The sequence below is a fragment of the Artemia franciscana genome, chromosome 1, assembly GCF_032884065.1.
Source record: "Artemia franciscana chromosome 1, ASM3288406v1, whole genome shotgun sequence".
In the NCBI taxonomy this organism is placed as follows: domain Eukaryota; kingdom Metazoa; phylum Arthropoda; class Branchiopoda; order Anostraca; family Artemiidae; genus Artemia; species Artemia franciscana.
Window position 1 is genome coordinate 42,722,272 of NC_088863.1, and position 144,179 is coordinate 42,866,450.

The 144,179-nt window shown below is 35.6% G+C and overlaps 2 protein-coding genes across 6 annotated transcripts in view; one reads left to right on the top strand and one right to left on the bottom strand.

Moving 5' to 3' along the window:
* Positions 1 to 8,671: 8,671 nt before the first annotated feature.
* On the bottom strand, positions 8,672 to 88,421 carry LOC136029983 (uncharacterized). Of its 3 annotated transcripts, none has more exons than XM_065708573.1 (6): positions 87,913 to 88,421; positions 62,520 to 62,642; positions 54,615 to 54,754; positions 36,256 to 36,614; positions 32,602 to 32,904; positions 8,672 to 17,816 (listed from the first exon to the last, which is right to left on the bottom strand). In XM_065708573.1, exons 2-6 carry the CDS (start codon positions 62,632 to 62,634, stop codon positions 15,677 to 15,679), a joined length of 3,057 nt encoding a protein of 1,018 aa, XP_065564645.1. In that variant the 5' UTR covers positions 62,635 to 62,642; positions 87,913 to 88,421; the 3' UTR covers positions 8,672 to 15,676. The 3 variants fall into 3 exon arrangements, with proteins under 3 accessions (XP_065564645.1, XP_065564635.1, XP_065564653.1); XM_065708563.1 differs by having other exon boundaries at positions 87,856 to 88,421; XM_065708581.1 differs by lacking the exon at positions 32,602 to 32,904 and having other exon boundaries at positions 87,856 to 88,421.
* A 15,797-nt stretch (positions 88,422 to 104,218) lies between these two features.
* LOC136029961 (TATA element modulatory factor-like) overlaps positions 104,219 to 144,179 on the top strand; it is a 241,771-nt gene continuing 201,810 nt past the window's right edge. For all 3 annotated transcript variants that reach the window (XM_065708519.1, XM_065708530.1, XM_065708538.1), the window contains exons 1-2: positions 104,219 to 104,370; positions 113,630 to 113,794. In XM_065708519.1, coding sequence (XP_065564591.1) covers positions 104,268 to 104,370; positions 113,630 to 113,794 — 268 coding nt within the window. In that variant the 5' untranslated portion in view covers positions 104,219 to 104,267. The remainder of the gene's footprint in view (positions 104,371 to 113,629; positions 113,795 to 144,179) is intronic.

The window sequence follows — 144,179 nt, forward strand, 5'->3', positions numbered from 1 at the left end:
AAACTTTTCCGAAAACCAAAGTGAAAAGGCGTAAAATCACAATTCGACTCAATTTCTGGTAATAATACATGTTCAAGCAACTTACTTAAAAAACACGATACTGTAATGGGACAATAATTTACACATGACGTGGGGTCCTTGCTTCGCTTTTGAATAGAAGCTACACGACAACAAAGGAAACTATCAGAAACAAGTGACGGTGCTAAGCGAGACTGGAAAAATATTTTGTGGATGGTTAAGTAGAGCAGGACAATCATAAGCAAAAAATCGGTAAGAAAGGCCGTCACCATCAAAGCTATTTGAAAGTTTAATTTTTCTTAATGATCGGTGAATTTCAGATATTGCTACTGGCTGGACTTGAGCCTGCAGGAAACAGTATAGTAATAGCGGTTTGAGCAACTTATTATAGAAAGTCTGAAGAAAATTATTAATTACACTGAACACATGCTTATAATGATCAACAAAACTAGCTAGCTGGAGACAAGATAGGGCAGATGGGGAACATTTCCCACTATTAATATTCTTTTTCCAGGAGGCCTTACCGGTGGAGCATGGCCATGCATTCCAGCGTGCTCTCTTCAAAATGGCCTTATATTCAAGTTTACACTTTTGTTTCACAGAGAAAACAGCTCCGGACTCTGATCGGTCGCATAATATCCACATACGTAGCCAAAATTTGACTTTTTGCTTAGCACGTTTTACTTCAGGATCAACGTTCCAATTAGGCTTCCTAGTTTCGAGCAGTCGAGCATTATCCACAGGCACTGCAGCTTTGCAAACTGATTTAAGGCAATGGCCAATTTGATAATAATAGCAATTTAGGTCAACTCCACTTGAAGGCGAGGAAACCAAAAGTTTGCAGTAGGTAATATGGCCCTTTTATGGTCGACAGTAAAGTAGTTAACGTAGCAAGGTATAGGGGGACATTAGCACGATTCCAGTTCAACTTCCTATGCCACTTCGGCTGAGCCGAAAGTGTTTTGCCAGATAGCTCACACGACAATTTAAAGCTAAGAATAAGGTGATCGTGATCAATCTTCTCTTCTTCCACCCTGACAATCGATGATTATAAGCTAGAACTGGAAGTGATTACGTGATCCAGGTTTGATTTTGAACAGCCTCTGTTACAAATATACGTGAAAGGGAGGATCTTATCTACGACGTGATATCAGCTAGGAAGTGATTCTAGCAAGAGGGTTGACCTATCGGAGGTACCAAGAATGTCAAAGTTAATGTCACCACCTAAAACCCAATTTAGGTCCTTTAAACGTAGACTTTCGAGTAGAAACTTTAAACTTGAGCAACATTTAGCGAAAGATGTGAACGATGCTATAGAACGTCGATCGCAAGGTAAATAAACGTTTATAAAGGCAGTACTGTCACATTGAATCGCTAAGATGTGATCATCACAATGAATCACAGAGGGCTTTGATGGAGAATGGAAGAAAATTACTAGACCACCGGAAGGGCTCTAGTTTTCTTGGCCTCTTGCGAAAGGAAATGGTGGACAGAAGATTGCTTTAGGCTAAAAACGTTTGATTTGGTCAAAAGATGTTCTTACAAGAACACTATGTCATGAACTAATAATTCGTTAATTAACAAGTCTTTGTCTTTTAATATTGAGAGAAGAAAAACTTAGAATAGTGGCTTGGTTCATTTTGGAGAAGAGTTCAGAGCTCGTATGATCACTGGGCGATTCATACTATAGGAAACATGAGCTTCACCGCAGTTGCCATATTTTGGAGCCTCTAAGCAAGGATTGTCTTTAGTATTTGAATGGCATCCAGAGCATTTAGAGCACTTCATCTCATTCGGGGCACATGGGCAGTGAGGTAATGAATGGATATTTTGGCATCTAAGACACCGTCTGGGTAGTTCCTTGCATTCCAACATTTTAAAACACTCTTAACCCTAGCACAGACCTGTAGCAATGGCAGATTTTAATGCAGCGGAATCTAGGAGCTCTAAACGGAATGTATGAAAAGAGCCGATCTGGGTGGCTTCAACAAGACCAGGAATAGCGGTGATGAGTGTACTGCTAGAAACACTATCGGGAAGTCCCCTAATTACTCCAAGAGGTTTGCGATCGATCACTTCGGCAAGAATATTTGGATAGCTCGCAACAGCCGATGCGGCAAGAGAATTGGTGGAAACTTTATCCTGCGCGACAACAACCCATCTTTTCCGTGCCGGATCCGACTTTACCGACATAATTCCGTCATGTTCGGGGAAAGAATCAAGCTTTTCCTTGCGAGAAATGAGGTCTCTTAGCTCAGGAGGCGGATATTTAAGAACGACGGCCTACGAGGGTTTGCGATTTGTAGCCTTGCTATCTGAGACTGAAAAACTATTTATAGACGTTGCTGGACTATTGAGGTGAGCAAGCGATTTTAGCTGATCAAGGCACTGGTTGACTTTGGCGGTAAGGATAGAATAAGCTGACGCCGAAAGGCTGGGGACTTCAGAGGGGGATTTGATCACGAACTCTGGAATATCAATATTTTCTGCAGAGCAGCGAGAAAGAGTAGCGATAATATCCGACAATGGACTATTCTTAGCACTGGGTCCCTAACGACGAGATATAGGCTCATCTGGGAAGCAATTGCTATATAAAAGTTTCTTAGCGCCAAGAGCGTCTTCATACGGGCAAACATCACTAGCGTATTTCATAATCGACTGATGGTCCAACCCCTATTCGATATTATACTGAACGAAGTTCAAAACTGGGCAATAATAAAGCCTACTGGTATTTCAATTGTCCATGATAAGCAAATCTCACTCACGACTCAGCATCAGTCCAAAAACAATTAAGCGAAAAGGGTATATCTACAGAGAAGTTCTCGATAAGCACAATTATGAAATGATCTGCACTGGCTGAATGAATGCAATAAGAATAAATAATAACTTATCTTTTGTGGGGCAAATAATCCAGTAATTTGCAAGTAATTGCAAGTAATCCAAGTATTTCAGTGCACGATTCAGATGATAATAGTGCTGAATACTAACTCAGAGCCACAATCATAAATGATCCTTAAGCCGTAATCACATATAAATTTATCTAACAAGTTTCAATTGCAAGTTCAAAAGTATTTCACTCGTTATTTATTCCAAACAGGCACAGAGTTAATCCGGCTTAAATTCAATTAGTTGTTCACTGGTCGAATACTAAAAGATAACTGAATATTTACTTCGCAGAGATATACCACGCTTTACAACAAGCAGAATCCTGTGCTTTTGCATTAAAGTGTCGCAACCTATGAAGTATCTCTGAGCTGAGTGACAGGAAAATCAAAGTCTCTCTCAATCACGTAATTCAGCAAAATTTTTGATGACATCTGTGGATTGAATATAATCGAATACGCTCCAGTCCTGTTAATTCCATCCGTACCGCAACTGAGAAGAAGTTTGCCAAGAAACTTAAAAATCACCATCTGCAAATCATAGGACAGAAAGCAAAAAAAAAAAAAAAAGATTATCCTCATTTTCTTTGGTTGTTGCTCCGTCCAAGAATCCTCAAGACTTCTTTATTTTTCTGTCCATATTCCTTCGTTTGATTTGTATTCGTTCTATGAGGCCAAATTATCTCCATTATACCTCCAACTTGAACACGAATATACTAATAAATTGACCAATTTTTCCCTCATTCCTTGACCCTGTTTATGTAGTATCTGAAATCGTTTCAGATACTGAAACGAACGAATACTTCGTTGTTGAAATGTATCAACAACTTCATACAAGCCTTATGAACCATTTTCAATTAAGGAGCTAGAAGAAAAATGCTACACCCCCTCCCCCCAAAAAATTTGGATTTCAACATGGCATAGAATATGCGGACACCGTTGTGGTTGTTGCTAAAGCTCCACTGGATGCTTCTTTCACAGAAAATTCACTCACCTTAGCGAACTATGATGTTCATCATGCTTTTGTCTCCCTGATCTCCCTCTTCTGCTTTTAAGGGCTACTAAAAGAGGAATAAATCCGTCCATCATCGGATCTCAAAAGGATATATGTACAAAGCTGGGAGTTCAACTTACAATCCCTCTTATAAAGATGAAACAGCAAAGCAATTGGATAGAACTATAACAGTTAAGAGAGGAGCAAGACAAGGTGCTGCTGCCTTAAACTGTTATTTCAATAATTACGTTCTCGAAGCTCAAGATCAGTATCAGATGTATCTTGTTCTATTTAGCCTCAATATCTCCTTAGTCACTTATTCTGATGACATTATCAACTTAAGGTGAACTTTAGATGCAATTTCTTAAACATTCCAAAAAGTGCAAACAGAATGCATAAAATCTGGTCTTGAACCCAAGTCTGAAATATATTATGTAGTCCTTTTTAAGAGGAAAGACCAATTTCCTATAAAATTGCACTTGGAAATTCAAAGATCTGCCCGACTGACAAAAATGTTTATTTTGGAATTGCCATTGTATATACATTTCCTCGTAACAGTCATCTCTATGAGAACAAATCAACGCCAAATATTGGTCAAGTACGCTTCCGTAGTCTCTGTTAAGCTTCATTTTAATCACCATTATTTGTCAACTTTATGCAACAGTATTGATCTACCCCACTTCCTTTTTATTGCATCTTTCTGGGAGATTCTTAAACACACTTAAAAATTGAAAATCTGCTTCACTTTCTTTTACTTTGCAAAATACTTACTGAGATATTTAACTTGGACGCACAGTTCAAAGCTCAATAATGGACTTCATATAACAAATTCTAGTATAGCTGTTGCTAAACGTTTGGAAAAACAAAACCAAAGGATTTCAGATCACTCTTGAAAACAACTCCTTTTAACCTAGCTACATTTAAGCATTGTCATAGCTCTTCTTCTTTATCACTTTTGTTACAAGTGCCCGTGTTATTCTTCGTTTTATGTATTTATTGAATTGTCTTCCGTACTAAAAAGTCTAGTGTTTTTTTTTTCTTTTTTTTTTGTTGTGCTTGGTCATTTTTGCCGAATGAACGCGGGTTTCGAATAAGTAATGACAATAATAATAACTAATTTAAAAAAGACCAATACATTGGTTTACACAGGACCGGTATATAAGTAGACTTGTTTCTGATAGATGATTTTTCTTTTTAATAGATTAGTCGTCAGCCGTGCTGCATATAGAAAATGAATACCGCCAATTCTTACGGTATCAAGATCCCCATAGGGACACCCAATAAAGAGTGAAGTGGCTTCTACATATTATCTGGTTCCTCATCCACTGAAACAAAGTGACTTTGTATGGAATAGGTGGCTATAATAATTCCTAACGTTTTTGAATTAATGCATGTTTTGATTTTAGGTCACCGCACATGAATAATTAAAACGAAATTTGAATATTATTTTTGTTTTCTAAATGGCTTTCTCTTAGTTTTGATCGGACGATTTTGATTAAAAAAAAGGGATGGGGGAGAAGGCCTAGTTGCCTGTAAATGCACTAAATTTTTTTTGTATATCTATATACATAAAAAGAGGTTGTCTGTGGGTTATGTCTGTCGAGTGACTTCATGTCATCATGTCGTCATGAAGTTAGTTGTCGTCATGTTTGTTATGACGATGACGTCATTAAAGGTATTTAAGAAAATTGTTCAAAGACAAATTTTTAATTGTAAGAAGATCGTGGACGGAAAAATGTTTAATTGTAAAATGACTGAAGAACCTACAATGGCAACGGCCGAGGAAGCTGGTCAAAGAGTCTATGCCAAAAAACCTGCGGCTGATAGAGAAAGTAAGAAAAGAAAGCGTGCCGAGGAATCACAGGAATAGCAAGAAAACAGGCTTGCGGCTGATAGAAAAAGTAAGAAAAGAAAAAGTTTCGAGGAATCACAATATATATATATATATATATATATATATATGTATATATATATATATATATATATATATATATATATATATATATATATATATATATATATATATATATATATATATATATATATATATATATATATATATATATATATATATATAAACAATCCGTATTGAGATCTATACCTCATGATTCTAATGATTGCCCTTGAGCTTTGTTGATGGTGATTGCTACTCAAACATTCCCTGTGTCACCGTCGTCATTTATATATCCCCCTGTGCCCCCATGCGTCCCCTCATTTATATTCCCTGTGTCCCGGTCGTCATTTGTGTCCGGTGTCCCAGTTAGTAATTTCTCTTTGAGTGTCCCGGTCGTCATTTATATTCCCTGTGTCCCGGTGTCCCGGTCGTCATTTGTGTCCCGGTGTCCCGGTCTGTATATACATTCGTTTTTGAATTGGTCTTTTTTTTAGTTTTTAGCTTTTTCTTTTTAGTTTTTTTTGTAGTTTTTACCTAGCCAAGGATCGAACCAGCAACCTCTCGGACCTAGAACCTGAAACATAACGCGTTACCAACTCAGCTACTTCGGGCTTGAATACATTCGTTTTTGAATTGGTATATGATGAAATAATTCAGACGTCATATGCGGACAGACAGACAGACATACATCTTATTTTATAGATATACATTATATATATATATATATATATATATATATATATATATATATATATATATATATATATATATATATATACACATATATATATATATATTATATACATATATATATATATATATATATATATATATATATATATATATATATATATATATATATATATATATATATATATATATATATATATATATATATATATATATATATATTATGATTCCTCGGCACGATTTCTGTTCTTACTTTCTCTATCAGCCGCAAGCCTGTTTTCTTGCTGTTCTTGTTATTCCTCGGCACGCTTTCTTTTCTTACTTTCTCTATCAGCCGCAAGTTTTTTGGCATAGACTCTTTGAGCAGCTTCCTCGGCTGTTGCCATTGTAGGTTCTTCAGCCATTTTACAATTAAACATTTTTCCGTCCACGATCTTCTTAAAATTAAGAATTTGTCTTTGAACGATTGTCTTAAATACCTTTAATGACATCATCGTCATAACAAACATGACGACAACTAACTTCATGACGACATGACGACATGACGTCACTCGACAGACATAACCCACAGACAACTTATTTTTATATATATAGATATACAAAATAAAATCTAGTTGCATTTATAGGCAACTAGGCCTTCTCCCCCACCCCCTTTTTTAATCAAAGTCGTCCGATCAAAATTAAGAGAAAGCCGTTTAGAAAACAAAAATAATATTCAAATTTCGTTTTAATTATTCATACGCGGTGACCCAAAATCAAAACATGCATTAATTCAAAAACGTTCGGAATTATTATAGCCACCTATTCCATATGAAGTCATTTTGTTTCAGTGGATGAGGAACCAGATAATATGTAGAAACCACTTCCCTCTTTATTGGGTGTCCCTATGGGGATCTTGATACTGTAAAATATATAACGTCTTGTTTGTCAACTGATGAAATTACAGACCGGGACACAGGGAATATAAATGACGATCGGGACACTCAATGGGATACCGGGATACAAATCACGACCGGGACACAGGGAATATAAATGACGACCGGGACACAGCTACAACGGGGACGCCGGGGGCACAGGGGGGATATATAAATGACGACCGAGACACAGGCATTGTTCGAAGAGAAATTACAGACCGGGACACAAATGACAACCGGGACACAGGGAATATAAATGACTACCGGGACACTCAAAGAGAAATTACAAACTGGGACACCGGGACACAAACGACGACCGGGATACAGGGATTATAAATGAAGACTGGGACACAGGGGCACAACTACAACGGGGACGCCAGTGGGCACAGGGGGATATATAAATGACGACGGGGACACAGGGAATGTTTCGATTAGCAATCACCATTAACAAAGCTCAAGGGCAATCATTAGAATAATGAGGTATAGATCTGAATACGGATTGTTTTTCCCATGGACAATTATATGTTGCATATTCAAGAGTCAGTAAGCCTGACAATCTTTTTATATGCACTGACAAGTATGCAGACCGATATACCTTATAACGGAAATACAAGCTTGGCTTCAAAATTGGCTTCTCTGCCCCCTCTCTGTCAATCTTTTCTCTTTTTCTGTCCCACCTTACCCTTTAGCCTATATTACACTTAGTATTTTGTTTTCTTTTAATTTTTTTTCTAAGCCTGTAAATTATCAGTAGCGTGAATATATTTGCAAATTATGTACCATAAATATAAAATGTCTTAACAAAATATACCTTTAAAAAAATAAAAACACCCTCTATTGACTTAAAGTATATGATTTCAAAATAACTTTTGAAGGCTCGTTTATCCCTTTGCATGAATTTCAACGGTTTTCAGCACTTCTTTTGTTTTCAACAATAATTATTTGTTTTAATTAATGAGCAGGGATGGATCTCTTCTTCTCACTTCAAATCATTAAAAAAAACATTACAATAATTTAAATCATTGTTTAGCAAAACGATTTTTACAAATAAACCGTATTTTCCAGCCTGTTTTAAAAACAAAAACGGCGCATCAACGAGTAATTAAATGCAAATTGTCTTCAGTTAGAATCATTGTAGCCACAGTTGTGTCTTTGGAATCGATAATTATAAAAAATGTGCTCATTTTGTGTTATATTTTGACTAAATAATGTTTTGTTTTGATAAGATGATGAATGGACTAATCCCTCATTGACAATAAGGTCTACTAACAATAACAAATTTTAACCAAAAAGATATTTAATAAAATATATACAAGTGCTATGATAATAAAATACTACTTTAGTTAAGGCACGACAAAGATAGTCAAAACAAATATCAAAGATAAATCACACACTCAAATCAAACTAAGACATGAAACAAGCTTCCTCTGGGCCCAGTGCTTTATTTAAGTTAAACATTTTCGAAGCACATATTTTGTCAATTGATGTGACTGTTTAATCAAATAAATTGTATAATGTATTAATTTTTTGAACCCGTCAATTTGGGATCATATAAAGAGGTAAAATCATTTTCATAATGACAGGTTATTTGACAACAGAAATACTGCTTTCTTTGACAAGTTTTTCTTTTAGGAGGTATTTTGCTCAGAAACAGAACTCTTTGAATATTGAAAGAACTACATGGTGTAGATATGTCAGCTGCTTTATCACATAATCTTCCTAAATAAAATTGCAATTTATCAGAACTCTTGCTATTCTTTCTACAGACTGTCAGCGGAGTTCTTAGAACAAATGAAGCAGCAAATGAAAAACTATTGAAATCTATTATACACAACATAAATATGATATCATAGAAAAAAATATATCAAATATACTGGAAACAACACAAACTAGCAAAAGTTGAGAGCCCCTCATTGCCGATGATGATTATGAGCTAACAGTCGACTGTTGCTTAAAAATTCCCTATATATCTCACAATCGATACCGGCCTATTTCTGGTTTCAGTGTGTACCTTACTACTGAAGTTGTCAGTCCCTTCAAACTTTCAAACTGGTATATCTCATGAAAGAATTTTTCTACAAAAAATATGACATATATTTTGGTCAGCTCATCAAGAGCTATCGACTGCCATTCATAAAAATCTATCTGTCTTGGTCCAAAAGTTGACATTTTTGCCGTAGGCCAAGTTTCTTACGTCATCACTTAGAAAGGAGCAAAGGATAAACTCTAATTTTTTTTTTAGCAATGATACATCTTATACCATTTCTGTATCGGCCTATTTTTGGTTTCAGTGTGTACCTTACTACTGAAGTTGTCAAACCCTTTAAACTTTCAAACTGATATATCTCATGAAAGAATTTTTCTACCAAAAAATGGATGATATACTTTGATCAGCTCATCAAGAGCTATCGACTGCTGTTGAAAAAAAATCTATCTGTCTTAGTTCAAAATTTGACATTTTTATCGTAGGTCAAGTATCTAACGTCATCACTTAGAAAGGAGAAAAGAATAAACTCTAATTTCTCTGGCAATGAAAGAACTTTTAAATTTTAAGAGCCATGTCTGATACCATTTCTCTACAGCAATCCCAAGTGCAAAAAAAAACCAATGATAAACTTAGCTGCAATCACGAACAGAAATGGGTAGAAACAATAGTTTTTCGGCCCCACGCAAGAATTCAACGCAGCTTTTCAAAATGCAAAGTCATATTCAACAATCCGGCCTAAGGTTCACGTTTTCTGTGAAAACCGCAGAGGTTAGACCCTTACCACTTTCTAGGAATAAGCTGAAATCGGAGCGCCAGGAAAAAAAAACCGACAAAACCAAAGTGTTGCTCTCGCAGCATAATGAAATAAAAAGAATCTTGTTCAACCAAAAGTAAGGAGCAACATCAAAACTTCAAAAGAACAGAAATTATTCTGTATATTGGGGGCATCGTTCCCTTAACTCGCGCTCTTTACGCAACAGTTTGACTTTTAGCCCTGACTCTTTAGGAAATACTATTCAAATACAAGGGCTATTGATATCGAATGGGAAGTATTTTCATAGACCATTTTCATAGAAACTTTAGACTTTATCGTAAAGAGCGAGGGTTGAGGGAAGAACAGTCCCCCTCATATACGGAATGATTTTGTTCGTTTTAAGTTTGGGTTTTTTTCCCTTAGTTTCATATGAGCAAACTTGTCTTTTTATGATAAATTACCATATAAGTTTTCGTTGCAATCTCGGTGATTTCAAAAAGTTCTCTCATATGGTATGATATGTGTAGAATAACTCTGATTTGGTATATTTGTCCTTTCTAAGAAGTGTTTCAATTCTAGTGAGGGTGAAAGCTGCTATAATTAATTGTTTTTGTCTGTTTTTATTTATAAGGAAACCGAAAAAAAATATGTGGGTTGTGGATTTTGTAAATTCAAGATGTTAACTTTGTATACTTGAGTTTTAGCTGAGGTACCATTAATGGGGTTTTATTAAATTGAAAATTGAATAAAAATATTATTAAAACTAAAAAATGAACAGCTTACTTGAAAATAAGAAGAAAATAGAAGACGACACACTTTGCGGTAATGGCTTTAGCCATTACCGCATGAAAAGACACTGAAGTTGGAGTTTGTTTAAGGAATGTTGAGACCAGGCCTGGATTTACCAATAGCCCACTAGGCCTGACTACGTGCCAATGGATATGGAGGAATCCCCTTACTAAACGCTCCACGTAAAGGGTGAACTTGACCTCACATGGTGGGTGGAGACCACCACAGGGACATTCAATAGTTAGACTCCTCTAGCTAATCAGGTCCCAGGCATAGGGTCAGTTGGGCTTGCGACCCTCCACCCGAACCTAATTGCAACGAATAGTGATGTTATTGCCTAGGATGATCGATCCTCTTTTACCCTTCAAGACTTCAGCGTGTCCCCGGACCAAAATTTGACCATCGTTTGAACGTTGTTGACCAAGGTGGTCTTCACCTGGCCACCTGGAACGTTCTGACCCTTAACTACCCTGGAGCAAAATCAATGCTTACGCTAGAACTCAAACGTTTTGGTGTGGCTGTAGCAGGCGTAACTGAAGCTCGCCTTATAGAAAACAACTCTGAAGACATCGGTGAAGGCTATCACCTAATCTGGTCGGGTGATCAGAGAACCAAAACTAATGGAGTCGCACTTGTGCTAGACTCTCGGACCAGGAGGTGCCTCCTTTCTTACGACCAAATATCAAACAGGATACTAACAGCGTGAATCCAGCACGAACATGGAAAATGGACCAACATTGTCTGCTACGCCTCAAAAAACCAAGCCTCAGATGAGATGAAAGATCGTTTTTACGCCCAGCTGTCTAGCATCCAAGCAAAAGTATCCCCTCATGATGTTTTAACCCTTCTTGGCGACTTCAACGGCACTGTCAGAGATACAGACGGCGTTTGGAACAATGTCCTAGGACCTGTATTACCCTACTGCTTGAACGACAATGGTCTAAGGCTCCTTCAGCTGTACAACATGCACGATCTCGTGATCACCAACCAACTCCCTTTTTCAAAGGAAAGAAGTTCACAAATATACCTGGTATAGCAATGACGGACGAACAAAAAAAGATGTTAGACTAAGCAATCGTGTCCCGACGCTGGCATTCCTCTATAACTAATTGCCGAACTTACAGAAGTGCAGAATTGGGAAACACCGACCACAGGCTTGTCGTCTTTAACCTTAGACTGCGCCTGAAAGCCCAGAAAAGTGACCACCGTCCTCCCAAATTAGACCTGAACAATCTCGCAAACTCCAACACGCGCCAGGTCTATGCTGTCTCCATCTCAAACCGTTTCGACTGTGTTGGTCAAGTTTTGGGATCTGAAGAAGCATGGCAACTATTTAAGGACGGCGTACTGCTTTCGGCCAAAAGTACTACCGGTCGTTTGAAGCCCAGAAAAAAGTCCTGGATATCGCAGGAAAGTTTAGATATTAATGAACAGCGTCGTAAAGCACGCCTAGCGAAGAACATGGTTACCTACAGACATCTTAACGGCGTAAGAAATAAATTCCTCCACAGAGACAGAAAGCTGTTCACCGAGAAAAAGGCCGCTGATCTCGAGGAGGCCGCCAGAAGGGGTGACACAGGCGCTCTATACAAACACTTTCGGGATCTTACAGATGGAAAGCCATCCTTCCTAGGCCCTATCATATCTAATGATGGAAATATTATCACTGACGAGAGCGCTCAACTGTCCACCTGGAAGGATCACTTTTCTTCACTTCTAACCCAGGACTGTGATAGCCAGCCCGACCCTGACCTTCTTCAAGTTGCATCCAACACCCCTGAGGCTCCGTGTGCAAGCGTGCACCACCCTTTCACCTCTACAGAAATCTTGAAATCTCTGAAACGGATGAAAAACAACCGAGCCACAGGAGTCTATGGTATCCCTGCAGAACTGCTGAAATATGGTGGGACAGCGACCCTTCTCTGGCTCCAAGTACTGTTTTCCATAGTATTTCGTACAGAATGGATTCCAAAAGACTGGCGAGCGGGCATCTTTCTGCCTCTCTGGAAACGGAAAGGCGGTCGCAGAATCTGCTCCAACTATCGTGGCATCACACTCCTCTCTGTAGCCGGGAAGCTCTTCGTTATGACCCTCCTGGACCGCTGTACCACTTTCCTCAGAAGCCAACGAAGAATCCAACTAGCTAGCTTCATGCCAGGAAGGTCCACCGTGGAGCAAATATTCACAATGTGGCAGCTGATAGGAAAGACTCGAGAATTTCAACAAAAAGCATATGCTGTCTTTGTGGATTTCAAGGCTGCTTTCGATTCTGTCGACCGGCACCCGTGCTGCACGGCGGGAAACGCCCAAGAGGTCGTCTCCCAACCAGATGGAAGGACACGACAGGTGCCTTCTTAGTCATGGCAAATACTCAAGAGGATGTCCACATCCTTGCAAGAGACCGGTCCAAATGGAGGCACCATGTAGCATCACTCTCGACGCCGGAAGCATTTCGGCAGGAGCATTAAGTCAAGTAAGTCAAGCCACTAGGCCTAGGCCTAAGGGCGTAAAAAATATCAATGAGTGATATTTTTTAAGCAAAAACTCGACTAAATTGAATTATCGCGAAAGTGCCAGGTGCACTCCGCCGCCACACAGCCTATTCACAGAAAGGTGATTTTAAAGCAGCACAGGAACTCCACGGCCAGTTATAAAATGTCAGATTTCTCCCAAGAATGACAAATGAGAGTTTGGTATTTCATTACTTTTAGCTCATTAATTGCGTTCTTTTTAGTGCTTCCACTATCCCTGAATTTTCGGGGACGTTCCTGACAATCTCACAAAAATGGAGCGGCAATAACGCTTGGACCTAGGAGCATCAAAGCTTTAAATCCAGCCCTGCTTGAGACACTGGAAAATGTTCTGAAATGAATCTCGAGCTTGGGCGAGGGTGGTTGAATCCTGTTTGAAGATTGAGTCCTACAATGTTTAAATTTTAGCTTCAGACATATTTCAAATAAAATCAGATGTATGAGTGCTGGTTTAACTGTGCTATAATTCACCCTAGATCCTTAGTTTGTTGCAGCTCAAACTCCTTTCAGCATTGAATTTGGACAAACCCTGCGTGGATGACTCCGAGTCCTGTGTCATAGTCCTTAAAAGCCCTGAAAATAGCCCTGAAAAAGAAATGAGGAGAACAGGAGACGATAGACGGCATATAAAACGCCTGAAAGCATTGTCATATAATGGTTTATGTTTTTCTGATGTTCTATTTTTAAATTTTAGAACTTCAGGAACGTTCAGCCAAGTTGAACTTTCCTAGAGTAATGGTGCTAGGACTATTTTGAGAAAATATTTTAGTTTTACGGATTGTGCTTTAGTGTGAATTCTTTTGTATTCTTTCTTTTTCTTTTTCATTTGTTTTGCTTAGGATGTCCCTTGGATATAGGGTCGAAGTGTTCATTTAAAGTTACATTCCACTGTCTTGTATAAAATAATTTCCCTATTGTTCTTCTTATTCTCAATGAGGGAAAGGCAGTGTGGTCTTCGTCGCTATTTATGTAGGACAGTAGATGACAGCCGATGTTTATAATTGTATGGAGTGGTTTAATATATTTACAAATCTTTAGGCAAATATAGGGCTAAATTCACTCTGAAGAAAAATGACGATAAAATTTTAATTCAATAGTAAAACTGTCTCATCCTGTGAAAACATGGGAGGAAAAATTTAGAAGTGCTTATCGTGTTGTGAGGGAGAATTTGAAATCTGAATAGCATGCTAAGAGAGCACAAAGATCAGTGACAGACAGTGTATGACAAGAATTTAAAGTAGGGGGGACGTGTACATGAAGATGACAGTAAACAGCATTGACTTTCCAGATGAAGCAATCGTTTTTAAAGGCTAGAGGATTATTTTCTAAGCAAGCTAGATCTTAACATAAGTTGATAAATCCCTGATTCCACCTGTGGCAATTGAACAGGTGGTATTTGATATGTTTAAAACAATTATATTTGTACGAACCAAAGCCCTGGACTGAGCACGGTGGAGCAAACGGTCTTATCTGTCAACCTATCTTTTAATTGCTTTTAGAGACATCCTGTTATGTTTTACTTTTTCAAAAGGTGTGATGTCATTTTTCCCTTCAATGAAATACTTAAGAAACAGAGTATTTCATACGGCTCCATTATGTGTTAGAAATGGCCGTCACTGCATTTTCGAATTTGAAGTAGCTTCCTTCAAAAAATATTTAGGATTTAATAGCAGTCAGGATTTGACCAAAATCGAGCTTTGGGTGGGGCTTGGAAAACAAGGGTATAGCTTCCTAAGGTAAGATATGGGCTTTTCTTCAAAAATGACTAGTATCCATAGTTCGTCCCTTTAATCTGAAACGTTTCAGATTAAATCTTAATCTCATCGTTGAAAGGGCTGCATTTCAGACACATCAAATTATTTCGATTGCAGTCGGGTAAATACTGTAAAATATCAACTGAAAAACTTTAATTCTGCCAAAATACCCTATTTTCCCTCGTTTTTCTTTTTTTTTCTCTCTTATAAAGCTTATGGTATATAGCTCAGCAGCTTTTAGATTACAGCAGATGATAGGGATGAACAAATTACGAATTTAAACAAGAAGCTTTCAATGATTTTGTAACTGGGCAATATATGAGGGTAGCAATATACTTATACAGGGTAGCTGTATAAGTTATTTGATCTTACTCATTTTTAGTTTTGCATTTTTAGCTAAACTGACCGTTTTTCTTCCTTCTAAAATTTTTTTATTTAATTATTTTGAAGAAAAATAAGCATTCCGACTTTAAATGTAGTTTTCTGTAAATAACCGAGGAGAATTCATTTTGAGCGATTGATTGTGTCGAGGTCTTCTTTTTCTAGAGAAATGAGCCATACAAAAAATAATTGCAATAAGAACAACCGTAAATGAGCCGACGAGAATATACACAATACGTCTCTCTAAAGTATTTATGGCGCTATGGATGTTCAGTTCCTTGCAATTGATCTCATCTAGTCCTGTTTTAGGACAGTGAATTTGTCCGTCACACCATAGCAAAGGGTTGATACAACCATAGAATTCTGGGCAATAGAATTGACATGGATGAACTGAAAAGTTATCTGTCTTAAATTGATAATTGACACTATAATAGCTGAGCTCAGGCTTTTTCTCTTGGTGACTATAACTTCTCTCTATTCTTATTATATCGACAGTACAAGAGGTACCTCGTATCTCAACGTACATCATTTTATAAAACACATCCTTTTTAACAGTGTCAGAGTATATTTCAACTGTTTCATTTGCATTTTTTTTCGGACAAATAACCGAAATTAGTTCACGAGAAGAATAAATAAACACACGATCTTCACTTGGACAGATATCTTCATTATGCATTTCACTACCGGCAATCCTGATATAATTTGAATACCTGAGAGCAATAGGTATGACCATATCTTGACTACAGGAGGGAGATTTAATGCCAGAATTACACTCTCGCAAGCTAATTATACCATTACGGCTAAGGGAAGGTAGCATATAATTACGTTTAATGTTATCAGTATACGAATAAGACATACGAAAGTTAAATTCCCGTGGCCCATTATTTCTCGTCATACCTCTAACTTCGTATCTTAAAACAATATGGCTTGATATGGATTTGAATAAGAACATTTCAACTGAAGAACAAATGCAATGTCTTCTGAACATAACAAAATTGTCAAATATTTCATAAATATAGAGCGCCGCATAGTTTGGTCTTTTGAAAACACAAATCCAGCGCCCAGAAACGTCTAAGAAGTTTTCACAACTAAACACATTCGCAGTAAAGTTTTCAAAGAGTAGAGTTAGGATCCTGTCTTGAGCTGGCTTAAACCTGTAATGGCATGTAAGAGAAGTTTTGCCGCCTGAGCCGTAGAAAAGATAAGCGCTGGGTGAGCCTAATGCTCCATAACTACTCTCTTTTAGAGTAAAATCACACTGGCCAAATCCATTAACTTTTGAGGAATCGCTAAAGTAAGAGTCAAGCTCCATAAATTCAAGAGTTTTGTTTATAATAACTACTTCACTAGATGTATTCAATACAGCATATTTTGAACTGAGGACTTGGTTTGACGTAGTATATTCCATTTTACTACTGATAAACCCATAATGCAGTGTATAATAAACACTCGGGTGATTAAAATTATTACCAAGTAATACTTTCAGGGTTGCAGTTGAAGTTGTTGTAATAAAGCTGTTTTCTAAAGCACATAGTCTCAGAGAGTTCACTACTTCCCTTTTATTTCTACCTTTTTTAACTGATAGCGGTAAAGTACTATAACAGAACTTGGAACTACGCAATTCTCTGCAGTTATTCTGATTTGTATTGTTTGTTTCGCTCCACTTATATGAACAATTTTGTAACAATTTACTTGAAATGTGTTCACACAAAGGAGGATGAGCCTCGTTACTAAAGTTGGCGATGAGACGTGAATCGTCACCCAAACCATCAAGAATCTGGATTACAGCATTACTTCTTTTCTGAGTAGAAAGTTCCCAATTAAACAAAGGCTTAAAGCGAGAAAAATAGAATAAGATTCTTTCGCCGAGAAATCCTTCAAAAATAAAGGACACTTGAGTAAGATCTCTGGAGTGGAAATCTGGATTTTCTAAAATCCCAAATTTAGACACGCTACTACTTCTGACACGTACTTTAATGGCATCTTTTTTGTTTGCAGTTTCTGGAATTGAGGTGAGAAAATGACTTTTACGAATTTTCAGAGGAATTACAAATCCGTTCTGGTATATTCTAGTCGGTAAGGGGCTGTCATACTTTGCGCTGTGATATACTACAACCATATCTTCTACCAAAAATGACGCTTTCTGTAAGTAGTTACTTTCGCATAACAACATTAAAGTTGAGCTTTCATTGACCGTATCTTTTCTTATTTCCATCCAATCAATGTCCCTAGAAAGAAAGACAGCTAGTCACAGAGAAAAATTTAAGCCTAACAATAACCGACAATCTTTTTTGTCAGATAAAATGTTTGTACAGAGCTGAATTGAATCGTATTTCGGAAAAATTCAAATTTCAGGGGAAAAATAAATATTTATTAACCTCCCCCTCCCCTTCCAGAAATGGTTTTCCAGGCTTTTTCATCAAAAAAAAATATTATTCAGTCGTCAAGTTTTTCCACCCATGATATTTTTTTAATTGAATGTAATTTGACCCAAGAATTGTAAATAAATACAGGTTCTTGATTAAAAACGATCATAAATGATGGAGTTTTGATGAAAATACTTCTGGTTATCCTGGGTTTTGTTGACAAACAGATGTATTCTCAGTTCTCACGTTGAAAAACGAGCTTAAATCCATTAACTGTAGGTGCAATTGGAGAGCAAATAAAATAGTTCTTTCTAGATTTATTTATTAATTTAGAGCATTAAGTTGAGAGCATCAGCTGTACCAATTGTAAGAATAACGGTAGAAACTGTAAATGCAAGGTAATTTCAGATGCGCCCAAAATATCCCTCAAGAAGTTGTCGTTTATTGGGTGTGTTAATCAATTCAAAACTCTGAAAAAACTCATTTAGTTGAGGTACCTGATGTACAAGCGTCAGTATAGTCAAGTCTCATGGTAAACAACAAAAAATCTAAGATATATTGTAATTTTATAATCATACAACATACCAAACTTTAAATAATGAGAAATAAAAAAGCCTGTATCAACATTAATTTTTTCCAAACATTATGTACTATTGCTATATCTTGTGTTATCGCCATCATACAATTAGGAAAGCTCCTGCTCGAAGCTATGTGGCCTAACTGTATGTCTAAAATCTTCACTCTCATTAATTAATCAGAGCCAGGCACGTACGCAGGAATTATCTTCGGGGGGGGGGGGGGGGCAAAAACATTCGAAACAGCAGATATAAAGTAGCACTTTTTTATTTAGTAACTAAATAAATACAAAAAGAACTCGTGTCGGAAAATACAGATTACCTTTAATCTGTAGTATTGTAGCGGATGGAGGAAGGAGACTGAAGCCTCAAAAGTATGTTTTAGGCTCAGGTTATGTTCATAGCGATTTAGAACCAGTGATTAATCTATTATATCTCACTGAAAGGGAAATCTTAGGGGTTAATATTGCAGTATGGGTGCTGTGGGGGGTAGCTCTTATATTGCGAAAACGTCGATTTTAATGAAAAATGATAGTTTCCAAAATTGATCCATTAAAAGCTGTAATTTATCCTGAAAAGGGGAGGATAAACGCCCTAACATCAAGGATAGTTCTATTTTGCCGTGAAAAGCAAACTCTCTTTACAAAAAAAGTACAATCACTAATTACTTCAAAGAGGGTAAAAATTTAGACAGAAAATGGGTTAATAATTGGGCATTGACTTGACCAGATAACTCTATGCTTTAAAATCCCAAAAAAAGGCTTCACACATGTATCTAGATTCTTAATAAATGTCCTGCTTTTGCCAGAAATCCCAAGAAACCATGGGGGAATTAAACATTTCACAAAATTTCGGGGGAGGAGAGGGACCGGGCCCGAAGGCCTTCCCCCCCCACCTGCGTACGTGCCAGATCAGAGCATAAAGATTATACTTAGAAATTGAATAATTTTGTACGTGATACATTACTGGTAATCTGCTATTCCAATGTTCAGTTATGACTCCTATAGAAAAAATTCTACTTACAGTACCTATGTGATTTATGTGAAATATGGTGAAATTGAAATTTACCAAAAATATAACTCTAAACAAAATACGCTGATCGCTGATAATGTATAATACGTATAAATGTTAATCAAAATTTTCAAACGGCGAAAAACTTTCCCTAGTCCAAACTATAGTTTTTTATACAAATTACTTTTAACCATGTGCAGCGCGTCAAAAAGATTCAAGACTCAGACTTTGGTAGAACTAGATATCTCACAAGTATGTCAAATATAAACAGAAAATTGGTGAATACACTCACTGAAGAACGAAACTTCTTTTTAGTCTGGAAATTACTACATGTACTACATGTAAATCAATTCTTCCTGTCTGACTTCTGGTGAAAATTATGAGAAGAAAAAAAACCTTATATTGCCATGACGTGGTAACATAAGAAAGTATTTCAGGAAAATTGGTAACGGTCCTCAATTACCATTCTTGTGAAAAAAAAACTTTAAGAGATTAAGAAGTACCAGCAGACTCTTCATTCTATGCTATTTATTAAATAAAAAAAAACAAGTTTTTTTAAATGAAAGTAAGGAGCGACATTAAAACTTAAAACGAACAGAAATTACTCCGTATATGAAAGGGGCTTTTCCTCCTCGACACCCCGCTCCTTACGCTAAAGTTTTTTATTGCTTTAAAAAGTAGAGCTACGAGAAAGAATCAAACTTTAGCGCAAGGAGCGGGGTGTCGAGGAGGAAAAGCCCCTTTCATATACGGAGTAATTTCTGTTCGTTTTAAGTTTTAATGTCGCTCCTTACTTTCATTTAAAAAAACTTGTTTTTTTTTATTTAATTTCTGAAAGTTTTTGAATTAATACATGTCTGATTTTGGCTCTCCGTACATAAATTATTAAAATGAAATTTGCATATTAATTATTTTTTTGGCTAAATGGCTTTCTCTTAGTTTTGATCAGACGATTTTGAGAAATAAGGGGTGGGGAAGGAGGTGTTAGTTGCCCTCCAATTTTTCGGTTACTTAAAAAGGCAACTAGATCTTTTATTTTTAACGAACGTTTTTATTAGTAAAAAAAAATACGTAACTTAAGAATTAACTTACGTAACAAACTTTTATATTCTTATATTTTTGATTATATATATGAGGGGGTTGGTCCCCTCGTTAATACCTCGCTCTTCACACTAAATCTTGTTTTATCCTAATTCTTTAAGAATGACCCCTGAATCAGAAAGACCGTAGAATAAATAGTTGAAATTATTTAAAAAAATTTTTGCATAAAGAGTGAAGTGTTTATCTCCTCCTAAATACCTCGCTCTTTATGCTAAAGTATTTTTAGAACCCCTCATATGCGTAATAATCTATGTTCCTTTTTAAGTTTTAATGCTTCTCCTTACTTTCAATTGAAAAAACTTTTTCATGTTTATATTTTCATTTTTTTTTTTTATAGTAATGCTAGAAAGTCCTGCGCCCTTTTCATTGAATTTCTCTTCCCCCATGAAATATTCCTCCAAGGAAAGATCCTCCAATATACCCCCCTCCCCTGAACCCCACACCCAAACCAAAAAAATCCCCCTGATAACGTCGGTACACTTCCCAGTAACCATTACTGTATGTAAACATTGGTCAAAGTTTGTAACTTGCAGCCCCTCCCCCAGGGACTGTGGGGGGTAAGTCATCCCCAAAGACATAGTTATTATGGTTTTCGACTATGCGGAACAAAATGGCTATCTCAAAATTTTGATACGTTGAATTTGGGAAAAAATTGAGCGTGGGAGGGGGCCTAGGTGCCCTCCAATTTTTTTGGTCACTTAAAAAGGGCACTAGAACTTTTCATTTCCGTTAGAATGAGCCCTCTTGCAACACTCTAGGACCACTTGGTCGATACGATGACCCCTGGGAAAAAAAAAAAAAAAAAAAAAAAATAAATAAATAAACACGTACCCGTGATTTGTCTTCTGGCAAAAAATACGAAATTCCACATTTTTGTAGATTGGACCTTGAAATTTTTGCTTTAGGGTTCTCTGATACGCTGAATGCGATGGTGTAATTTTCGTTAAGATCCTATGACTTTTAGGGGGTGTTACCCCCTATTTTCCAAAATAAGGCAAATTTTCTCAGGCTCGTAACTTTTGATGACAAAGACTAAATTTGATGAAACTTATATATTTGAAATCAGCATAAAATTCCGATTCTTTTGATATATCTTTTAGCATCGAAATTCCGTTTTTTAGAGTTTCGTTTACTATTGAGCCGGGTCGCTCCTTACTACAGTTCGTTACCACAAACTGTTTGACAAGTACCATGGTTGCTTTTCTGAAAGTGTAGCCCATACCCCTGAGGGTCCCACAAAATGCCTTAATAATATGTTCTTCTGCTTATGATTGTCGTCATGCGTCACTGATGATTTATTGAAACGAGTTTTCGTGGTTTCTTTACTTCATTAAATAAAAAAAAAAACAAGTTCATTTTAAACTGAAAATAAGGAGCGACATTAAAACTTAAAACAGACAGAAATTATTGCGTATATGAAAGCAACTGTCCTCTCCTCAACGCCCCGCTTTTTAAACTAAAGTTTTTTTATTGGTTTAAAAAATAGAGTTGTGAGAAATAGTCAAACTTTAACGTAAAGAGCGGGATGTTGAAGAACGGAATAATTTCTGTTCGTTTTAAGTTTTAATGCCGCTTCCTACTTTTAGTTAAAAACAAAACTTATTTTATTTAATATCTTAACGTTTTGAATTAATACAGGTTTTGATTTTGGCTCACCGTACATGAAAAATTAAAGCGAAATTTGCATATTAAGTTTACTTTTTTTTTTACTAAATGGCTTTCTCAGAATTCTGATCGAAAGATTTGAAGAAAAAAGGGCGGAAGAGGGGGCCTAGCTGCCCTCCAATTTTTCGGTTGCTTAACAGCTCATTCGATTGGAAATTAAAAGGGCCAGTGCCCTTTTTAAGAGTCAAAAGTGATCGGAGGGCAAAACCCCCCTCCCACTCCTCCCCAAACACATTCAATCAAAATTTTGAAGGAAAAAAACTAAAAAAGAGTAAAAAACTAAAAAACTAAAAAGAAAAAAACTAAATAAAGAAAAAACTAAAAAAGAAAAAACAAAAAAGAAAAAACTAAAGAAAAAAGAAAAACAATAAAAAATAAAAAAAAAAAAAAAAACTAAAAAAGAAAAAAATTGAAACAGAAAAAAATAAAAACTAAAAAAGGAGAAAAAACAAAAAATAAAGAAGAAAAAGAAAACTAAAAAAAAACTAAAAAACTAAAAAAACTAAAAAAAACTAAAAAAACTAAAAAAAATAAAAAAGAAGAAAAACTAAAAAAACTAAAAACTAAAAAACTAAAAAAAACTAAAAAAAATAAAAAAGAAGAAAAAAAGAAAAAACTAAAAAAGAAAAGAACTAAAATAGAAAAAAAACTAAAAAAAGAAAAACTAAAAAGATTTAAAAAAGAAAAATAAAAAATTAAAAAAGGAAAAATAGAAAAAACTAAAAAAGAAAAAAAACTAAAAAAAAGATAAACTAAAAAAGATAAAAAACTAAAAAATAAAACAATAAAAATAAGAAACTAAAAATAAAAAAAATTAAAAGAAAAAAGAAAAAAGACAAAAACAAAAAAAGAAAATAAAAAGAAAAAACTAAAACAAGAAAAAACTAAAAAAGAAAAAAATTAAAAAAGAAAAACTAAAAAAGAAAAAAACAAAAAAAATACAAAACTAAAAAAAGAATAACTAAAAAAATGAAAAAAGTAAAATAATAAAAACTAAAAAAAAAGAAAAAAAAAAAAAAGAAAAAAGAAAAAGCTAAAAAAGAAAAAAATTCAAAAAATAAAAATAAAAACAGAAAAGACTGACAAAAATAAAAAAGGAAAAAAATAAATATAAGAAAAAACTAAGACTCAATGGAAATCATTAGCCATTGAAAAGAGGCTTCAGTTCTTTTACATTTTCTCTATCACTCTATAAAATCAAAAAAAAACTAAAAAGAAACTAAAAAAGAGAAAAAGAAAACAATAAAAAAAAGAAATAAAAAATTCAAAAAATAAAAATAAAGAAAAAATAGAAAATAAAAAAATTAAATCTGTATATGACGTCATATTCAAAATGACTTCATTGCAATATAAGGAAGCTTTAATTTTAATATATGATGTTATATTCAATATGACGTCTTATTCAATATGACGTCTTATCTATATATATAAAAATAATTTGTATGCATGTTTGTTTTTTTGTATATCTTTTTACCGGGACACTCGAAGAGAAATTACAGACCGGGACACCGGAACACAAATGACGACCGGGACACTAGGACTCAGGAAATATAAATGACGACCGGGACACTCAAAGAGAAATTGCAGACAGAGACACAGGGACACAAATGACGACCGGGACACAGGGAATATAAATGGCGACCGGGACACAAGGACACAGCTACAACGGGGACGCCGGGGGGGGGCACAGGGGGGATATATAAATGACAACGGGGACACAGGGAATATTCGATTAGCAATCACCATCAACAAAACTCAAGGGCAATCATTAGAAAAATGCGGTACAGATCTGGAAACGGATTGTTTTTCCCATGGACAATTATATCTTACATGTTCAAGAGTCGGTAAACCTGACAATCTATTTATATGCACAGACAATGGGACAGCGAAGAATGTTGTATATTCGCAAGTTTTACGTAGTTAAAAACATATATATATATATATATATATATATATATATATATATATATATATATATATATATATATATATATATATATATATATATATATATATATATATATATATATATATATATATATATATATATATATATATATGTATATATATCTATATATATATATATATATATATATATATATATATGTATATATATCTATATATATCTATATATATAAAAATAAGTTGTCTGTGGATGGATGGATGGATGGGTCAGGTGACGTCACCTGAAAAAACTGGATCAGGTGACGTCAAAACTGAAAAAACTAAAAAAAGGCAAAAACTACAAAAAAAACTAAAAACTAATAAAAAAAATAAAAAAGCTAAAAAACTAAAAAAACTATAAAGGTAAAAACCAATAAAAAACTAAAAAAAAACTGAAAAAACTAAAAAAAGGCAAAAACTACAAAAAAAAAAAACTAAAAACTAATAAAAAAAGTAAAAAAGCTAAAAAACTAAAAAAACTAAAAAAACTAAAAAAGGTAAAAAACTAAAAAAAATAAAAAATAAAAAAAAACTAAAAAAAAAGGAAAAAACCGAAAAATAAGCTAAAATAAAGGTAAAAACCAATAAAAAACTAAAAAGAAAAAAAGGAAAAAACTAATAAATGACGACACTCAAAGAGAAAGCGACCAGGACAAAAGGAATGTTCGATTAGCAATCAACAAAGCACCGGGACACAGGGAATATAAATGACGACCGGGACACAGGGACACAACTACAACGGGGACACCGGGGGAAACAGGGGGATATAAATGACGACCGGGACAAAAAAACTAAAAAGAAAAAAAAACTAAAAACTAATAAAAAAACTAAAAAATCTAAAAATCTAAATAAGCTAAAAAAGAAAAAAAAAGGAAAAAATGAAGGAGAAAAACAAAACTAAAAAACGAATGTATATACAGACCGGGACACCGGGATACAAATGACGACCGGGACACAGGGAATATAAATGACGACCGGGACACAGGGACACAACTACAACGGGGACACCGGGGGAAACAGGGGGATGTAAATGACGACCGGGACACCGGGACAGGGAATGGTCGATTAGCAATCACCATCAACAAAGCTCAAGGGCAATCATTAGAATCATGAGGTATAGATCTGAATACAGATTGTTTTCCCATGGACCATTATATGTTGCATGTTCAAGAGTCGGTAAACCTGACAATCTATTTATATGCAAAGACAATGGGACAGTTAAAACCATATATATATATCTATCTATATTCACAGGTGGGACATAGGGACACAACTACAATGGCGCGTAACTATTATGGCGCGTAACGACTTACGCGCGCGGGGGGGCTTGGGGGACCGTCTCTGAAACATGCAACATATAATTGTACATGGGAAAACAATCCGTATTCAGATATATACATCATGATTCTAATGATTGCCCTTGAGCTTTGTTGATGATGATTGCTAATCGACCATTCCCTGTGTCGCCGTCGTCATTTATATATCCCCCTGTGCCCCCCGACGTCCCCGTTTGTTTTGTGTCCCTGTGTCCATAGGGACATAGTGGGACATAGGGACACAACTACAATGGCGCGTAACTATTATGGCGCGTAACGACTTACGCGCGCGGGGGGGCTTGGGGGGGGGCGCGAAGCGCCCCCACCAACTAGGTGTTGGGGTGGCGCGAAGCGCCACCCCAACAGCTAGTATATATATATATATATATGTATATATTTCTATATTCACAAGTGGGACACAGGGACACAACTACAATGGCGCTTAACTAATACGGCTCATAACGACTTACTCACGCGTGGGGCTTGGGGAGGGCGCGAAGTGCCACACCACTAGCTAGTTCAATATAAATGTTTGCGGCTCAAAGAGAAAGTACCACTAATCCTACGATGGCACCAAAAAGAGCACACCAGGAGGAAACACCAGAGTAACGCAAAACAAAGCTTGCGGCTCAAAGAGAAAAGGCCAGATAGGGAGTGTCCGATTTACGTCAATGAAGACGTGTCGAGGATTCACCAGAGCAACGCGAAACCTGGCTTGGAATTGACAGAGATAGTAAAAGAAGAAGCCCTCTCGAGGAACCACCAGAGCAACGCGAAAGCAGACTTACAGTTGAAAAAGAAAGTAAAAATGAAGGCTTGTCGAGGATTCACCAGAGCAATGCGTGACCAGGCTTGCAATTGACAGAGGTAGCAAAAAAAAGAAAGCGTGTCGAGGAACCACCAGAGCAACACGAAACAAGACTTGCTGCTGAAAGAGAAAGTAAAAAAAGAAGGCGTGTCGATGTATTACAAAAGCAATATGTTTATAATCGCCTGACATTCAAGTACTGCCCTTCCGGTGATTATAGCTTGAATTGAGATGTTCAAATCGGGACTATGTCTAAAATTTGTCCCTATTGCAAGGCCATGAAATTTAATGGCGAAACAAGTAAAAGTAAAAGGCAAATTTATCATAAAGCTGGCTCTCTTCTACCATTCTCAGGTGAGCATCACACATTTTTGCAGCTGTACTTCATCAGTGAAAGCAATACTGAATTGAATGCACGTTGCGGAATTTCTCCCGACGTTTAAAGAACTATCGTTTCCCGGTTGTAACATGTTTTCCTCAAGAATATAAATTCAGTGCGTCTGTTCAAAACAGCAGCCAAATTGATGCCTACTGATATGCATAAAATTGTTATTTCCACTGACAAAACGCCTACTGATGAACATGTGCGAAGATACAATGCTCCAACTATCAACGAAGTTGCAATCGTTATGGTCGGTTAATCCATCTTGGGACGAGATACAGCAGCTTTTACTTCCTGGACAATCGCCGGTTCATAGACATAACATTACAGCCAGTGTCTTCCTGCAAAATTTGAAATCACTGATAAATTTTATAGCAAAATTTGAAATGTTTTGGCTAGTGCGATGCTGGTCGTAATCAGTGGAATGGCAAAAGTGAGGATTGCCACACGCACATATATTAATATGGTTATATAAAAAAAAAGTTTCTAATAAAATTAACGATGTGATTTCCGCTGAAATACCTGATGTCGATGTCGATAGGGGCTTACATGACATTGTGGAAAAATATGATACATGGACCTTGCGGTGAACTTTATGAAAATTGACCGTGCATGGACAGACGAAGGTCTGTCCATGCATGGTCCTCGATTTTTAGTACCTAATACAATTACCGGCAATGATGGATACCCTTTATATAGAAGAAGGTCTACCGAAGATGGCGGTAAATAAGACATCATAAAGTCGCGTAACCGTTACATCAAAGATGATAACCAGTGGGTTGTTCAATATTCCCCTTTATTATTGAAAACATATAATGCACATATAAACGTGGAATATTGTAACTCCGTAAAGGCAATCAAATATATATATATATATATATATATATATATATATATATATATATATATACATATATATATATATATATATATATATATATATATATATATATATATATATATATAAATATATATATATATATATATATGTATATATATATATATATATATATATATATACGTCAACAAAGGCAGCGACATGGCAGTTTTCGGCTTGCAGTCCAATTCAGTTATATTGATAAAGTTGTACAATATCAGGCTGGAAGATACATAATCCGTAATGAAGCTGTGTGGCGAATTCTTTCATTTCCGATACATGAACGAAGTCCAGTTATTGTTCACTTAGCAATATATCTACAGAATGGTCAGCGTGTTTATTTTACGGAGGCCAACGTGCAACAAAGAGCTCTGAATCCATCAGCTACTACGTTAACTGCATTCTTCGCGTTATGTCAAAATGATTCTTTTGCAAATAAACTGCTGTATTCTGAAGTGCCTACGTATTACACGTGGAATGCTAATAAGAGATCATTTGAACGTCGAGAACGGGATGAGTCAGTCGACGGCCAAACTAGCTTCTTCAAAGAAACCACGATAGGAAGACTCTACACAAGTCACCCCAATCAAGATGAATGCTTCTTTCTCCGCCTTCTTTTGGTTAATGTACCCGGCCCGACGTCCTTTGAGCATTTGAGAACTGTAAACGGATGTATACATGACATTTACCGTAGTGAATGTCAAGCTCTGAATTTATTGGAGAACGACCAACACTGGAATAATTGCATCAATGACGCGTGCGAAACGTCAACTCCAAGTCAAATTCGTGCATTGTTCGGAATCATATTGACAACGTGCTCTACTAAAAACGGTTAGTGAGGTCAGATATTACCTTGGGTTTTACAACAGAAATTTATAACTACAATTTAGTTATGATTGAAGCTTTATGCTTATGTATGGCAAACAAACTTCTCAAGCATTTGGGAATGTCTTCACTTAATCGCCCTGCTGCTTTTTCTACATGTGTAGAATTGAATCATGAACAAAGTTACAACACGATTGATCTATTGAATTATATACAAGCAAATACTTCTAAGTTAACGTCTGAACAAAAAGGCATTTATGATCAGATATTGCATTGTGTCGATAACCAAGTTCGAGAAATCTTCTTCTTGGATGCGCCGGGAGGTACTGGTAAAAAGTTTCTAATAAGATTGATTCTAGCATCAATTTGGCCCAAAAATGATATAGGGTTGGCCCTTGCGTCGTCCAGAATAGCCACAACGTTGCTGCCTGGTGGGAGAACTGCTCATTCCGCTTTGAAATTGGCTCTGAATATGCAATCTATAGAAACTCCTACGTCCAACATTTCCAAATCATTTGGGATGGGTAAAGTATTGCAGAAATGCTAACTTATTTTTTTGGACGATTGTGCGAGATGCAAAATCTCGAACAAAAAATTGCTCGTGGCTCTTGACCGATCATTGCAAGATTTGCCACGAAATTCCAAACCCTTTGGCAGAACATTAATATTGCTTGCGGGAGATTTCAGGCAAACATTACCTGTTATTCCTAGATCGACACCTGCAAACGAAATAAATGCTTGCCTAGAAAATTCTAATTTATGGGCACACGTAAAGACATTAAAATTAACTATAAATATGCAGGTCTGATTACAAAACGATCACTCTGGTGAAATATTTTCAGATCAATTGGTGACAATAGGAAACGGAAACCTTCCAGTTGACTCAATCTCAAGACATATAAAACTGTCTCCTGAATTCTGTAATTTGGTGACGTCAAAAAATGATTTAGTTGAAAAAGTATTTTCGAACATTCTAACCAATTATAAAAATCATAATTAGCTAAGTGAAAGAGCGGTTCTGGCAGCCAAGAACAAAGACGTCCACGAAATCAACAATATTATTCTGACCAAGATTCGAGACCAGGAAGTTCCATTACAAGTCAGTCGACACAGTTCTGGAATAAAATGAAGCGGTTAACTATCCATCAGAATTTTTAAATCCCCTGGATCTCCCAGGGTTTCCACCACACGTGCTACAACTAAAAACCGGCGTACCAATAATACTTTTGCGAAATATCAACCCACCAAAGCTTTGCAACAGCACAATTCCCAATTCAATTAGCATTTGCAATCACCATCAACAAAAGTCAAGGGCAATCATTAGAAAAATACGGTATAAATCTTAATACGGATTGTTTTTCCCATGGACAATTATATGTTGCATGCTCCAGAGTCGGTAAACCGGAAAATCTGTTTATATGCACAGACAATAGGATTGCGGGGAATATTGTATATCCACAAGTTTTACGCAGTTAAAAATTAGCACCTTGTATACGTGTTGCTTTAGGGGGGGGTTAGGCTTGCATCTCAGAGAGATATTACCAAAAGAATACGTATCGATGCATTACACGAGCAACGCGAAACCAGGCTTACGGCTGAAAGAGAAAGTAAAAAAGAATGCGTATCGAGAAATTACCAGAGTATATCCATAAGTTTTATGCAATTAAAAGTTAGCACCTTGCACACGTGTTGCTGGGGCACACGTGTTGCGCTACAGCAACGCATGGAAGGGGTGTCACAGCCTGTTGCTGGGGCGAGAAAGACAAACATACATCCCGTGTGTTGATGGCGCACCAGGCGTTGCTGTGGCGGGGGGGAGTTAAAAGTGACAATGCTGTCAGAATATTAGAACAGAATGTCAGAACAGTTAGAACAGAATATCAGAACAGTTGGAATGCGACACTAGCGACAATGAAGATCCATATATAGAAGCCTGCCGCGTGGGGACGCCTAGCTGACCCTCCACATGTTTCTGTGGTGCGCAGCGCCACAACAATGCGTGGCAGGTGTTAGCTAATATATATATATATATATATATATATATATATATATATATATATATATATATATATATATATATATATATATATATATATATATATATATATATACATATATATATATATATATATATATATATTTTTATATATATATATATATATATATATATATATATATATATATATATATATATATATATATATATATATATATATATATATATACATATATATATATATATATATATATATATATATATATATATATATATATATATATATATATATATATATATATATATATATGTATATATATATATAAATATATATATATATATATATATATATATATATATATATATATATATATATATATATATATATATATATATATATATATATATATATATATATATATATATATATATATATATATATATATGTATATATATATATATTCCTTAAAGTTTCAATATTTTAATTTTATTGAAGTTAAAAAAGTAAAAAACATTTTAAACATATTTTGCTTATGTAAATCATACAATAAATGACCGAGTCAAACTCTAAACGAGCAACAATTAACACGAGTAGGACTGGCAACCCCAATGCCTTCTCACGACCAAAACATAATTTGCACTTTTCTGAAAAAAAAAGCAATACATTTAGAATGTACTTCACTTTTTTTTTTACTTGTTGGAAGTGTTTTTGCTAGATATATGAAGGGGTAAGTCCTCCCCCTTGCACTCTAATAACAGCCCGAGTGTCTGGTGCCCTTTTTATGAGCGATAAGGGACTGAAGGGCAAGCAGCCCTTCTCTACAGCCCATTCATTTTCCAAACCCATCCAGTCAAAATTTTGAGACAGCCATTTTGATCAGAATAGTAGAACAGTCCAGAAACTATGTCTTTAGGGATATTAGATATATCAACCCCCCAAAATTATGCAGTTGATTCATTATGCTTTAAAAGTAAATGTTGCTTTTAAAAAATCAAAAGGCATTGTGTTTATGGTTGCCAATAAGTCACCTCGACAATGTATCGAGAAAGACTGGGGGTATAAGTTAAAACTTTTGGAGATACGACTATTACTACTTCCGCTCTTACAATTTAAATAAATAAAATGAGTGGAAGTGTACCCAGGCTGTCAAAGAGCATAGACAGAATCTTTTTAGAATTATAGTAAGAATTATTTCTCAGGTAAACTTCAGAAGCTATGAAATTAGGTTTAAAAATAGTGTTTGTGGCTTTATTAAAAATTATGGTAAAGGCTGCTCCAACATACAAAAAGGTACCCATACTACGGATTCTTATAGAAAGAAAAACCGAAAAGATATACAAAATCATTTTTTCCATGAAATAGACGAACAGTCAACCAAAAACGAACATGAATTAATTTAAAAAACCTTTTCCACAAGACAAGTTTTTCAAAGAAAAGTAAAGAGCTCTATTAAGCCAACAATGAGCAAATAATGTCAAATAATCTTCAAAGCGTAAACTACCATAAATCACTACCAATAAATAAATGATACTCAAAATGAACAGAAATTACATTAAATAGCCAAGTCAAACTCAAAACAAGCAAATTAACATGAGTAGGACTGATAACCCCTATGCCTTCTCAAGACCAGAATACAATTTGCGCTTTATTGAACACAAAATACATTTGAAATGTTTTTACCTTTCTTACGTTAATAAATGAAAAACTATGAAAACCTTAAGGAAGAAATGTCAGCACATGTCAATTAAACTGACGATCCACGGTCATATTTTTCAGTAAAGCGCAAATTATGTTCTGGTCTTGAGAAGGCATAGGGGGTAGGGGTTATCAGCCCTACTCATGTTAATTTTTGTCTTTTTTTAGTTTGACGTTTCGAGTTTCATTAATTTATTGATAGTAATTTGTAGTAGTTTTACGCTTGGAAGGTTATTTGACTTTATTTTTGCTCGTTCTTGGCATAATGCAGCTATTTACTTTTCTTTGGAAAACTTGTCTTGTGGAAAAATTTATTTAAATTAATTTAAAAGAAAAAACGACGAGGCTTCAAACAACTTGAGATATGAAAAGCTCAATTGGTGAACTTAAAAATGTTTCTTTTATAAATGTACACGGTATCCTTTCATTATTGTGATCATTGTAAACTTACATTGATTTATTACATTCTTCCCCACTTTTAAAGTAGTTTCGATTCAAATCAAGGTGAACTCGACCAGGATACTTAAGATTAAATGTTTTCGACGGTCCTAACTGAATTATGCTATGCAGAGCTTGAAGCGTAGAATTCTCTTTCCTTTGGGGCATTCTTGAAATGGAATAATGACATACGAGCCCTCTGGGAGGTGTTCCAGGCCAATTGGGAGATACAAGGACACAGTTTCTCATTTCACAGTTGAGGAATACTTTGTCACAGATTGTATTGGGAATATCCTCTCCAAAATAGGGAGCTTTCCTAGAATTTACAAGAGAATTAAGGTTAACTATAAATGATGATCGGAAACTTATAGTTTGGAGGTTTATTTTATTTTTATAAAGTATTCTCTTTCGTGAAGGTATACCCTAATGATAAATAGCACCCTGTCCCTGTTTTGAAGAAATAAACTATAAAAACCAGAAGAATATGGTATGTGTATTAATTTTGCGGGTCTAATGTTCATGCTGTGATGATTGATGAAGTCTATTTGACAATGTTTCTTCAATTAAATGAGTTTTGAAATTGATTAACTTTTCCAACTTTTCACAGGAGGAGGGTGGTATTATCTAGTCTATTGTGATAAATTCTTTTTCCGATATTATTTTGATGAATTTGATCTCTATAGTAGCGCTATAGCAAGAAAAGTAAAAATCTTGTTGATGTCAAAATGGAATTTATTATGACGTTAATTGAAGAATATCAGAAAGTTTTTGTGTAAAACTTGCGTATTGTACATTTTTACCTTATTGTAAAAATGAAATAAATATGAAAGCGATTCTACTATCAAAATATAATCACGTTGACAGAAAATAAGGAGATACATTTAAAGTTGCCAACAGTATAATAGGTAATAATGATGGGGGGACGCATCGTTACTAACACCTAGACCCAACTCCTAGACGTAAAACAATCTTATTAGAATTACGGTTCTTGTAGTTATCTATAGCCTAACGAATCCTCCTAGGAAGGAAGAATTGTCTCCTTGAGGGCCTTCATTATATGTTTCTACTCACTCGCCAATTAAAATCACTGAACTTGGGGCTAGACTGGGAGGGAGAGATCCTTCAAGTATAACAAAACTGTTAGTTCTGCCTCTGCTAAAAAATCGGCTCAATCTTTAGTTCCGTACACCCAGGTATCTTCTCTTATAGAAGATATCTGATAATGACATCGGTGAAGCAACTCTCTCAAAATAAAGACAGTAGTTAACTCTCAAAACCTACAACCCAGGAAAAGAGATTAAATATAGGCACTTTTATATGGTAAGAAACTTAAAATTGTGTTGCGTAATAACAGAACAAAATCTGAGCTCAAGAAGAAAAATGTAGTGAATATTCACACGAGAAAAGCCTTCATGGGATTCTCCCTAATTATTGACCATAATAGCTGAACGCTAGGTCATCCTGCCAATCTGATTACAGAGCGTCTACCCTTATAGCCCAAAGCTTAAATTGGTTAAAATTCAAGCTACAATATTTCACCGGATGCATTTTAGCCGCTTGAGTTTCCTTGATGATTCATTGTCTAAATGTCTGGCTTTCCAACTTTCAACAAATGTCTTAACTAGCAGCCCCCCCTCCAAGAAGTGAAGGATGTTATGAAAAAGGTGAATATAGAAAGGATCTTAAAGTGGCTTCGATAAGGAACAAAAATGTATATTTAACAGAAAACTAGGGCTAAGGGTGAACAATGAGTTTAAACAGGAAATAAAAATAAGTTAGATAAAGGACATGTATCTGACAATCAGGACTGGGGGCCAATCAGCATGTTTTTTTAGGATATCATCATGTAATGTTTTTATTTATAGTTTTTCAATTTATAATTTTAAACAAATTGCAAAGAAGTGGGGAAGTGGGAGGGGCTCCGAAATTCTTACAGCATTTCGTAAGCCTGTATTTCTGACAATCACGATTAACACCAAAGTCCTGTTTTCGGTACCCGAGTCATTGCTGCTTGAGATAAAAATTATGGCATTAGCTTGCTTTTTCCAGCACCCAATGGCATCCACGGTCAGTACAGCAGCCTGCTTATTTCAGTACCCTTAAAAATTTAATAGGTAATAAATAATTATATGACCTTAAGTCCTTGTATTTAAAGTGCCCCAGTTAAGAATATCATTCAACTAATTTATCGTTTCTAACAAAGTTTTATTTTAACTTGGCTCTGAATGATAGCGACTTTATGAAAGCATTATACAGCCTTTCTACGATTCAAGCAACCGATGACACTTCACAGCAAAATAAACTTGGTTAGGTTTTCTTAGCACAACGGCTTGTAAAAAAAAAAATAAAAATATAATAGTAACCCTTATCCACTTTTGAATATACAGACATTTTTGTGCTATGTAAAGAGTCTCACCGATTTTCCTTAACCACCAAATTTCCATGTGACTTTCCTGATTTTAGATACCTTAGAATTTTATGGACATGGAACTTAGCAAGCTGCTGCTTCAATTTTATATACATAGCCCCGACCCAAATATCGACGAGCCTCTTTTATTCTTATCAGACAACTCGCGTTGATATTACCTGAAGTTTCCCCATAAACCACTTAATCCATCTAGTGTTAATTATGTACTTTTGTTGAGAAAACATGAAGGTTGTCAGTCCTACTCATGTTAATTTCTGCGTTATTTTTTTAGAGGTCGTTCTGTGGTTATTCATTGTAATTTCTATTCGTTTTGGGTTTCACTTAATCATTGATGTTGAATTGTCGTAGTTTTACGCTTTGAAAAATTAATTCACCTAGTTTCTAATAATTTTTGGTTTAATGGAGCTCTTTACTTTTCTTTGCAAAACTTAGTTTGTAAGGAAAAAGCTTTTCAAATTAATTTCTTATTTTTTTTATTGACATAGTCTTTTTCATTGAAAAAGAAAGTAGTATTTAGATGTTATTCGTTTTTTTTTCATAGTTTAGCCTGCTTTTTGTATGTTGGAGAAACTTCCTTAACTATTTTTAACAATATACACCCTTTCGAAAATCTTGAAAAAATAGTATTGTTGAATTTAATTTTATGTCTCCTCAAGTTGACCTGAAAAAATACTTAATACCAATCCCAAAAATTCTATCTATACTCTCTGACAGCCTGGATACACTTACGCTCTTCTTATTTAGTTAAATTGCAACAGCAGAATTAGTAATTGAAGTAGCACTGAAACTTTCAAGTTAATACCATCAGTCATTCTTGGGATATTGCTGAGATGTCTTAGTAATTATTGCTGACGATAGATATTGGGCTGATGATGTTAAGTAAGTGTGCTCTTAAATTAACCAGCAGTTCTACTAAAAATGCTTGCACTGTAAAAAGAAGTAGAGTAAAGGTAAAAAAAAATAGAGGATAGTTATGATAACTGGCTCATCAACAATTGAACTTGCCTTTCAACAGTTCGAATCGGACATTTATGTTGCGTATACAAATAATCGTTTATCAAGTGACCTTTAACTGCTTCAGGCAATTGCAGACGAATTGAACTATACTTCAACAATTAAATACCTCGAAGTTCTTTTATTTCTGTAATTCAAATACTTTTTACTCAAATGTTCATTAAACCATCACAACTAGCAAGAGCAGATTCAAGTTCACAAATTAGTACAAGAAAATTAACCTACTTTGAACGCGACTGGAATCTAGCGCCCTCAATTTTATCTTCTAAGCATGAATCCTGGGGATCATCACTAACAAATTCCTTCACTTTCTGTTTTAATGGAGCAGTTAAGTTACCACTGATTAATCTATATTCCATGTGCAGTAGTTGTTGTTTATCTTCAACACTAGATGGCAGTGAAAGTAATGCGATTGATACAGTTGATGTTCTGCTATAGAATTCCAGCGGGTTGTACTCACTAATTGTTCCCCCGCACCACCCACCAGATGGCTTTTGTTGCAATGAAGGCTCCCAAATTGATAATTGACCTTGTAAACAACCATCTTGTGTATGAGGTCCAATGTTAAGTGAAAGTACCGTTATCTGAAAAATATATGATATTTGCTCAGGATCTTTAATGATTCAGAAAAGGGGAAATTTAAATAAAAATCAATTATATTTCTATATACAAGTTCAGAAAACATTTTCAATTTCTTTTGTGTTTTTGTCAAGGATTTTGAAGACTAACGACCAAATCTTTCTTGATAGGGCTGGAGATTCTAAAAAAATATACTGTTAAAACTATTCAGTTTTAGCATGCTTTCATTGACTAATTGCCAATTCAAAGAGGCAAGGACACTCGTTGCCATGTATCGTTGCCATAGTTTACTGACTTTCTGCAATAAAACAAGAGAATAAGTATAAGTTTTATAATAATTAAAATAAGATCGATCATTTTTTACAAAAAAAGAGTTCCCAAATACAACCCTCTCAGCATCTTAGAAGTTGTTTTGCAGCCTTGCCCTTTTGTAAAAATTTCTGGGTCGAATAAGGTAGTAGTAGTTCAATGTAAGTAGTTCCCATGTAAGTAGTTCAATCTGGATTTTAGATGGTAACCAGAGAGGTATTGAGACCAAAAGGAATTTATATATAAAGAAGTGACATAGTTGTATTAGTTACTTCAAAAACCTATCTGAAATAAACTTAGAAGAATTCTATTTATCGCTTTTAAACTGAATAGTCTCTCCTACCTCTCTATAATTCTATCTGTCCTTAATATCGTTTATATCCTATTGAGGAACACGAGAAAATTTGATGTGGAAAAAAAGCACGTCATTCGGGTTGGAAACTATCTATTCCTAGGAAAAAATTGCATATTCGGTTTAGTCTTTTTTCCTTCTAAAAGACAATTGAGGAAGTCAATAAGGTAAAATATAAGTTTTGACAAGCACAGGTTTTTGCCCTTGTAAGATAGAAACCGTATTTCCAAAAAAACAAACCATTGAAGAAATAAATCTTCACATTTTTCCACCTGTAATAAGTTCTTGATAATAGACATTAACATTTAAAAGCTGGCATCTTAATCTAAGAAATTCGCTTAAAAAGTTGATTTTCGTTTTTAGAAGGAATTTTTTAGCATCAAGAACAACCACAAACTTGCCTTAAATCCAATTTAAACTAAGTTTACGTTGCCATGGGAACGTGGAGTGTTGCAACCACTCCTTGTTGGATGTGCCAACAAAAGTATTGCAGGAGCAATGCTTTGATCAAGAATCAGAGGAGGAGATTTAAAAATATTATATTGACTTCGCAGCTTGTTGAATGTTAATTCGTAATGTGTCCTTAAATGTATCTGAAGCAAATAAAATGTTAGCAAATTGACACCTGTATCTCACGAACAGAAATAGCAAATAACAGTAAATTACCGGACTTTTGAAACAATGGACGGATTAAAACTTTCAATATAATCTGGTTTAACCTACTTTGTAGTACTGTTAATTTTGTTTGACGCTTCAGGTGTCCGTATGGGACGGAATACCCCAAAAAAGAAGGCAGACTAATTTTCACAAGTTTCTAATGCCTCATCTTTGAAGATGACCGCCCTCTAACAACCTATTCTTACTTGTGTGTCCTTCTCAACGGTAGATACGGAACTGAATCTTTTGTATACTTAGATTTTTTTAATTAAAAAAAAATCCCGAGGGAAATAAAGAGCAAAGTTGAAATTTAAAACTAACAAAAAGTATTACTTCTCAGCCTATCTAATATAATCAATAAAATTACTGCAAATAAACCAGCTGGTTATATTTCCCCAACTCTGTAGGATTGTAGAAAACTAGCTCTTTACTGAAATCACAAAAACAATATAGGAGTTTTGGTACTGGAAAAACAAACGATTTAAGGACACTTTTAGCAGTTTAAAAATAAGGTATTTTAAGACTGTTGCTCTCATTTGTTTTTGTTTGTTGTTTTTTTTCGTAAAATTTGGCATGATCGTTAATTTTAATTTCTGTTCGTTTTGGGTTGCATTTATTCTTTAATATTAATTTCTGGTTGTTTTGAGTTTGAACTCAAATAGGAATTATTTTCTACTATTTTTGAGTCAATGAAGCTCTTGACCTTTCATTGATAAACTTCTTTTTATACAAAGTTTTTTTTTAAAATAGATTCCAATTCGTTTTCATTACCAAAGCTTTTTATTGGTTTATAAAATGAATATTTCTACGGCTTTTCACGTCTTACACTTAAGAATTAAAATACACGGATGTGATTTATTAGTTACCTATTCTACTGTATTATCATAGAATCTTATTTCTGCTTGTGTTAAGTCTAATATGGCTCTTTACTTTTCTTTGACAGACTTCGTTTATGGAAATTTTTTTTAATTGATTTCTGTCCATGTCAAAGTTTTTCATCGGTAAATATAATAAATATTTATCTAGTTTTTCATATACCTGGCGTATGAATGACACTCGCTAAATATTTTGCAACAGTTTTACCCTAATACCTTTAGTATTTTAGAGACTTAGGATCACACATACCAACTTTTCTCAGTGACCAACCATATATATAAACGATGGGAAAATTATAAATCATGCAACACTTGCCCCTGGGCTTCGGGGTTTTTTGTTATCCTTGGAGGCATTGTTATTTGACATTTGGACTGTTTTGCGCAAGGCAGCTGTTCCAAAATTTTGGTAAATAATCACCTGATAAAGACAGTATTTAAAATCAATTTACCAACAGATGATGTAGGACATTGACCTATAACAACATATTCAGACAGCATTGAAATAATAACCAATGAATGAGTTCAACGCCAGATTTTTGGCAAAATATAATAATTGAAAACTTATCTCATTTATGACTTTTATAGCTATCCCTTTATTATATTTTTAGACAGTGGAATTTAGGAAAAAATAAGTTAATTTTTATCATATCCTGGGATCTCAATTTTATCAGAGAAACATTACATCAAATTAGTCTGTAAATTTATTAAATGGAATATTTTTCTCTGAAAAAATTAATTATCGGGTTTAATTATATACTGTAAAAGCTATGGGTACGACCAACACAACCTTGTTTTACCCTCAGCCCCCAATGAAAAAAAATATTTCATCCAGTTTTATTTATCTATAGACTTAAGTTAGTGGAAACATCTGTAACAAGCGAAATTTATATATCTAGCTGGCCTGGGCTAATGAACAATTTATAGCAATACGGAAAATATTTTGTAATCGTCTAAAAATTTGATTAGATCCATGGGGTGTAAGGGAGGGGTGTTTGTTGCCCTCTGATCACTTTTAAATCATAAAATAGAACTATAATTTTCTATTCCCGATGAAATAATGCTTTTTTAAAGTTTATACGACCTCCTCTTCCATAAGAACCATATATGCCCCAAGACATAGCTTACAACCCTTGCCCCAAGATATTGGTTATTTCAACCCTTGAGGTATTTTTATATAACCTTTGGACTATTTTGGACAAAATGGCTATCTCAAAATTTTGATCGGATAAGTATGGGGGAAAAAGAGTATGGGGGGACCGCTAGTTGCCCTCCGATCGGTTTTGACTCTTAATAACCAAACCAGAAAGTTCAATTTTCAATCAAATGAGCCTCATCCAAAGTTTATTTGATAGCCCCTTCCATAAGAACCTTAAATGTCCCGGGGCATGACTTAAAACCATTGCCCTCCAAGTCTGGAGGGTTATGTCAACCCTTGAGGCCTTGTTAGAGGATCTTTGGACTACAGTGAATGAGAAGAGTAGGCAAAATTTTAACCGGATGCATTAGGGTGAAAAAAGAGTGTGGGGAGAGGAGACTCTTCACCCTCCAATCGGTTTTGACTCCTAAAAAGGAACTGAAACTTTCAATTACTAATCAAATAAACCTCCTCCAAAGTTTAGACCACCAGCCCTTCCATAAAAACACGATATACCTCTAAGGCATACCTTACAACCCTCATCCGGTGCTCAGGAGGGGGGGGGGGTGTCAACCTAAAAAGGATTTTTTATATGATCTTTGGACTATTTTGAACAAAATTACCATCTCAACAGTTCAATCGGATACATTTGGGGAAAAGAGAGCATGAAGGAGCTAGTAGCCTTCCGATCACTTTTGACTCTTGAAAAGGGAACTACAAATTTTAATTTCCAATTAAATGAACCTGCTCCAAAGTTTGTAGGACCAATTTTTCTATCAAAATTGGACATGCCCCTGGGGCACAGCTTAAAACCCTGGTTCCTGAGCTTTGGGATAAGTGTCAACTCGGAAGTATTATTATATGATCTCTGGACTATTTTGAAAAAAATTACAATCACAAAATTTCTATCGGAAGTATTTTAGAAAAAGAGGGCATGGGGGTGGGGCTGATGCCCTCGGATCACTTATGACCCTTTAAATGCTAAAAGAGATCTTTCAATTTCCCATCAAATGAGCTTAATGCGAAGTTAATGTGACCATCACGTGCATAAAAACCTTATGTGCCCCAGATTAAAACTAGCAGCCCATAAACCCAGGCTCTGCGGGGTTGTGTCAACCCTGGACGCATTATAATCTTTGGACAATTTCGAACAAAACGGCTATCTCAAAATTTCGATTGGATACATTTGGGCAAAAGAGGGCCTTGGAGTGCTCGTTCCTTTAGATCACTTTTTACTCTTTAAGAAACTAGAACTTTTAATTTCCAATCAAATGAGTCCAATCTAAAATTTGTAAGACCACACTTTGCATAAAAACCTTACTTACCTAGGGAATAGCTGAAACTACTTACCCCAGGGATCTTGGGAATCATGTCAACCCCGGAGCTGAAATGATTTGTGGACTATTTTGAACAAAATGGATTTTTTTCAAAATTTGATCACATGCTTTAGGGGAAAATAGAGCGTGGAGGGGGAGGGACAGTTGCCCTCTGATTCTCTTAAAACTGTTGACTCTTAAAATTGGAACAAGAACTTTTAATTTCCAATCAAACGAGTCCCATCTGAAGTTTATGCGACCACTCCTTCCATAAAGACTATATAAGCCTCTGGGGCATAATTCAAAAACACTTACCTCCAGGCTCAGGGGGGGGGGGGTGTCAAGTTTGAAATCTTTGTTATTTAATCTTTGGATTATTTTGAACGAAATGGCTATATCCAATTTTTGATCAGTATATTTGGATCAAAGAGGGCGCGAGGGATCTAGTTGTCCTCTGATAACTTTTGATTCTAAAACAGAGAAGTAGAACTTTCAATTTGCAATCAAATGGAGCCCATCTGAAGTTTACAAGACCACCCTTGGAGCATAACTTTCAACACGTGCTCTTAGGCTCTGGGGGGTTGTGTCGACCCAGGAGTTTTTGTTATATGATCTTCAAACTATTTTGAGCAAAATGACTGTCTCAAAATTTTTGTCAAATTCGTTTGGGGAAATAGGGCGCGGGGGGATAGTTGCCTTCCAATCACTTTTCACTTAAAAAGGTACTAGAGCTTTAAATTTCCGATCAAATGAGCCACCTCCACAGTTTTTACAACCACTCCTTCCATTAAAACCTTACATTCCCCGGAGTCTAGCGTTAAACACATACCTCCTGGCTCTAGAATGATGTTTCGACCCTGGAGTTTTGTTATCTGAAATTTGAACTAATTTGAACAAAATGGCTATCTCAAAATTCTGATCAGACGCACTGGGGAAAAAGAGGGTTTGGGGGATGTAACTGTAGTTCGAACTAATTCAACTAGGTCGATGAATTCTGAGCGGAGATAAACTATGTCAAGAGCTAAATGAAATGAAGATCAATACAGTTTGATGTATGAATGGGATATTCTTTGTTTTTTTAGTCGTATTTTTATGGCACTTGGTATCTGCCAAGTGACGTATAGCAATCGCAAATTATGTCGGTCGGTCTGTTGGTCCCGGTTTTGCTAGTTTAGGCACTTCTAGGTAGGCTAGGACGATGAAATTTGGATGCCGTATCAAGAAACAGACCAAATTAAATTATAAATTGTCGTTTCCCCGATCCGACCATGTGGGGGGGGGGGGAGTGGGAGGACGGTTAAATCAGAAAAATTGAAAAAATGAAGTGTTTTTAACTTACGAATGGGTGATTAGATCTTAATGAAATTTGATATTTAGAAGGATATCGTGTCTCAGAACTCTTATTTCAAACCCAGACCGGATCTGGTGACATTGGGGGGAGTCGTGGGGGGGGGGGGATGGAACCTAAAATCTTGAAAAACACTTAGAGTGGAGAGATCAGGATGAAACTTGGTGGGGAAAATAAGCAGAAGTCTTAGATACGTGATTGACATAGCCGCTCTATTTGGGGGAGTTGGGGGGTAGGGTTAATTTTCAACTTACGAAGGAGTGATTGGATCTTAATGAAATGTCATATTTAGAAGGACCTCGTAACTTACATATCTTATTTTAAATCCCGACCGGATCCAGCATCATTGGGGGGGGGGGGGGCAAAAATCTTGGAAAACACCTTAAAGTGGAAAGATTAGGATTAAACTTGGTGGTAAGAATAAAAACAAGTCCAAGATACGTGACTGACATATCCGGACGGGATCCGCTCCGGATCCGGTGACATTGGGGGGAGTAGGGGCGGGACCTAAAATCTTGGAAAACGCTTAGAGTGGAGGGATCGGGATGAAACTTGGTGGAAAAATAAGCAGAAGTCCTACAGAAAAAATGGGGTATTTTTAAGTTACGAAGGAGTTATCGGATCTTAATGAAATACCATATTTAGAAGGACCTCGTAACTCAGATCTCTTGGAAAACACTCGAAGCGGAGAGATCAGGATGAAACTTGGTGGAAATATTAAAACATGTCCAAGGCACTTGAATGACATAGCCGGACCGGAACCGCTCTCTTTGGTGGAGTTGGGGGGGGGAGTAATTCTGAAAATTAGAAAAATGAGGTATTTGTAACTTACGAACAGGTGATCAGATCTTAATGAAATTTGATATTTAGAAGAATCTTTTGCTTTATAGCTCTTATTTTAAATACCGACCGGAGCCGGTGACAGTGGGGGGAGTTGGAGATAGAAACCAGAATTCTTGGAAAATGAGAAAATTAAGGTATCTTTATCTTAGGAATGGGTGAACAGATCTTAACGAAACTCGATATATAGAAGGATCTTATGTCCCAGATGCTCCATTTTCAAATCGAATTGGATCCGGGGACATAGGGGATTGGAGGGGGGAAACAGAAATCTTGAAAAACGCTTAGAGCGGAGAAACCGAGATGAAACTTGATGTGAAGAATAAGAACAAGTTATAGATACGTGATTGACATGATTGGAATAGATCTATTCTCTTTAGTGGAGCTTGGGGGTGTTAGTTTTGAAAAATTAGAGAAATTGAGGTATTTTTAACTTAAGAACGGGTTACCGGATCTTGATGAAATTTGATATTTAGAAGGAACTCGTGTCTTGGAGCTCTTATTTTAAGTCCCGACTAGATCTGTTGACGTTTGGGGGAGTTGGAGGGGGAACCCGAAAATCTTGGAAAACATTTAGAGTGGAGAAATTGGGATGAAACTTGATGGGTAGAATAAACAAATGTCGTAGATACATGATTGACTTAACTCTACTGGTTCTGCTCTCTTTGGAGGAACTAGGGGGTGGGACTCAGTGCTTTGGCGAGTTTGGTGCTTGGGGAAACCTTGGAAAACACTTGGAGTGGAGGAATCGGGATGAAGCTTGGTGGATAGAATAAGCAAATGTCCTTTATACGTGATTGACGGATCCGTACTTGATTTGCTCTGTTTGGGGGAGTTGGGGGGAGGGGTTCAGTGATTTGGCGAGTTTGGTGCTTCTGGACGTGCTAGGACGATAAAAATTGGTAGGCATGTCAGGGAGCTGCACAAATTGACTGGATGAAGTCGTTTTCCCGTTTTGACTATCTGGGGGGGGGCTGAAGGGAGAGAAAAATTAGAAAAATTGAGGTATTTATAACTTACGAGTTGGTGATCCAATCTTAAAGAATTTTTTGTATTTAGAAGGACCTCGTGACTCAAAGCTCTTATTTTAAATCCCGACCAGCATTAAGCCTCTGATTTTCCTTTAAATTAATCTATTGATTCATAGAGTTTTGCTAGAGCTCATACCATATGAGCTCTTGGCTCTTCCGGCCTCGTCACAGGTGCCATATGAGCTCTTAACTCTTGTTTTTTCTTTAATTGACTAAACGTACTTCCTTGATTTAATAGTATTGTTGTTTTTCTCAACTGTCTATTCAATATGGTCTTAGAATTTATTTAGCAAAACGATATGTCTTGACAAAAATGCTCACCATTTTGATAGATCAAGAAAGAAAAATTCAAAATCATTACCATGCAGGATTCCATCATTCAAGAGCAATTTAAGACCAAAAAGAAAAAAAATGTTATTGATATTCGGAGAAAAATCAGAGAACTATTAAAGAAAGACGTTTGAATCGCGGAACAAAGAATGCTTTCTGTGAGGATACAAAGGGAAGGATATAATAATGTCTTTGTGACAAAACGCAGAGATAAAAAAAAGATATAATTATGCATATTCAATAGTCTAAACAACAACAAGCCATCGACACTGAAGACTTAATGGTTATAACGAAAGCTTTAAAATGTAGTGATGACAAATATGGTTAAAACAACGTATATATAGCCAAATTTGAAAGTTATAGCAATCGATTTTTTTTCAATAAGAAAAAGAGAGAAGAAAGAGAATAAAAATATTTTATTCTATTGGCGTTGTGAATCGTTCCTGTGATTTTGTAAATAATACAGACATCTCCTTTGAAGAGGAACAAAAGCGACTTAATTTTTAAAAGAATAAAGAGGACGATCCTGCTTTTTACCAAAATTTTAAATTTTTCCCGTTTTATAAGATTTGTAAAAATATGTCCAGACTCTACCCTCTACGCTTGTTACCGCATTATTTGACTGTTATGATTTTGTACATTACTCTATTTTCCATACGTGTTGCCGTATGCGTGTGTACGTTTACTATACAACCACAAAGAAACAGAGAAGTCAGTTGATTAAAATCTCATCTCGGTTTTCTAACAGTTTTGCAAACCCGTTCTTTTCCATTCTTTTATAATTTTAAAAGATATAGTTATTTTTTTTACCAGAAATTGTACTTGAAAATATAATAATGTAATTACTTCGCAAAAGTAAGAGACAGACGTATGGAATGTAAGCACATTTTTCACCGTAGAATTTTTTAAAGTAAAATTTCTTGTTCTGTTTGATATTACCCTGTTGAATTTGAGGATATGGACTCAGTTTGTCTTTTTAAGTGCTAATGTCTTTGTATAAGAGCTGGATTTTGCCATAACTTTCGAGAGTTACAAAATACGTCACAGTGATAAGTTACGCTTAGTCAAACAGTTCGTGGTAACGAACTGTAGTAAGGAGCGACCCGGCTCAATAGTAACCAAAACTCTAAAAAATGGAATTTTGATACCAATAGCTATATCAAAAGAATCGCATTTTAATGCTGGTTTTAAATATATAAGTTTCATCAAGTTTAGTCTTACCCATCAAAAGTTACGAGCCTGAGAAAATTTGCGTTATTTTAGAAAATAGGTGGAAACACCCCCTAAAAGTCATAGAATCTTAACGAAAATCACACCATCAGATTCAGCGTATCAGAGAACCCTATTGTAGAAGTTTCGAGCTCCTATCTACAAAAATGTGGAATTTTGCATTTTTTGCCAGAAGGCAGATCACGGATGCGTGTTTATTTGTTTTTTTGTTTTTTTGTGTTTTTGTTTTTTTTTTTTTTTCCCCAGGGGTGATCGTATCGACCCAGTTGTCCTAGAATGTTGCAAGAGGGCTCATTCTAACGGAAATGAAAAGTTCTAGTGCCCTTTTTAAGTGACCAAAAAAATTGGAGGGCACCTAGGCCCCCTCCCACGCTAATTATTTTCCCAAAGTCAACGGATCAAAATTCTGAGATAGCCATTTTATTCAGCGTTGTCGAAAAACCTTATAAGTATGTCTTTGGGGACGACTTACTCCCCCACAGTCCCCGTGGGAGGGGCAACAAGTTACAAACTTTGACCTGTGCTTACATATAGTATTGGTTATTGGGAAGTAAACAGGCGTTTTCAGGAGGATTTTTTTGGTTGGGGGGAGGGGTTGAGAAGAGGGGGATATGCTGGGGGAAGTTTCCATCGAGAATTTGTCATGGGAGAAGAAAACTTCCATGAAGGGAGATCAGGATTTACTAGCATTATTTAAAAAAAAATTAAAAAATAAATGTGAAAAAGCTTTTTCAGCTGGAAGTAAGGAACAGCAATAAAACTTAAAACAAACAGAAATTATTACCCATATAAGGGGCTCGCCTCCTTATGATACCTAGCTCTTTACACTAAAGTATTTTTAGTAATTTCAACTATTTATTCTACGGCTTTTGTGATTCAGGGGTCATTCTTAATGAATTGGGATAAAATTTAAGCTTTAGTGTAAAGAGCGAGGTACTGACGATGGGGCGAATCCCCTCATATATGTAATAAAAACATGAGAATACAAAAGTTCTTTACGTAAGCTAATTTATAAGTTACGTAAACCTTTTACCAATAAAAAGATTCGTAAAAAATTAAAAGTTCTAGTTGCCTTTTTAATTAACCAAAAAATTGGAGGGCAACTAGGCTTCGCCCCCGCTCTTTTTTTCTCAAAATCATTCGATCAAAATTATGAGAAAGCCATTTAGCCCCCCCCCAAAAAAAAATATGCAAATTTCGTTTTGATTATTCCTCTGCGGAGAGCCAAAATCAAAACATGCATTGATTCAAAAACGTTCAGAAATTAAATAAAAAAAACGAGTTTTTTTAACTGAAAGTAAGGAGCGACATTAAAACTTAAAACGAACAGAAATTACTTCGTATATGAAAGAGGCTGCTTCCTCATCAACGCCCTGCTCTTTACGCTAAAGTTTTTTACTGTTTTAAAAAGAAGAATTGAGAGAAAGAGTCAAACTTTAGCGTAAAGAGCGGGGCGTTGATGAGGAAGCAGCCTCTTTCATATACGAAGTAATTTCTGTGCGTTTTAAGTTTTAATGTCGCTCCTTACTTTCAGTTAAAAAAACTCGTTTTTTTTATTTAATTTTATTACAGGAATGGCAATTTAGTTTGGTCATTTTTTTTTTTCTTAGTCCGCTGATTTCAGCTTGTTCCCGGAAAGTGGTAAGAATCTAACCGCCGTGGTTTTCACTGAAAATGTGGACCTCAGTTTAGATTGTTGAATTTGACATTATATTTTGGAAAGCTAAGTATAATTCTTGTTTTGGGCTAAAAAAGATTGTCTTTGCTTGTAATTGAGCAAGCGCCTAGAGAGTATGAGTTGAAGTAGAGATTTAGAGTTTTTTTGGGAGAAAACTATCTGAAGTTATGCAACCAAGCCTTCTTTGCATCAAGTCATGTTTCTGCTTTTGACTGGAAAGCTCTGTTCCGGCGGGATAGCAGGTAGGCACCAGCTTTAAATTGAAGGTGAACTAAAATTGAAAAGTGCTTAAGACGTGCGATGAATACCTGGCCCAATTGCAAAACAAATAAGAGCATTAAATTTTCTCCATTCTAAATAGTAACCATAAAATTTTACCCCTTGACAAGAAAATTAACTTTTGAACCAAGACAGAAACTTTTTTCAATGCTGGGGGCCAAAAAGAATGGTCTTTAAAACTAATTGAGCCAGAGCCTAGAGTTTGTGAGCTGTTATGGAATTGTTTAATCTGTGTGGAGAGGACTATTTGAAGTTATACCCCCAAGCCATCTTTCCGTCAAGTCTCATTTCTACTTTCGACTGGAAGGCTCATTTTAGCAGGCAAACAGGCAGGCACCAGTTTAAAACTGCAGTTGAACTAAGGTCGAAAAGTTCTTTAGATGTCTTCAGCGATTACCTGGTCACGCCACCAAATAAAATGGGTCTTTCCCTTGGCTTCTTTCAAATAGTGGTATCAGAAAATTGGCCTGCCGCAGGCAAATCCTCTTTTAATTAAGAAACAGATAAACAGGCCTTAGTGCGTTGATCAAAGTATACGACATCATTTTTTTGTACTAAACACTCCAAATGGTAAATTGTAACTAAAATTTATGAGGAGCTGACACCATTAGTGTTGTGGTACATTTCAAAATGTTACCGGGTTATAATTTTGAGATAAGAGAGGTATTTGTGATTAATGGCTGTTATGTCTTAATCATGTTTGAGATGAGGGGTTGGCATCTTTTTTTAGTTAGTTTACCTTACCTGTTATTTTCTTCCGATGCATTTGAGGGCAAAAACAAATTAGTTTTATATCAAACAGTTCGTGGCAATGAATTACAAGCAATGACGAATCGGCCCAATAGTAACCGAAACGCAGAATTTTGTTATAAATAGGTACATCATTAATATCAGCTTATTATTCTGATTCCCAATATATATGATTATTTAAATTCAGTGTTACCCATCAAAAGATAGAAGACTGAGAACATTTATCTAATTTTGGGGAAACACCCCCTAAGAGTCGAGAAATCTTAATGAAAGTAAAAGGTCTCTACTGTTCAGGTTCCATGCTTCCATCTACAAAAATGTGTAATTTTGCATTTCATGCCAGAAGAAAGATTACAGATACGTGTCTGCTTATTTTTGCTCGTTTGTTTTATCACAAGGGGTGATCTTATTGAACCTATCTTCCTAGAATTTCGAGAGAGGGCTCATTCGAAAGGGAATTAAAGATTTCAGTGCTTTTTTTAAGTGACCAAAATATTAGAGGGCATCTAGCCTCTCTCTCACGCCGTTTCTCCCAAAGTCGTGCGGTCATAATTTTGAGAGAGCCATTCTATTAAACTGTGTTAAAAGGTCCGGTAAATATATCTTTGGGGACAACATGACCCCCCCCCCGCTCTCTAGCTCCTTGGGAAAGAGCATGGAGTTCTAAAATTTGCCCATTGCTTACGAATAGTATTTGTTATTGAGAGTATTTTGGGAGGTATATTATTTAGAAGTATTTTTCGAGGGGTGATTTTCGGTTGGGGCTGAGTTTCCACAGGGAGAATTCTCCACCTGGAGGAAACTTTCCTTGGGTGAATTTTCAAGGGGAAATTTTAAACTGAGAGAATTTGACAGAATGCCTATAAAAAATGCTTTTTATTTGTCACACTTGCCGGCTCGATTCAGAATGTGAAGATGTCCCCAATATGCATTTTAGACTAAGACAAACTATATCTGTATATATCTTTTGTTTCCAATACCTTGTGGGTTAGAAGCTTTGTCTCCATGTGTTTTATGTAAAAATCATGAATAAAATACATTACAATGGTATGGATTTCGTAATTATCATAGACAATGCAACAGTGCTACCAAAGTAAAGACCAGGGCACTTTGTATAGAATTGGCTGTCGTAGAAAATTTGAAAGCCTGGGCTCAATCGATTTGAAACTGCAAGTTCTAGTGTCCTTTTTAATAATCGAAAGTGATTGGAGGGCAACCAGTTATAGTAGTAGTAGCAGTAGTAGTAGTGCTTTCTCTACTTTTTAGATGCTTATTTCAAACCCATCCTCTCATCCAATTTGGCTGAAATGTGTATACAGCTTTGCTCTACCTAACATTTAAATATTCTGATATATTTGAATCTTAAAATTACTTTATTATCCTACAATTTAGTCACAATTTAATGATAATAATCAACTTAAATAAAAGTATGGACAAACATTGAACATTCTAGCGTTTAAGCTGTTTTCACGTGAGAGCAGAGACGACAGAGAAAACAAAGATTTAGTGATACAAACCAATGAAAATTCCTTATATCACCATCTGATGTATATGCGTTGTTAAGCATTCTTGACTTTAAGCTTTTTTCGAGTAAGAGCAGAGACGACAGAGAAAACAAAGATTTCAAAGGGTTCGTGGTAACGAATTCTAGTAAGGAGCGACCCGGCTTAATAGTAATCGAAACTCTAAAAAACGAAATTTTGATATCAATAGTTACATCAGAAGAATTGCATTCTAATGCTGATTTTAAATATGTAAGTTTCATCAAGTTTAGTCTTACCCATCAAAAGTTAAGAGCCTGAAAAAATTTGCCTTATTTTGGAAAATAGGCAGAAACGTCCCATAAAAGTCATAGAATCTTATCGAAACCACACCATCGTATTCAGCGTATCAGAGAACCCCACTGTAAAATTTTCAAGCTCCTATTTACAAAAATGTGGATGTTCATATTTGTTGCCAGAACACCGATCACGTTTGCGTGCTTTTTTTTTGATTTTTTTTTTTCCAGGGGTGATCTTATCAACCCAGTCGTCCTAGAATGTTGCAAGAGGGCTCATTATAACGGAAAATAAAACTTCTGGTGCCCTCTTTAAGTGACCAAAAAATTGGAGGGCACCTTGGCCCCCTCCAACGCTCATTTCCCCCCAAAGTCACCGGATCAAAATTCTGAGACAGCCATTTGATTCACCATAGTCAAAAATCATAATAACTATGTCGGGACGACTTACTTCCCCATGTTCCCCACGGGAGGGGCTGAAAGTTACAAACTTTGACCAGTGCTTACATATAGTAATGGTTATTGGGAAGTGTACAGACGTTTTCAGAGATATTTTCTTGGTTTGGGGGGGGGGGAGTTGAGGAGGGGTTACATGGGAGGATCTTTCCATAGTGGGATTTGTCATGGAGAAGAGAATTTCAATGAAGGGGTGCAGGATTTTCTAGCATTATAAAAACAAACATTAAAAAATAAATATGAAAAGTTTTGTCAACTGAAAGTAAGGAGCAGCATTAAAACTTATAATGAAAAGAAATTATTACGCATATGACGGGTTCACCTCCTCGTAATACCTTGCTCGTTACGCTAAAGTATTCTTAGTCATTTCAATTATTTATTCTACGGTCTTTGTGATTCGAGGGTCATTCTTATGGATCTGGGACAAGGCTTAAGCTTTAGAGTAAAAAGCGATGTATTGACGATGGGGTGAACCCCCTCATATGCGTAATAAAAACATACGAATATAGAAGCTCGTTACGTAAGTTAATTTGTTAGTTATGTATATTTTTTCCTAATGAAAACGTTCGTAAAAAATTAAAAGTTCTAGTTGCCTTTTTAAATAATCAAAAAACTGGACGGCAACTAGGCCTCCTCCTCTGCTCCTTTTTTCCTCAAAATCTTCTGATTGAAACTATGAGAAAGACATTTAGCCAAAAAAAAACTAATATGCAAACTTAGTTTTAATTATTTATATGCGGACAGCCAAAATCAAAACATTCATTAATCAAAAAAAAAAAATCAGAAACTAAATATAAAAACAAGTTTTTTTTTAACTGAAAGTAAGGAGCGACATTAAAACTTAAAACGAACAGAAATTATTCCGTATATGCGAGGGACTTTTCCTCCTCAACGCCCCGCTCTTTACGCTAAAGTTTTTACTGTTTTAAAAAGTAGAGTTAAGAGAAAGTCAAACTTTAGTGTAAACAGTTTTTTACTGTTTTAAAAAGTAGAGCTAAGAGAAAGAGTCAAACTTTAGCGTAAAGAGCAGGGCGTTGATTAGGAAAAGCCCCTTTCATATACGGAGTAATTTCTGTTCGTTTTAAGTTTTAATGTCGCTCCTTACTTTCAGTTAAAATAAACTTGTTTTTTTTTTATTTAACCATCATAAGAACCGATGCAAATCTCGCCACTGGTTGCATCTGTATTGTTTCATAGCAGGAATTGAGATTTGAGAAAAAAGAAGTTAATTTCAGATCAGCATTCACAAGCCAAAATTCTTACTATAGGTCAAAGAAAATAAACAAAGAAAATATTCTTTGTCCTTTTTTCAGTATAGTGGTCTATAAATGCCAGAATTTACGAAGATTAACAAAATTACAATCACGAGTTGGAGAATTGTCCTCCTTGCGATTTTATGGTCGTCTCTGTTCAGTCTGATAAAAGGATGGAATGGTTTAATATTTCATGGTTTTAATATAATATGTATTGAAGAAATAGGTGGGCACAATTTAAGACCAAAAGCAGTTAGATAAATACTTTATAAATAAAAAATTTGAAAACCACGTTATAAAAATTAACTAATAAGGGGGAAACAGAATTTTCGGTTCTTAAGAATGCTTTTGAAGAAACTTCAAAATTTTCTGAATATCTTTAATGTTGTGAACTTTTTTACTCTAACTTGTAAATATTTTCTAAAAATTTGAACATGGTACGCATCCACATTGTCATCCACAGCATTCACAAAATTATGCTTGTATGATAAATACTTCGAGGTGAATAGATTGTTGACTGAAAATGTACACCATGTTTTAATTCTTATGAAATTATTTTGATTTTGAGTAAAAAAAATTCTCAACATTCAAAGTATTTATAAAATTTTGAAGTATGCGCATCGAGTTTTCTTTAGAACCGATAAAAATATTTTCCCCTTTTTGGTCCTTTTATAAAACGTGGTTTTAAAAATTTTTCCTTCTGAAGTTTTATACCTGACTTATCTAATAACAACCAGTCTTTTGGTAATGTAAAAAAAAGACCACAGATACAAAATGGATACTCATAATTTAAGCGTTATATTCATTAATTAAAGCTGGTGTTTAAACATAAAAGGGATATTGTATTGATGATTTCCTCACATATTCAAACCCATAGGAAGTGGCTAATCCCTGACCTTTGCATTGTCTTAATCTGATGTAGTCAATTAGTAAATGGTTTAGTGACTTGGCTTGTAGGCATTTCTCCTCTCATTCAAATGTGGAATAACTTCTAATCGTTCTAAGTTATAAGCATAGTCCTTATTCATCTGTATTCAGTTTATGTCTTTGCACATGCACTATATTCTATTAACAAGACATATGTCATCAGTTATTTTCACTCAGGTGAAACTATAAGACCCTTAGTTCTCAAAAATGGAGATCCCTTTCAACCCACCCATTCTTTCATATCTTAAGACTCGAAGAACCCATAGAGATTTTTCTGCCGAGTAACATTTGAATCGAATAACATTTATTTTAGTTTAAATAAAAAACACGGTTTCCCCGCCCCACGCCGAAAAAGGCTATAGCTGTAATGAAAAATCGCAAGGAACGATTGGAGCTATGGAAGTGAAACTATATGAGATTGTCAAAGGGGGTGAATATTGATTTGGATTCAGATTTTCTGAACCTGGCCTTCCAGTGGAAATTCGAGAGAAATATCAAAACTTAAAAATACAAATTTAAATACATAAAAATGAATTAAAAACCTAACATTTCAAATTAAATGATAATATTCTTAATATAGGGACAAGTGCATTCTGAAAAAAAGAATAATTTTATGCACACAGGTCAAAAATGGTTATAGGTTATACGAAAGGTCAATAAATAATATTCGAGGACTGATTTGAATCATTGACATGGAACTTTTGCGGGGATGACGGGGAATGAATTTGGATTCAATTCATTGACCATTTTAAACTTGAAGCCTCGTATAGCAATATTTAAATCTAACACGTGGATAAACAAACCCTTTATGAGGCTTTCAAAGCTGTCCCTTGAGCCAAATCTCTTTTATTTTAAATTCTGAAAATTTGATTTTCTCTCAAAAATTGCCCACCTCTCTACAAAACTGATAAATTGATAGAATCTGATTTCAATATAAAATTGTACGACATTTCTTTCCTTTTTACGATAGGACTTGGTAAAATTTAACTCCAATCCTACTGTTGCATAGTTTATATATCCAGCTTGAATGTGTTTGTTGAGATTAAAGTATCTGAGATTATTAAAAGGGTTGAAAGTTGAATCTAATGCACACATCTTTCCTAGTTTTGACATTCATTGGAACGTAACAAAACTTAAAATGTGCATTTTAGTACCTAAAAAGATGTTGTAAACTTAATATTTCTAATGATACAATAGGATAGTTCAAAATATAGATTGAAAGATTTTGACAAAAAAAACACCAAATTAATATTTCTATGAGCAATATATATATATATATATATATATATATATATATATATATATATATATATATATATATATATATATATATATATATATATATATATATATATATATATATATATATATATATATATATATATATATATATATATATATATATATATATATATATATATATATATCTGTGATAAAAAACATCTTTGTTTATCATCCTTACCTGAATAATATCACCAAGCTTTCCACCACCTGCAGTAATATTGTACGTACAGTCAGTTCCAGTAGTTTTGTGAGTTATCGATCTCAAAATACCCAACGAATATACGTTACCAATACTTCCTTGAAATGTTCTATTGCAAACTGAAATGAGAAAAAAAAGATAATAAATGATTTACTCTTAACCGGCTGTATTATTGTCTGAAGGAAACTAGACAATTTTTCTGATTAGCTTAAACCAAATTATCTTAGCAGAATTACATTTTATTATTACAGTATTTATCCTTTTATTATATTATGAAATCATTTACTAACAAAGTTTAATGACCCCGTCATCAATATAGAAAATCATAGCCAACACCATGGTGTGGAAAGGACGGAATAATTTTTTACCTTATTGAGAAGAGAATTTATGGTTACAGACAGCCAAGAGGTAGCCAACCGAAAGATGGGTACATGAATTGGAGGAGACGTTTAAAAGATTCTACCAAGGAAACAGGCAATAAAAAAGGGAGCGCCTTAGGAATAAACCCACAAATCATAAATTTTGTAAATAAGCCACTTCAGAATTTTTAATATGTATGTCTTATCTTTGTGTTAAAAACACTATACGTAACTACTATGCGTACTAACACTATACGTAAATAAGTAACATTTTAAGACCAATTATCGCTTAACACTCTACAAAATTTTAGAAAGAATCTTGGACTTATTATTAGCATAATAGTAATACACTAAAACATCAAATTTCACCTTGTGACAGTCCTTGTGTCTATGCGTTTTCTAAATTTTGTTACGAAAAAAACGGGCAAGAATGTCCCAGTGACCTTAACTTTCTTGCATATATACCTGAAATAAACATCCTCTCCCTGTCATCCAGTCAGGGTGGGTGTACTAAAATCTGTATGTCAATCCATGACCTTCAATTTTCCAAAATACTTTGACAAGATAATCTTTGCGCTATCCAAGGGCTTGTGATTGAAGAACCTGTGCAAATACTATCAAAGGTTGTTTTAGTCTTGAAATTTTTTAAGCCTTTCCTTTAGATGGTCCAATGACCATCCAAAAGGGTAATTCTGTAATTACTGTTCCTCAAGCTTACGAATTTTGGTCTCCTTGATAATCACTTGATTTGGTCACTTACGAATTTGGTCTCTGTAATCAATCACTGGAAATAAGATTTGGTAAATATTTAACATCCCAAGATCGAGTCAAGTTACCCATTCAAAACTTTTGGAATTTTTTATTCCCTGGGGAAATGGCTTACATCTGATTAGGAAAGATTCAACTTTTCAAAAATTTAAAGACGCTTTTTTAACAAACACATTATATTGACTGTAACTAATGTAATTAGATCATTAAAACTCAAATTATGTACAGTGGAAGCTGTGAAGACATCGATTTATGTTGTAGCGGATAAATTGTGTAAGATGGACAATGAGGCTACCACGATGCCCCTTTACTCCCCATAATAAAGTAAATTGAAAAATCTAGCTCTTGATATACTTAATCTGTTAAATTCCTTAAGAGCGGGTATTCAAGAACACTGAAAAGACGAGTTTTCTTTGCCCGGTCTTTCTCTCTACAATTGGGTAAAGCAGTATTTACTTCCTAATATACATTGTTGTAATGTTTCAGTTTTTTTTTATTATTTCCATCGTTTTGAAATGTTTGCTAGTGTCTTTCCGTCTCTTTCAAATTCCGCAGAGTTGTCTCGCTGTTTTTCAATTTTCGCCATAAAATTTTAAATTATGTAGATTTTAGATGGTGAATTTTCTTAACATTTTAAATTTTTTGAGGTTTCTCGTGGTTTTTCAGTTTTTTCTGTAAAGATTTTTGTATATTATAATTTTTGTCCAATGGAAAAATACCTATATTTTTTAATTGTGAAAAATCCTTCACAAACACTTAGCTTGCCCTTAACTTAGTGATTTTGGAGAAGATTCAAGTTGATGTGGGTTCAAACTTCAATTGTTGGAACAACAAGGGAAAGGGGTCTCTACCTTACCCCTGTCAAGGTAATGAAAATTGTGAATACAAACCTACATACTTCAATTTTGAAGTTGCTTGAAGCGATGACTCATTGGTGTCTTTAGTGTGAGAGTGCTTGAAACGATCCAATTGGAGCATCTACGCCTCTACGCATCTACGCATCTACGCCTTATAATGTAAATTAAAAAAGTCTTGTAGACTACACAATTAAATATATTAAAAATGAACACCACTCTTTACTGTAAAAAGCATAAACCTGATTTTTCACTGTAGCACGAGAACGTTATAAATCCAGAATTCTCCCAAATCTTAGTGTTTATGATGAAGTTTTCTACATAGAAAACAAAAGAATTAGAGATATTATTGGCTTTTTCTATTATGTATGTCTTTTTATTTGTTTGGATAACTTTGAGTCATGATCATGTCTCTGCTTAATACTTCTTTTGGAATGATAGTCTCTTGGCTTAGCGCGTCAAGGATAACACAGCTTAAAGTCTATCATGAGCAGTGCCCTTAAACGTAGTATTTACTGCTAAAAATCATGGCAGAAAGCATGTGATGAAATGAAACTACATGTATCACATACGAAATTTATTCAAGAATTATCTATTTTATAAGATCTTCCAAAAATAGCCTTTAGCCATGGTGAATCATTTATTTACCATACACAAAGATGAAATAGTATAGTTGCAATCATGAAGCAGTTGAAGATACACTACCCTCTAAAGATGACGTCCAATAGAAACCGAAGCTTATAAAAGCGATGCTAGAAAAAGTAGACCCAAATTTCATAAAAATGATCAGTGAGCCTTCCATAAATATTAGGGGTTCTCACATCTAGATGTCAGACTGTTTGAAGAAAAGGCGCCGTAGAACAGTCAATGATTTCTCAGCAATTTGTTACTTAAAAAAAAGTAACTTGCTCAGATAGGTGGAGGTCTCTCTGAACTATTAACCCCAATATTTTCAAGTTTGATTATAACTGAATTAATTCCGGGTAACATATCACATGCCTATAAAATGATACTCTTTTAAGAAACTCTTATTCCAAACAGTGTTTAAAAAGCGATTGAGGGTCTTGTCTCCGAGATTATATACCTACGGGTAATAGAAAACTAATTCTTTTCCAAGTAACAATCTTCAAACTACACAAGTTTAAAGAGTAAACAAAAAAAAAACTTGCAAAGTAGATACTATACAAAAAGAGAAACTAAAAAACGCCTACTACGCCTACTTTAATGAAAGCAAAATACATTTAAAATGTTTTCACTTTTTTACTTTAATACATGAAAATTTATAAAAAAAAATATCAATAATTATAAGACAATTATGAAAAATATCAGTATATGTATATGGAAATTAACAAACCACGGTCATCTGTTTTTTTGTTTTTTTTTTCAGTAAAGTGCAAATTATATTTTGCTCTTCAGAAGGCATGAGGTTTGTCAGCCCTTCTCGTGGGAATTTTTGCTCTTTTTTTATTTTGACATCGGTTATTTATTGTAAATTCTGCTCGGTTTGGGTTTCATTCATTAATTAAAGGTGATTTGTGGTAGTTTGCCCTTGGAAGAGCATGTTGATGGTTTGTCCCTTCGAGCTCTTAAAGTGATTCTAAGGTATATTCTTCCCTATCTAGTTTTTATCACTAATTTTTCCCTGGAAAAGGGCAGTTTTCCGGTGCAGTTTAAGGTGACGAAGGTCATTCCATTGCACAAAGGTGGCTGCAAGTCAGATATAGAAAAATGGAGACCCATATCAATTCTACCCATCTTTTCAAAGATACTGGAGGAAGTGGTTCATAAACGGCTCTAAAATTTCCTTCAGATGAACAGGCTTTTGAGTCAGACACAGTTTGGGTTTTGTAAGGGTCATTCCTCGACGCACGCCTTACAACACCTTGTTCAAAGTGTTAACTGTGTATTAAAGTCAGGTAACGTACCACTTTCATTGACATTAGAAAAGTGTTTGACACGGTTGACTACCAAGTATTGCTTCATCGAATGAGAAGTCTTGGAATAAAATGGAGTTTGTCTAAGATGGTTTGAGAGTTATCTTTTCGGTAGGTCCTTTAAAGTCGTTTTAATTGGTGTAGTCTAATTGGTGTAGTCTCATCATCTTTTTCTGTAAAGTGTGGTGTACCTCAGGGCTCTGTGCTGGGCCCTTTACTTTATCTGCTTTACGTGGACATGATGCGCTTTTATCTGCAGGATGTATGCATTACTTCTTTTGCGGATGACACTGTGCTAACAGTCTTTGCAAAATCAGTCGATGAGTTAATAGTAATAATAAAAGCCAATGATGCCCTCAAAAGATTAGAGGTGGTTACAAGTTTAACTTTGCTCTGTGTGAATGTAAAGGAAACATTTTACTGACATTCTGTAGAGTGGGCGATTCTGTTGTTGTAAGTAACAAAGTCCTAGTAGGTGAAAAACCTATTTTATAAGTTAAATCACTATGGTACTTTGGTTTCCATATTGATTCTAATTTATCGTGGAAGAATCATAGCGAAATTATTTCCACCAAAATTGCAGGGGGAGTTGGCATCCTCAGAACACTGAAGCATATTTTGCCGGAACGTATAATTCTACTCCTATTAGTAGAATTAATTGGAGTAGGCTTTGCTCTAGTAGCAGTAGTAATGGCAGAAGCAACAATAGCAGTAGTAATAGCATGGGTAAAAGCAGCAGCTGTAAGATGAAAATTTTTCCATTCGGCTAGTTCAACATTCACTACAACAACAAAAAATTAGTTTCAATTTCACTCCCTTCACGCCCTGTTACACCGTTTTGACAACCTCCATACAGATGACATTTTTTGATTTAGTTCACCTTCCCTCGTCAAAATTTCTCGAAAATGTCATTTCATACCATTAGGTATAACTGTAATAGTAGTCACAATATTGGTAGTAGTAGTATTGATAGTAAAAGCAGTAGTCCTAGTAGCAGAGTAGTATTGATGTGTCGCCTTCTGGTCAGTTGAACATCCCTCTCAACAAGTCCCTGAAGTTTCAACTAAGTACAATTAGCCATTACTGTGTCGACATGTCCTTTTGATAACAAGTATGTTCATACACTTCTTGAAATTTTCTTCTCATTGCTCTTAGCCTTACAAGTAGTTAGAAAAGAAGTAGCAGTTGCAGTAGTAGTAATAGTAGTAGCACCAGTAGTAAACGTAACAGTGATGGTAGTAATATTAGTAGCGTGCCAATATTGCCTTTTGGACAGATGATTTTCCACATTAAGTACTCTCTGAAAGTTCAACTTAATACCCAAATCAATTTTCGAGAAAAACTCTTTGGACAATGTACGTGCAAATAGCGTCTTTTGATTTAGTTCAAATACCCTTCAATATTGTAAACGGACGGACTGCAGTTATAGTAGTAGTGGTAGAATAAAAATATTGCCCTTATCATTTCCAGAAAGTTCCGAATTGCTACATTCAGTCATTCCTGAGTTACGCCCATGCTTAAACACATATCATGTTTAGATTTAGTTCAACAATCTATTCAACATTCTCTGAAAGGCTCACCTGAACGTCTTTCGTCTTTTTGGAAAGTAAAGATCAAAATACATACCTCTCTGAATAACATATACTATCATATACTATATGTAACTAATGAAAGAATTGCTCTGAGGGATGTGGGAGGTTGGTATCCCCAAATACATATTTATTGGATGTTTCAACAATTCTGTACAAAATTAATCTCTTAAAATTTTGATCATATGTGTTTTTGGGGAATACTAGGCGTGGGGGGAATGGTTGCCCTCCGTTTACTTTTGACTATTAAAAGGGCACTAGAACTTACGACTTCAAATCAAATAAATCCCCTCCGATCCAAAGTTTATTCTACCACCCGTTCCATAGAAACCCTTTATACCTCTGGGCTTAGCTTAAGACCCATGCTCCTTGGCCTAGGGGCTTGTCTCGACCCTGAAGAAATTTTTTTATGCTCTTCGAACTATTCTGAATAAAATGGCTATCTCACGTTTTCGATTGGATGCGTTTTGGAGCAGGAGAATATCAAGGGGGAAGGGGCTAGTTGCCGTCTATTACTTTTGATATTTAAATGGGATCTAGAACTATACATTTCAAATGAAATGGGTCTTCTCTAAAGCCCAAATGGCCATTCCTTCAATAAAAACTTAATATTCCCCCGAGCCATAGCTTACAACCCTTACCCCAAGACCGAGGGGTTGTTTTAGCCACAAAGGACTTGTTCTGTTATTTTTGGACTATTTCTTAAACAAATGGCTATCTTAAGAATTATATCAGATGCATTTGAGGAAAAAAACGCGTGGAGGGGGGGAGGTCTGCGGTCGGATCAATTTAACTCTTAAAAAGGGAACTAGTACTTCTTATTTATAATCCAATGATCCCCTTTGAAGTTTAAACGATCACCCTTCCTATAGAAACCTCATTTGCCCCAGGGCATAACTTACAACCCTTGCACTGGGGGCTGAGGGGGGTTGTCATCCTTAAAGACAAATTTTTGGGCCCTTCAACTACGTTGAAAAAATAGTAAAAATATCAAAATTTTGATTGGATGTGTTTGGGGAAACGATCGATGTACGAGAGGGGCTGTTTGTCCTCCAATCACTTTCAACTGTTATAAAGATCACTAGCTTTTTCAATTTTTCAATCCAATGAGTCTTTTTCCAAATTTTTACGACAACTCCTTCTATGCGAAGTGCTCCGGTTTAAAACAAACCCAAAAAAGAAAATAATATATTGTGCCCAAATCACTCTTTACTTAGTCATAACTATTGCGCTGTCTACGAAATTTTCTCTAACGTACAACATAGTGTTTTTTGGAGACTTACTTAAGAGCAAAACAATTTGCGTGTTCCGAGAGGAAAATTTGTTAGGTCAAGTCATGAATAAGCAAGCTAAGTGAGGCTGAATGAGACTAAGACTTATACTAGTACTATTACTAACAACTCACCGCAGCACCAAGCCACCCGATGCCAACACAGTTACGAGTGCTCCACCTCCATCTCTGTATATTCAAAGCCTTCCTCTTTGCACCCTCCAACCAAGTTCCCGTTTCCCTTAATTATTTCTTTACGACATCCTCTCGCCCCGACCATGGACTACTTGCTTTCCTTTTTGCCCTAGACGGTTGGCCAAAAAGAACAATCTTTGGCAATCTGTCATGCTTCATTCACAGAAGGTCCTCTAACCATCTCAACATTTCTCTCATTATAGCCCTAAAAATTGTGATTAAACCAAACTTTGTGTACCCCCCCCCCCCCCGCTTTTCGAAATATGCTCAGTCAGTCGGGTACCCAGAAAAATCCTTTTTAGAGTTTTTCAGAGCACTTATGCTTCAGGACCATATTTCACCAATGTCATCAGCGTGGCTTCCAATATTCGAATATTGGTTAGCAGACTTATCTTCCTATTCTTCCGAACTTTTTTCAACTGTGAAAAAACATCATGGGCTGTGAAAAAAACAAATGTAAAAAAGCACCTTGAGCCCTGGCTAGTCTACTTTTAATATATATACAGCATCCACAGGCATTACTAATAATACTACCAGGGTAACTGAAGCTGTTTAGTTGATCGATCTTTTCGTTACCGAACGTCACCTTTTCATCTTTCCTTATTCCCAGCCTTAATGAGTTAGTCTTCTTAACATTAATTTTCAAACCTATTCTTGCACCCTGAACTCCCAAAACCTCTAAGTTCATTCACTTTTGCTCGCACTTTCATCCTATATTTCAATAAGAAAAATGATTATCAATGTCTAGCTTTGTTGGACTAAACTCTCAAAATCAAAATTAACAAATTGAGGCTGAAAACAAGCATTGATATAAAAATGATAAAATCAGATGAAAAGCTACCATGAATCCGTCTTGAGGAAAATGGCCGCATCTCTATCTAATATTATATTACCCATTTTTCTTGTGCGACTGACCTAATGAGCTTAGAAGTCGTTTACGACTTCCATTGCGGTATCTTGATGAGATCAGATCCTTTCCCAGCGTTGACGTGAAATGACAGAAGATAGCCATTATCAGCAGCAGCTCCATCGCAAGAACTAAAAAAAAGAATAAATTAGGTCATAGAAATCAATAGGTTGACTGGATAATATAAAGGAACAGAGTAACTTTAAATTTAATATTAGTAGAAAGACATGCTTCCATCCACACTTGAACGGTCCTTTTTCTTTTCTCTGTTTTCTTATGATTTTTCTTTAAAGACTTCGAAATTTTTTTGCTTTATTCATTAACTACTCTAGTGAACTGAGCAGAGCTTATAAATTTGAAGTTTTATGCGAGAATACTTACATAGATTTTTCTTGCTTCAGCTTGAATTGTATTCCTTGCCTTAAAAATCTGCTCATCCCTATTTTCTCATTTTGGCCCCTGAAAGTATCGCTTCCACTCGTTTTTAACCGGTAAATTATTATTATTTTTTTATACTATTTAATTTTTTGTCCAGTTCAGTTTTCACCATTTCACGCGTGCAGAGGCCTCATCCTCTTTGATACCTTTTATGCAACAGCATGGACTTTCATATTTGTTTTATCTTTATTCAATTATGCGTGTTGGAGGAAAAATGACCATGTTGATTACATGATCAGGAAGCTACTAATATTGGACAAATAGCTTCCGTTCGAAAAGGTTTTGCAATCGTAGAGCCTTAGCCCCTGATTAATCTATGTTCCCTATTTTAGCTTATTTTGTGATTCACCCCTCTCCCCTCAAAATCAGTGATTATTTTCTTTCAAACAGTTCGTGGTAACGAAGTGTACTAAGGTGCGACCCGGCTCAATAGTAAACGAAACTCTAAAAAATGGAATTTTGATGCTAATAGATACATCAAAAGAATTAGATTTTATGATGATTTTAAATATATAAGTTTAATCAAATTTAGTCGTACCCATCAAAAGTTACGAGCCTGTGAAAATTTGCCTTGTTTTAAAAAATAGGGGGAACCACCCCCTAAAAGTCCTAGAATCTTAACGAAAATCCCACCATCGCGTTAAACGTAATAGAGAACCCTACTGTAGAAGTTCCAAGCTCCTAGCTACAAAAATGTGGAATTTCGTATTTTTTGTCAGAAGACCGATCGCGTTTATCCGTTTATTTTATTTTTTTTATAAAATATATAAGTTTATTTTATATTATTAATATAAGTTTATTCTATTGTTTTAAAAATTAGAGTTGTCACAAAGAGTCAAACTTTAGCGTAAAGAGCGAGGTGTTGAGGAGGGGACAACCCGTTCCATATACGGAATAATTTCTGTTTTAAGTTTTATGTCGCTCCTTACTTTCAGTTGAAAAAACTTGTTTTTTATTTAATTCCTTTTAAAATAGTAATAGCTTACTTTGCTTCAAGGAGTCTTGATTTTTTTTTTTTCATTTTAACTCGTTTTTGAAATTTCCTCCAAAAACTTGATTTTTTTTAATCAATTCAATTACGTCCACTATGCGCTTATAAACCCTTGGAAAATCCACACCTCTTATGAAAAAATTATATTTTAGGTCCTTTCTTCACGAGGAATTGTATTCTCTCTTCCAAATATCCTCCACAGCATATGTTTTATTTATGTAATGTGAAACTCTTATGTTTCTTCTGTTTTTAGTCAATTATGCGAGTTGGAAGGGGATATTCACGCCTTGTATTTATGTAATCAGAAATTACGGTCGTTAGAAAATAACTTTCAGTTAGATTGACATTTGAGATTGATTGACTTAGTTCGAATGACGTTTTCTTTCTTTTTTTCTTATGATTCGCCCATTCTCCCTCTCAAAAAATTTATTGTATTATTTGTTTAATTAATGATAATTGCTTCTTTTCCTATAGTGGGTGAAAGCCTTTCCTTTTAAAGATTAGTTTAAGAAACTTTTTTCGAGAAGCAAGTTGTTTCAAAGAAAAGTAAAGAGCTCTATTACACCAAAAATAGGCAGAAATAGTATAAAATATCTTCGTAGCCTGAAAACACCACAAATCACCGTCAATACTTGAATGAAGCCCAGAACGAACAAATATCACAAAAAATAACCAAGTCAAAGTCAAAACAAGGAGAAGCTGACTAGAGTAGAACTGACAATCCCTATGCCTTCTCAAGACAAGAACAGAATTTTCACTTTCCTGAAAACAAAAAACCTTCTTAAATGTTTTCACTTTGTTGTTTAATAAATTAAAAACCTACTAAAATTTAAGGAATAATATCAGTATATGATTATTAAACTTTCAAGTTCATTTTTAGTTCGTTTTTTTTTTTTCAATAAAGTACAAATTATTTCCTGACCTTAGAAAGGCATGGGGGTTGTCAGCCCAACTCAAATTAGTTTTTGCTCGTTTTGAGTTTGAGTCGGTTATTTATTGTAATTTCTTTCGTTTTGGCTTGCATTTATATTCAATTTAAGTTTTTCATATTAATTTATGTTCGTGATTTATTGACATAGTCTTTTTCATGGAAAAAAAATAATATTATATCCTTTCGTTTTTCTATAAGAATCCACACTTTGGCTTGCTGGAGAAACTTCTCCAACAATTTTTAAGACAAAAATAGTATTGGTCCAATTGGTTTTATAAACTTCAAGTTGATCTGAAAAATAAAACTTAATACCATTCACAAAAAATTGTATCTATGCTCTTTGAAATCCTTGATACACTTACGCTCTTTTGATTTCTTTAAATTGAAAGAGCAGAAGTAGTAATAGTATTAGCCCCGAAAGTTTCAACTTAATGCCCTCAGTCGCTTTCGAGATTTTGCTGAGATGTCTCACTCGCAACAATACGCGGGGTGCCTTTTAATTTAGTTTTAAAGTAATATTTGGTTTTAAAGTTTAACGGTGCAAACTGAGGAAGGTTGACATACCCGATAACCCAAGAGACATAGTTACTGGACCATTCTACTATGCTGAAAAAATGGCAGTCTTAACATTTTAATTGAATGTGTTAGGAAAATGAATGGGCCTGGGAGGAGGGCAGCTTGCCTTCAAATAGCTATAAAAAGAGCACTAGACTAGAGCTTTTATTTACCAATCAAATTGCCTCTTTTAAAAGTTTCAATTAGGGAGACTGGGGCATCGTGGACACTTTTTCTTAGGATTGCCAATACCTTTTCTGTAAGACTCTTTTTTTGCACACCTGATTTTTACCAACATTAACTTCAGTATGTTGACTTTATTCGAGCCATGGATGACCAACTTGTACCACTTACCAGATTATCATGGAAAGTGATCAAATGAAAAGCAGCAACAGTGTCTTTATACCTGGATTACCGGGGTATAATGGACACTTGGTATAGGTAATTTAGACACTGATGTCCGTTATACCCTGGGTTGTTAAAGTCTGAAATAGAAAAGCTGCTCTATTCACTCTTAAAAGGCGCTAGAGCTTTTTGTTTCCAATCGAATGATTCTCCTCGGAAGCTTATACGAGTGTCCCTTCTCTAAAACGTTATATGTTAATAATAGGCAACTGCTATATATTTTAAAGCCCTTGCCCTGACAGATGTATAGGGTTCCCCCCCACAAAAAAAAAATACTGGACCTCCCAACTATGCTTAACAAAATAACTGCCTCAAATTTTTTGATTTGCTGTGTTTGAAGAAATGATGGACTTGGGGGTACCGTTTTCCTCTGGTCGCTTCTGACTCTTAGAAGGGGCATTGGAAATTCTAATTTTCAATGGTATGAATCCATTTTGGATTTTCTACAGCAATTCTTCTATACAAAGTGCCTTGGTCAGAAAAAATACATTGTGCAAACATCGCTCTTTACTTAGGCAGCACTATTGATCTTTTTATTTTATTTTAACTTGATTTTCAAACAGTTCGTGGTAACGAATTGTAGTAAGGAACGACCCGGCTCAATAGTAACCAAAACTCTAAAAAATGGAATTTTGATACCAAGAGCTACATCAAAAGGATCGCATTTTAATGTTGGTTTTAAATATACAAGTTTCATCAAGTTTAGTCTTACCCATCAAAAGTTACGAGCCTGAGAAAATTTGCTTTATTTTAGAAAATAGGGGGAAACACTCCCTAAAAGTCATAGAATCTTAACGAAAATCACACCATCAGATTCAGCGTATCAGAGAACCCTACTCTAGAAGTTTCGAGCTCTAATCTACAAAAATGTGGAATTTTGCATTTTTTGCCAGAAGGCAGATCACGGATGCGTGTTTATTAGTTTATTTGTTTTTTTTTGTTTTTTTTCCCCAGGGGTGATCGTATCGACCCGGTTGCCCTAGAATGTTGCAAGAGGGCTCATTCTAATGTAAATGAAAAGTTCTAGTGCCCTTTTTAAGTGACCAAAAAAATTGGAGGGCACCAAGGCCCCCTCCCACGCTAATTATTTTCCCAAAGTCCATCGAGAATTTGTCATGGGAGAAGAAAATTTCCATGAAGGGAGAGCAGGATTTACTAGCATTATTTAAAAAAAAACAATTAAAAAATAAATGTGAAAAAGCTTTTTCAGCTGGAAGTAAGGCACAGCAATAAAACTTAAAACAAACAGAAATTATTACCCATATGAGGGGCTCACCTCCTTCTAATACCTCGGTCTTTACGCTAAAGTATTTTTAGTAATTTCAACTATTTATTCTACGGCTTTTGTGATTCAGGGGTCATTCTTAATGAATTGGGATAAAATTTAAGCTTTAGTGTAAAGAGCGAGGTACTGAAGATGGGGCGAATCCCCTTATATATGTAATAAAAACATGAGAATACAAAAGTTCTTTACGTAAGCTAATTTATAAGTTACGTAAATCTTTTACCAATAAAAAGAATCGTAAAAAATTAAAAGTTCTAGTTGCCTTTTTAATTAGCCAAAAAATCGGAGGGCAACTAGGCTTTGTCCCCCGCTCTTTTTTTCTCAAAATCATTCGATCAAAATTATGTGAAAGCCATTCAGCCAAAAAAAAAAAAATGCAAATTTCGTTTTGATTATTCCTCTGCGGAGAGCCAAAATCAAAACATGCATTGATTCAAAAACGTTCAGAAATTAAATATAAAAAAACAAGTTTTTTTAACTGAAAGTAAGGAGCGACATTACAGAAATTACTTCGTATATGAAAGAGGCTGCTTCCTCATCAACGCCCCGCTCTTTACGCTAAAGTTTTTTACTGTTTTAAAAAGAAGAATTGAGAGAAAGAGTCAAACTTTAGTGTAAAGAGCGGGGCGTTGATGAGGAAGCAGCCTCTTTCATATACGAAGTAATTTCTGTGCGTTTTAAGTTTTAATGTCGCTCCTTACTTTCAGTTAAAAAAAACTTGTTTTTTATTTAATCTTTTTAAGAAGCGACCTATAGCCCTTTGGAGGCCTTCAATGGTGTATATTTGCCTCTTTAATTAAAAGTAGAATTAATGGGGGCTCATGAATTTAACAACACACACAGTCCCTACTCTTTTCTTCCTTCAATGATTTAAAATAAAGAATAAGTTTAATGGCGATCCCGCTCAGGGCAAGACACAGGTGCATGTTACGTAATAGGGAGGGTTTTCTAAGAGATGTATGACTTAATTACGTAATAGGGAATGTTTTCTAAAACAAAGAAGTGCTAATTACTTAAAAACCTAGGAGGGCCATGGCTTATTTACTTCAGGATTTCTTTGGTTGCTACGTAATAGGCTTTGGGTGTTACAGCCTAGAGGATTTTCTTCTATAGGAATCTACTAGGGCCAGGATTTCTTTAAGTCAGGATTTCTTTGCTCGTTATGTTATGGAGGTGTGAGAGTCCGTTAGTCAAGTGAAGAAGTTTTTTAAGACATTTCTCATCAAGATGTTTTTGCAAGACTTTTCAAGACATTCCAAGACACTTTTTAAAATATTTTTCTTCAAGACGTTTAAAGACATTTCAAGATAATTTCTAGACATTTTTCTCCAAGACGTTGCTAAGTACGTTTAAAGACATTTTAAGACGTTTTTAAGACATTTTTGTTCAAGACGTCTTTCAATACGTTTCAAGACATTCCAAGACATTTTTAAGACATTTTTCTTCAAGTCTTTTTCAAGACGTTTCAAGACATCAAACGTAAAATCGTGAAGAAAGGAAGAAAACGAGGACAATAAACAGCCAGTAAAAAAATTGAAAAACTATGCAAATACTTCGGTCAAGACCTCCACTTGACCGTCCTCAGTGCAGAATAAAACTGATAAAAATATAAAAAAGCAAAACTTAAAACAAAACACAAACTAAAATAGGAGGACCCTTTCTGAGTAACGGTGAAGGGGTAACTTAGTAATTCTGCACTGAAGACAGTCAAGTGAAGGTCTTAACCGAAATTTTTGCATAATTTTTTGATTTTTTCCCTGGCTCTCTATTGTCCTCATTTTTGTTTGTATTGCAAACAAAAAGTTGATATTGCATGGGTTTGGGGAAACAGGGCTAGGGGAGCTAGCTGCTTCTCGGATCTCTTTTGACTCTTTGAACTAGAATTTTGAATTTCCAATCAAATGAGACTTCTTCGAAGTTTATACGAGCATTAATTCCATAAGAACCATATATACCCCTAAGGCATAACTTAAAACGCCTGCCCCTTAAGCCCTGGGGAGTTGTGTCGACATTTGGAGTTATTGTTATCTGAACTTTGCACTATTTTTAACAATATGGCTATCTCAAAATTTTTATCGGATGTATTTGGAAAAAAAGAGGCGTAGGTGGAGTGCTAGTTGCCCGTGTATCTCTTTTGACTCTTAAAAAGTGAACTAGAACTTCCAATTTCCAATCAAACGAGCCCTGTCTGAAGTTTTTAGGAGCATCTCTTTCACAAGAACCATATGTGTCCCCAGGACATAACTTAAAACGCCTGCCCCCACCCCTGGCCCTGGGGAATTGCGTTGACACCGGAGCTATTGCTATGTAATATTTGAACAATTTTTAAAAAGAAGGCTATCTCAAAATTTGTATCGGATGGGCTTAGGGTAAAAAGGCAGGGGGTAGTTGCCCTCCAATATCTTTTGGCTGTTAAAAATTGAACTAGAACTTCAAATTTTTAATCAAATGAACCCTCTATGAATTTTATACGAGAATATGTTCCATAATAACAATATATGTTTGGAGGGAAAAGGTTGGGGTGGTGGCTAGTTACCATCGGATCTCTTTTGACTCCCAAAAACTGAATTAGAACTTTCAATATCCAATCAAATGAGCCCTCTAAAGTTTATACGACTATCCCTTCCATAAGAACCATAAATGCCACCAGGGTATAATTTACATCGCCTGCCCACGGGCCCTGGGGCTGTGTCGACCCTAGAATTTTTGTTCTATTATTTTTGAATTATTTAAAAAAAACTGGCTACCTCAAATTTCTTATTGGATGGGTCTGAGGAAAAAGGGCGTGGAGAGGAGGGCTAGTTGTCCTCCGATCTCTTTTGACTCTTAAAAAGTGAACTAGAACTTTCAATTTGAAATAAAATGAGCCCTCTGTGAAGTTTATACGAGCATCCCTGCCATAAGAACCATACATGCCACCAGGGCATAACTTACAACGCCTGCTCCCCGACCTGGGGAGTTGGGTTGACACCTGAGTTTTTATTATCTGACCTTTGAAATATTTTTAATAAAACGGCTATCTCAAAGTTTTTATCGAATGTATTTGGGGAAAAGGGGGAGTTAGGGGGGGGGGGCTATTTTTCCTCCAATCTCTTTTGACTATCAAAAATTGAAGTAGAACTTTAAATTTTGAATCAAATGAGCCATCTTTGAAGTTTATACAAGCATCACTTACATGAGAACAATATTTACCCCCAGTGCATGACTTGCAATACCTTTCCCATGCCCTGAGGGGTTGTGTTGACCCTGGAGTTTTTGTTATATGAATTTTGAACTTTTTTTGAAAAAAATTGCTATCTCAAAGTTCTTATCGGATGGGTTTCAGGAAAAAAGTGCATGGAGGGGGAGGGGGTTCGTTGCCCTCCAATCTCTTTTGACTCTTAAAAAGTAAACTAGAACTTTACATTTCGAATGAAACGAGCCCTCTCTGAAATTTATAGGAGCATCCCTTCCATAAGAACCATATATGCCCCCTTGGCATAACTTACAACTTCTGGCCCTGGGCCCTGGGTGGTTGTGTCAACACTGCAGTTTTTGTTATATGATTTCTAATTTATTTTGAACAAAATGGCTATCTAAAAAAATTCCGGATGCATTTGTAAAAGAAGGGCGTGAGGGGGATAGTTGCCCTACGATCATTTTGGAATCTTTACATGGGCACTAGAACTTCCATCATTCAATCAAAGGAGCCCCTTTCGAAGGTTATGGGACGACCCATTCCATATTAAGGGCCTCTGGGAAGAAAACAATTAAACACTAGAGCCATATGGCCTTTACCATAATCAACGCTATAGCATTGCCACTCATTAAACTAAATGTCTCCCACATAGAGATCATGTACAGGCGTTTTCAGGAGGATTTTTTGGTTGGGGGCAGGGGTTGAGAAGAGGGGAATATGCTGGGGGAAGTTTCCATCGAGGAATTTGTCATGGGGGATGAAAATTTTAATGAAGGGAGCGCAGGATTTACTAGCATTACTTATAAAAAACAATGGAAAAATAAATGTGAAAACGTTTTTTTTCAGCTGGAAGTAAGGAGCAGCATTAAAACTTAAAAGGAACAGAAATTATTACCCATATGAGGGGCTCACCTCCTCCTAATACCTCGCTCTTTACGCTAAAGTATTTTTAGTAATTTCAACTATTTATTCTATGGCTTTTGTGATTCAGGGGTCATTCTTAATGAATTGGGACAAAATTTAAGCTTTAATGTATAGAGCGAGGTACTGCCGAGGGGGCAAACCCCTCATATATGTAATAAAAACATGAGAATACAAAAGTTTTTTACGTAAGCTAATTTATAAGTTACGTATATCTTTTACTAATAAAAAGATTCGTAAAAAATTAAAAGTTCTAGTTGCCTTTTTAATTAACCGAAAATAGGAGGGCAACTAGGCTTCCTCCCCCGCTCTTTTTTTCTCAAAATCATTCGATCAAAATTATGAGAAAGCCATGTAGCCAAAAAAAATAAATATGCAAATTTCGTTTTAATTATTCCTCTGTGGAGAGCCAAAATCAAAACATGCATTGATTGAAAAATGTTCAGAAATTAAATAAAAAAAAACAAGTTTTTTTTTAACTGAAAGTAAGGAGCGACATTAAAACTTAAAACGAACAAAAATTACTTCGTATATGAAAGGGGCTGCTTCCTCATCAATGCCCCGCTCTTTACGCTAAAGTTTTTTACTGTTTTAAAAAGAAGAGTTGAGAGAAAAAGTCAAACTTTAGCGTAAAGAGCGGTGCGTTGATGAGGAAGCAACCCCTTTCATGTACGAAGTAATTTCCTTTCAAGTTTTAATGTCGCTCTTTACTTTCAGTTAAAAAAAAAACTTGTTTTTTTTTATTTAATAGACTTCAGAGACGGCTCATTTGATTGAAAATTAAAATTTCTAGGTCACTTTCAAAGAGTCACAAGAGATCTGAGGGCAATTAGCCCCCTCCCCCATCCCCACATTCTTTTTTCCTAGAGCCATCTGATAAAAATTTTGCAATAGCCATTTTGCTAAAAATCGTTCAAAGGTCAGATAACAAAAACTCCGGTGTCAACACAGCCTCCTAGGGCCTGGGGGCAGGCGTTGTAAGTTGTGCCTTGGGGATATATATATATCTAATGGAAGGGATGGTCGTATAAACTTCAGAGAGGGCTTATTTGGTTGGAAATTGAAAGTTATAGATCCAAGGGCAACTAGTCTCCCCCTTCACGCTCATTTCCCCCAAACCCATCCGATACAAATTTCGAGATAGCCATTTTTTGAAAAATAGTTTGAACATCAGATAATAAAAACTCGAGGGTTGAAACAACCCCCAGACCCTAGGGCAAGTGTTTTAAGCTATGCCCCGGGAATGTATAAGGTTTGTAGGTAAGGGGTGGCCGTACAAACTTCGAAGGTGGGTCATTGAATGAAAATTGAAAGTTCTAATTAGCTTTCTATGAAGTCAATAGTGAACAGAGGGCATCTACCCCTCCCCTCCCCCCCCCACACACATACAACCTCTTTTCTCCAAATACATCCAATGAAAATTTAAGATAGCCAGTTAGTTTGAAAGAGTCCAAGGATCAGATGACAGAAATTTCTATTTCAACATAAATCCTCCAGAAGCCCAGTAAAGGCTAGTAACTTCCTGTTGGGTCAACTAAGGTTTTTATGGAAGAGGTGGTCGTTTAAACTTTGGGGGGACTCAAATGATTTGAAATTGAAAGTTCTAATTCCCCATTTAAGAGTCAAAAGTGATCAGATAGTGAGAAGCCCCCTCCCCAACCGTGTTTCCGAATTGCATGCAATCGAATTTTTTGAATAGGCATTTTGTTCAAAATAGACCAAAGATAATATAACAAGAACTCCAGTGATAAAACAGCCAGGTAAGGGTTTTAAAATTTGCCCTGGTGCATATAAGGTTTCTACGGAAGTCAAAGGTGATCAGAGGGCAACTAGTCCCCCTCTCCCGAGGCTCTTTTTCTCTAAATGCATCCAATCAAAGTTTTCAGATAGCTATTTGTTCAAAATGGTTTAAAGATAAAACAACAAAACCCAGGGGTTGACAAAACCCCCTAGAGTCCAGGGTAAGTGTTGTCAACTGTGCCCCGGGTATATAAGGGTTGGTCGTATATACTTCAGAGACGGCTTATTTGATTGGAAATTGAAAGTTCTAGTTACCTTTTTAAGAGTCATCAAAAGTGATCAGATGGCATCTATCCCCCCTCGGCCCTCCCCCCAAACGCATCCAATAAAAATTTAAAATAACAATTTTGTTCAAAATAGTTAAAATTTCAAATTACTATAGAAATCCTCCCTAGCACCCATGACAAGAATTGCAACTTATTTACGTCGTAAGTTTTTAAAAATCAAAAGTGCTCAAAAAGTAACTAGCCTTGTGCCTTTTTTCCCCAAATGCATCTTATCACGATTATCAAATCGCCATTTTGTTCAAAATAGTCCAGAATTCAAATTATTATAACTTAGGGGGTGAGAATTTTCCCTAGCCCCTGGCAGGTATTGCAACTTATGTGAGTTTTCCATCATTAGAATATAAATTTTTTTGGAAAGGGTTGTGGTACTAACTTTGGGAGGGGCTCATTCGATCGGAAATTGAAACTTCTAGGTCTGTTTTGAGAGTCAAAAGTGATCACTGGGCAACAACCCCACGACCAACTTTCCCAAAGGGTATCCGCTTAAAATTTTGAGATAGCCATTTCGTTAAAAATAGTCCAAAGGCCAAATAACTACGTTTTTCAGGATTGACCTTCCCCCTCAAACCCCAGAATAACGGCTTTGAGTTACGGAACTTATTTATTGTTACTTTGTTTACTTTGTTGCTTGGATTTAGCGATTTACGTGGTAGCTTCGATTTATTTTGCAAGGGCTGTAAGTTATGCTAGTTGCTTATTATTACTTTGAGGCTTTGTCTATTTTGATACCTTGTTTACTTAGATGCTTTCTCTACTTTGATACTTTGGTCTTTTGATATTGTTACTTTGATACTAGTTTTGATATGTTTATAAAAGTTTGATGTTGAAAAAAATCTTATTTTAAAATAAGGATTTTTTAAACTTGTAACTTTTTGCATTCAAAAAACAAGCAAAAATAATATAAAAAAACTTTTTACACATTGAAAAAATTAAAAAATTACAATTAACAAATTAAAAATTTATACTTATTGCAACATTGAAATTAAAATGAAAATTGCAGTGAAAGCAGACCAGGATTTACCAATAGGCCCGCTAGACCCTGCGGTTTTCACTATTCTCGACGTTTTGGCGATTTCCACGAAAAACTTTCAGAAACTGAGTGACAAAAATATTCGGGCCTAGAAGCGTCAAAGCTTCAATTTTTCCCTGGGTGAAAAAAAATCTAGATCCGGTGAGCTTTCAATAATTAATACCATTATATATAAAATATTCATTTTAATTTTATTAGTTCTTGTCAAAACCGCTAATGTATTTTCGAACAAAAATTAATAGAAATAAAGAATTTCAAAAAATTTGAAACTTTGGCAATAAAAGCAAACAGAAATTAATTTCTTTTAAACTTTTCGAAAAAGAAGTTTTCTAAAGAAAAGTAAAGGCCATGTTGATGACGTAATAGGTTTTAGACTTTACAGTGAGAGAAGGAGGCAAAACCCAGACTCTTGTTTATAGAGAGTTGTGTTTGTTTCTAGCTTGATTTGCATATTCGATTTAAGTTTCACTCGTTATAAGATTTATTTACTCATTTATATTAGTACATATTTTATGTTTGTTTACTATGATTGTTTATTTATTTTCTGTTCCTTTCGTATTTCATTTATGCTTCAATAGCAAAATGTTTTTGTTCGTTTTAAGCTTAATCTGGATATTCAACTAAAGCTTTACTCGTCTTAAGATTAATTTATTCATGTATATTAGTACCTGTTGTGTGTTTTTTTATTATTGCTTATTTTATTCCTGTTCCTTTTGAGTTTTAAATAATGTACGCTTCTATTTCCTCTATTCTTAAGTTTAATATGGCCTTTACTTATCTTTAGAAAACTTCTTTTTCTGAATTTTTTTTTTTTAATATGTGAAATATCGGCAATTTGAGTAGCTTATAGCCCTTTCTTCAGAGATTAATTAACTTTTAAGAAACATTAAAACTTAGAAAGAACAAAATTATTGTGTATACGTGGGATTTCTCCTCCTCAACACCTCACTCTTTACGTTAAAGTTTCTTAGTACTTTTAAAAAGCTTCTTATTGTTCTAATTAAAAGAACATAGTGTTTTCAGGATCCGTTCTTACAGAATTGGGACAGAATTCGAACTTTAGCGTAAGGAGCGAGATGTTGAGGAGGAGCAAACCCCCTTATGTATATAATAATTTATGTTCGTTTTAAGTTTTAATGTTGCTCCTTACTTTTAGTTGAAAAAATATTTTATTTATTTATTTTCTGACCGTTTTTTAGATAATACGGTGACGTATGGCTACACCTTCACGGAAAAATCCCTCTTTTTGGGATTTATTTTCAAGACAATTCAGTCCTGGTGAAAATTTACCCCGGGCACTTACCCTTAACATCTCCATGCGTAGCATTTAATCAGCAGAGAGAAAGCAAGACATAAGAAGAATTTCGTATAGGAATTCCCCCTTTCCCCTTTTTTCAAAAATCAGGCAAATTCTCTCAGGCTCATAACCTTTGATGTTACATATTTGAAATCAACTTAAAAAACCAATTCTTTTGGTGTATCTCTTGGTATCAAATTCTGTATTTTCGAGTTTTGGTTACTATTGAGCCGGGTCGCTCCTTACTTACAGCTCGTTACCACGAACTGTTTGAGTACTGAAACCAAAAGAAACAATAAGTTGACAAATCTGAACACCTTGAAATACTTTTTTTCCAAAATATAAAAAACAAAATATCTAAGAAAATTCAATTTATTTTTTTTACCCAGAAATCATCAGAAAAAAAAAATCAGGGTCGAAATCACTAAAATTTTGTGGTTGATTGTAATTTACTGGTATACTAAAAAAAAGCATTGGTTAAACATTATAATAGTCAACTTTAACATAGATAGGCTCCCCTTGCCATTGTATAGAAGGCACAAAGCCAGATTTAAAAAAAAATTGCCTGATAAGGGACTTGAGTCCTTAACTTTGTGATTAAAAAGTCCCACACTCTACCGACAGAAAAATTGCGTAGCAATTACAGCCCTTTATCCTGGGACTATGGAGGGTCATATTATCTCCAAAAGCATAGTTATTGGACCTTTAACTAGAGTAAAAAATGGCTATTTAAAAATTTCGGATGACTTTGGGTAAAGGGGGGCTGAAGAAAGGGAGGCTACACTCCATTAAGTTTTCACTGAAAAAGAACACGAGAACTTGTAATTTCAGTCTGAATGAGCCCTATCCCGATTTTCTGAGACCACCACTAGCCCAAAAACTTGAAGAATAGCACCAAAAGCGACTTTCTTAGTGTCATGTGGCACTCGCTTATGATGGAATGCGAAAAAGAACATAGATACATGCAATACCTTCAAAAAGATTACATGTAAATCATTACATGAGATTTAATCGTCTAATCGTTTAAAATGATTAGACATCCCACTATGATGCTCTGGTAAGCTTTTAGCCCTGGTAGAAAAAAAGAAAAAATTATCTACCAATTGATCTACCAGAAAAATCAGCTCTACCAATTCAAAAAATGTGATTCTCTTTAATGTTTAAGGTGGACGAATGTGATTCTTTATTACAAGGTTTTCGACCATGATGATTAAAACGGCACACTTTTCATTCCAATGTGACTCCTTCTTGAGGGGTTTCAGATTTTTTAAATTCACCATACACTTGTTTTCACAATAAAGTTTTACTTTTAATACAAACAGAAATAATAGTTACCTTTCCTGAATCGATGTCGGATGGCAATTTTTTGCATTAAGCAGTTTTTTTCAAGACGCACTTTTCAACTTTTTGCCACTGTGCCATGGCTCACTCTTTACTAGGTTGCAGCTGTTGCTGTAACCATGACGATCAAAGTGTTTCTGATGAGAATTTGTTTTGATTTCTGGTTGTTAATTATTTTTTCAAGCGTTTTCTATTTTCAAGGATTTCATACTACATTTCCAGAGCCGTCCTGGCCGAATGGGTTGGTGCGCTGGATTCGGGATCCCTTGTCCGAGAGGACGTGGGTTCGAATCCCGGTGCCCAATTCTTCAGTTTGGGACGGGGGTCATTGACGTGACTCTGTAAGCTTAGCCTGAGTCGACCCAGCTCTAAATGGGTACCTGGAGAAATCTGGGGAAGGTAAACAGGAAGGGTGTGCGAAAGCACAGGATGGCTGGCCCCCCAACCCCCCATTGCACTCCCTGGCTGAAGGGCCAAGAAACGGAGATCAGCACCGCCGTTACGGAATGTAAAGTCTAATGCCGTATCCTTTACCTTTACCCTTTCTTATACTACCTTTCTCTTGATTTTTTTTTTTAATCTTCCAGGTCACTGTACAAATAAACAATAAATAAAATGTACACTCCTGAACAAAAACTACATTAAATTCAAGACGCTCTATTTATTTAGTCTTGAATTTTAACCACTTGCGAGTATCAGGTCATTTTGTGAAAGTAGCACAACTCTTTCCTTAAAAGAATCTGGTATTTCTATTATTTTTCCCCGTGTCATTTCCTTACAATGTATCAAGATTTTTCCTGAATAGGAGAATAAAACCCAGTTTATTTATTCCTATATGTATTTAACGCTCTTTTCCTTCAGTTATTTTCCTTGATCATTTTTAATATTTGGAATACTTGATCCGACATGGATAGCTACACTGGTAAAGTAATTCTAAGACAAATTGGAGTGCCTTTTATCATGCCGTCTTACAACGGGAAAGTGTGACTACTATAATTAGTGGGATGTCGTAGCTATTTTAAGTCTACTAAATCTTACTATTAAAAAAAGGACTTGGCATTCATTTGCTGATCCCAGTCCCCTTTTTTAGCCAACTAATCAAACTGTTCTGCTCGAAAAGGCATAGTTAAAAACCTAGAAAGGTGTATTTCATTCGATTCCCATAATAGCCGTTTTTCCCTTTCTTCATGAAAGGGAATTCATTTGAATTGACCCGTCAGTTGTAATGATACTGTACGTAAAGCCAGTCGCAGTTCAATTAGAATTTCAATCAGGTCAAAGCTTGACTTCCGAGTCTAAGGGAAATAGACTTCTTTCGTTTTTGCTACAAGAAATGTTCCTGAATATCTTGATTTTATCCAATAATTTTTGAAGGACTAGTGATTAAGCCGAATCTTAATAGAGAAATGACAGTAAAATGGCTTCTAAAAGTTTGGAACCATTATAAGAAGAAAAGATAATTCATGTCAGAAAACCAACAGTTGGCAGATTTTATCTCGAAGACAACTGGATTTCGTTATGCATGAAGAATTTAACCTTCCATAAATATTCAGCAGAGAAAGCTTGAGCCAATTTTCCTCCTTTCTTTATGCAAGAGGATCCTAACTTGTTTCGAACTGTCACTAGTAATTGAATAAAAAAAAAACAAAAAAAAATAGTTATTTCACCTGAAAATAAGGAGCAACATTAAAACTGAAAACTAAAAGAAATTATTCTGCATATGAGAGGGGCTGCCCCCCTTTTTCACACCTCGCTCTTTACTCTGAAGTTTTTTGTACTTTATAAGGCTTCTTGTTTTAATTAAACTGCCTTTATGTTTCAGGAGTAGTTCTTAAAGAGCTGTTACAAAGAGTTAAGCTTAAGCATAAAGAGCGGGGTATTGAGGAGGGGGCAGCCCCTTTCATATTTGGATTAGTTTCTGTTCGTTTTTAAGTAATGTTGCTCCTTACTTTCAGTTGAAAAAAATCATTTTTTTCTTATTTAATTTCTGATTGTTTTTTAAATAAAGTCAGAAAATCACCTTGCCCTTGTACGAAATTTAAGCTAGTAAATTCCCTGGAAATTTTACTCGCCGCGAAAATCTTTCCTTGTGGAAAATCCTCCACAAGAAACTACCCCTCCCCCAAAAAAATCCATAAATTTTCCAATAACAAATACTAACCATAATCATTTATGGTTCGTACTATTTCCTTGTTAACCATATTTCGAATGAGCTCTTACGGATGGTTGCTCTATTTGGTGTTCATCAAAATTGCATGTCTATAATATCTTTAGAAGGGCTTGGGGGATGGAGTTAAAACGTTCGGGCATTGTTGGAAATTGAAAGGTACGAGGTTTGGCAAGAGAAATTCTAATTGAGTTTTGAGGGGAAGGGAAAGGACTAAGCAATGTTTATCTCCAATTCTTACATGAATAACGTTTTACACTATTTGATCCTATGAGATTCATAATTTATTTGTGATGAGGCAACTAGATAGAATTAAAGGCACTATATGCTGCCGGATTGTCAATATATACTAAATATAAATAAATAAAAGACACCATCTGCATCCAGGTTGTCAATAGGACCTATATACAATACATCAGGAACGGCTCAGGGTATCAGGTTTAAACTTCCAGGAATGAATAATGATATTAAGTTTAAACCATCAGAGAAGGTCAAGAGGGATGTTGAACTAATAAAAAGACACTTTGTTTATCAAAGTTATAAAAAGCTCACATCTTTAATGTCTCGCTAACGGCTAATGATATTACGTTGACAAACCAGCTGAAGATTTGCTGTCTATATTATAGACACTCTGTGGGGATGCCTGCAATACCACAGGAACAGAAAGTGGTCATTAAAAAAACAGAAATTCGTTATTCTAATCATATTTTTAAGCGTCAAAAGTGCCTGTAGTGTAAATAGTACCCCTCCTAATCCCTTTATCATATCCAGCCCACAACGCCAAAGAGCCATCCAGTGAAAATTATGAGATGCAGAGTTGTTGAAAATTGTTATATGCTGCAAGAAATGTGTGCACAAGCTCCATAACACCTAGGATAAGCATCGAAAATTACACAAGCTACCCGTTTTTTACATATACATTTAATAATGGAAAAACAGGCTTGTTTAATCCTGGGTGTGAGATTAGCTAAAAAGAAAAAAGTAATAGGTCATTCCCAGGGTCGAGAAAATCATACATTTATTATTCTTAATATGGACAAAGGACTCTTTGTTAGAAGTATTTCACAATTAACTGTACTTCAAGTATACTCGTATACTCTTACAGATGGTCCGCAAAGCCGAGATTATCAGTGTAAATTATTCAAGGAAACATTTTAATACTGGCGTTTTATCTGGGAGTTGAGATAAGAAATCATCAGTGTCATCTTGTCTAGATCTGGAAATTTTACAGGTCAATCTTTTACTGTGCGAAACTGGACCACTTGATCCAGTTTTATTTGTTATATCTTGTCCAGTATAAATATCTCGACAAGAGTGTTTATTGGGGAGGGTGCTTATGGCTGTTCAGTGGAGGATTTTTATCGGTCCCTGATCTGCCTTGTCACTCTACTTGAATTATCAAATAGTTCGTTGTAACGAACTGTAGTAAGGAGCGAGACACCAATAGCTACATCAAAAGAATCACATTTTAATGCTGATTCTAAATATATAAGTTTCATCAAGTTTAGTCTTACCCATCAGAAGTTACGAGCCTGAGAAAATTCGCCTTATTCTAGAAAATAGGGGAAAACACCCCCTAAAAGTCATAAAATCTTAACGAAAATCACACTATCAGATTCAGCGTATCAGAGAACCCTGCTGTAGAAGTTTCCTATCTAAAAAATGTGGAATTTTGTATTTTTTTTTACCAGAAGGCAGATCACGGATGCGTGTTTATTGTTTGTTTGTTTTGTTTTTTTTTCCCAGGGGTGATCGTATCGACCCAGTGGTCCTAGAATGTTGCAAGAGGGCTCATTCTAACGGAAATAAAAAGTTTTAGTGCCCTTTTTAAGTGACCAAAAAATTGGAGGGCACCTAGGCCCCCTCCCACGCTAATTATTTTCCCAAAGTCAACAGATCAAAATTCTGAGATAGCCATTTTGTTCAGCGTAGTCGAAAAACTTTATAACTTTGTCTTTGGGGACGACTTACTCCCCCACAATCCCCGTGGGAGGGGCTACAAGTTACAAACTTTGACCAGTGCTTACATATAGTAATGGTTATTTGCAAGTGTACAGACGTTTTCAGGGGGATTTTTTGGTTTGGGGGAGGGGTTGAGAAGAGGGGATATGTTGGGGGAACTTTCCACGGAGAAATTGGTCATGGGGGAAGAAAATTTCCATGAACGAAGCTCAGGATTTTCTAGCATTATTGAAAAAACAATGAAAAAATAAATATGAAAATGTTTTTTCAACTGGAAGTAAGGAGCAGCATTAAAACTTAAAACGAACAGAAATTATTACGCATATGAGGTTCTCACCTCCTCCTAATACCTCGCTCTTTACGCTAAAGTATTTTTAAGTAACTTCAACTATTTATTCTATGGCTTTTGTGATTCAGGGGTCATTCTTAATAAATTGGGACAAAATTTAAGCTTTAGTGCAAAGAGCGAGGTACTGACAGGTGGGTGAACTCCCTCATATATGTAATAAAAACATGATAATACAAAAGTTCGTTTCGTAAGGTAATTTATAAGTTACGTATATCTTTTACTGATAAAACATTTGTAAAAAATTAAAAGTTCTAGTTGCCTTTGGTTTAAGTAAACCAAAAAAAGTAAAGGTTTAAGTAAACCATGGTTTAATTAAACCAAAAAATCGGAGGGCAACTAGGCTTGCTCTCCCGTTCATTTTTTCTCAAAATCATTCGATCAAAACTATGAGAAAGCAATTTAGCCCAAAAAAGATATACAAATTTTGTTTGAACAATTCCTCTGCGGAGAGCCAAAATCAAAACATGCCTTGATTCAAAAACGTTCAGAAATTAAATAAAAAAAACAAGTTTTTTTAACTGAAAGTAAGGATCGACATTAAAACTTAAAACGAACAGAAATTACTTTGTATATGAAAGGGGCTGCTTCCTCATCAACGCCCCGCTCTTTACTCTAAAGTTTTTCACTGTTTTAAAAAGTTGAGTTTAGAGAAAGAGTCAAACTTTAGCGTGAAGAGCAGGGCGTTGATGAGGAAGCAGCCCCTTTCATATACGAAGTAATTTCTCTTCGTTTTAAGTTTTAATATCGCTTTTTATTTTCAGTTAAAAAAAAACTTGTTTTTTTTATTTGGAAAGTTACACTGGAGCTTACTCGGTATATGTAGGTACAATACGAACAAGCAGAAACTTGCACCAGAATTTACCAAAAGTGCATCCTGGGAACAATATGTGAACCTTAGTAATTCAACACACGCTATAGTCACCTGATTTTTCAAATTATTTGTAATATTTTAAGAATTACTGAAGGGATCCATTACCAATATTCAGAGGGAGTACGGGTGGGTTAAGTGGACTTTATTTTTGACTTGGTGAGGAGAGCAGAGGTAAATCGAGAGACACTGTGTCTATCCAGTTCATCAAAACCAAATGTCTGGACTATGTTTGGATTTTTTTCTTAATACTGGGAAGTTAAATTTGATTTAGTCGGCTTTGGGAGATGGTAGTCCTTCTTGCATTTAGATTAATCCCGTGTATACTACTAAAAGTGAACTGGAATTAAATAAAACACACTAGTTACCTCTTATGAAAGTAAAGATTGATATTAAAACTTATAAATCAGAAACTATCCCGTATGTGTGGGAGGCTCCCTCCCCTCACCCTGGCTTTTTACGCTAAATTTTTAAAGTTTTTAATAAATAGTTCTCATTCCACCCAATAGCCATTTTGTCTGAATAGTCGTTCTCAAAGAAACGGGCCAAAAAGTAAAACTTTAGTGTAAAAGGAGGAAGGGTGCTGAGAATGGAGTATCCCCTCATATTCAGAATAATATCTTTTCATTTTTATCCAGTCCTTTTTTGTTTAATTCATTTAAAGGACTAATGAATACGCTAACATTTAACGACATCCGACTAATAATCATTCACTGAGGTCAAAGCGTTAAGTGATAAATTTGGTTGAAGGAAGAAAAAGAATAGAGAGAAAGTAATAACGTAGCAAAGTATGAAAACAATGAACCTAGTAAAAAAACAAAAATTAAAAATCCGAATGAAAACTCGAAAAGAGAGGAAGATGGACAAATGTAGTACAAATAATAAAAAGAGTGAAGTATAAGGCTGTTTAAATAAATTACACAATGATATAGAGAATAATTTTTTTCTCATCCAGAGGTAAGGCAGTGAGTGGGGAACAAAATAGGTACGGAAAAATTGGATACCATTTTGGTAAGAAATGTTGATAAATTTTTTTCTTAATTCCTTCTTAATATCAAAGAAAGTCTTAGAGACCAGTTTTCATATAGCATTTTGTGGACAAATTGGAAATCTTGATCCTCCAATTAAATCGTAGGGAAAATGTTTTCCTACGTAGCATTAGAAAACTTGGTCAAATTCTAGATAGCTTAGCTAGTTTGGAAAGTAGCTGACTTAAGTTTATGAAACTCCCAGATAAGTATCAAAAGCCTAAACTATGTCTGATAAGGTCTTTTTAAGTTTCTACCCTATTGTTTCTCCTCTAAAGGGTACTGGTCTCTCGTGAATTGCTCAAGTTTTGTGTTATTGAAGGCGAAAGTTTCATAAATAGATCTAAAGCACAAAAGAACCCAAAGAAAAGTGTCTTGCTTCTCACAACACTGCTTAAACCTTATATCTTATGATTTTTGGAAATCAGAAAAATTTAGTTTAAATTTGAAAAAAAGCCCCTAATAAGGTTTAAAGTCTTACTCAAGCCATTTGAACCGTGTTTTCAAATCCTAGAACCAAAGAGATACAGATTCAAGCTAAAATTAAGGAGAAACTTATTGTGTTGCGAGAGCAACACTTTGGTTTTGTCCCGTTTTTTTTCCTATGCCGTCGATCTCAGCTTATTCCTGGAAACTGGTAAGGGTTTAACCTGTGTGGTTTTTACGGAAAGTGTGGACCTCAGGCCGGATTGATGAATATGACATTAAATTTTGGAAAGCTCCACAGAACTCTTGCCTGGGGCCGAAAGGATTGTATTTGCTTGTCCACGAGCCAGAGCCTATGGTGTGCAAAGTGAAGGGGAGTTATATAGCCTATGTCAGAGACGAGTATCTGAAGTTGTGCAGCCAAGCTTTCGCTTCATCAAACCATCTTTCTGCTTTCGAGTGGAAAGCTCCGTTCTAGCAGGCAAGCAGGCAGGCACTACTTTCAAATTGAAGATGGACTAAAATCTGTAAGTTTTAAATATATGCGGCAGCTACCCGGCCCCACAGCCAATATATCTTCTTTGACTGATAAATAGAAAAATTTACAGCAGCAAAAATGTAGCATTTTCCCACGGGTCCGAAAGTGCTGCCATCTATTGTTTCTACCCATTTCTGTTCGTAATTTTAGCTGAGTTTATCATTCGGTTTTTCGGACTTGGGATTGCAGTAGAGAAATCTTATCAGATGTGCCTAATACACTCTAAAAGTTCTCTCATTGCTAAAGAAATTGGAGCTTATCCTTTGCTCCTTTCTAAGTGGTGACGTTAGAAAGTTGGCCTACGGCAAAAAATCAACTTTTGAACTAAGACGGATAGAATTCGACGGCAATCGATAGCTCTTGATGAGCAGATCAAAGTATATGACATCCATTTTTTGGTACAAAATTCCTTCATGGGGTATACCAGTCTGAAAGTTTCAAGGGGTTGACAACTTCAGAAGTAAGGTACACACTGAAACAAAATCTAGGCCGATACAAATTGTGAGACATATGGAGGACTTGTAAGCAACAGTCGGCTGTTAGGTAATAATCACCTTCGGCAATGAGGGGTTAGTAAGTTTTGCTAGTTGGTGTATCTATTATTTGTTTCCAGTGTATTTGATGGTAAAACCAATTTGGTTTCAGTGGTAAGACATGTAGGAGACTTGTAAGTAATAATCTGCTGTTAGGCTACAGTAAACTTCAGCGATGAGGGGTTTGCAACTATGCTAGTTGGTGTACCCCTTTATTTGTTTCCGGTGAACTTGATGCCTATCACGGGAGAGGGACTTATAAGTAAGAATCGGTTCACTTTGGGTGAGAAACGGCTGTTAGCTCATAATCATCTTCGGCAATGAGGGGTTTCCCAATTTTGCTTGCTGGTGTACCTATTATTTGTTTCCCGTGTATTTGATGGTTAAACCAATTTGGTTCAAGTGGTAAGACATGTAGGGAACTTGTAAGTAATAATTGGCTTTTGGGCTACAATCATCTTCAGCGATGAGGGGTTTGCAACTTTTGCTAGTTGGAGTACTCATTTATTTGTTTTCGGTGAACCTGATGTCCATCACGAGAGAGGGACTTGTAAGCAAGAATCTGTTCACTTTGGGCTAGAAATTTGTGCAAATTGTATTCGATCTCTTTAAATCTGACAGAATTAAGTGTTTACGCAACGGGTACAAGCGATAACATAAGACAATGTGGTAGTTTCGTAATAGTTAGTGTCACCTAAGTCACGATGTCTACGATTGAAAAGGATAAAATTCAACTGGCTGCAAAGTCAATTTAGTCCCTTGTTTCGATATTATTTTGTAGTTGTTGTTTTTTCAACGCTGAGGAATAGCCTTTGGTCATGTGATAACTGATTGTGTTCTTGTTTGAACATACCGTTTTAAAAACTTCGATAGGCTGACAACTTCATCATTTAACCGATAGTGAAGAAACAAGCACAAACGAGAATGTAAAACAATGAGATAGTTTCGTAATAATTAATAGAATGTCATCTATGGTATTTTGATCCTGAAAAGTTAGGGATAGCTTTATAATACCAACTAGATTATAATTGTTATTAAGTGTTTACACAACGGGTACAAAAGATAACGTAAAACAATGTGATAGTTTCATAATAATTAGTGTCACCTATAGTATTTTAATCCTGAAAAGTTACGGATAGCTTTATAATACCAACTAGATTATATAAGATAATGTTCCAAGTTTTCATCCGTCACGATGTCTATGATTGAAAGGGATAAAATTCCAACTGGCTGCAAAGTCAATTTAGTCCCTTCTTTCGATATTATTTTTTGTAGTTGTTGTTTTTTTTCATCGCTGAGGCATAGCCTTTGATCATATGATTACTGATCGATAGCGAAGAAACAAAACCAAACACTTCACGTTGCATTGGCAACGTAAGTCTAGTTTACTTCCTGATTCAATACGGGCATAGATCTTTCTTTTATACAATGTGCTGGTTCTTAGAAATAGGATAGGAGTAGATATAGGATTTGGAAAAAATCTTCCCTGAGCTTCATTTACACTCTTGATTCATTTCTGAGAGTTTCATTATTCAAACTGAACTATTTCCCAATATTCCTAAAGGCCCATTATCTAGAATTTCTAAAAAAAAATATTTTTCAATTGGCTGATCCTTTTACAGTTTTGTTTGTAAAAATTCAATTTTGTTTGTAAAGGAGCTTTTGTTCGAATGCCAGATTTTATTCGGTAAACTAGTCTATTATCCAAACTAACAAGTATTTTCTGCAAAACAAATCATTGAAAATTTAAAAGGACGAAGATAAAGCTCTCAGCTAGCGCACTGCCTTAGAAAAATTCAATACGGCAACATAACAACGTCACTTTCAAAAATATTCCCAGTAATTTTCATGATTTGAAATTTGCCTGATTGCTATCGAGTTAAATATTAATTTTTCTAACCAAGGGTTTGTTCAATTGAGCCATATATACGTTTAGCTGGTAATGTCAGTGAGTCTCCTTGATTGTCTTCGGAATCAACATTAAAATTGATTTTTTTTTTCAGTCCTAAAATGTGTGCTCCATTACAATGTTTTAGATTGAACTCATTTATGCAATTTTTTGGATGGGTTTTCCTTTTTATACATTCCCTTTCTAAGTAATAATTTTGAATTGCTTAGAAAAGTTTTCTAGTAGAGTTTCGATGGACGAGCCTAAAAAGATTCATCAGGTTGTTTCTGTTACTTAAAGTTTTTACAGTTACGAATTTTCTTTAGATACTAGAGAAAACTTTATTACAATTTTATGTTTACCGTATACATAAACTTTAATGTAAAATTTCAAAGCGAGGCATTTAACTTTTAATTTAGACTTTCATGCTTATCAATTCCAAAACGATTCCAAAATACAAAAGAAAATAGAAGTTGTGAGTGAATTCACCAAAATCATAATAAATTGTCGAAAACTGTTGAGAATCTATCCCCGGAAGCCACTTAATTGAAATCGTAATAAGCGAAGTTCCACGTTGCTCACTTTTAAAGTTCAGTTTTTACTTGGAATCCTAAGGTACCGAAGTATTACAGCTCTAAGATTCATTCTGTTTATTTCTCTTAAAGCCATTACCCTTACGCATCTTCATGGGGGAGATTCTAGGGTTTAAAGTACCTTTTCCAGGCTTTACTGAATGTCTCTCATGGTACTTTTGTCTTCCAGCATTCATATGTGCTGATGAAAAAAATAGGAAATAGAATTCCAACATACCTCTGAGCCTTTTACATTGAGCCGGCAACTTTATTACAATTTTATATTTACCGTATACATAAAATTTAATGTAAAATTTCAACGCAAAGCATTTAACGTTTAACTTAGAATTTCCTAAATAATAAAAAATAATAATAAAAACACGTAACTTTTGTAAGGAATAAGTTTTAAAAATCTCTACAAAACAGAATCTTTGGGCTATGAAGGAAGAATCCAGCGCTTGAAGCAAAAGAACTCTTGAAACAATGATAGTTTTCCCAGTCTTTTCAATTCGTTTCAGGAACTTAAAAGAAAAAAAAGCTGCCAGTGAACTCACCAAAAACATTATAAACCATTGAAAACTGCTGAGAACTTATCCCAAGAAGGTACTCACTTAAAAATAGAAAAAAGCAAAGTTATTTCCACATTGCTCACTTTAAAGTTCATTTTCTCACCATGAATCCTAAAGTACTGAAGTATTACAGCTCTAAAGTTCATTCTGTTTATTTCTCTTAAAGCCATTACCCTTGCGCATCTTCGTGGGGAGCTCCTAAAGTTTAAAGGACTTTTTCTAGGCTTTTGTAAATCTGTGAGATTGAATGTCTCTCATGGTGCATTTGTCTTTCAGCATTATTGTGTATTAGTGAAAGAAAATAGAAAATAGAATTGCACCATAACTCTGAGCCTTTAATATATGTATAATAGGAATAAGGAAAAGATTGTACCAAAAACATTTTAGCATTACTAATCCTCCATCCGCTAAAATGTGATTGAACGATCACTCTACAACAAAAATAAAATCGTATTATGATATAAGATGGTTTTTGACCTAATTTTGGCTCTTCTCCAGCTCTGATTATTCACATCCCTTCAAGGGTCTAATCTGTGTTGACTATCGCCATTGACTGCCTGTAATTAGGAATTTTGCTTTAAAATTTGGTTATAAAACTATACATTTGGCTGATTATATTTTCTCTTAGAGACAAGCTTGAGTGTCCATTCGAGCAATAATTGTGTTTGTATGTATTTATTAATGTATAGTTTCTCGAAAACAGTCTCATATTTTTTTTTTTGGGGGGGGGGCAAGGGGTAGAATGTTTATTCTGGTATTTTCTGACCTTAAAAACTATCTATATAGGTCATGAGTCTGATAAAATTTGTTAAGAGTCTTAATTTTGGAAAAAAAAAAGATTCACATGACTAACATCATATCTATATAAAATAATTACAATGACGTCATGTACCAACATACAAAGCTGCTTCCATTTTACATTCATGATGTCATATGTATATAGGTCATACGACGTCATTCTTAGCAAAAAGGCCAGCCGTGTTAGCAAAAACCCGAGTCTATTTACCGTTTCGAAAGCAACCAGTTATATAAATATAAAAAAAATATCCCCTAAGGAAGACCCTAAAAACGAAAACTTGTAATTGTTACAAATGATGATTCGTTGGAACTACCTAAACTATCAAACGTTACAAGTTCAAGAGGACAAGAACTCCTTGCATATCCTTTAAATTATAGGATATCTTGTAATCTAATGATTCTCTTGGATAAAATTTTTCGAGACACAAACAACTATGCCAGAGGTTACCAAAAAAAAAAACAAAAAATGCAAGAAGTGGAAGATGATGCAAATCGACTTGCAGCTTCACTGGGACAACAGCCTCCAAAAGTGTAATTAATTTTCAGTGCGCCAGATGGTTTTGATTGGAAACAATTAAACCCTCCTGCATACAATAAATTATACGCTATGCTTACTGTTAAAACTGACCAGGGTTTTCTGCCAAATGAAATGATTATAAAACAACGTGGCAAAAATCTTGTCAATTTAAAAAATACAGATCGTCGTGTGGAGACCTTTCCCTGCCAATTTCTTTTATCAAGCCGGAATGCCAGGATTAACAGCGGATATGCCATTCCAAACACCTTATGTATGTCGTCCACATCTAACACGGCTTGGATTAGAGAGTATTGCATCCTTTTTTGACCTGAACATGCTAAAGGCCTTTCTCTGCAAGCCGGAACACCCAACTTACGCTGGACTGGTTTAAATGTTTTGCACTTCGGTAGAACGTTTTTTATACCCACTCGAATCCCATTTCAATTTCACTGTTCTTGGTACTTCTACAGATCAAAGAGATTCAAATCCCATTGTATTTTTACTGTTTTTGCTACTTTTACTGATCATGATGATTCAAACCCACTTTAAACCACTTTAACACCACTTCAAATTTCACTGTTCTTAGCACTTACCGATCAAACTGCTTAAAACGCCCTTTAATTTTCACTGTTCTTGGTATCTTTACCAAATCTTCTTTCTATTCAGATCCCCTTTCATTGTCGCTATTCTTGCTACTATTACTAATCAACTGATCCAAATCTCCTTTAATTTTCAGTGTATCGATCAAAACGACTAAAATCCCCTTTCGTTTTTGCTACTTTTGGTATTTTTATTGATCGAACAGTTTCGAACCCCGTTTCGTTTCATTATTCTTTGTAATTTTATCGATCAAACCAATTCAAATCCCTTCATTTTCCCTATTCTTGGCACTATTGCCGATCAAACTGATTCAAATTCCATTTAATTTTACTGTTCTTGGTACCTTTAAAAAGTACCAAGACCAGTGAAAATGAAAGAGGATTTCAATCAGTCTCAGTTGGTTGAAACGGGATCAATCCAATTCAAATCCCATTGTATTTTCACCAATCTTTCTACTTTTGCAGATAAACTGATTAAAATTGCATTTAATTTTCAATCTTCTTGGTACTTTTACCGATCAAGCCTGTTTCAAACTGTTTCAAAACTATTTCAGATCCCTATTTTCACTGCTCATTTTCACTGTTCGTGGTACTTTTACGAATCAAACTAATTCAAATACTCATTTCGTGGTCTCTGTTCTCGGTATCTTTACCGATCAAACCTATTCAAATCCTCTTTTATTTTCACTCTTTTTGGTACCTTCACCAGTCAAACACATTCAAATAACGTTTCATTTTTTACTCTCCTAGGTATTTGTACTGGTCAAAAGATTCAGATTCCATTTTATTGTCTCTGTTCTTAGGTTCTGTGCCGATAAAACTTATTCGAATCCCATTTCATTTTCACTATCTTTGGTACTCTTACCGATCATGCCGATTCAAATCCCAAAAATATTACGAGAGTGTTGTTGTGGAAAAAAATCTGTCCCATTGCACAGAAAAATAAATGACTAATGTTTCAGCTTATGTGAATTTTCATTACAAAAAAAACATGAGGTGAGTGTTTTTAAAGATATTGTGAGTGCTATTTAAAAAAAAGTAATCTTTTTTATTACACTGAATAGAGAAAAAAAATTACTAGTTTTTCTTCTTACTTGAGCTATCATTACAATTAAAATATTACTTGAATGTTGTTAAGGGAAAAAACCTTTCCGTCCCCTTAAACAAAAATCACTAATGTTTCGTCCGACTTCAATTGTCCGTGCAAAAAAAATAAGTGAATAATGCTAAGAAAAACACCTTTACTTTGCCTTGAAAAAGAAAAAATGACTAAAATTGCTTCATCAGTCTTGAAAGTGATCTTATTTTAATGTCCTAAAAATAATGGAATCATAACAATAGAGTGCAAACGATGTTTTTAATGAAACAATGTCACACACAATGTTACTTATTATCAAGATCATTAAACAACTTTGAATGTTTCGAATTCCTCCCGTAAAACAATTCATCTTTTTTCCCATGACAAGCCAGCTATTCTCTTGTCTTTGTTCGTGACCAATACAATATTCATTACTCCGTTTTGGGTTATAAACAATTGTTTTCGCAGTTTCATTCTAATTATGCGTTTTGTCATTGCTTTTCTGGCTTCAATGACCACATCTGTTGGTGCATCACAAATGGCACTATTAATGCGGACAGGCGCTTTGCTTTTCATCAATTCGTATTTATTCTACTTAGTGATCATATCTGCAAATTCCATTTTTATTTTACCTGTGACTTCAATGTCTATTACTACTTTATTTTACATAGGTAACAGTTTCGACATGTAGATAAAATATGGCTTACGGTATTGTTATAACAGAATGTCTGTTTTCTTTTTGCCTTCCGTTGAATGCTAATACCATAAAGATGATGATACAATTTACCAGTCGGTAAAGTGTTAACACAAGCAATAGCAAGAAGCCTACCTTCATCAACATTAATCAGTTCAAGGCTTGAATTATCTTTGAGCACTAGATTCTCCGGAAATGTCACTCTTGCATATTCACAATTACAGTAGTTGAACTTTCTTGGCACTCCAAAGATATTTAATCTCTCACTTGCATGACAACGCACGCATATGCTTCCGTTTATGTGCTCATTAGTACTTGTTTCAAATTAAAAATCCTCCTCTTTACGAGCATTTAATGCTACAATAACAACATCATGTCCACATGCTTTCTTGAAATATTTCCTCTTCCCTTTTTACAATAAGTCTTAGGTGCTTTTTCTACCACTGAAATAAAAGTGCTAATCGAAAACGCACAGTCAAACAACTAGCGTCCTTGACCAAAAATATTCATTTACACCGAGTACCCGCTTAAGGTGATCACCAATTTGCTTCCCTAGAGAGACTGGAGGGGGGAAAGACTGACAACCACCGACGATTGTTAGGTGTATATACTACATATTTTAGAAACATGAAAAAAGGTTATAAAAATAATTTAAATCATGAAAAAAATGTTATCATTTAATTTGTTTTTTTCTAAAAGAAAAATCGTGACTAACATATTTATACGATTTTCATTTCATTCTCTAATACATGTTTCATAGCCAAATTTTCGTTCAAAGTATATAGAATGTCTTTTTTAAGACTTTAAAAACGAAACTGAAAAAATAAAAATCTTTGAACCCAGGTGTAGCCTACTCACTCACCATCCTTTCTCTCTTTCTCTAAAAAAAAGTCTATCAGAGGATCCTATTGATGAGGTTTCAAGCTCTTATTTACGAAAATGTGGAATTTTTTGTATTTCTCTAGAAGTAAGATCACGAACGTCTGTTATTCATTTAAGAGGATTGTACCGAACCAGTCATCCTATAACGTCGGCAGAGGGCTCCTTTGGACGTTAATTGAAACTTCTAGCGTCCTTTTTTGTGACACAAAAGATAGGAGGGCTACTAGATCCCTTAAACGTCCGTTTCGTTCTCCAAAATCGTTCGATCAAAATTTTGAGAGAGCTATTTTGTTTGGCAGAGTTGAAAACTTTCTCGATTTAACATGACACCCCACAGCCTTTGGGGATAGGTATTTAAGCTAAAAAATGTATCCACAGTTTGCATATATTATATGTTTTTGGGAAGTATACAGACATTTATTGGTGGGGGGGTATCCTTCCTGTGGAATTCAACAGGGATAATTTTCCGTGGAAAGCCAAATTTACAGAGATGAATTTCTGGCAAAAATTAGCACTAGGAGGATTTGACAAAATTCCTACACAAAATTCTTTTTATTTGTCTCGGTTTTTCTTTGCCACCTTAATTTTGCATATATAAATTTTCTGGTGGAAATTTTTCAGTGTGTTTTGATTTTCTGAAGTGATCGTAAAAACAATTAGAGCTTAAAGTCTTTTTTTTCAAACGAAAATATGCTAAGATTAATTTTTTAAGTTGAATCGTCTACAAGAAATATTACAGAGGGGAGGGGTCAATTTAGAGCAAGGATGGAATTGCCAGTAAAGAATTCTAAGAGGGTGGGGTGTCATTTTTGTTTAAAGAACTCTCCACGGAAGAATTTCCCGTGAGTGGAGAGAATTTTTCATAGAGTGCGAGATTTACCGGCATTGTTCGAAAATCATTAAGAAATTAGATAAAAGAAATTAATAGAATATTAGGAACAACATTCAAACTCAAAATTTCCAGAAATTATTCCGTATTTGAAGGGGTTACTCCTCTCCTTAATATCTTGCTGTTTACGCTAAAGTTTGACCGTTTGTCCCAATTTTATAAGAATAACTCTTGAAATACAAGGGCGTTTAATTAGGATAGGAAGCCTTTGTGAAAGTGCTTAAAAAGTTTTAGTGAGAAGAAAAAGGTATTAAGGATGGGGACAACTCCTTCGTACATGGAAGTATTTTTATTCATTTTGAGTTTTAGGGTTGCTCCTTACTTTCAGTTGAAAACATTATCGTATAACTTATGATGTAGAACGGCCTCTATTTACGATAGTATGCTGACTTCTCATTATTTTTGCTTTTCTATGCGTTTTTTTCTTAAATCCAGCTCTAAAAAAGAACTGACATAAATGCACTAAAGATAATTGCTGAAATTAATCGCATTTCACACAACACCAGCACTACTTGTGGGACTTTTTTCATTCCATTGTTATGCTGCAAGAACTAATTGCTACTACTGGTAAAAAGTGGAGGTGGGGGACTCTCAAAACACAAAAACTCACATTTGGAGGCATTAACTGAAAGGCCTACTGTGGATAGTGCGGCTGAAAGCCGGTCAAAGTTAGTAATTAGACTATGTTTTGTCCGGCTAAGAAGCAGAACATCATCAGCATATGCAATGTGACTAATGCCTAAATTATCATTGTAAAAAATTGACGGTTGAAAACGTTGGAGACACGAAGCTAAAACACATTTAAATATGCTCGGGGATAACACGGCACCTTACCTAACGCCTTTTTTTTAACAGGAATATAATCCCCTACAGTACCATTCCACTTCACCCTAACCGAAGAATTAGCATACCAATAATTAAGCACGGAAACAATAGAAAGGTTTACACCAGAGGCTGCTAAATAAAGCAAGCATTTGAATGAATTACATTGTCAAAAGCACTAGATATGTCAACAGTCAAACAATACAGGGGACTTTTTTGAGCAACAGCTTGTTTCGCTTGTTTCATTAACCGACCCAGAATATGGCGAGCTTGAACGCAGCCCATACCTTTTCTAAAACCAAGCTGGAAGGGCGTAAAATTGCACTTGGAGTTAATGGCCGGTAGCAGTACATATTCAAATAGCTTACTAACAAAACAAGACACAGTGCTAGGACGGTAATTAGAGCAAGCACTGGGGTGCTTACCCCTCTTAACTATGGGAGATATACAACCGAACAAAAAACTATCTGGCACAACGGACTGTGCCACACACATCTGAAACAATAACTGCAAATGCTTCAGAAGTTCAGGACAATTATAAGCAAAAAACTTGAAGCAAAGACCATCACTATCGAGAGACTCAGACTTATTCACTTGCTTAAGAGCTCGGATTATAACATCAGATTCCACTGATTACACTTGAGATTGGTTGATACGAAATGGGAGGATTGACTTGACAATCTTTGTAAAATGATTTTTACATGACATGACATTACATAATCTCTAATGATTTGGAGATTAACATTAAATGAAAACAAAATATTTTTATAATGAGAAACAAAGTCACATAGCCGAAGAGACGAATTAATTGGAGGTGAACACTTTACACTGTTTATAACACGTTCCCAGGATTTCTTGTCACAAGGACAATCCCAGGCATTCAGTCTCGCTCTACGCAGGAAATATTTGTACTCTCGTTTGGTTTTCTGTTTTAATTTATGTACAGAACCAGAAGGAGGACGATCACAGGCTATCCACATATGGAGCCAGAACTTAGCTTTTTGTTTAGCCATCTTCACGTTAGGATCAACTTTCCAAAAGGGATTGCGAGTACCCGTTCGTACGCGCTCAGGGGGGACAGCTTTTTTAGTGGCAGACTTGAGACAGAACACTATTTGCTGATAATATGAGTTGATATCTACCCGAGTTGAAGTTGTACTTACAGATGTTTGCAATAAGTAGAAAGGCACTTTAATAGATGATAATAACTGGGACAATGTCAACGCTTAAAGTGGAACATTGGTATTTTCCCAATTTAACTTTGAGAACCACTTGGGGGAGTTACGTTGCACAGAGCTCGCCATGGAGCAAGATAGTTGGCACGTGATTGGTAAATGATCGTCGTCGATTTTAGAGTCGTCCACATGAACTATTGATAAAAGTAGAGTTGAATCTGACACAATTACATGATCAAGGTTGGAAGTAAGACCACCACGATTGTGAATATAAATAAATAGAAGATCCTTATCAGCAAGATGGAATACTCCGGGTAGTGAATTTAGAAAGATTCTAGATCGGTCAGAATTAGATAATAAATCAGTGTTCATGTCGCCGGCGAGAACCCATTTGATATTTTGATTTGAAAGGTTGCTAAGTAGTGTTCGTAGGCGATTACATGCTTGTGAAAAACTAGACAATGACTGCAGAGTCTTTTTATTACAGGGTAAATAAATATTTATATATGCGGTATCACCACATTTTATTGCTAAGATGTTAGCATCACTTTGCAATAATATCGGCTGAGTCTTGTGTCTGAAATAGATGGCCAGACCTACTGATGGTCTACCACGGATTTTCTGGGTTGCTCTCAAGAAGGTATAATGGGTCTGAAAACGCTTTTTTCATTTTCAAGCAGCTCACTAATCAGTAGATCCTTGTCTTTTGTACCATTAATATTAAGGGACACAAAGCCAAACGGAGTTTAAGTATTCATTTATTAGCATTGTTGAGAGCCGATCGGAGAACTTTGCATTTCAGACTAAAACTTACGTGTTCCATAGCGCAATTTGCATATTTTGGCGAGGCTTGGCAAGGGTTTTTGTTGGAATTCACATGAGGGCTAGAACATCTGGAACACTTGGGATGTGCTGGTGAGCGTGGACAAGCTCCAATCAGGTGATCAATACTTTGACAGCGAAAGCATCGATGCGGAATGGACGAAAAATTTCGTACCCAATACGGATTCCCGACTCCAGTACCGCGTTCAGAGCGGCTTTGTCAATAAAATCGAGGCGAAAAGTGCGAGAATTGCCGATTTGATTAGCACTAATAAGTCCCTCTACTGAGGCCTCTAAATCAATTCTTGAATAGTTATGGGGTATTTCACTGACAACTGCTAAAGGCTTTATATCAATTACTGTGGTTTCAACGTTTGGAATGGAGCTAGTAACAGCTGCAGCCACCGTGTCGGCTGAGCGCTTGTCACGTACCATCACAACCCAGCTTCTGCTGTGTGGCTTAGATTTCAGAGTAAACGATCCCATCGTGTTTCTTCATGCGAAGGTTTGTCAACGTTTCGAGCTTCTTCATGCGAAGGATAGGGTCGCTGAGCTCCGGGGGTGGGTTTCTTACAACGACAGCGTAGGAGGTTTTTTTGTATTTTGAGTAGGGGTTACAAGCTTAGAATGTCCCTTAGTAACTTTGGACGCAATATCACGCAGCTGTTCAAAACCTTATTTCACCTTGGCACTGAGGGTACTGAAGGCATCAACAGAAATCATTGGCACTTCGCTAGGACATTTGATAACAAAGTCCGGAAGCTTCGTGTTCTGGCAATCGCACTTTACGCACGAAGAAATAATGTCCGAGGCATAGTTTAATGCAGCATTAGCTCCTACGCGCTTTGATGGGACTTCATTCGGAAAAAGCTTTAAACAAAAACAAATTAAGGGGCTCACAAAGAGAAGAACTCTCGAAGAAATCGGATATATACTCTTTTATCGTATCGGGTGAAACTCCTTTAGCAAGATTTTTCTGCACAAAGCACAGGATAGGATTGTAGAGAAGTTCATCTTCACACCAACTACCAGTTCCCATTTTCTCTAGATTGAAGTTTCACTTGCGAGAGAAGTAAGGGAAGCGCTGGAGGCTGTCTACCTTGTCCCCGCAATTTCAGGGACAAGCCCGGCGGGTACCACGGCTCTTGCAAACAGCTCTCCCCCCCTTCTGATTACTTCTCTCCTCTTACCTTTATCGTAACGCAATTGTTTGTAATATCGGAAATTATAATAATTTTTGCAACTGCTTAATCATGACCTATATCATATACAGTTTATGAAAATATCAGTAAGAGAATTTACAGTTCCCAAGGGAATTTTCTCTCAAGTTTGAAAATAATCCGTTTATTTATAATTCTTTGGCCACAGAATTAATTATTATGAAAATATTGGCTATGAGTCAGGTAGTGATGATAATCCTTTACCAAATATTAGTGATAGGTTCAATCCAAAAAGAGTTCCTCACACCTTGAACTCTGAATCAAGACTGACATTTATATATTGTAGTAGTAGTAGACAGGTTTAATAGCAAGAACTTGACAGCTATCGCTGATTTGTGTTTCTTTACAACATATACAAAATCAAACTACACTTGTAAATATAAATCAAACTATAAATATTAACTCTTATTATACATTTTGACGAAAACCGGGACGAAAGAATTACCATATCGGTTTCTTCTTGCTTTAACGGGAACTAACTTATCTTGCTTTCTCTTTCTTGATGGTAGAGGTTGATCAGGTAGAATGTCACGGTGCTGAGATTTAGAAAGCAAGTACTTTCCGAAACTCATTAGCAGAGTTTCGTACCGGTTTTGGAGTGACGGCAGTCCTAGCACTTCCACAGCCTTTTCGTAGGGGATGTCACGGCGGCCCAAGATGATCGATACCGCTCGCTTCTGAACCGATTCAAGCTCCTGAAAAAGATACACTGTTCTAAAGTACTCACAGCAAGAAATTTTGTGTACCAGCACATACTTTTTTTTTAATCTATATTTAACATCTTTAACAAGCAACACAAGGATACAGAGCTTCTCTTGTTTAGAGGAACTTCATACCTAAAGTGAAATTCAGTGTACCATAACACCCCTCCGGAAATTTATAGACACAATACCCTGATTCACAAAAGAAAAAACTTCCGTGTAATTTTTCAAGATTAATATTTTAACCAAGATACAAAGGGGAAGGTAATTTTCAAACTCTAGGCACCAATTTTTTCGCTCTGATCCGTATTTCTGGGAAATATCAATTAATGCAATGTTTCTGCCGCAATGGTGCCAACAAAAATTTATTTTTCTCGGGATATTCTTTATCAAACAATATCAGAAGGGTAAGTGAATAATCTTAATGTACATTTCGAGTACTTTTAAACTGAAAGTAGGATTTAGTTAAATATGGAAACTGGGTTAAATATGGAATAATTAAATAATTCCCTTGGGGGAATTTACCGTGGTGGAGAACATCAACAAGGCTGGGGAGGGGTAAGTTTTCCAGCGAAAATTTGCCCGCGGAGTTTATTCTTTGGACAATACCCGTCTTGTGTTTTACCCGTCTTGTAAATGACTCCATAACAAGCTCTTTATGATGTCTTTGTGTCTGGCCCGGCCTTTCCTTTTTCAAAATAATTCCCAAATTGAGCTTTTAGGTTACAATCTGGCACTTTACAACAGCTTTATTCAATTAAAAAAAAAAACGATAAAATATGAACTATTTTGTTTAGAGTAATGTAGATGCAGATGAGGAGTCCAGGCTATTTTGTAACTGAATTAATAGAATGTACAATCGCCACCACTAAACAAAAATATATTGGAAGAAAAAAAAATTAATCTTTTTTATTAAAACAAGAGCTAATAGCTAATATGGCACTTGTGACGAGGCAAGAAGAGCTAAGAGCCAAGAGATCATATGGTATGAGCTCTAACAAAATTCTATGAATCAATAGATGGATTAAAAAAAAAAAAATAAGAGGCTTAATGCCGGTCAGGATTTAAAATAAGAGCTCTGATTCGCGATGTTGTTCTAAATATCAAAATTCATTAATATCCGATCATCCACTCATAAGTTATCAATACATAATTTTTTTTTAATTTTTCATCTCCCTTTAGCCCCCCAGATGGTCGAATCTGGGAAAACGACTTTATCAAGTCAATTTGTTCAGCTCCCTGACACGCCTACTAATTTTCATCGTCTTAGCACGTCCAGAAGCACCAAACTCGCCAAATCACTGAACCCCTCCCTCCAACTCCCCCAAACAGAGCAAATCCAGTACGGTTCCGTCAATCACGTACAAAGGACATTTGCTTATTCTATCCACCAAGCTTCATCCCGATTCCTCCACTCCGAGTGTTTTCCAAGGTTTCCCCCTCCACCTCCCCCAATGTCGAAAGATCTGGTCGGAATTTGAAATAAGAGCTCTGAGTCATGAATTCCTTCTAAATATCAAATTTCATTAAGATCCGATCACCTATTCGTAAGATAAAAATACCCCAATTTTCACGTTTTCCAAGAATTCCGTTTTCCCCCTCCAACTGCCCTCAATGTCACAGATTCTGGTTGAAATTTAAAATTAGAGCTTTAAAGCACAAGATCCTTCTAAATACCAAGTTTCATTAAGCTCTGGTCACCCTTTCGTAAGCTACAAATACCTCAATTTTCAAAATTACCCCCCCCCAACTCCACCAAAAAGAGAAAATCCGGTCCGGTTATGTCAGTCACGTATCTTAGACAGGTTTTTATTCTTCCCATCCAGTTTCATCCTGATCTTACCGCTTTAAGTATTTTCTAAGATTTCCAGTCCCCCCAACTGCCGCCTAATTACGCTAGATCCGTTTGAGATTTAAAATAAGAGATCTGAGTTACGAGGCCCTTCTAAATATGAAGTTTCATGAAGATCCGATCACTTCTTCGTAAGTTAAAATGCGTCGTTTTTTCTAATTTTTCAAAATTAAGCCCCCCCCCCCCCCCCCCAATAGGGCGGATCCATCCCAATTATGTAAATCAAGTATCTAAGATTTCTGCTTGTTTTCTCACCAAGTTTCATCCCGATCCCTCCAATCGAAGCGTTTTCCATGATGTTAGGTTCCCCCACTCCAAACTCCCCCTAATATCACCAGATCCGGTCGGGATTTAAAAAAGAGCTTTGAGACACGATATTCTTCTAAATACCAAATTTCATTAAGATCCGATCACCTTTTCGTAAGATAAAAACACCCCAATTTTCACGTTTTCCAAGAATTCCGATTTCCCCCTCCAACTTCCCCCAATGTCACATGATCTGGTTGGAATTTAAAATTGGAGCTATAAAGCACAAGATCCTTCTAAATATCAAATTCCATTAAGATCTGGTCACCCTTTCGTAAATTACAAATACCTCAATTTTCAAAATTACCCCTCCCCCCAACTCCACCAAAGAGAGCAGATCCGGTCTGGCTATATCAGTCACGTACCTTAGACAGAATTTATTCTTCCCATCCAGTTTCATCCTGATCTCACCGCTTTAAGTATTTTCTAAGATTTCCGGTCCCCCCCCAACTGCCCCCCCCAATTACGCTGGATCCGGTTGAGATTTAAAATGAGAGATCTGAGTTACAAGGAGCTTCCAAATATGAAGTTTCATTAAAATCCGATCACTCCTTCGTAAGTTAAAAATATGTCATTTTTTCTAATTTTTCAGAATTAACCCCCTCCCCCCCAATAGATCGGGTCCATTCAAATTATGTAAATCACGTATCTAAGACTTCAGCTTATTTGTCCCACCAAGTTTCATCCCGATCCCTCCAATCTAAGCGTTTTCCATGATTTTAGGTTCCCCCACGCCAAACTCTGACCAAAACCCACCCCACCCCAAAAACACCCCAAACTCAAACCCAGTGTCACCAGATCCGGTCGGGATTTAAAATAAGAGCTTTGAGATACGATATCCTTCTAAATATCAAATTTCATTGAGATCCGATCACCCGTTAGTAAGTTAAAAATACCTTATTTTTTCTAATTTTTCAGAATTACCCCGCCCCCAACTACCCAGAAGAGAGCAGATCCGTTCCGATTATATCAATCATGTATCTAGGATTTGTGCTTATTTTTCCCACCAAGTTTCATCCCGATCCCTCCACTCTAAGTGTTTTCCAAGTTTTAAGTTCCCCCCTCCCAACTCCTCCCCCCAATGTCACAAGATCCGGTCGGGATTGAAAATAAGAGCTTCGAGACACGATATCCTTCTAACTATTAAATTTCATTGAGATCCAATCACTGGTTCGTAAGTTTAAAATACCTAATTCTTTCTAATTTTTCAGAATCAACCCCCCCCCCCCAACTACCCCAAAGAGAGCGGATCCGTTCCGGTTATGTCAATCATGTATCTAGGACTTATGCTTATTTTTCCCACCAAGTTTTATCCCGATCCCTCCACTCTAAGTCTTTTCCAAGATTTTAGGTTCCCCCTCCCATACCCCCCCAGTGTCACCAGATCCAGTTGGGATTTATAATAACAGCTTTGAGACACGATATCCTTCCAAACATCAAATTTCACTAAGATCTGATCAACCGTTCGTAAGTTAAAAATACTTCTATTTTTCTATTTTTCCGAATTAACGGGCTCCCCATTCTCCCCCAGATGGTCAAATGGGAAAAACGACTATTTCTAATTTAATCTGGTCCGGTACCTGATACGCCTGCCAAATTTCATCGTCCTAGCTTACCTGGAAGTGCCTAAAGTAGCAAAACTGGGACCGACAAACCGACAGAATTTGCGATTGCTATATGTCACTTGATTAATACCAAGTGCCATAAAAACAGAGAGATCGACTCTTATCAAAATTTTAAAAGGACGGGACAACTTTTTCCATAAAAATTAAGAAAACACCATTTTCAGAAATTTTCCTGGTGTTCCAGTAATTGCCTTAGCTCAATTAGACTAAAAACTAAATAATGTCGATATTTTTGAGGAAAAAATGGGGTTTTGAATGCACAAGGGGGAAAAATTAAAAGTAAATATTTCGATTAGATCACAAATAGCCAATTTTCATAGATAGGGGTATCAGTCACGGAGACCAATTTAGAAAATACAGGGAGGAAGCAGAGGCGCCATTTGGGCAAAATCTTGGGGTGGGCATGAACTCCATCTGAGCCCCCCCCCCCACGATTCATTTTGTGTCGCGTAAGAAAAATCCGGGTTATATCGATGCCAATATTGAGAATTATCGAAAATTCTAAGTAAAAATGCATTTTCAGCACCTGTGTGTTGCTTGGAAATGTACTGTAACCAAATGTGGAACTCAGCCACACTGACCTCTAAGATTAATTATAATAACGAAGAATACAATCAACGAGGTTAAGTGATTAAACTGAAAGTGGAAAATTAAACCAGACTACAGGCTGGCATTCCTCAGCGAGAAACTTTCTTATTTAGGTAAACAATACGTCGGTGAAAGTAACCTTCATTGTTATGCTGAGGGTTGTAACAAAAATCTCAGTGTCCCTTCAGCAGAAATCTTCCAGATCAAATATATTTATAAAAAGAAAAAACATAACAAGAAAAAAAACATAACAACATTCGAGGTAACAAGTGGAACCGCCGAGCTTTCATCTTTGCAAAATCGTCAACAAGCTGGTTGTAGTCCAAATTTTTTCTAAATCCTTCTCTGCAAATATCAAAAGGAGGTGACTGAGACGATCATCTCCTGTTGTAGACCGCAGGTACTTTTTCACTATTTCTAGGCTAGAAAACCAACGCTCATAGCTCGCTGTTGTCTCAGGAAGTGTGGCAGCAATACGAAGTACTTTAATTACTTCTGAGTAGGCCACTAGTAACGCCTGAAGATGTTCGACAATGTCTAGGAAGTTTTCCGGATTTGTCTCCTCATTGGGCGAGAAACGCTTGGCAATACCAGCTTGAGATTCGAGAAGAATGCTATCGATATCCAGCTCGCCGTAAAGAGAAGAGAAAAGCTTGAGCAGCTCTGTGTCCATAAACTTGGTTGAGCTTGGATCCAAGGCTTCAAGCGTACTCAGCACTGGCAAAATATCTGTGAACCTTCTGTCAAATTCGGGTAGTAGACGGTCAAAAGTTTTGAAGTATTCTTGCTTCATTTCATCCGCCAAAGTAGTAGTCCAATTTCCAGATTCGATGAAATTCTTTCCTAGCGTCAAAGTTGTCACAAATTGTTTCTAATGCTTGGTGATCTTTTGAGTTCTTCAAGGTCATCCTTTCTGACCAACAGAGGAGGGTCTAGTCGCGGGTCCATTCACAGCAGGTACTTCAATTTCGAGTTCTGTTGCAAACTCTTTAGCCTTCTTGAAAAGCGATACAAATGAAGCATCTGAACGCAGGTCGGTGAGTTTGCTTCTTGTGGCCTGAGTCAGGGTGCGCGATTGAGAAATAACCAAGTCGGCGGCGACTACATGGAGTTGCTGAGACAGCGATTTCGTCCCCCGCGTAATTGCTTCTATGTAGTGCAGTTGGAAGATAACAAGGAACGATTCCATCAAGAAATGAAAGGCGAGGAACTGACCTATTCTAGTCTATCAACTTAGAGGAATTACTGCAAATATTCAGAATTTATAATATTAATATAATCATCTAGGAAATGGGCATTTGACAGAACTTGAGAATTAGATTATGTATCTAACTTGCTTTCAAAGTTTACAATGGTTAATAGCAAATAGTGTTATTATTATGGCCGGCAAAGAACCCTTTTTGGTTGAAGCTTGGGCCCCCTGAAAAATCTGGGGTGGGCATTTGCCCACCCCTGCCCCACCCAAATGGCGCCTCTGGGAGGAAGCAAGGATTTTATTTTATTTTCTGCATAAAGTTGGGAAAAGGCATATTTGAAAATTTCTAAGGTAGTTTTCGCTTGTGAAAAAAAAGTACCAATCTAAAGGTATTTGTCCACATTTAGAGGGGCAATTTCACCCCCCTCCTATATCTGTGCCTGTATGAAACATGGTAAAGAAACAAAATAAGTTTTCATTACATTGATAAAGAGTATTATAATTCTGGTGATTTTTTGGTTGATATACTGATTTTTTCAAGATCGTAATGGTTTTATTTTTGCAGTAATCAACACTGCGAAAAATCTACACAACGTCTAGCAGAAGATAAGAAAGAATAAATGAATGACTAACAATGAGCTGGTTTAATACCAAAGGGTTCTCTGGGTTAGCTAAAACAGCCCTCCGAGAAGCCCAGAAGACAATAGACAGGGCCCTAGATATAAATGAAGAGGATGGTGAGTGAGTAGGCTATTCCTGGGTACAAAGATTTTCTTTTTCAGTGGAAAACAGCTCAGTGTCATTGTAGTTAGCAGCCTAAATATGAATAAAATTCTAAAGGGAAAATGCAGGTAAATAAAAGTAGTGCCACTAGGATTTTCTCTCCAATATTTGGCCTTTCTTGTGACAATGAACCCTTTTTCCTCCTCTTCCTGGTTGTCCCCAGTACAATGCTATAATATATAGGCTAAATTCTTGCTTTATAATATGTAGTATGTCCCTATTAAGCCAGGGGAATTAAACTCTTGGGAATATATCAGGAGCATAAAGGGTACTGACCCTTGATGACATTTTTCATTCTTTATGTTATAAAAGTGACACCTTAAAAAATAGATCCTTTTTTCTAATGAGGCACCAACAAGTGCTTTGGGTAATTGTTTAGTTTCATCACAAGCTGTCTAAAGTGGAAACTATGCTGTAAAGTGGAAAATGCATTAAGTGAGATGGGTTTTGAAGCCAAGGGAAAACTTATGGTTGTACAGTATGAATGAAATTATATTTTAAGTATTAATTTCAGTTACCACTAGCAATTTCTATGCAGTAGAAAGTCAAAACATAATTAAAAAACTCATGCATTCATTAATGTTAATATCCAAGGTGCTTCACTTTCAAGTTTAAACTAGCCAGCTGTTTGTGAACAAAACAAATATTTGATTTTGCTTACAGGTAACATTACCTATAGAGCAAAGCACATTAGTCTATAAGCCCTGCAGGCAGCAGGGTGAGGTCTGTATTCTATATTTATTAAATAAGTGTAGAATACAGACCTCACCCCAATGTCCTCAGGGCTCAAGAACTAATATGCTTTGCTCTATAGGTAATGTTACCTGTAAGCAAGCTCACTTTACCCATTTTTAGTTTGCCCCATAGAGGAGGAGGGTCAACCAGAAATGGATAAGCTTCTAGAATTAGCATTTCTAAGTGCTATGGTATGAAAACTATGCTGCTTTGTAGCATGGTTTCCACTTTAAATCTTTAGATAGCTAGTGACAAAACTAAACAATTACCATGCTTTGAGCCTCACACCTTTGCTCACTCTAGATTTAAATGGTTTTAAAGATTTGTAGTCTAAATCTATTTCTCAAATTTGGGGAAAACCCATAACATTGCTATAGATTCCAGTGAAATAACTAGGTATTAGGCTACAATTAAGGCTATTATGAAGGAAACATTATTAGAACAAAATTCTTAATTCATAATATGCAGAACAATTGTAGTTCACAAAGTTTAAAGGTACTTCCACTATACTCATCTGTGACCAAGTATAACTTCTGCCATATGTGGCTATGTGCATCATGTCTGAAATTAAGTGGTAAGGGATATTCTCCTTGCAATAGAATGAACTGGGAAATAATCTCTCAGAGATGTCAGACTTTGTGTTGAATGAAGAAAGGAAAGCTAGTGGAACTTTGCACTGATGAAGATAGATCTAAAATCATTGAAAACACCATGTCAAAAGTTCAGGCTAGCCACATCCAGAGCATGAACTCAATGTGTTAGGACCTGAGATAACATGGCTGGTATCAAGGAGCAAATCAGCACCATCAAATAATCCTCCAATCAAAATGTGTGGTGTAACTCAAACTAAATAACTGGTCTCTGAAATGTGGAAAGATTAGGTGCAGAATGAGGTTAATCTAGCTGTTGATATTGAAATTTTGTCTTCTAAATGCATTGAGCTTGAAAATAAAAGAGGAAGAATAATGTAGTCGCCTATGGAGTGTCCCACAGTGATAATACTGCAGATCTTTCAAAGTCTCAGCTTTCTCCTTTTTTCTCAAAATCATTCAGTCAAAACTATGAGAAAGCCATTTAGCCAAAAAAATAAATATACAAATTTTGTTTTCATTATTCTTCTGTGGAGAGCCAAAATCAAAACATGCATTAATTCAAAAACGTTCAAAAATTAAATAATTTTTTTTTAAACTGAAAGTATAGAGCAATATTAAAACTTAAACAAACAGCAATTACTTTGTATATGAAAGGGGCTGCTCCCTCCTCAGTGCCCAGCTCTTTTTGCTAAAGTTTTTTACTTTTTGAAAAAGTAGAGTTTAAAAGGTATTGAATTTTGTTTGATTAAATCAGCTCCTAATAAATGGCTGTCATTGCAGAAATAATTAAAAGTTGTTTACAACAACAATCCGAATTTGTCAGTATAAAAAATCGATTACAGCATTATATGTTCAGGTTCTTTTTAATAATAAAATAAGTTACAAAATGTCTGGAGCCCAGCTGAGAAGACAAAGTTGTAATGCACAGGATGGAAAAAACTTCTTTAAATAAATACAACATCCATACTTCACTGCATGCAATTCATACAAGTGTAATTAAACATATTCTCCCGTCTTTTGCCCAGTCAACAACACCACCCATTGACATGTCCAGCAAAATAAACATAAAAATAAATAAAAGATACCAAGAACCCTGTAGAATGCCCAGGACCAGTATCCATCAAAAACCAGATAAAATGGGAATAAACTTAACACCCCAAAGGCAACCCCCACCAACCAACAACAATTCACTTATCACAAATTCACAGAATTGGTTTCATGGCCACAGTTGTCAGAATTGTCACAAGTAGTTTCTTCACCACTAAGATCAAAGTATTCATCTCCAGACAAAAAGCTACCTTTATCACCCTCATAAGTACTTCTGAAATCTTCAGTCTTTTTTGCTTTGTCCACCAAGAGTTTAACTGCTACATCCCTGTCAGGAAACCATTTCAATTTGAAGAAAGGATGATGTGCCATGGCAATAACATAGTCCTTTGCAAGAAGAACTGTCGCCCAGGATCATGGGGAATCTTTTTTCGAGACCCACAAGTAGAGCATGTATCAAAGGCTGGCTGACTTTTGCCAAATCTTTCACTATTTTTAGCTTCCTTTCAAGCAATTTGATTGTAGGATAAATAGCACCAAAGTAGCATTGTTCCTCCCCCTGAAGAATGTCCAATGCCACTGCTACTGGCTCCATAATTTTCATGTGTACTTCAAGAATTTCAACATCACAAGAAGTTAACCTTAGTTTTGTAAAGCATCACATATGTCAGCAAGCTTTCCAATTTTGTGACAATCCATCAAACGTTTGACACTTTCCTACTTCAAGTTCCACCTGGTTACCACCTGTCTTATAAGCTGTTTGTTATATACCTCTTTCACTGCATCAGCAGCTTTTGAACTCTTATTCACAGCAGCCCAGAGAGCAATACACATCGAAAAAGCGGCGTGGTACTGCCTTTATATATAATATCACTGTAGGCTTTATCAGCATCAGTGGATGCAAGCAGGTTAAGTGTGTGGCTGACACACCTGAAGTGTGGAGGAAGTTGGAAATACTCAGGGACGTCATGAAAATTGAGTATCTCTCCAACGTTTGTAAAAGAGAATGAGTCATTCTGGCCTGCTTCATCCTCATTTTTTTCATCACTGACTTGAGCATCTTCATTGAAAACCATCGGATATTCCCTGAATGCCTTACTAAAGTTAGAGGCGTTATCAGTCAAAACCCCTCCTACCGTTTTATTTACTGCAATTTTGTACCTGGCAAATACACTATTCAGTTGTTCAGCAATTCTGTCATAAGTGTGTGAACTCTTGAACCAGAAACAAGCAAGGGCATAAGATTTCCTTTTCAAATCCTCGTTGAGCAAGTGTGCAGTCATTCCCAAGGTATCCTTTGTTGTTGGCAGACCAAATGTCATTTGTCAACAACATTTAGTTGGTTAGTTCAAAATCACAAATCATATCTTTCTGTACTTCAACAAACTTAGCTTAAATTTGCGTAGCTAAAGCTTTTCTTCCTGGAACCTTTGCATAAGGTGCAAGACCTGTTGTCAAATTTTTGATGACGGCTTCTCAAAAGTGTACTTGGGTTGCGTCTCATCCATAATATAGTACAGTACCAAAGAATTCTCTTTTGACTGTGTCAGTTTCAACGGTCTTGCAGCAAAGAAATCTCCCTTAACTTTTCTAGAAGGTGAGCTATAATCAGGCAGTGTTATCTTCATTATCTTCAGCTTCAAACTACCCCAAAAGTGAGCCTACAAGTTCACTAGCCTCTTTGATACTTGATTTCTTTTATTCTTACTGTTCTTGTTCAGCTCAGCAAACTCCTGGTAAACAGAAGGATGTGCAAACTCACCTTGAGATGTTTGTGGAAATTCTTTGTTGCATCCATGTGACCCGTCAGAATTTTGTTTGGACAGTTTTTGCATATGGCAGATATTGCATCATCCTTCTAAATTTTCCCATTGATCACAAACAAATTTCTGTTCAATATAAATGGTAGTTCCGCCATAATAGCGTCCTTTTTTGAAATTTTGCACCGAGCCAGGAGCTGCTGTTCTCAAAGACTAAAATCCATTCATCCACTAATATATAGGCAGTTCAATTCATCACATCGCTCTGCGTCATGCCGGTATAATTTTTGTGTGCCATGAAGAAAGTACTTGAGTACTTAAGTACTCTTAAGTACTTCAGTTTTTTACTTAAGTATAAGTATTAAGTACTTTAGAAATTTTTTACTTAAACAGAGTACAAGTACTTAGATTTCTTACTTAAGTACTTTTGCTTAAGTATTTCCCAACACTGATTCAAAGTATGTTGTTCTTTTCATACAACACAAAATTAATATTAGGAATACTTTGGTGAAGACGCTAGCGGGCATTTTGTAACTGCTATAGCAAAAGTTTGTAAAAAATAGCCAATGAATATGAAAATAGACAGAGAGATCATCATTATACACCAGAACCAAGAGAAAAATGGAATTATACAACTATTAAAAGCTATCATATTTGTGAAAAGGAAATATTAGATAATAATTTTCTCCTAGATCACGACCATATGACTGGTAATATTGATGGATTTACTCATGCAGAATGTAATAAAACTTTAAAACTCCTAAACATATGCCTATTGTAATGCATAATCTGTCAAAATTACTTTCATTTATTTCTTACTGAATTAGTACCTGGTGACGGTATTTTTGATTCAGCAGAGAGTTTTATATCGTTTTATAAAACAACAACTGTTACTGAAAGCCAATACAAAATGCGTTTTATAGGTTTACTCTGTTTCATGGCTTCATTGTTAAATCCGCTTTCTGAAAATTTAGCAAAGTGTGAATGTAAAGGAAATTCCAATTGTTTAAGGAACAATTATAAGTATACTTCTGATGTATTTCAAAATACTAAAGAATTCAAAGAAATAATGAAGAAAGGCATTTATCCCTATGAATTTATTGATAGCTATGAAAAAATAAATAATAGAAAATTACCTTCAATATGCAAGTTTCATTCTAGATTAACAGGCAAAAATATTTCTGAAGAAGAGTATATAAGAGCGAAATCTATTTGGGAATTAAGTAAATGTAAACCGCTATTAGATTACCCAATATTGCATCTAAAAAGGATGATTTAATTTTGTCTGATGTTGAAAATTTAGAAATGTATGTTTAAATAATTTTAAGCTAGATTCACTGCACTTCTTTTCAACGCCAGGAATAATGTGGGAAGTTTTCATCAAACATTCTAAGATGAAATTCTTTTATTTTCTGATGAAGATATGTATACCTTTATTGAAAAAGGAATAAGAGGAGGCATATGTCAGTGTATGAAAAGATCTTTTAAAGCAAATAATAAATATATGAAAAACTGTAATAAAACACAACCTTCAAATTGTTTAATGTATTTAGTTTCTAATAATTAATATGATTGGGTAATGTTACAAAATCTTCCTGAAAAAGACTTTGCCTTTATATACCCGACCATTTAAAAGAAATCAACACCTCAGACTATTACCAACAATTAAAAAATTGCATTAAATCAAAAATGAATAAGGATAATGTAGGAGCCCTTTACGAAGTTGATTTAGAATATCCAAGAGAATTACACAATTTATATAAAGATTTGCCACTATTTCCTGAACATTTTCAACATAAATTAAGTACAACTTTAAATAATAAAATTAATTATGTTATACATTATAGGAATTTAGAAGTTAATTTAAAACATGGCTTAGTAATGAAAAAAGTACAGAATACTAGTATTTACTGAGTCACCAATATCAATCATAATACTGAATTATGACAAAGGGGAACAAATGGTTTCAAGAAAGATTTTTTAAAGTCATGAATAATGATTGTTGTGGGAAAACCATGGAAAATGTTAGAAAAAGAGCAAGGATTGTAATAATCACCAGTGATGAACAGATAAAAAATAACTGAAAAACATAACTTTAGATCGGAAATAATCTTTAGCGAGAATTTCTCGGTAGCCAGAATGGGCTAGTCAAAAATAAATCTAGGTAAACCTATTTATATTGAATTTACTCTATTAGAGTTATCTAAGTTATCGATGTATGAATTTCATTATGAATACATGAAAGCAAAATATAGTGGAGGTATTGACTTATGTTTTATTGATACTGATTTCAAACTGAGAATTTTTATGCTACATTAAAGCTAACCTGGTACTTTGGATTATAAAAATATAACCCTTATAACTTCCCTGCAGTCGATAAAAAAGTGATAGGTATGATGAAGGATGAATTATCTGCAACAATAATGTCTGAGTTTGTAGGTTTAAGATCAAAAGTATATGTTTATTTCAAAGAGGGTGACTATGAAACTGAAGCAAAGAAAACATTGAGAGATGTCGAAACGAATATTGTTAAATATAAAATAACATTATAGAATTATAAAGATGTGTTGTTTTAAATTGTTTTAAAGGATTCCAATGGTTGAAATTGTTAACCAACAAATTGCTACAAATCAGTATTTAAGTGAGGATATTAATAGATTAACTAAAATTTATCAATCACCTGAAAATATGTTGACTAGAGTCGATGGTGAAGGACTATTCATAAAAAATACTTTAAAAATAACAAAAGAAGATGCAAATGTGGGAAAGAAAAGAATTGAAAATGTTGCTAACCCCAAAACGGTACTGATGCAATTAGTGTTCCAAAGGCAGGTGATTTCAAAAAAGAAATTATTAAAGATCAAATTCTTAACAATCTGAAATTTGGTGAAGATATTAGCAAGCATATTAAAATTTATCACCTGACAATATATTGACTAGAGTTAATGACAAAGGACTATTAGTAAAACGTACCTTAAAAGTAACAAAAGAAGATATTAATGCAGAAAATAGAAGAATTTGAAATGTCGCAAACCTCAAAAAAGGTGCAGATGCAGTTAATTTTTTAATGCTATTGGTATACACGAAGGGCTTTATGCAGTTATCTGTACGTGCGACATGTAAAGTGCGAGTAACGCATACAAAAGTGAATGAACGAGAACCTGTTTTTATATTGTTATAAATAACTGTAATTGTTATAAATATTGCGTTAAGTCTGTAAAGGTCAAAACATGAATAAAACCCTTCTTACTCTCCACTCACTAATATTGCTTTTTTATTGATTGCTTTATTTTTGCTCATTTCTATTTGCTTCATCTTATCATTACATTAGTTTCTTTTCATAGTTCTAACAAAGACGGCGTATGTAGCTTGCTTCTCTGCACAAAAAATGACACAGCAATTTCTCGCGAGTTCCTCGAAGATTTGGTCTATATTCAATTTGGAGAAACTAAGCACAACAAAAGAATGTTTAAGATATTGATTTTATTTACTTAATATTTCATTATTAATTTATGAATTAGTTTCATTGATAAAAACCCAAAAGGTAGATAATGGAAATAGTATAAATTATATATCAATAATAGAATAAAAAATGAAAAAACACAAGAATTATTCGGTATATTAAAAAACATTATTTTTATTAAATGATCCCAATATTTATTCAAGTAATACTTTAAAATCGTTAGATTCAAATAATACTTTTTCTTACATCAGCCCGGGTTGTGAGGCAAACCCCACAAGGTTTTTTGTTTCGAGGGAATTTGGTAGCTTCTCACTCCTTGATCTGGGTCAGTGGTCCGATTGTATTTACATCATCAACTGCTACACGAGGTAGACTCGAATCGTTAGATCGCAACCGGTGGTCGGTCGATCGCTTTAACAACTTGGTAATGCAGGCCTGTAAGGAGAGTTGATACAATATTTTTGTGTTTCATTTGACCATTTGCTGTATTGGAAACTTATTCAAAGTTAGGCGGAAGTCATTTTGTTGGATAAATTATTTCTGATTCAGAAAATTTGTTTAATAAGATCAGCAACTATTAAATGGAGAAACTTTTAAGCGAAATGAAAATGAAATGGAAATATAATCGAACTATTAGTAAAGAAGATTTAGACCCTGGAATGGAATACACGATTAAAGGATTGAAATGTGTTAAAACTAAATATGGAAAGAAAATAGTTTTCATTATTGATTTTAAAGGTAAAATGGTTGATCTATTTGCACCTTGGAATTTTGACTTCAATGCGGTTGTCGTGAAAAGAAATTAAAAAAATAGATAAAAGTATGACTCTATAGGGTATAGAAAGAAAAAATAAAGATAATATAAATTATTTAGATATTGATATCGAACTATCAATTACTATCATCAAAACTATCATCTTATCAGCAATATAAGAAAAATGGAATATAAATAATTTCTTATTTCACAAAATCATAAAATTTGTATTTCACATGTCCCGTTTTGATCTTAAAAGCTCAAAATGGGAAATTATAAAAATTTTGGAAATCTTCATTTAAAATGGTGTCAACTCAATTTAAAATGGGGTAAATTGATGGAGTGATCTTTGGTGGGGTTCATATTGTTAGAAGTATAAAAATGAGACCAAATTGGATTTTGACAAAGACTTGTTTTCATTTTGAATTTAGTCACGGGAAATGTTCAAAATGTGTAATATTTGAGGTTAAAATGATGTAAAATGGACTGAAAATGATGTAAATTGATGGGGCGATTTAGATGAGGCAGAAACCCTATTTTATATACTACTCCTGTGTTTTTCAAAAATAATCCTTTACTTCGCTAGCCTGACAAGGAAAAGAATATGGTACCCTGACTTACCACTCTAAAATGTTTGATGTGGGTGCACTGTCATAGATGTCCAATTTCAAAACCTTTTATTGTCACAAGCTTTTCAATTTGCGTTGGTTGACGATAATATGGTTTTGTTTTATTCCACCTGTATTATCAAGGAGAGTAAAACCTGTCTTTTCTTTGCTAAGTTGCTTTGCCAGTTATATTTTTTGTCATAACCTTGAAATCACCAAATTCTGAAAACATTCAAAGTTCAAACCATTTTAGCGAAGACAGAAGGGTCTGGTTCAACAGAATATACAGGGCTTACATCAGATGCTATTGTTAATATTACGACCTTACAGCCTGTTAAGTCATTATTCTCAAGTCCTGTTGGAAATGCTCTGTGGGGGGCTTTTACTGGAAATGCAGATTATGAAGACAAAATAACAGGTAAAATCATTTAATGTATTTTTGCATTTTATTTCATCTATTGCATTGTCTTGTTGAGAAATCTGGAATGATCATATGATGCCCGGCCAAAAAAATATCCTAATCACAAAATGAGAAGTATTAGACTATAGGTCACAGGTTCATCCCCATAAAGTTTTGCAAGTCAATATCTTAAAAAAAAACTGAATAGAAACTCGCTCTCTCTCCTTCTCTCTCTCTCTTTCTCTCTCTCTCTCTCCCTCTCTCTTTCTCTCTCTCTCTCTGTCCCTGTGTGTCTTAGCGTTTGTTTGCCTGTCTCTGCGTCTGTCTGCATGCCTGCGTATATGACTGTGTGTTTATGTCTCTCTGCCTGTGTGTCTGAGCATCTGTCTGCCTGTCTTTGCGTGTTTGACTTTGTATGTGTTTCTCTCTCTCTCTCTCTTCCTCTCTCTCTCACTCTCTCCCTGTCTCTCTCCCTCTCTCTCTCTCTCTCTCTCTCTCTCTCTCTCTCTCTCTCTCTCTCTCTCTCTCTCTCTGTGCCTGTGTCTCTGAACGTCTCTTTGCCTGTCTCTGCGTCTGTTCTTTCTCCCTCTGTCCCTCCCGCTGTGTCTGAGTGTCTGAGTGTCAGTTTTTCTGTCTTTTCGTCTGTCGTCTGTTTTCATGTCTGTGTGTCTGACTTTGTGTGTGCATGTGTGCTTTTTTCTCACTCTTTCCCCCCTCTCGCTCCTTCTCTATCTCTCTCCCTCTCTTTCTCTCTTTCTGTCTCTTTCTCTATGTCAATGTGTCTGAGAGTCTGTTTACCTGTCTCTGCGTCTGTGTGCATGCCTGTGTATATGGCTTTATGTGTTTGTGTTTGTCTTCATCTCTATCCCTCCCTCTCTTTCTCTCTCTCTCTCTCCCTCTCTCCCCCCTCTCTCCCCCTCTCTCTCTCCCTCCTCTCTCTCTTTCCGCCTGTGTGTCTCAGCGTCTGTTTTTGTGTCTCTGCTTTCGATAATTTTTTTTCTGAGTCAGCAGCTATAACACACGTAATTAAGAAACTACCTGAGTTTGTCGTTCTCAAAACCGGTTTTATTAAATTTTTGATACTCACTCAGCAACTAAGACACTCAAGACTTAACTTCTAGCTGAATTTGTTACAGTCAAAGGTGAATTTATTAAATATCTTGTACTAGGCCTGCAACTATAGTACACAGAATTTATGAACTAGCTGAAATTTTTGCACTCAAAACTGGCTTATTAAATTTTTTATACTCAGTCAGCAACTAAGACATTCGGAACTTAACTCCTTGCTGAGTTTGTTGTAGTTGAAAGTGCATTTATCAAATTTCTGGTTCTCAGCCTGCACCTATAACACACAGAATTTATGAACTAGCCGAGTTTGTTGTTTTGAAAAGTGGTTTTATTAAATTCTTGATACTCAGTCAGCAACTAAAACACTCGGAATTTATCAGTTACCTTATTTTATTTTTACTAAAAATTGCTTTTATTAAATTTTTGATGCTCAGTCAGCAACTAAGACACTCGGAACTTTCCTACCAGCTTAGTTTGTTATATGCAAAAGTGCTTTTATTTAATTGCTTCTCACGGTACATTCCTTGATTCAAGCTTCTTTCTAGCTAGTAATATCATTCATTTCCTTATAACAGGCCACATAATAAATCTTTGATTTAGGTCTATCAAAATTACCAATCTAACAACCTATTGTCCTATGGCCCACTTCAAAATATATTGACTTGACCGAATTATTTGTTTATAACCTCTCAAATTTACGTAGATATTAATTTTAATTGTCAATGTCAACCTCATTACCAGCATACCATGTCAAATTCTAATATGAACAATGTCTTTGGAACATTGTTACTGTCAGTTTAAGATAAGAAAAAAAGTTGAAAAATCTCTAATTAAAAAAAAAGTGAAACAAAAATGTCTCTATCAAAATTATTTTTATGGCACTTGATATCCACCAAGTGAAATATAGCGATCGCAAATTCTGTCGGTTTGTCTATCTATCGGTCTGTCTGTCTGTCCCAGTTTTGCTACTTTAGGCACTTCCAGGTAAGCTAGGACGATGAAATTTGGCAGGCGTATCAGGAACCAGACCAAATTAAATTAGAAATTGTCTTATTCCTGATTCGACAATCTGGGGGGGGGGAGCGGGGGATACGGTTAAATCGGAAAAATTAGAAAAAAGGTGTTTTTAACTTACGAAAGGCTGATCGGATCTTAATGAAATTTGATGTTTGGAAGGATATTGTATCTCAGACCTCTTATTTTAAGTCCCGACCGGATCAGGTGACATTGGGGGGAGTTGGGGTGGGGAAACCTAAAATCTTGGAAAACTGTTAGAGTGGAGGGACCAGATGAAACTTGGTGGAAAAAATAAGCACAAGTCCTGGACACGTGATTGACATGACTGGAATGGTTCCGCTCTCTTTGGGGGAGTTGTGGGGGGGGGGGGTGAATTAAAAAATAAAAAAAACGAGGTATTTTTAACTTACGAAGAAGTGATCGGATCTTAATGAAATTTCATATTTAGAAGGACCTCGTAACTCAGATCTCTTGTTTTAAATCCTGACCGGATTTAGTGTTATAAGGGGGAGGGACCGGAAATCTCGGAAAACGCTTAAAGCGGTGAGATCAGGATGAAACTTGGTGGGAAGAATAAGCACAAGTACAAGATAAGTGACTGACATAACCGGACTGGATCCGCACTCTTTGGTGGAGTTGGGGGAGGGGAGTAATTCGGAAAAATTAGAAAAAATGAGGTATTTGTAACTTACGAACGGGTGATCAGATCTTAATGAAATTTGATATTGAGAAGGATCTTGTGTTTTAGAACTCTCATTTTAAATCCTGACCAGATCCAGTGACATTGGGGGCAGTTGGAGGGGGAACCGGAAATCTTGAAAAACGCTTGGAGTGGAGAGGTTTGGACAAAACTTGATGGGAAGAATAAGCACAAGTTATAGATACGTGATTGACATAAATGAAACGGATCCGTTCTCTTTGGGGGAGCTGGGGGTTGTTAATTCGGAAAAAATAGAAAAATTGAGGTATTTTTAACTTAAGAACGGGTGATCAGATCTCAATGAAATTTGATATTTAGAAAGAACTCATGTCTCGGAGCTCTTATTTCAAATCCCGATCAGATCTGTTGACATTGGTGGGAGTTGTAGGGGGAACTGTAAATCCTGGAAACCACTTATAAATGTCGTAGATTTGTGATTGATATAACTGGATTGGATCCGCTCTCTTTGGGGGAGTTAGGGGGTGGGGTTCAGTGCTTTGGCGATTTTGGTGCTTCTGGACGTGCTAGGACGATGAAAAGTGGTAGGCGTGTCAGGGAGTTGCACAAATTGACTTGATAAAGTCGTTTCCCCGATTTGACTATCTAGGGGGCTGAAGGGAGAGGAAAAATTAGAAAAATTGAGGTATTTTTAACTTACGAGCGGGTGATGGGATCTTAATGAATTCTGATATTTAGGAGGAGCTCGTGACCCAGAACTCTTATTTTAAATCCTGACCGGCATTAAGCCTCTGATTTTCCTTTTAAAGCAATCTATTGATTCTTAGAAATTGCCAGAGCTCGTGTCATATGAGCTCTTGGCTCTTCCGACCTCGTCACAAGTGCCATATGAGCTTTTAGCTCTTGTTCTTATAGTAAAAATCATGAATAACATATCTGTATCATATCCATTTTGTGTTTCGAAAATATCACAAGTGAATTTCTGTTGTTATAAGTATACTTAATGTTATTTTAAGACTTTTAAAAAAAGAAAAACTTTCTTAATCCAAATATATTTCTATATAAAATCCTATATAAAGTACCAAAATAATTCCTTGTCCCAATAAAAAGTGGAAAAAAAAATCAAAGTTGAAAAAATTGAGGCTGGAGGTATTGGGGCCCTGAAGGGGGACATAGCACCCTGGATGGGTACATGGGGACTCAAACTAATGCGTTAGCCCGGTACTGTAAAACCTCTGTGCTTGGGACCATTACATTATGAGTAGTGCTTATGGGCGTAGTCATCGGTATTAACAGGATACTACTCATTTTATTTAATTGTTAATTCATAAGGTGATATGTCAGGGTTTTTGGCAAATACAAAAAAGGCTAATAAAAGCTGAGCTTTAAATAGGCTTTAAATCCATAAGGTGATATGTGAGGGTTTTTGTTAAGTTCGGAAAAAGCTCATAAAACCTTGGCTTTAAAAAGGCCATTGGGTAGGGATGGGGGAATGGTAGAGTTAAAAACATCTGCTACTTATTACCATTCATTATTTACTTGGTGTGGTCCCAATTTATACGGCTGGTTTCGTTCTTCCTTTTCCAAGAATGTTTACTACACATATTCCGGGAAGAAATTTGTGTAGGAATCCATGTACTAAAAAATCGTATCTTGTCGTCAGGGTTATGTATTATATACGGATATGTGGGACAGTTGAAATATTCTAAATTGAATATGGGAATATTTGGCATACACTTTTCAATTAAAAATTTATCAGTGGATACATTTCCCTTTACACTGTACAGTGTATGCCTTTACAGGGCATACACTCTATAAAACTGAATATTTCTTTTACTTTCCCTTAAATAGTATTTAGTTCCTTCCCAGCCTCATAGAATGGGGGAATCACTCTGTCATAGAATCCCGGTGCAATGTAGTACTCCACAAGTCTCTATTTTAGACGTGTATATTATAATTGACATGCCAGTGATAGGAGGACACTTCACTAAAGTCCATATACAGCAATAAAAATGCATACTCAAAGACTAAACCACACCAGGAGTTCTTTAAACAAATGTATCCACAATCGAAAACACCAAACATCTTTGAAACTTCTGTGATACCTTGATCAAAATCAGTTTATCAATTGATAATAACTAGGCCCAATTCCCATTCTTTTATATCATGTATTTTGGCATTCAAATGTATCCATGACATGAGGCCCTACGCAAGATACTGTGTACATGGTTTTTGTATCCAAAGGCCCATTTCATCGAGAAATAACAGTTGGCAAGCTGTATTTCCTGGAAATATTATTATCCCCGAAAGCAAAGATAACGCTGTATGAATTTTAGGAATGGTTGGAGTAAATGGCACTTAAAGTGCATAAGGGTCTCCGGGGGTAAATGGCACTGAAAGTGCATAAGTGGCCCTAGGGGTACATGGCGCTTAAAGTGCATAAGGGACCATGAGTGCATATGATGCTTTGAACATAAAAATTATATTTGAGTTATGTGTGTATTATTGTAAAAAAAAGGTGAAGTAAAAGAAATTGGCCACTCTTGTTCAGATAAAAAAAAGAAATCTAAACCCTTTTCTGGCAAAACCCGTCAATTAACTCCAAAATGAATAACCAGGTAATAGGCTGGCTTTTGGGACTGGACATGAACCAGCCTTCCACAACATTTTCTACACTCCACCTAATTATTTGAAGCCTTGTCTCCATTACATTCAAAAAATTCACACCAAAAATAAGCTAAATTTAAAAATAAATTATATTACACAAAACTATTATGGTGTTACTTCAAGGAATAAAATACCCCACTGACATTTAATTTGTTTAAACAATTGTTGTTACTTTTTGTTTATTTAAATTAATTTTAATAGTTTGGTATTCTATCTTTGAATTACTTTTTTTTTGTTGTGGCCTGTTTATTATTTTCAGCATACCGCTTATTCTCTCTTCTGCACTTTTGTTTTAATTTTATTTTATTTTTGATGTCTCAGGAAAGTTAAAACCAAAAAAGAGCTAATATTCTTTGCTAGCTTTATTTACCTCTAACCTTAACTTTTAGTTTCTAGAAGAAACAAACACACAAAAAGTTACTTTCTCTTTAAATCTTGTCTCCATAGAAGTTAATAAAGTCAAGCTTATCCAAACACGAAAACTCTTGAAAATAGAGTAAAAGAAAAATGTCAAAATTGTTGCTCAAATGGAGATGTGACACCCCTTGACACAAAACAAAAAACGAAAAAACATCGACAAATAATTAACAGTTAATTTGTAGTGCATTTCGTTCAATTAATGTTTTTTCAGCTTTGCGTAAAATTGAGCAAAAGAACTGTTTTCTTTATATGTTTACAAAAATGGGAGTCCGGCTTATACCCTTTCCCCTGAAAATTCCACCCCGCGGAATATTCTCCACCCTTTTCGACGCGTAAAATTCAGTAGCCGACGAGAAAGTAAGAGAAATAAAAATAATAAAGAAACGAAGGGTTTTGTTTTGATCAATTGCACATGTGTTTTAAAACACATGGGTTTTGCATACATTTATTTAAATGGCTTAAAATCAAGGAGCTTTTTGGGCCAATATTAACCTAAACCTTTAAGCAAGGAATTTTCAAAACAATTAGTATATGAATAGAACTGGTTGTTTCAAACGACATCAAACACTACAACCCTGAGGAAATTTGCCTGATTTTTTTCTATGAATAAGGAAAACATCTCGAAAAGGTTAGATTATCTTAAAGAAAATCAAAGAGATCTTTTATCTTAAAAAAAATTATACCATAAGATTCGGCGTATTTGAGAACCCTACTGTCGATGTTTCTAGCTCATATCTAGAAAAACGTTGAAGTTTGTATATTTTCCCAGAAGATGCGTGTTTATTTGTTTCCCAGGTGCAGGAGTGATCGTATCAAATCGATGGTCTTAGATGATCACAAAAGGGTATATTCAAACGGATTAAAAGTTATATTGTCCTTCAAAAGTGATCAAAAAGATTGTGCCATGGGAATGTGGTATTTTCTACCAATTTGTGGCACCCAGCTAATATTTGGGCTCATGGAGGACCAAGTTGCTATCGATTATAAATATTAAGATAGCTATTTGGTTAAAAAAATATAAAGACTACATATTGAGGTTCCCAGTTGAGGTGGAAGTAATACTTCACCGTGGCGCATTTGTTTCTGAGAAGTCACGTAGTCAAACAGTTCGTTACCGCGAACTGTTTGACTGTCTAGGAGTAAATCGGCCCAATAGTAACCAAAACTCTAAAAAACAGAATTGAAATGACATTAGATGCTTCAAAAGAATTTGCTTTTTATGGTGATCCCAAAAATATAAAGTTCATTAAGTTTAATGCTGTACATCAAAAGCTACAAACCTGAGAATATTTGCCTAAATTTTGAAAGGAGGGGGGAAAACTCCTAAAAAGTCAAATGATCTTATCAAAAATTGCATCAGCAGATTCAGTGTATCAGAGAACCTTACTATAGTGGTTTCAAGCTCCTATATACAAAAATGTGGAATTTTGTATTTTTTGGCAGAAAAAAGGTCACGGATGTATGTTTTTATATTAATTTATTTTTTTCACCAGTGTTGATGAATCGATCCAATTTTCCTAGAAGATCGAGAGAGAGTTCATTCAAATGGAAATCAAAAGTTCAAGTGCCCAATTTTTTCCCCAAAGACCTTCGATTAAAATTGTAGCCATTCTATTTTTGTTAAGTTTTAGTAATGACATGACCCTTCATAGTCTTTGGGGAAAGGGCTATAAGTTACGCAATTTACCTATATTGTTCACATGTAGTATTTGCTATTGGGAGATATACGAACATTTTTCGGGATGATTTCGTGCGAGGAGATGGGGATTTTCCGTCGTATAAATTTTCCACGGGAGGAAATTCTGGGGGGAATTTTCCAGGATGAATATTACACGGGGGGGATTTCCTGACGTGATTCTAAAAACGTTAGAAATTAAATAAAAATAAACAACTGTTCACAATTAAAAGTAAGGAGCAATATTAAAGCTTAAAACGAACAGAAATTGTAATTTAGATGAGGCTTGTCCCTTAGTCAACTCTCGCTCTTGACGCTAAAGTTTGATTTTTTGACAACTTTTTCAAAACTTTCTTTGAATAAACTGTTACTTGCTTTTTCGGAATAAAGAGCTATGTCATTTTTTAAATTAGCCTGGTTCAGCCTTTGAGTTTGGCTTTTTGTTATTTAAATTAGATTTTTAAAAAATGCCCCTTAAAGGTACTTCAGACGAGAAAAGCTTCTGATATGCGCTTAGTGAACACGTTCTTGATCGCAAGGCCGGTATCATGTACTATAGTTGTTGGTAGGTATGTCACGCACGGGGGGAGGGGATGCCACTCTCCCAGTGTTTTCAGCCAGTCAGATAAAAAAATGAGTTTGTCAAATAGTGGAGTGAAGTTGTGGTAGGCGAATTTCAACGGGCTGGTTGAAATATGTGATGTACAACCAATGAAAGAAGATCAGTTTCAGTCTGTATTAAACAAAAAAAAAACAAGTTTTTTTAAATGAAAGTAAGGAGCGACATTAAAACTTAAAACGAACAGAAATCACTCCGTATATGAAAGGGGCTTTTCCTTCTCAACGCCTCGCTCTTTACGTACACTTCCCAGTAACCATTACTATATGTAAACACAGGTCAAAGTTTGTAACTTGCAGCCCATCCCACGGGGACTGCGGGGGAGTAAGTCGTCCCCAAAGACATAGTTATTAGGTTTTTCGCTTATGGTGAATAAAATGGCTATCTCAGAATTTTGATCCGGTGACTTTGGGGAAAAATGAGTGTGGGAGGGGGCCTAGGTGCCCTCCAATTTTTTGGTCACTTAAAAAAGGCACTAGAACTTTTAATTTCGGTTAGAATGAGCCCTTTCGCGACATTCTAGGACCACTGAGTCGATACGATCATCCCCTGGATAAAAAAAAACAACAAATAAACACGCATCCGTGATTTGTCTTCTTGCAAAAAATGTGAAATCCCACATTTTTATCGATAAGGGCTTGAAACTTGTACTATAAGGTTCTCTGATACGCTGAATCTGACGGCGTGATTTTCGTTAGGATCGTATGACTTTTAGGGGGTGTTTCCCCCTATTTTCTAAAATGAGGCAAATTTTCTCAGGCTCGTAACTTTTGACGGATAAGACTAATCTAATATTTAAAATCAGCATTAAAATGCGATTCTTTTGATGTAACTATTGGCATCAAAATTCCATTTTTTAGAGTTTTAGTTACTATTGAGCCGGGTCGCTACTTATTGTCATCAATTTTTTATTGAAAATTTCACATTTTTGTAGATAGGAGCTTGAAATTTTTTCTATAGGGTTCTCTGATACGCCGAATGCGATGGTGTGATTTTCGTTAAGATTCTATGACTTTACGGGGTATTTTCCCCTATTTTCCAAAATAAGGCAAATTTTCTCAGGCTCCTAACTTTTGATATTGAAGACTAAATTTGATGAAATTTATATATGTAAAATCAGCATGAAAATCCGATTCTTTTGATGTATATTTTAGCATCAATATTCCGTTTTTTAGAATTTCGTTTACTATTGAGCCGGGTCGCTCCTTTTTAACGAACGTTTTTATTAGTAAAAAAATATACGTAACTTAAGAATTAACTTACGTAACAAACTTTTATATTCTTATATTTTTGATTATATATATGAGGGGGTTGGTCCCCTCGTTAATACCTCGCTCTTCACACTAAATCTTGTTTTGTCCCAATTCTTTAAAAATGAGACCTGAATCAGAAAGGCCGTAGAATAAATAGTTGAAATTACTTAAAAAAATTTTAGCATAATGAGCGAAGTATTTATCTCCTCCTAAATACCTCGCTCTTTATGCTAAAGTACTTTTAGAACCCCTCATATGCGTAATAATCTCTGTTCGTTTTAAGTTTTAATGCCTCTCCTTACTTTCAATTAAAAAAAACTTTTTCATGTTTATATTTTCATTGTTTTGTTTTTTTAAAAGTAATGCTAGAAAATCCTGCGCCCTTTTCATTGAATTTCTCTTCCCCCATGAAATATTCCTCCAAGGAAAGATCCTCCCATATAGCCCCCTCCCCTGAACCCCACACCCAAACCAAAAAAATCCCCCTGATAAAGTCGGTACACTTCCCAGTAACCATTACTGTATGTAAACATTGGTCAAAGTCTGTAACTTGCAACCCCTCCCCCAGAGACTGCGGGGGGTAAGTCATCTCCAAAGACATAGTTATTATGGTTTTCGACTATGCGGAACAAAATGGCTATCTCAAAATTTTGATCCGTTGACTTTTTTTGGTCACTTAAAAAGGGCACTAGAACTTTTCATTTCCGCTAGAATGAGCCCTCTTGCAACACTCTAGGATCACTTGGTCGATACGATGACCCCTGGGAAAAAAAAACTAACAAAAACAAACAAACAAATAAACATGCACCCGTGATTTGTCTTCTGGCAAAAAATACGAAATTCCACATTTTTGTAGATTGGACCTAGAAATTTTTTCTATAGGGTTCTCTGATGCGCTGAATGCGATGGTGCGATTTTCGTTAAGATCTTCTGACTTTTTGGGGGTGTTACCCCCTATTTTCCAAAATAAGGCAAATTTTCTCAGGCTCGTAACTTTTGATGACAAAGACTAAATTTGATGAAACTTATATATTTAAAATCAGCATAAAAATCTGATTCTTTTGATATATCTTTTAGCATCGAAATTCTGTTTTTTAGAGTTTCGTTTACTATTGAGTGGGGTCGCTCCTTACTACAGTTCGTTACCACGAACTGTTTGAAAGGACAAAATTGGGTAATTTTAAAATCAATATCACCAAAATCAGTCGTTAAGAATGACCGGCCAGTCGACGAAATTCCATTGCCCCCCTCCCCGAACATTTTGGCTAGTGATACCTCTAGTTAGGCCTAGCTACTAGACCAAGTTCATAGGCAATAAATATTTCCCCGCCTGCTTCCAATTGAAAATATTACGAAGAGAATATGCGAGATCTACAACAAACTTATTTTTCTGAAATGTACCCTGAGTAGAAAGACATTTGCCTATTTATATTCAACTCTATCCCATCCCCACCATGGGTGCCGGCAGGGGGAGGGGCCATAGAAAAAAGAAACCAAAGGAAAGAGAGCAGAATAGGGAAAAACCATGGGGAAAATGTGAGCTGCTCCATTGTTGTCTGCCGGCCAATAGGCTTTGACCCTTAATAAGGAAAATATAAGTTCTAATTTGTGACTGATTGACCCCTTTCCAGTTTTTCGCAAACATTCTCTCTATTTGATTTGGTTGGAGTAACAAAAAAAAAAATTCAAACTCCTCATAGTAATGAATGGTAAGTAAATAACGATCCTTGTCAATAACGAAAGTATGATTGCCTAACAATTGATAAGTTTCAGTCAAAGAATCAGCTTTGTATTGTGATCCTAAATAAGTATATTTTTTTTTATTAGTAATTGGTGTAGTTATTAGTACACAAGAAAGTTCGTATAATTATAAAAAACACAAGGAAAACAGCTTAATAAGGGGCAATTTTCGTAAAAATATGTCGTCAACTTTTGCTTACATTGCAAGAGTACCCATGAGCTGATATTTGAAGGTAGCCTACTGTAATCAGAAATATTTCCTCTGAACGGAATGCTGGGAATTTCTGTGTTTTCCCCGTGAACGGAAGCGTTTTTGTGTTTTATTATCATTTTTTTTCAGGAGTGATTGTGTTTATCTAGTTGTCACTTTGAAAAAGATTTAATTTTTATGTGTTGAATAAATTTGTTTTTGGTATTCAAAATTAAATTAAAAATATCGAATTAAAAATTTTTGTTTGATTTTCTTAATCTTAGTTTTAGTATTTTATTTTGAACTAACTAATTTGATAATGCGTTACCTTTTTTTTTATAAACGCTTTCTAAAGACATTAAATATTTCGATGTTTAATAACCAAGTTCAAAGCTGTCGATATTTTAAGAAATACCCGTCCAATACTTCGACATTGCTCAATAGAACTGAATGCTGGGAGGTTTTTGTAATTACTTTATTTTTTCATTTTTGTATACTTTTACTTTAATTGGCATAGTTTTTCCATTGCATTTAGAAAAATGTTTGTCTCTAAGCTTAATTAAATAAAACAAACAAGTTTTTTCCATTGAAAGTAGGGAGTAACATTAAAACTTAAAACGAACGAAAATTATTAGTTTATGAGGGGGTTGCCCTCTTCCTCCACACTTCACTCTTCAAGCTACGGTTTTTTGGCACTTTAAAAAAGTTACTTATTATTCTAATTAAACGACCCTTGTGATTCAGGAGTCGTTCTTATGGCACTTGTTCTTCGGCCAAGTGCCATATAATGATAGCAATTTTTGTCCGTTGGTCTGTCGGTCGGTTGGTCGGTTTGTTGGTCTCTCGGTTTCGGTTTTGCTTGTTCTGGCGCTTCCATATAAGCTAGGATGGAAAGTTGGCAGGAGTATCAGGGACCAGACCAGATTAAATTAGAAATAGTAGCTTCCACGATTTGAGCATCTTGGGGGGGGGGGAGTGGAGGGACGGTCAATTTGAAAAAATTAGAAAAAATGAGGTATTCTTAACTTACGAACGGGTTATCAGATCTTAATGAATTTTGATATTTAGAAGGACCTTAGCTCTCAAAGCTCTTGTTTTAAATCCCAACCGGATCCGGTGACATTGTGGGAAGTTAAGGGGGAAACGGGAAATCTTGGAAAAGAGTGGAGAGATCGAGATGGAACTTGGTGGGAAGAATAAGCACATGTCCTGTATACGTAATTGAAATAACTGGCTGAATCATCTCTGTTTGGGGGAGTTGGGGGGGAGGGGTTCTGTGGTTTGGTGAGTTCGGTGCTTCTGGACGTGCTAAGACGATGAAAATTGGCAGGCGTGTCAGGTACCTGCACAAATTGACTTGATAACAGTTACTTCCCGATTTGACTATCTGGGGAGTGGGGGCTAAAGGGAGGGGAAATCATGAAAATTAAGGTATGTTTATTTTACGATATGTGGAAAGATATAATGTCTCAGATGCTTCATTTTCAATTCAGATTGGATCTGGGGACATTGGGGGTGGAGGGGAAACGGGAATCTTGAAAACGAAATATTGGAAAACGCCTAGAGTGGAGAGATCGGAATGAAACTTGATGGTAAGAATAAGCACAAGTTCTAAATACGTGATTGACATAACCGAACAGAATTGCACAGTTTGAGAATAAGCACAAGTTCTAGATATTGACATAACCGGACAGGATCCATTCTCTTTGGGAGAGTTGGAGGGATTTCTTGTGCTCTGGCGAATTTGGTGCTTCTTGACGTGCCAGGACCTCGTCACTTGTGCCATATGAGCTCTTGTCTCTTGTTAAAGAATAGGGACAAAATTTAAACGTTAGTGTGAAGAGCGAGGTGTTGAAGAGGGGGCAATCCCCCTCATATACGTAATAATTTCTGTTCGTTTTAAGTTTTAGTGTTTCTCCTTGCTTTCGGTTGAAAAACTTGTTTTATTATTTAATATCTGATCGTTTTTTTAAATAACCCATGATCCCTGGCTCCACCTCCATGTAAAAATCCTCCTCCCCACTGGGATATCCTCTGGAGAATTCAATCCTTGCAAAAATTTATCCCGGACAATTACCCTTAACATCTCCACGCGTGAACTTGAATCGGCATAGAGAAAGCAAGAAGTATAATGAATTTATCTATAGGAATTCTGGGGAACTCACCCAGTGTAAAATCTTCCCTGAAACAGTGCACCATCGGAAGCTTCCTTCTCCATGGAAATTCTGCCTGTGCAAAATCCTCCCAACCAAAAATTCGTCATCTTCTCTCAACCCAAAAAAATGTATGTATACTTCCCAAAACAATGAGTAAATTTTATTGCATAAAAACCTTCCCCTAGGGGGGTCAATTTATCTCCAAAGACACAGTTATTGGGCTTTTTAACTATGCTGAACAAAAAAGCCATCTCAAAATTTTGATCGGACGATTTTGGGAAAAGTGGCGTGGAAGGGGGCCTAGTTGTCCTCCAATTTTCTTGACCACTTAAAAAAGGCACTAGAACCATTCATTTCCGTTAGAATGAGCCCCCTACCGACATTTTAGGCCCTTTGGGTCGATACGATCACCACTGGGGAAAAACAAAAAACAAATAAACACGCATCCGTGATCTTTCTTCTGGCAAAAATTACAAAATTCTACATTTTTTCAGATATGAGCTTGAAACATCTGCAATAAGGCTCTTTGATATGCTGAAACTGATGTTATAATTTTCATTAAAAATCTATGACTTTAAGGGAGTCTTTCCCCCCTTTTATGGCACTTGGTATTAACCAAGTGACATATAGCGATCGCAAATTCTGTCGGTCTGTTGGTCTGTCTGTCGGTCCCGGTTTTGCTACTTTAGGCACTTCCAGGTAAGCTAGGACGATAAAATTTGGCAGGAGTATCAGGGACCGAACCAGATTAAATAAGAAATAGTCGTTTTCGCGATTTGACCATCTGGGGGTGGGTGCGTGTTGGGTCGGTTAATTCGGAAAAAATAGAAAAAATGAAGTATTTTTAACTTTCGAACGGTTGATAGGATGTTAATGAAATTTGATGTTTAGAAAGATGTCGTGCCTCAGAGCTCTTATTTTAAATCCCGACCAGATCTGGGGACATTGGGGGAGTTGGGGGGAACCTAAAATCTTGGAAAACGCTTAGAATGGAGGGATCGAGACGAAACTTTGTGGGAAAAATAAGCAGAAGTCCTAGATACGTGATTGACATAACTGGAATGGATCTGCTTTGTTTGGTGGAGTTGGAGGGGGGGGGGTTAATTCTGAAAATTAGAAAAAATGAGGTATTTTTAATTTACGAAGGAGTGATCGGATCTTAGTGAAATTTGAAGTTTGGAAGAATATCGTGTCTCAGAGCTCTTATTTTAAATCCCAACTGGATCCGGTGACATTAGGGGGAATTGAGGGGGGACCTAAAATCTCGGAAAACGCTTAGAGTTGAGGGATCTGGATGAAACTTGGTGGGAAAAATAAGCATAAGTCCTAGATTCGTGATTGACATAACAGGAACATATCCTCTCTCTTTGGGGGAAGGGGGGGGGTGTTAATTCTGAAAAATTAGAAAAAATTAGGTATTTTTAACTTACGAAGTAGTGATTAGATCTTAATGAAATTTGATTTTTGGAAAGATATCGTGCCTCAGAGCTCCTATTTAAATCCCGACTGAATCCGGTGACATTGTGGGGAGTTGGAAGGGGGGCTTAAAATCTTGGAAAACGCTTAGAGTGGACGGATCGGGATGAAACTTGGTGGTAAAATAATCATAAGTCCTAGATACGTTATTGAAATAACCGGAACGGATCCGCTCTCTTTGGGGGAGGAGGGTTAATTCTGAAAAGTTAAAACAATTAAGTATTTTTAACTTACGAAAGAGCGGTCAGATCTTAATGAAATTTAATGTTTAGAAGGATATCGTGTCTCAGAGCTCTTATTTTAAATCCCGACCGGATCCGGTGAAGCAGAAACTGGGGGGGGGGGGGCGGAACCTAAAATCTTTGAAAACGCTTAGAGGGGAGGGATCGGGATGAAACTTGGTTGGAAGAATAAGCCCAAATCCTAGATACGGTATTGACATAACCGGAACGGATCTTCTCTCTTTGGGGGAGTTGGGGGGAAGGTTAATTCTGAAAAATTAGAAAAAATGAGATATTGTTGACTTACGAAAGAGTCATTGTCTTAATGAAATTTCATATTTAGAAGGACCTCGAAACTCAGATCTCTTATTTTAAATTCTGACTGGATCCAGTGTCATTAGGACATCTTGGAAAACGCTTAAAGCGGGTTGAAAACGAGTTGGGGATTGGGAGTAATTCGGAAAAATTAGAAAAATGAGGTATTTGTAACTTACGAACGGGTAATTAGATCTTAATGAAATTTGATATCTAGAAGGATTTTGTGCATTAGAAACCTCATTTTAAATCTCCACCAGATCTGGTTACATTGAAGGGAGTTGGAGGGGGAAACCGGAATTCTTGGAAAATGTGAAAATCGAGGTATCTCACGAATGGGTGATCGGATCATATTGAAACTTGATATATAGAAGAATCTTTTGTCTCAAATGCTCCATTTTCAATTCGAATCGGATCCGGGGACATAAAGGATTGGAGGAGGGAAACAGAAATCTTGGAAACTGGCAATCTTTGAAAACCATTAGAGTGGAGAGATCGGAATGAAACTTAATGGGAAGAATAAGCACAAGTTATAGATACGAAATTGACATAATTGGTACGGATCCGTTCTCTTTGAGGGAGCTAGGGGTTGTTAGTTTGGAAAAATCAAAAAAATTGAGGTAATTTTAACTTAAGAACGGGTGACCGGACCTTAATAAAATTTTATATTAGAAGGAACTCATGTCTCAGAGCTCTTATTTCAAATCCGGACCAGATCTTTTGACATTGGCGGGAGTTGGTGGGGGAAACCAGGAATCTTGGAAAACGCTCATAAATATCGTAGATACGTGATTGACGTAACCGGACTGGATCCGCTCTCTTTGGTGGAGTTAGGTGGTGGGGTTCAGTGCTTTGGCGAGTTTGGTACTTCTGGACGTGCGAGGACGATGAATATTGGTAGACGTGTCAGGGAGCTGCACAAATTGACTTGATAAAGTCGTTTTCCCCGATTCAACCATCTGGGGGGCTGAAGGGAAAGGATAAATTAGAAAAACTGAGGTATTTTGTAACTTACGAGTGGGTGATTGGATCTTAATGAATTTTGATATTTAGAAGGACCTCGTGATTCAGAACTCTTAATTTAAATCCCGATCGGCATTAAGCCTCTGATTTTCCTTTTAAAGAAATATATTGATTCTTATAATTTTGCTAGAGCTCATAACATATGAGCTCTTGGCTCTTCCAACCTCGTCACAAGTGCCAAATGAGCTCTTAGCTCTTGTTTTGAAAATCAGACACATTGTCTCAGGCTCGTAGCTTTTGATGGATGAGACTAAACTCAATGAAATTTTAATCTTTGTAATTACCATAATAAGTCAATTCTTTTGGTATATCTATTAGTATCAAAATTCAGTTTTTTAGAGTTTCGGTTACTATTGAGCCGGGTCGCTCCTTACTTACAGTTCCTTACCACGAACCTTTTGATTATCCATCAAAATCCGAACAGAGATCATTGAAACATTTATCGTGTTTTTCAGCGTTACCAAAAGTTTTGTATTCATAAAACTTAACAGTTTTATGAAAGGTAATTAAAGAAATAGAAAAGGTTTTTGAACTAAAGTGAGGAACAAGTTTAAAACTTGGAACAAATATAAATTACCTCGTTTATAAAGGGGACTGTCCCCTTCTCAACACCATGCTCATTAAACAAAGGTTTCTAGTGCTTTGAAAAATCTTTTTTTTCCAATTGCAAATTTTCTTTAAAAAATTTGGAAAAAAAGCAAAACTTTACAGTAAAGAGTAAGGAGCTAAGGAGGAGACAGTCCCCTTCATATAAAGAAAAATCTGTTCAAATAGGTTTCAAATCTTTTCCTTGCTTTCAGTTGAAAAGCTCTTTTTTATTTAATTTCTTATTGTTTTCCAAATCATACCCAGGCCTAACCAAGGTATAATTTGAAGTACTTGTTTCTTAAATCCCTAGTTAATTGCTCTTAAAATGTGTAAATCAATAGTTGTACGTTGATTATTAGCGACCTAAGTTTAAATTTGCAATTTCAAGTTTGGATAAAATTTGTATATACTTTAAAAATCGGCAATGGATAGTAATTTTGGCAAAAATTCTAGTTAATATCACTATTAAAGAATTTCAGCTGGATGAAAAGGAATATTATTTTTTGTATGGATGGAAATTCTGGGAGACTTTTGATCTTCTACGTAACTGAAGCCATCACAATTTCTACAATAAGATTTTCTTATCTGTGAATTTTATTTCATACATTTGTTTAAATATATTGAAATAATTCATATAAACAAAAAAAGAAAATCTTACCATTTAAAATTGCTGAAAACTAAGTTCCTAGCAGTTATTGCCACCCTAAAGAAATTCCCTGGTGGGGCTGATGATGACACGCCTTGCCTTTTCCACCTCTGTGCTGGTAGATATGGGAATGTAACATTTTAGCTGCACAGAGAAACATTTTAATTAATTCTTAAACCCCCTACCTCTTTTAACATTTATCTGAAGCCTCATGAAGAGTAAGAGGTTTGCCAATTAAAATGTGCTTTTTTAGGAATTTCCCCTTTCCCCACCTAAACAATGACTCACTCTTTCCTCAATATAGCTGATACGCAATTACAGATCACCAAACGTAGCCTAATTCTATTACAAACAAAGCAAATCAACTTGGTGGAATTCAGAACTGCCACCTTGTGGCATTACTGCTTTTGTAGCTGGGAAGCCTAAAGTATAGTTATTGATACTTTTAAATCAATTAGCTTCTCAGAATTTCAAATTGATAGCAAATTCGTCCTCTTTGGGGTAAAGTCATAGTTTGGTACCCTAAAATGGCAGAAAATAAGACTTTCCCCTGACGCAATCTGTACGGTCTTTTAAAAAAGAGCTTTAAATATACGTTTGAATGAATTCCCTTCCAATTATCTTGGACTTTCGGTTTGATACAATCACCCATGGGAAAATACAGAAAAAATAAAAATCCATTGCCGATGTTTTTTCTAAAAAAAAACACAGACAAAAAACCGTGAAATTCCACATTTTGAAGATTGGAGCTTGAAACCTCTACGATAGGGTTCTCCGACAATGTGTATCTAGTAAAGGAATTTTCAATAAGATCGCTTGCTTTCTGGGAGGTGTCTCCCTTTTTTTCAAAAATCACACAAATTTTCTCAGATCTTTGGTGGGTAACAATAAACTGAAAGAATTTTATATATTTAGAATCAGAATAAAAAGCCATTACTGCCTGTGTAGCAATTGTCATGAGAATTCCATTTTTAGTTTTGGTGAATATTGGTCAAAGTTACTTCTTAATTCCAGTTTTCATCACAAACTATTTGATAAAATTCTCTTGTTATGATTTTTGTTTTTTGAAAGTTTTCATTTTATTTTGTTGAATAAGACAATAAAAAGGAAGAGGGTCAATTTGACAGCTGGATAGTAAGTTTAGATTTTGTTTTTCTTTCGCTATGTTTTTTTTATGTCTGAATATATAAGGGATTTAAGTTCGAGGGGTAGAATAAATGGTCCATATAAAATCCAAACTTGGTGTTTATGCAGGCAGGATGATTTTGAGTGTCTCTACTCCTTGTGTAAAGTATTCTAGGACATAAAAAATTGCATAAAGACAAGTCTACATCTGTTATAATATTCGTAAGCAATAAATCGTTCTGTAATTTTGGTTGAGTTTGATTTTCTTTTAAGGTTAAATGTATAACAATTAAATATGCTATTGGTTAAATAAATTGATCACTTTTCCAGGAATCTTTGTCGTTTAAAATTTACTCAAAAATAAATTTATTCTTACGAAAAAAAAAAAAATCCTGAAACATATTCCCTGTCACCAAACTGCCACTGCTATTTTGCCGTCTGCCCCCCCCCCCCTGGAAAATTTTCTGCCGGTGCCCTCCCCACCTTGTATATGTGTCACTTTCATAGGATTTGTTAACCCAAACTGATACATATAAACCTCTGTCTACTTAATGCGAATACTTGAAGTATTTATTAAGATACTCGCTTCGAAAGATTAATGCTTACGCATTGGGTCTTAACGATATGGTAGATACAACTGAAATATTACGATCTTCCGAATTGAATATATAGCCGTTAATAGAATAATTGAAAATTTGTATGCATTTTTAATTGGTCAGGAATTGTATGAGTTCAAGTAATGCAATTGAGAGTTTCAGAGTGGACGCAGTGGACTTTTTTTTAGGAGTTTCAGAAACTCTATCCCAGGGGTAGGAAGCATGAGATTTTATGATATAGAATTTATTCACCCAAGAAGCTAGGAGGAGAAGCATAGGAAGGGAGTAGGGCTCATTATGAGTAAGGAGGCTGCCAAGTCTTGTGTAGCTTGGGAAGGTATTATAATGCTAGTCACTCATTTTATGACTAAAAGGTGCAGAGTATCAGTCATAGTAGAATATGCCCCTGTAGAACCGACTGATGAAGATCGTAGTGACTGGGGTATATAATTTGCCAATTAATTCCCCTCTGAAAAAAAACCTTACCTAAAGTTTAAACCCTGCATTCTCTGCCCGTATTCATTATGCTGCATTCTCTGCCCATATCTGCCCACTGTTGATTCCAAATAATGCAAAAAGATTTCTACTTAATGCGAATACTTGAAGTATTTATTAAGATACTCACTTCGAAAGATTAATACTTACGCATTGGGTCTTAACGATATGGTAGATACAACTGAAATATTACGATCTTCCAAATTGAATATATAGCCGTTAATAGAATAATTGAAAATTTGTATGCATTTTTAATTGGCCAGGAATTGTATGAGTTCAAGTAATGCAATTGAGAGTTTCAGAGTGGACGCAGTGGACTTTTTTTTAGGAGTTTCAGAAACTCTATCCCAGGGGTAGGAAGCATGAGATTTTATGATATAGAATTTATTCACCCAAGAAGCTAGGAGGAGAAGCATAGGAAGGGAGTAGGGCTCATGATGAGTAAGGAAGCTGCCAAGTCTTGTGTAGCTTGGGAAGGTATTATAATGCTAGTCACTCATTTTATGACTAAAAAGTGCAGAGTATCAGTCATAGTAGAATATGCCCCTGTAGAACCGACTGATGAAGATCGTAGTGACTGGGGTATATAATTTGCCAATTAATTCCCCTCCGAAAAAAAAACCTTACCTAAAGTTTAAACCCTGCATTCTCTGCCCGTATTCATTATGCTGCATTCTCTGCCCATATCTGCCCACTGTTGATTCCAAATAATGCAAAAAGATTTATTTAGAAAGATGAAGAAAAATAAACAAAATAGATTTTGGACAAAAGTACAGACAATGCTTTATAAGTTCAGTCCAACTGGGGCAAGTTTTAATGCAGAAAGCACAACTTTTGAGCATTTGCTACTTTCAGAGACCTTCGTTTGTCATCATAAATCTTCCCGACTGTTCTGAGAACTCTTTCGCCTGGGATAGAAGAGGGTATAAAACAGAGATACTTCCAAGCAAGCTGTGCTAGTCTTTTGAAATGGCTTCTATTATTTCGCCACCATTCTAATGGACAGCTTTTTTCCTGTCAATGACAGCCTCACTCATGTACCTTTCCAATTTTTGATCAATATTATCTGCTTACTCTTGTTTCTAACCTTTGAAGCTGCGAATCAAACAGGCAGCCAATCAAACTTGCTGTGCCTCCTCTCTTTCGTTTTGGGTTTCCTCGATGATTTTTGAAAGATGAACAAATGACATATGGCGATCGCAAATTCTGTCGGTCTGTCGGTTCCGGTTTTGCTAGTTTAGGCACTTCCAGGTAAACTAGGACGATGAAATTTGGCAGGCGTATCAGGAACCAGACCAGATTAAATTAGAAATTGTCGTTTCCCCGATTGAACATCTGAGGGGGACGGTTAAATCGAAAAAATAGAAAAAACCAGGTATTTTTAGCTTACGAACGGGTGATCGGATCTTAATGAAATTTGATATGTACAAGGATATTGTGTTTCAGCTTTTATTTTAAATCCTGACCGGATCTGGTGGCATTGGGGTGAGTTGGGGGGGGGGCTAAAATCTTGGAAAACGCTTAGATTGGAGGGATCGGGATGAAACTTGGTGGGAAAAATAAGCAGGAGCCCTAGATACTTGATTGACATAATCGGAAAGGAACCGCTCTATTTGGGGGAGCTGAGGGGTCGAGGGTTAATTCTGAAGAATTAGAAAAAATGAGGTATTTTTAACTGACGAAAGAGTGATCGGATCTGAATGAAATTTCATATTAGAAGGATCTCGTAACTCAGACCTCTTATTTTAAATCCCGACCGGATCCAGAATCATTGGGGGGGGAGTTGGGGGGAACCAGAAATCTTTGAAAACACTTAAAGCTGAGAGATCAGGATGAAAATTGGTGAGAAGAATAAAAACAAGTCTAAGATACGTGACTGACGTAACCGGACCGGATCCGTTGACATTGGGGGGAGTTGGGTGGGAGAACCTAAAATCTTGGAAAACGCTTAGAGTGGAGGGATCAGGATGAAACTTGGTGGGAAAAATAAGCAGAAGTCATAGATACGTTATTGACATAACTTGAACGGATCTGCTGCATTTAGGGAAGTTTCTTTTTTTTGGGGGGGGGGGGTAATTCTGAAAATTAGAAAAAATAAGGTATTTTAACTTACAAAGGAGTGTTTGGATCTTAATGAAATTTCATGTTTAGAAAAACCTCGTAACTCAGATCTCTTATTTTAAATCCCGACCGGATCCAGCGTCATTGGGGGGGGGACAGTTGGCGTGGGGACCGGATATCTTGGAAAAGTGGAGAGATCAGGATGAAATTTGGAGGGAAGAATAAAAAAATGTCCAAGATACTTGACTGATATAACTGGACTGGATCCGCTCTCTTTGGTGGAGTTTGGGGGGGGGAAGTAATTTGAAAAATTTGAAATAGTGAGGGATGTGTAACTTACGAACGGTGATCAGATCTTAAATGAAATTTGATGTTTAGAAGGATCTTTTGCTTTAGAACTCTCCTTTTAAATTCTGACCAGATCTGGTGACATTGGGAGGAGTTGGAGGGGGAAACCGGAATTCTCGGAAAACGTGAAAATTGAGGTATCTTTATTTTATGAATGGGTGATCGGATCTTAATGAAACTTGATAGATAGAAGGATCTTATGTCTCAGATGCTCAATTTTCAATCCGAATCGGATCCGGGGACATAGGGGGGTTTGGAGGGGGAGGAAACAGAAATCTTGGAAAACGCTTAGATTGGAGAGATCGGGATGAAACTTGATGGGAAGACTAAGCAAAAGTTATAGATACATGATTGACATAATTAGAACGGATCTGTTGTCTTTGGAGGAGCTGAAGGGGGTGGGTGTTGATTTGGAAAAATTTGAAAAATTGAGGTGTTTTTAACTTAAGAACGGGTTACCGGATCTTAGTGAAATTAGATATTTAAAAGGAACTTTCGTCTCAGAGCTCTTATGTTAAATCCCGACCAGATCTGCTGACATTTGGGTGAGTTGGAGGGGGAAATTGGAAATCTTGGAAAACGCTTAGAGTTGAGAAAACGGGATAAAACTTGGTGGGTAGAATAAGCAGATGTCATAGATACGTGATTGACGTAACCATACTGGATCTGCTCTCTTTAGGGGGTTGGGGTTGGTTGCTTTGGTGGGTTTGGTGCTTCTGGACGTGCTAGGACGATGAAAACTGGTAGGCATGTCTGGGAGCTTCACAAATTGACTTGATAAAGTCGTTTTCTTCGATTAGACCATCTAGGGGGCTGAAGGGAGATGAAAAATTAGAAAAAATGAGGTATTTATAACTTACATGGGGGTGACCGGATCTTAATGAATTTTGATATTTTGAAGGACCTCGTGACTCAGAGCTCTTATTTTATATCACAACCGGCATTAAGACTCTGGTTTTCCTTTTAAATCAATCTATTGATTTTTAGATTTTCTCTAGAGCTCATAACATATGAGCTCTTTGCTCTTGACTCTTCCAGCCTCGTCACAAGTGCCATATGAGCTCTTAGCTTTTGTTGTTAATAAATTTGTTTATCTCTCTCTTCTGTTGCACTAACTAATTTTGATCCTTCCAAAGTCTGACTCTGTATCTCTTCTTGTAACCACCTTTTAGCGTTACTGGGTGCCTCTTGATTTAGGGATCGGTGCTTGTATCTGGAATCCAGGAGACAAGTAAAAACTACTTATCTTGTTGTACCTTTTTTAAATCACCATGCATTTCAAACTCTGCTGCACCAGGTGTGTATTGACAAGTATTGACAACAAACGTAATTTTACTTCATATGGCTTACCTCTGCTGCTCCCAAGGACAACACAAGCAAAAATTACGTGAGGGAATCTGGCGCATCTTCTGGATAAGTTGTGAAAAAAAATCGCCCACTATCCGATATTAGTAGGGTGATTATATAGGAAGTAAATTACTTACAATGTTGATTCTTTTTAGACCTAAAGACGCTATTGATAAAATCTTAAGAGATGAGCAGTGAGGTTTCAGGAAGGGTAGAGGATGTGTCGACTAAATTTTCACTCTGGATTAATAGTTGAGAAGTCCGTGAGTCATCAAATGCCATTAGTCTTCAGTTTTATAGATTATGAGTAAGGGTTTGATTCAGCTAATAGGAGAGATTTACGAAGGCCCATCCTTGCATTGTATACCAGATAAGTACATTAAAGTGATCAGGGCTATATACGAGAAAAACATTTCTGCGGTGAAGGCAAGATGTGAGGTTGGCACCTAGTTTCATGTTAAACCAGGAGTTAAGTAGGGTTGCGTTCTGTCTTCATTTATGTGGATAATTTTAATGAAGTCTATCCTAAGGAGCACAGCAAAGACAATGGGAGAACACGGAATCAAATGTGAAGTAAATCTTCCCTAGATTCAGATAATTTTGATAATTAAAGCATCCTAGATGAAAAGGTTAGCAAAATGAATGAATTTTAAGAGGTTTTTTTTTCAAGTTCAATGTGGAAGATAGATTTTAAAATTTATGTCAAGCAGACTAAGTCGCCAAGACTAGGAATAAGTAAAGGTGAAGAGGTGATGCTGGGTAACAGGAAGATCCATCAAGCGGATACCTTCACTTAGCTAGGTAGTAGGCTATTATTAGTAAAGTCGATGGGTGCAGGGAAGATGTTAAAAGTACGATAGCAAAGGTCCAAGATGTTTTTCACAGTTGAGAAAAGTTGGAAGAATTGGAAGATAAGTTTGCGAACCAACATTAGAATATTGGAAGCTGCAGTGATTGCATTGGTCAAGTATCGTTTTGAAGCGTGGGCACTCCTAAAAACGGTAGACAAGTTACTAGATGTTTTTTCACAGAAATTGAATCCAAATGGTTTTGGGTACCCGACCGATTGACAGTTTTAAAATAGTAAGCTGTACAAAAAATGTGGTTTAGCCCCTTTTTCTAGGGCTGTAATCAAAGGCCTTGATAATCATTTTGCCTGCTAAACAACAACTTTGTTTTCTAATTCAAGGAAAATTAAACCTAAAAATCTACCATTGCTAACCTAATGAATTCTGACTAAAAAGTTCAAATGATTTTATAAAACCCATTACGAAAATAAAATAGATTGGGATGAAGGATGTCCATGCGTATCTGTGTTAGCGTCAGGTGGCTTGGTGCTGCAAGGAGGTTTTAGTAGTAGTAGTAGTAGTAGTAAAGATTAACAGGAAGGACGAAATGAATTCACGTCTGAATTTAGTAATAATTGTGGAACGAAATGAAGTTATTTTCGCTTTTATGAAGGATAAATAGGAAAGATGTCTTAAATTCATTCCAAACAATTGAGATGGTTTTATACAGCCTATTACGAAAATAGCTCTATATACATTTAAAGAACAAAATTTACATAATTTTCACCCAGGCGTGGTCGTATCTTCTTTAGCATCTATGATTCAGGCGAAATTACGCAAGACGACAAATGATTCCAAACAACCAATGGCAAAGGCATCGACAAAAATTACATTGGATTGCAAATCAAAATGTTGGACAGCGGTTAATAGACAAGGCAAAATTGCCTTTTCTGTGAAGAATGAAAAGGAAGGAGGAATTGAATTCATGTCAAAATTACTTAATCCAATTGAAATTGTTGATTTTTCACCCTAGAATGAAGAAATGCGTTATTTAGCGTCTGCAAAGATACACAGGAAGGAGGAAATAATTCATGCCTTAATTTTTGACCACCCTGGAATATAGTGGAAATTTTTTAGGCGTTTCTAAAGGACTAAATTCGAAAAAAAAATTATCAGCTGAAAGTAAAGAGTAACATTAATGCGTAAAACGAGCAGAAATTATTTCATATATGAGAAGGGTTACCCCCCTCCTGAATACCTCGCCCTTCACACTAAAGTTGTATAGTACTTTCAAAAAACTTTTTATCATAAGCAGCGCAATAGCGCAGCCTAAGTAAAGAGCGATGTGGGCACAATGAGTTATTATTACTTTTTTTTAATATATATGAACCAGGGCACTTCGTACAGAAGGAGTTGTCGTAGAAACTTTGAAAGGGGCTCATTCGATTTCAGTGCTTCGTGCCCTTTTTGATATTCGAAAGTGATTGGAGGGTAACCAGCCCATCCCCACGACAATGATTTTCCCAAACACACCCAATTAAAATTTTGAAATAGCTATTTTTTGAGCATCGTTGAAAGGTCCAGAAATTATGTCTTTGAGGATGACAAGTCCCTCCAGAGCCCTCAGGACAAGGGTTGTTAGTTACGTCCTTGTGGCATATATGGTTTTTATAGAAATGATCGTCGTGTAAACCTTGGAGGGGGCTCATTTAATTGGTAATAAGTAGTTCTAGTGCCCTTTTTAAGAGTCAAAGTGATCAAAGGGTAGCTACTCCCCCTACACCCGTCACATTTTTCCGAAATACATCTAATAGAAATTTTGAGATAATCATATGTTGAAAAATATTCCAAAAATCACAGGCAGTCCAATTGCGCTGTCTCAGCAAAGAGTGATGTGGACACAATTTATATTTGTTATTTTATTTTTTTAGACCAGGGCACGTTGAATTGAAGGTATTTTCGTAGAGACTTAAAAAAGGGCTAAATCAGTTGGCAATTGCAAGTTCTATTGCCCTTTCTAATAGTCAAAAGTGATTGGAGGGCAACCACCCCTCACCATGCCCATCATTTCCTCAAATTATCCAATCGAAATCGAGCCATTTTTTTCGCACAATTAAAAGGTTTAGTAAGTATGTCCTTCAAATATTATCCCCCCTAGGGTCCTCAGGGCAAGGGTTGTAAGCTGTGACCTTTATGCGATGGAAAAGGTGATCGCATAAACTTTAAATGCGGCTCATTTGATCGGAAACTGAAAGTTCTAGTGTCCTCTAATTGTCAAAAGTGATGACAGGGCAACCAGACCCCCTACTCCCTCATCATTTCCCCAAACATATCCAATCGAAGTATTGAGATAGCTATTTTGTTAAGCATATTTGAACAGTCCAATAATTATGTCTTTAGGGGTGGCAATCCCCCCCATGATCCTCAGGACAAGGGCTATAAGTTACATTAGTTTCTCATTGTTAACATATAAAGTGTTTAGGGAAAGAGTTGCAGGATAAACTTCTGATATGGCTCATTCAGTTGGAAATCCGAAGTCCCAGTGTCCTTTTTAAGAGTCCAAACTGATTAGAAGGGCAACAAGATCCGTCCCATGTCTTCTTTTCTCCAAACGCATCCGATAAAATTTTGAGATAGCCATTTTGTTGAGAATAACCATCATATAAAAAGGACTTCTGGGTTGAAATAGCCCCTCAGATCCTGGAGGCAAGGGTTGTAAGTGATGCCCCGAAGAAAAATAAGGTTTTTATAGAATGGGTGGTCATATAAACTTTGGATAGGGCTCATTTGATATTTAAATTAAAGGAACCCTCATCATTTTCTGAAACAAAAATCCAGTCAAAAGTTTCAAACGCCTATTCCTGGCGTAGTGATTCACGCGCTGGGTTGGGAATCCGTTGTCCAAAGGTTCGATTCCTGGCGTAGCGTTATTTGGTTTGGGACAGGGGTCGGTGGCGTGACTCCAGAAGCTCAACCAGAGTCAACCCAGCTCTAAATGGGTACCTGAAAATATCTGTGGAAGGTATGCAGGAAGGGTATATGAAAGCACAGGATGGTATCCCCCCATTGTACTTTCTTGCAGAAGGGTCATGAAACGGAGATCAGCAACGCCAGTTTGGTTCTTGAGGGTCTAGTGCCTTTTCACTATGTGTATATGGGCTGTCAAAAGAGATTAAATCAGCAATGGCTAAGGATATTAATTTAGAACTTTCAGGAAATGAAAAGGGAGATGATCAATTGACCTAAAAGCGAATATTTGTACTCTACTACTACTACAACAACCACCACTACTAGTGCTACAGCCACAGTAGTACATTTAAAATATTGATGGGCAATTTGAACTAAATCAAAAGACACTATGTGCTTGAACAAAGAGCGTTGTCAAAAGAGCGTTTCTCAAGAATATATTTGAGCATTAAGTTGGAACTTTGAGAAAATACTTAAACGGGAAGATCAATTGACCAAAAGGTAATATGTGCATGCTACTACCGCTGCTGTGTTTACTGCTACAAATGCTTCTGCTACTTCAAATTCTACCTCTGTTGAAACCACCTCTAAGACTAAGAATATTAAGATGAAAATCAAAAAAATATATAAATATACTGGTATTCGAAAAGATATATCAGCAATTTACTAAAAATGGCTAATTGTATTAAGTTGAAACTTCCAAGACTTAGTGGGAAAGATGTTCAAATCACTAAAAGGGATTACATTCACTATTAATAACACCTCTACAGTTACTGTAACTGATGACGTTAAAGCTATAAAGATGAAACTTTTAGGGAACATTTAGAAGGAGTTTCAATCAAACGAAAAAACTATATACATGAAGGTTTTCAGATGACTATATAATCAATATCATAGGCAGGGCCGCTCTACAATAAATAGACATATCATTGAAACTGTTAAAGAAGCTGATTCGATTCAAGATTAAAAGTTCTAGTGTCCTTTTAAGAGTAAAAAGAGATTGGAAGGTAAGCAGCTCTCCTTCCAATCCCATTCATTTTCCAATCACATCCAAACAAAATTTTGAGACAGCTATTTCGTTCAGAATAGTAGAACAGTCCAACAGCTATGTCTCCAGGAATGTTGGGTATGTCAACCCCTCACAATTATTCAGTTGGCCCATTATTCTGTAAAAATGTACCAAAAGACACCTATGGTTGCCAATAAGAAACCTCAGCCATATATCTAAAACGACTGGGGGGTATTTATTTGAAACTTTTGGGGCTACTGCTATTACTACTTCTGCTCTGACAATTTAAATAAATCAAAAGAATGTAAGTGTTTCCAGGTTGTCAAAGAGCATGGATAAAAATTTTTGAAATAATATTAATTTTTATTTTTCAGGTCAACTTGAGGAGGTATAAGCTTAAATTAAACAGTACCTTTTGTGTCAGGATTCAAAATTGTTGAAAAAGTTTCTGCAACATACAAAATAGCAAGACAAACTATGGAATCTTATTAAAAAAATGGAAAAGATATTAAACATTATTTTTTCTCCATGAAAAAGACCATGTAATAAAAACGAACAGAAATGAATTTAAAAAAAACTTTTCCACAAAACAAATTTTCCAAAGAAAAGTGAAGAGGTGCAATAAAGTCAAATAACCTTCCGAGGGTAAACCTTCCAAATTAACACGAGTAGGGCTGGCAACCCCCATGGATTCTCAAGACCAGAATATAATTTGCACTTTACTGAAAACAAAATAAATTTAAATGTTTTAACTTTTTTTATTTTAATAAATAAAAAAATATTAATACTTTAAGCAATAAATATCAGTAGGCTATGTGTATATTAAACTGATCATTCGCGGTTATTTGTTTTTTTTTTTTAGTAAAGTGCAAAGTATGTTCTGGAAAGAAGGCATCAATGATATGCTCAAGAAGGCATGGGAGTTTTTAGCTTTAGTCCTGTTAATTTTTCTAGTTTTGAGTTTGACTTGGCCATAAAATTGTAATTTCTGTTCGTTTTGAGTTTCATTTTTTTATTGATGGTGATTATTGGTAGTTTTATGCTTTTAAGGTTATTTGGTTTTATTTCAGATCATTTTTGGCTTAGTGAAGCTCTTTTATTTTCTTTGAAAATCTTTTTTTGTGGAATTTTTGTAAAATTAATTCTTATTAAACGTCCCTTTTGTTTCATGAGCCTTCCTTAAGCAATTGGGGCAAAAAGTCAAATTTTAGCAAAAATAACGAGTTATTCAGAAGGCGAAACCCACTCATATAGGATACGTAGTAATTTCTGTTTGTTTTAAGTTTCAATTTTGCTCCTTACTTTCAGTTGAGAAAACTTCTTCATTTAATTTCTCATCTTTTTTAAATAATGCCGGGAAAACCGGATTCTCCTCCATGGAAAATCACATCTCCAACGGAAAATCCCTCCATGAGAAGTTTTCCTTCGTAAACCCCCCCCCCCCTCGTCAAGAAAATTCACCTGGCCTAGACAATTTTATTATCACGAAAATTCCTTCCAGAAAATTTCGTGCGAACGACTTCACCTGAAAAAATCTTTTTAGCACATCTTCATTTGAAAAAGACTTTGGTATCTGATTGTTTTTCAAGTCACGTGGGAATCCCCCCTCTGGAAATCTCCCCCCTTTATAAAAAGTTGCTCCCGTAGAAAGTTTTTCCTGGAGAATTTCTCCTGTGGAAAATTCCTCATCTAGAATTTCTCCCTGGGAAAATCCCCATCCATTTGAAAGATGCTTTAAACGCTTCCAACCTGGTAAAAGTTTTCCTCAGACAATTCCCCTTAACATCTCCACATTTAAAATTAAGTCGCCAAAGAGAAATCAAGACATAAAAATAATTTCATATAGAAATTCTGGTAAATTCTCTCAGTGTAAATTTCCCTCGGAAAGTTCAACCCCCCAGAAACTTCCCTCCCCACGGAAAAGTTTCCCCGTTA

Coding starts and splice junctions, on each gene's coding strand:
- LOC136029983 (XM_065708563.1), bottom strand. Junction 36,615..54,614: donor AGCTTGGTGATATTATTCAG/GTAAGGATGATA, acceptor TATATTTTTCAG/ATAACGGTACTTTCACTTAA. Junction 32,905..36,255: donor AGATTCCAGTCGCGTTCAAA/GTAGGTTAATTT, acceptor TGTAAATTCTAG/GAAAGCTCCCTATTTTGGAG.